This window comes from Coregonus lavaretus (assembly GCF_964263955.1).
Source record: "Coregonus lavaretus genome assembly, chromosome: 11".
In the NCBI taxonomy this organism is placed as follows: Eukaryota; Metazoa; Chordata; class Actinopteri; order Salmoniformes; family Salmonidae; genus Coregonus; species Coregonus lavaretus.
The window spans coordinates 37157768-37301946 of record NC_139998.1 but is presented as its reverse complement, the minus strand read 5'-3'; the positions used below and the strand labels follow the sequence as shown (position 1 = coordinate 37301946).

Below are 144179 nucleotides of genomic sequence, written 5' to 3'. Positions count from 1 at the left end.
GTATCTTTGTAGTGACTGGGTGTTTTGATAGATCATCAAAGTGTAATTAGTAACTTTACCATGCTCAAATGGATATTCAATATCTGTTTTTGATTTTAATTTTTACGCATCTATCAATAGGTGCCCTTCTTTGCGAGGCATTGGCAAACCAGCCTGGCTTGCCATAACAAAGGGGTTGAATACTTATTGACTCAAGGCATTTCAGCTTTTCATTTTTTATTAATTTGTGAACATTTCTAAAAACATAACTCCACTTTGACATTATGGGGTATTGTGTGTAGGCCAGTGACACAAAATCTAAATTTAATCCATTTTAAATTCAGGCTGTAACACAACAACATTTGGAAAAAGTTGAGGGGTGTGAATACTTTCTGAAGGCACTGTATATATAGGATTTATACTGATCATGTACCCTATGCTTGAATCAGAAGGCAATAGAGGATTCTCTCCACAGGTTTAGATCTACAAGTCAATTAACGTAAATGAATGAGGAACATTCTCATCTGGTCGCTGTATAAGGTTCATGTACGCTGTGTCTGTATGCTTTGTCTGTATCAAGATGTTCTATTTTGATCCCCAAGCCTACTCCTGTGTCTAATGTTGCCTGTAATGAGATAGACATGCCTGAGTGAGAACCTGAGTGTGAAACATGAACTCTGTGGCTGATGGCTCATCTTCCAGTCGGCCAGCTAGTGTTTCCTGTCTCTCTTCTCCTCAGGATCAAATCAGGGAAGTAGATAAACAGTGCCAGAAACCCTCATGACCCAATGATGATGCTGTAATCCATCTAGAGGGGTTACTAAGTTTGATTCCACCACTCCACAATCTGCTTGCATAAACTTATAACACTTATAACATATGTTATAATACTTTAAGGTGGTGGCAGACATCTAGCTCTACCAGGTGTATTTGTGTGTGTGTTGTGTGTGTGGGTGTGTGTGCTTGTGTGTGTATGTGTGTGAGTGTGTGTGTGTGTTCACGTCTATGCATGTTTTTACTGTATGTGCAAGGTCTGAGTCAGCTCAGCTGTACCTGTTATTAATCAGAGCGTCCCCTTTAATCATGTTAGTATGTTATAACACAAGCAGCGTGATCGTTTTTTACCCCCACTAGCCTGAGGAAAGGGACTGGAGCTGAGCAGGCAATCAGCCCCACAGTAGCATACCACGGCCTCAACTCTACTCTGATAGAGAGAGTGAGCGAGAGAGAGAGAGACCCTGAAATAGAGCTGGCACCATGCCATGGTCACGAGAGGGTCAGAGAGCATGGCTGCTAGAGGTAGCAGGGATGTGTGGACAGACAAGGCAAGAGGGGTCACATTCCTAAATAGCAGAAAACTGTAAGTGTAACATTATATTACTCCCCATTGGATCATCATTACCATAACTACCAGCACTCATCAAAATGACATCACAACATTCCTGTCACTCCTCAGAGTAATCTATAATGGACTTTTTTTTACCGCATATCCTGAGGTCGCATTTTTTGTAGCTGGGGACTTTAACAAAGCAAATCTGAGGAAAACGCTACAGAAGTTTTATCAACACATTGCCTGTAGTACTCCCGCTTCAAAAACTCTCAACCATTTTTACTCTCCCTTCCGGGATGGCTATAAGGCCCTCCCCCGCCCTCCCTTCGGCAAATCAGATCACAACTCTATTCTGCTCCTCCCTTCCTATAGGCAGAAACTCAAGCAGGAAGTACCAGTGCTGGCCTCCCGAGTGGCGCAGCAGTCTAAGGCACTGCATCGCAGTGCTTGAGGTGTCACTACAGACCTGGGTTTGATCCCAGGCTGTGTCACAGCCGGCCATGACTGGGAGACCCATGAGGCGCCGTAGAATTGGCCCAGCATCGTCCGGGTTAGGGGAGGGTTTGGCCGGCCGGGATTTCCTCGTCCCATCGTGCTCTAGCGACTCCTTGTGGCGTGCCGGGCGCCTGCAAGCTGACTTCGGTCGCCAGCTGGATGGTGTTTCCTCCGACACATTGGTGCGGCTGGCTTCCGGGTTAAGCGAGCAGTGTGGCAAGAAGCAGTACGGCTTGGCAGGGTCGTGTTTCGGAGGACGCATGACTCTCGACCTTCGCCTCTCCCGAGTCCGTAGGGGAGTTGCAGCGATGGGACAAGACTGTAACAACCAATTGGATATCACAAAATACAAATAAAAAATAGGAAGAACCAGTGCTAAGGTCTATTTAATGCTGGTCTGACCAATCGGAATCCATGGTTCAAGATTGTATTTGATTACGCGGACTGGGATATGTTACCGACTGCCTCGATTCGGTCTTATGTAGCAACATTTGAAATTGTGTTTTTTACATTGGATAAAAGTAGAGACTCGGAGCTAGAAAACTGTATATCATACACTGCAGTTGAGGATCTATGGGAAAGTAATTCTGCTTTGAAAGTTGATAAACTTGTAACCCCACTTTTGAGAAAATGGCCCTTGAATGTTTTGGTACACTGGAGAGCTCTTCTTGGTCTACATTTTTTTTTGTATCGTTTTTTTTTGTGTCATTTAGCAGGCACTCTTATCCAGGGCGACTTACAGTTAGTGAGTGCATACATTTTTCATACTGGCCCCCCGTGGGACTCGAACCCACAATCCTGGCGTTGCAAGCGCCATGCTCTACCAACTGAGCTACAGGTCTACACCATTCAGCATCGTTCACACCCTCTTAAGCCTTAGCCCCACCCATCTCTTTAAGGATTCACATGTGAGCCCATGTGGTAAACACACGCTATATCAAATAAAATCTAAGTTTATTTGTTACATGCACAGGATACAGAAGGTGTAAAAAGGTACAGTGAAGTGGTTACTTGCATAGTAGCAATATCAAAAACAGAAAGTGTCCAAATAAAAATATTTTATAAATATTTTATCATTATTAGATGACGCTTATGCAACACACTTGTCTAAATTGATGGGTCATGTGAAGGAAATGCTATAACCACCCCCCAGCCACATCTAGCTAAGTGGATGGGTCACTATTGTCTAGACATGTACACATGACCATGAAATACAATGGATGGCCGTAATCACCCCCAGACACACTAGGTAGCTAGCTATCTAAACAATGAACCGGCATAATCCGATACAAACATTGTCATAGCTGTAGTATGAATCTGCAGGTAGCTAAAGCTAACAAACTAGGTTCAATGTTAGCTAGCTAACATTAGGTTATAACTAGAAATGCAAATAGATTTCTGATTCGAATAATATTACTACACAGATCATACACGTAACGTTAGCTAGCGAGCCAGCAAGCTAACATTTGCTAGCTAACTAACAGGACGCTTTAACTTGCAATGAAAACGACTTTCTGACAAAATTACAAACTTATATCTGAAAATGTAGCGAGACTCTTACACGTACACATGGATGAACGATTCACGGCAGACTGGAACCATTTTACTCAGTTTTGTTTGAAGCTACATCTTGTTTGGCCAGTGTTGTGTCAAGTCACTCCGGTTCACACTGACTGTGGCATGTGCAGAAAGTAGCCCATCACTTTTTCCAACTGATCTGTCGATGGAGTCTGTTAAATTCAGGGCATCAATGTTGTTGAGAAAAGTAGCAAAACTTTTGTAGTTCTTGATGGCTAACGTTATGTCTTTCAAAAATGGCGTTGTAGAAAGAACTGTCAACACATACTGAACAGCTCACGTTATAGACATAAGCATGCTACATGGCAGACCAATCCAAACTCATCTCCCGGCATGTCCAGCCCATCCATTATCTCAGCCAATCATGGCTAGCAGGAATGTTCCTGTCTTTTTCCGTGGCTAATGCAACTAGGCTCGTAATTTAACCATTTTATTCATATTTATGGATGGAATACAAGTTTGTTATTAAGGCACATGAAAGTTCACATGTTCCAGAAGGCATTTCTGCTCCAAAACGCATTTTGATAAAAAACAAAATGTTTACATTCAAAGGCTGCTCCTGTGAAGTAATGACGTGCAACATACACCTAGTTTCCTGAAACGAGTCACATATGTTCCGGGTTGCCTCTGAAAATAACATTGACGTAAACACTGACACGGTGACTGAGTTCATCAGGAAGTGTATAGGGGATGTTGTTCCCACTATGACTATTAAAACCTACCCAGACCAAAAACCGTGGATAGACGGCAGCATTTGTGCAAAACTGAAAGCGTGAACCACTGCATTTTACCATGGCAAGGTGACTGGGAATATGGTTGAATACAAACAGTGCAGTTATGCCCTCCATAAGGCAATCAAACAGGCAAAACGTCAGTACAGAGACAAAGTGGAGTTGCAATTCATCGGCTCAGACACGAGATGTATGTGGCAGGGACTCCACACAATCACAGATTACAAAGGGAAAACCAGCCACGTCACGGACACCGACGTCTTGCTCCCGGACAAGCTAAATACCTTCTTCGCCCGCTTTGAGGATAGCACAGTGCCACCGATGCGGGCTGGTTCCGAGGACTGTGGGCTCTCGTTCTCCGTGGCCGACGTGAGTAAGACATTTAGGCGTGTTAACCCTCACAAGGCTGCCGGCCAAGATGGCATCCCTAGCCGCGTCCTCAGAGCATGCGCAGACCAGCTGGCTGGAGTGTTTACGGACATATTCAATCTCTCCTTATCCCAGTCTGCTGTCCCCACTTGCTTTAAGATGGTGGTAGTCCTGTGGTCCCCTGTAGCTCAATTGGTAGAGCATGGCGCTTGTAACGCCAGGGTAGTGGGTTCGATCCCCAGGACCACCCATATGTAAAAATGTATGCACACATGACTGTAAGTCGCTTTGGATAAAAGCGTCTGCTAAATGGCATTTTATTATTATTAAGATGTCCACCATTGTTCCTGTACCCAAGAAAGCAAAGGTAACTGAACTAAATGACTATCGACCCGTAGCACTCACTTCTGTCATCATGAAATGCTTTGAGAGGCTAGTTAAGGATCATATCCCCTCCACCTTACCTGACACCCTAGACCCACATTCAATTTGCATACCGCCCCAATAGATCCACAGACGATGCAATCGCCATCGCACTGCACACTTCCCTATCCCATCTGGACAAGGGGAATACCTATGTAAGAATGCTGTTCATTGATTACAGCTCAGCCTTCAACACCATAGTACCCTTCAAGCTCATCATTAAGCTCTGGCCCTGGGTCTGAATCCCGCCCTGTGCAACTGTGTCCTGGACATCCTGACGGGCCGCCCCCAGGTGGTGAAGGTAGGAAACAACACCTCCACTATGCTGATCCTCAACACAGGGGCCCCACAAGGGTGCGTGCTCAGCCCCCTCCTGTACTCCCTGTTCACCCATGACTGCGTGGCTACGCACGCCTCCAACTTAATCATCAAGTTTGTAGACGACACAACAGTAGTAGGCCTGATTACCAACAATGACGAGACAGCCTACAGGGCGGAGGTGAGGGCCCTGGTGGAGTGGTGCCAGGAAAATAACCTGTCCCTCAACATCAACATAACGAAGGAGCTGATCGTGGACGTCAGGAGACAGCAGAGGGAGCACGCCCCCATCCATATCGACGGGACCGCAGTGGAGAATGTTAAAAACTTCAAGTTCCTCTGCGTACACATCACTGACAATCTGAAATGGTCCACCCACACAGACAGTGAGAAGAAACAAGTTTAACAACATCAACAAACAACTATTAGAAATTAACAGTAAACATTGCACTCAAAAAGGTTTCAAAAAGATAAAGACATTTCAAGTGTTATATTATCAGCTATGTACAGTATTTTAGCAATATGCAAATAGTTGTAGTACGAATAGTGGGGGAAGATAAATAAACAGATAAGAATGGGTGGTATTTACAATGTTGTTTGTGCTCCACTGGTTGCCCTTTTCTCATGGCAACGGGCCACAAATCTTGCTGCTGTGATGGCACATTGTGGTATTTTTCCTAACAGATATAGGAGTTTATCAATGTTGGATTTGTTTTCAAATTCTTTGTGGGTCTGTGTGATCTGTGGGAAATATTTGTCTCTAATGTGGTCACACATTTTACAGGAGGTTAGGAAGTGTAGCTCAGTTTCTACCTCATTTTTTGGACAGTGGGCACATATCCTGTCTTCTCTTCAGAGCCAGGTCTGACTATGGTGACCTCTCTCAATAGCAAGGCTATGCTCACTGAGTCTGTACATAGTCAAGTATTTTCTTAATTTTGGGTCAGTCACAGTGGTCAGGTATTCTACCTCTGTGTACTCTCTGTTTAGGGCCAGATAGCATTCCAATTTGCTCAATTTCTTGTTTTTATTCTTTCCAGTGTGTCAAATAGTTATCTTTTAGTTTTCTCATAATTTGGTTCGGTCTAATTGTGTTGATGGCCTGGTGCACTGTGGGATTTGTTTGTGTTTGTGAACAGAGCCCCAGAACCAGCAGGCTGAGGGGACTATTCTCTAGGTTAATCTCTCTGTAGGTGAGGACTTTGTGGTGGAATGTGTGGGCATCGCTTCCTTTTAGGTGGTTGTAGAATTTAACAGCTCTTTTTTGGATTTTGATAACTAGCGGGTATCGGCCTAATTCTGCTCTGCATGCATTGTTGGGTTTTGCGTTGTACACAAAGTATATTTTTGCAGAGTTCTGCATGCAGAGTCTCAATTAGGTGTTTGTCCCATTTTGTGAATTCTTGGTTGGTGAGTGGACCCCAGACCTCACAACCATAGAGGGCAATGGGTTCTATAACTGATTGAAGTATTTTTTGCCAGATCCTAATTGGGATGTAAAGTTTTATGTTCCCTTTTGATGGCATAAAAGGCCCTTCTTGCCTTGTCTCTTAGATCGTTCACAGCCTTGTGGAAGTTACCTGTCGTGTTGATGTTTAGGCTGAAGTAGGTTTAATTATTTGTGTGTGCTAGGGCAACAGTGTCTAGATAGAATTTGTATTCGTTGGCCTGGCAACTGGACCTTTTTTGGAACACCATTATTTTTTGTCTTACTGAGATTCACTGTCAGGGCCCAGATCTGGCAGAATCTGTGCAGAAGATCTATGTACTGCTGTAGGCCCTCCTTGGTTGGGGACAGAAGCACCAGATCTCAGCAAACAGTAGACATTTAATATCCGAGTCAAGTAGGGTGAGGCCAGGTGCTGCAGACTGTTCTACTGCCCTAGCCAATTAATTGATATAAATGTTGAAGAGGGTGGGCTCAAGCTGCATCCCTGTCTCACCCCACGGCCTGAATAAAGAAATCTGTGTGTTTACTGCCAATATTAACTGCATACTTGTTGTTTATGTACATTGATTTTATAATGTCATATGTTTTTCCTCCAACACCGCTTTCCATCAATTTGTATAGCAAACCCTCATACCAAATTGAGTCAAAAGCTATTTTGAAATCAACAAAGCATGAGGAGACTTTGCTTTGTTTTATTTGTTTGTCAATAAGGGTGTGCAGGGTGTATATGTGGTCTGTCGGACAGTATTTTGGTAAGAAGCCAATTTGACATTTGCTCAGGACATTGTTTTCACTGAGGAAATGTTGGAGTCTGCTGTTGTTGATACTGCAGAGGATTTTTCAGAGATTGCTGTTGATGCAGATTCCACTGCAATTATTGGGGTCAAATTTGTCTCCACTTTTGTGGATTGGGGAATATCACAGAACTGAGGATAATGTTGAAGAGTTTAAGAATAGCCTATTTTTGAATTGGTGGTCTGTATGTTTTATCATTTCGTTTAGTATACCATCAACAGTATGAAAAAAATAAAACATATGTATGCACTCACTAACTGTAAGTCGCTCTGGATAAGAGCGTCTGCTAAAATGACAAAAATGTAAATGTAAACACCACAGGCCTTTTTGGGTTGGAGGGTTTGTATTTTGTCCTGTAGCTCATCCAATGTAATTGGAGAATCCAATGGGTTCTGGTAGTCTTTAATAATGGACTAATACATTTTGTAAATGATCATGTATATGTTTTTGTTCTTGGTTCTTTGTTATATGGCAGAAAAGGTTGGAGAAGTGGTTTATCCATACATCTCCATTTTGGATAGGTAGCTCTTTGTGTTGCTGTTTGTTTAGTGTGTTCCAATTTTCCCAGAAGTGATTTGATTCTATGGATTCTTCAATCACATTGAGCTGTTTTGTGACATGCTGTTCCTTCTATTTTCTTAGTGTATTTCTGTACTCTTTTAGTGTTTCCACATAGTGAAGGCGTAAACTAAGGTTTTCTTGGTCTCTGTGTTTTTGGTTGGATAGGTTTCTCAATTTCTTTCTAAGGTATTTGCATTCTTCATCAAACCATTTCTCATTGATGTTAGTTTTCTTAGGTTTTCTCTGCTTGAATTAAAATTTGACATGATATGTCAAATATACTGTTCATGCTTCCTACTGCTAAGTTTCCACCTTCACTATTGCAGGGAAACATTTTGTCCAGGAAGTTGTCTAGGAGGGATTGCATTTATTTTTGGCCAATAGTTTTTTGGTAGGTTACTACTCCTTCCAGCTATAGCATTTCTTAACAGCATGCAGTTTGTTCGGCTTTGGGTAATGACGGTAATGATGGGAGGACTATCCTCCATGATGACCTACTTTATGGATGTGTACCAAATGGCACACTAGTCCCTATAAAATCCACTACCCATTGGAAAATTAAGCCTATGTAGCAGAGGAGGACGTAGCTCCCAGGCAGTGATTCACATATCGATCTGATCCATAATGGGGTGATTGGGTTGATCACCTGATCGATCGGCAGTCACTAACCTTGTTACTGAATGCAGGTGACACACAAATCGATTTCCATTATTTCATTCAGAGAGGTGAGACTACTCTGTGTCCCAAATGGCAACCTATTCCCTATATAGTGCTCTCTCTTGCATAAATCAGAGCACAATAAAGGGAATAGGGTGCCATTTGGAACACAGCCAGCGTCCCTGGCCATCTGATGCTGGCAGCACCTTATCCCAACATCTGTATGCGTCGGCACACTGATCTATATAACCTGTTCACAGGTAATCTCATTGAGAGGTGGCTCTGCCAAGACATGTAGCTTAACACCTCTTGTGTGTTATCTAGTTATGATGGGAGGAGCTTGTGTGTTTGGTTGTGTATTTTGTATTTGTATTTATTAGGGATCCCCATTAGCTGCTGCCAAGGCGTGTGTGTAGAGTGCGTGTGCTAGCGTTTGTGTGAGTATGCGTGTGTCTGTACGTGTGTGTGTGTGTTTCTTCACAGTACCCACTGTTCCATAAAATGTTTTTTTATCTGTTTTTAAATCTGATTCTACTGCTTGCATCAGTTACCTGATGTGAAATAGAGTTCCATGTAGTCATGACTCTATGTAGTACTGTGCTCCTCCCATAGTCTGTTCTGGAGTTGGGGATTGTGAAGAGACCTCTGGTGGCATGTCTTGTGAGGTATGCATGGGTGTGCTAGTAGTTTAAACAGACAGCTCGGTGCATTCAGCTTGTCAACACTTCTTACAAAAACAAGTAGTGATAAAGTCAATCTCTCCTCCACTTTGAGCCATGAGAGATTGACATTCATATCATTAATTCTAGCTCCCCGTGTACATTTAAGGGCCTACCGTGCTGCCCTGTTCTGAGCCAATTGTAATTTTCCTAAGTCCCTCTTTGTGTCATGACTAAACAGTAGCCCAGGTGCGACAAAACTAGGGCCTGTAGGACCTGCCTTGGTGATACTGTTGTTAAGAAGGCAGAGCAGCGCTTTATTATGGACAGACTTCTCCCCATCTTAACTACTATTGTATCAATATGTTTTGACCATGACTATTTACAATCCAGGGTTACTCCAAGCAGTTTAGTCACCTCAACTTGCTTAATTTCCACATTATTTATTACAAGATTTTGTTGAGGTTTAAGGTTTAGTGAATGATTTGTCCCAAATACAATGCTTTTAGTTGATTAAATATTTAGGACTAACTTATTCCTTACCACCCATTCTGAAACTAACTGCAACTCTTTGTTAAGTGTTGCAGTCATTTCAGTCGCTGTAGTAGCTGACATGTATAGTGTTGAGTCATCCGCATACATAGACACATTGGCTTTACTCAAAGTCAGTGGCATGTCGTTAGTAAATATTGAAAAAAGTAAGGGGCCTAGACAGCTGCCCTGGGGAATTCCTGATTCTATCTGGATGATGTGTGTGTGTGTGCGAGTGTGTGTGTTAGTGTGTGAAACTGTTTGTAGGTTGTAATGAACATGAACACAGTTGTCTCGTGCTGCATTGAGTGTTAAATGAGGAAGGGCAGCATATAATTAGTAGCAGCTTACACCCTGCTTGGCCTGGCTGTATCATGGCAACACACACACACACACACACACACACACACAGCAGCGGTTTAGTAGCAGCTTGCTCCCTGCTTGGCCTGACTGTATCATGGCAACACCATATGAATTCTAATCAGCTTCACCAAAATACACAGTCTACAAAGCTATTATTGACATGTCCGAAACGTGAACTTGAACTGATAATTTGGGTGGTTCTCGACAGGTGAACATGTGCAGGGTATTAGATTGGCTTGTTCAATTAATTATTAAATTGGAACCTAATCTAATATTCTATTCAGGAAATATTTTCTCTCTGCTAAATTGATAGAAACCTGTTTAATTTATTTCTCTACCCTATCATCATACTGCTGTTCACAGTGAGGGAGCTGAGAGAGGAAACCAATAGGCATCTCTAGACCACCACACAACAGAAGACCACACAAACATAGCCACATGAGGCCCCTGACTGGAGCTACCTGGGGCCAGGAGTCAGTCAGTGAGCCAGGGCCTTGCAGCAGAGTCATGACCTCAACAGCTACAGAATGAGTCTCAGACAGAGCGACAGAACTAAACATAGGATTTTACTGCTGAAGGTAACCTGCCTTAACAATAGTTGACAATTGACAGTTGCTTGTTGCTGACCCTGTTTTTTCATTTTAGTAGACACTCTTATCCAGAGCAACTTACAGGAGCAATTAGGGTTAAGTGCCTTGCTCAAGGGCACATCGGCAGATTTTTCACCTAGTCGGCTCGGGGATTAGAACCAGCAACCTTTCGGGCACAATGCTCTTAACCACTACGCTACCTGCCGCCCCAGAGATTCTCTAAGTTCAAGAATTCCTTTGCCTTGAGTTTTGTGATAGAATACTTGTGGGTAGAAGGAGGGCAGGTTTTTAAGTGAGGTTATTCAGAGAGGGAATGATGGAGCACGGGGCACAATACTTTTGCCTGATCCTTTGCCCAGGACTTAAGCTGATCCCAGAGGATCAGATCAGCTATCCATCTCGACCCTGCTCCGAAAGACCAGCAGAATATAAAATGCTTCTGCCCATGAAAACTCACCACAGGCCATTGATGCTGTAGAGTTTTAGCCTACTTTATTTGGACAACATCCAAGTTTTAGGACTACCTCAGAATCACATCCAGCTCCCTGCATTTTATCATTTTAGTATTTACTTAGTACTCAGGAAGACTCACTCAAAAATGTGATGTTACTATGATCAGAAATGTGGCTAATGACTCAGAACACATCTCTAAAAGGGAGCATAATGATTGCTAAATTGTCCTTTGGTAAATATCCAACCCCCTCTTGGTTCCTAATTGGCGGCTTCAAGATGTCCACTGTCATCCCCGTGCCCAAGAAAGGGAAAGTAACTGAACTGAATGACTACCGACCCGTAGCACTCACTTCCATCATCATGAATTGCTTCGAGAAGCTAATCAAAGAACACATCACCTCCTCCCTCCCCGACACACTCGACCCTCTCCAATTCACCTACCGCCCTGACAGATCCACGGATGATGCAATCGCCATTGCACTGCACACTGTCGTCACCCACCTGGATAAAAGGAATGCCTTTGTGAGGATGCTGTTCATCTACTACAGCTTGTCCTTCAATACCATAGTGCCCTCTAAGCTCATCACAAAGAACACGACCCTAGGACTGAACTCCTCCCTATGCATTAGGGTCCTGGACTTCCCGACAGGCCGTCCCCAGGTGGTGAAGTAGGCAACATTATCTCCTCACACTGATCCTCAACACGAGGGCCCCACAACGGTGCATCCTCAGTCTCCTCCTGTACTCCTTGTATACCCACGACTACATGGCCTCACAAAGTTCTAACTCCATCTTCATGTTCGCTGACGACACGACAGTAGTAGGCCTGATTACCAACAATGACGAGACGGCCTACAGAGGGGAGGTACAGTGCCTTGCAAAAGTATTCATCCACCTTGCCGTTTTTCCTATTTTGTTGCATTACAACCTGTAATTTAAATTGATTTTTATTTGGATTTCATGTAATGGACATACACAAAATAGTCCAAATTGGTGAAGTGAAATGAAAAAAATAAGTTGTTTCAAAAAAAGAAAAAACTGAAAAGTGGTGCGTGCATATGTATTCACCCCCTTTGCTATGAACCCCCTAAATAATATCTGGTGCAAACAATTACCTTCAGAAGTCACATAATTAGTTAAATAAAGTCCACCTGTGTGCAATCTAAGTGTCACATGATCTGTCACATGATCTCAGTATATATACACCTGTTCTGAAAGGCCCCAGAGTCTGCAACACCACTAAGCAAGAGGCACCACCAAGCAAGCGGCACCATGAAGACCAAGGAGCTCTGCAAACAGGTCAGGGACAAAGTTGTGGAGAAGTACAGATCAGGGTTGGGTTATAAAAAAATATCCGAAACTTTGAACATCCCAAGGAGCACCATTAAATCCATTATTAAAAAATGGAAAGAATATGGCACCACAACAAACCTGCCAAGAGAGGGCCGCCCACCAAAACTCACAGACCAGGCAAGGAGGGCATTAATCAGAGGGGCAACAAAGAGACCAAAGATAACCCTGAAGGAGCTGCAAAGCTCCACAGTGGAGATTGGAGTATCTGTCCATAAGACCACTTTAAGCCACACACTCCACAGAGCTGGGCTTTACAGAAGAGTGGCCAGAAAAAAGACATTGCTTAAAGAAAAAAATAAGCAAACACGTTTGGTGTTTGCCAAAAGGCATGTGGGAGACTCCCTAAACATATGGAAGAAGGTACTCTGGTCAGATGAGACTAAAATCGAGCTTTTTGGCCATCAAGGAAAACGCTATGTCTGGCGTAAACCCAACATCTCTCATCACCACAAGAACACCATCCACAGTGAAGTATTGTGGTGGCAGCATCATGCTGTGGGGATTTTTTTCATCGGCAGGGACTGGGAAACTGGTCAGAATTGAAGGAATGATGGATGGCGCTAAATACAGGGAATTACTTGAGGGAAACCTGTTTCAGTCTTCCAGAGATTTGAGACTGGGACGGAGGTTCACCTTCCAGCAGGACAATGACCCTAAGCATACTGCTAAAGCAACACTCAAGTGGTTTAAGGGGAAACATTTAAATGTCCTGGAATGGCCTAGTCAAAGCCCAGACCTCAATCCAATTGAGAATCTGTGGTATGACTTAAAGATTGCTGTACACCAGCGGAACCCATTCAACTTGAAGGAGCTGGAGCAGTTTTGCCTTGAAGAATGGGAAAAAATCCCAGTGGCTAGATGTGCCAAGCTTATAGAGACATACCCCAAGAGACTTGCAGCCGTAATTGCTGCAAAAGGTGGCTCTACAAAGTATTGACTTTGGGGGGGTGAATACTTATGTACGCTCAAGTTTTCTTTTTTGTGTTTGTTTCACAAAAACCTCTCCCTCAACGTCAGCAAAACAAAGGAGCTGATTGTGGATTTCAGGAAGAACCAGGTTGGGCACGCCCCCATCCTCATCAACGGGGGAACCGTGGAGAAGGTAAAAAACGTCAAGTTCCTCGGCGTACACATCTCCGATGAGCTGAAATGGTCAAACCACATGGACATTGTGGTGAAGAAGGCACAACAGTGACCCTTCAACCTCAGGAGGCTAAAGAAATGTGGCCTGTCCCCGAGGGCCCTCACAGTGTTCTACAAGAGCACCATCGAGAGCATACTGTCGGGCTGCATCATGGCCTGGTACGGCAACTCCACCGCCGCTGACCGCAAGGCTGTACAGAGGGTGGTACGCTCTGCCGAACGCACCATTGGCTGCTTACTGCCTGCCCTCCAGGATACCTACAACACCAGGTGTAGCAGCAAGGCCAAGAAGATCATCAAGGACCTCAGCCACCCAAACCACAGCCTGTTCTCCCCGTTTCCATCACTCAGACGCAGGCAGTATAGGAGTATAATGGCAAAAACTGTCAAACTGGCCAATAGCTTCTACCCCCAGACCATCAGGCTGGCTGCTGAATAGCCACTAGGAAACTACCTGCTCCCCCTCTGAACATTTACCCTGCCCCCACGCCCCACTGGACATTTATCATTGTTACAGTTGTATGTGTATATTATTATTATTATATTTTTTATTATTGTCTCATTCACTTCTCTTTTTTTGACCTGCACTTTTGGAGCTCGGAGCATAAGAATTTCATTGTACCCTGCGATTACATCTGCGACCCTGTGCATGTGACCAATAGCACCCCCACCCCAAAACTACTTCCGGCGGCTATACTTGGCTCCTCTATGTGAATGTGATTAGTTGTCTCTCCCAGTGTTGGAGTGACTGCCTGAGCAGTGGGAGGGTAGGTGAGATTGTGGGAGACTATGAGCAGTGGGAGGGGAGGTTAGCAGTCAGATTAGAATGGGTAATGGTGATGTGGATGGTGAGGTGCCAGAGCTAAGTCTCCTCTGTATTGGCCTTAATCAGAAGCAGGTCAACCTGCCTCTGGATTCCTCTTTAATCAGGGGATCCTCCTCTCCCTCCCTCCCTTTCATCACACACTCCTCTCCTCCCCCTGCTCTGATTCCCTCCCCAGCTCCAGCAACAATGCTAATTAATTCCTATCCCAGAACACGGAGCGGGGAATGGGAGGAGTGGGGAGCTGCACACGAAATAATAAGAGATCTGAGTCAAGGGGAGAAGAAAAGAGAAGAAAAGTGGAGGAAACACATGAAACACAGCAGACTCTCCCCCTACAGTGTTTCCATGTTTCCCTGGCCCCCACGGTGGGTCTGGTACGCTATGCTACTGTAGCTAGTGAGTCACCATGCGGAGCTCTGATCTCCTATCATACCCACAGCAACACACAGCAGTACTAGCACCAAAAACATCTGTATCATCAACAATGGGTCAAATTAACACTTATTTCTATATAATCAAATATTTATAAAGCAGACACCAAACCAAATATACAGTAGAGACAGGAAACACTTGATCTTTAATAGTATATACAGTGCATTCGGAAAGGATTCAAACCCCTTAACTTTTTCCAAATATTGTTACATTACAATCTTATTTTTAAATTGATTAAATTGATTTTTTCCCTCATCAATCTACACACAATACCTCATAATGACAAAGCAAAAACAGGTTTTTAGACATTTTTGCGGATGTATAAAAAAAACCCTGAAATATCACATTTACATAAGTATTCAGACCCTTTACTCAGTACTATATATTACTTTGTTGAAGCACCTTTGGCAGCAATTACAGCCTCAAGTCTTCTTGGGTATGACGCTACAAGCTTGGCACACCTGTATTTGGGGAGTTTCTCCCATTTTTCTTTGCAGATCCTCTCAAGCTCTGTCAGGTTGAATGGGGAGCGTCGCTGCACAACTATTTTCAGGTCTCTCCAGAGATGTTCAATCGGATTCAAGTCCGTGCTCTGGCTGGGCCACTCAATGATATTTAGAGACTTGTCCCGAAGTCACTCCTACGTTGTCTTGGCTGTGTGCTTAGTGTCGTTGTCCTGTTGGAAGGTGAACCTTCGCCCCAGTCTGAGGTCCTGAGCACTCTGGAGAAGGTTTTCATCAAGGATCGCTCTGTACTTTGTTCCATTCATCATTCCCTCGATCCTGACTAGTCTCCCAGTCCCTGCCGCTGAAAAACATCCCCATAGCATGATGCTGCCACCACCATGCTTCACTGTAGGGATGGTACCAGGTTTCCTCCAGACGTGACACTTGGAATTCAGGCCAAATAGTTCAATCTTGGTTTCATCAGACCAGAGAATCTTGTTTCTCATGGTCTGAGAGTCCTTTAGGTGCCTTTTGGCAAACTGCAAGCGGGCTGTCATGTGCCTTTTACTGAGGAATGGCTTCCGTCTGGCCACTCTACCATAAAGGCCTGATTGGTGGAGTGCTGCAGAGATGGTTGTCCTTCTGGAAGTTTCTCCCATCTCCACAGAGGAACTCTGGTGCTCTGTCAGAGTGAGCATCGGGTTCTTGGTCACCTCCCTGACCAAGGCCCTTCTCCCCCAATTGCTCAGTTTGGCCGGGCGGCCAGCTCTAGGAAGAGTCTTGGTGGTTCCAAACTCCTTCCATTTAAGAATGATGGAGTCGACTGTGTTCCTGGGGACCTTCAATGCTGCAGGAATGTTTTGGTACCCTTCTCCAGATCTGTGCCTCGACACAATCCTGTCTCTGAGCTCTACGGACAATTTCTTCGACCTCATGGCTTGGTTTTTGCTCTGACATGCACTGTCAATTATATAGACAGGTGTGTGCCTTTCCAAATCATGTCCAATCAATTGAATTGACCACAGGTGGACTCCAATCAAGTTGTAGAAACATCACAAGGAGGATCAATGGAAACATAATGCACCTGAGCTCAATTTTCGAGTCTCATAGCAAAGAGTCTGAATACTTATGTAAATAAGATATTTCTGTTTTTAATTTTTAACATATTTGCAAAAATGTCAAAAAAACGGTTTTTGCTTTGTCATTATGGGGTATTGTGTGTGGATTGATGAGGATTTTTGTTCATTAAATCCATTTTAGAATAAGGCTGTAACGTAATAAAATATGGAAAAAGGGAAGGGGTCTGAATACTTTTTGAATGTACTGTATGTAACTGTTTCCTCCGCATGAGTAAGTGTAACAGTATTGCTTCAGTCCCATTCCTTGCTCTGACCTGGGCTCGAACCGGGGTGCCTCTGAACACATCGACGTTGCCTGTGAGTCAGTAGCTTTGTTCTAGGGCGTCAGTGTGCTACGCACATACCAGTCGGTGCACTAGCTCTGGTCCAGGGCATTATATTAACCACTGTTGCTGTTACATCTAGCAAGTACACACTAGCTAGGCTAGCTAGCTAGTACACACTAGCTAGCTAGTACACACTTGCTACTACACTCTAGCTAGCTAGTACACACATGCTAGCTAGCTAGTACGCACAGGGAAATGGCTCCAATAGTTTTTTCCACCATTCATTTTAGGGGATTTTAAAACCCCTTAAAATAAGGGCTGTGTTTTTGAAGGCCTGGCGTGACGTTTTGATAACCGTGTAAATCTCTCTAGGACATGGTGACTTTTATCAATATATTTGCCTGTATTTACCCCCGAAAAATGAAATGCTAATGTGGCTATCATAAAGAGCTACAAATGCCATGATGATCTGGACGAGACTGCCGAATCGAGGCAAAGGTAAGAATCTCTGGATGAACTATCTAATGTTAGCTAAATGTAGTAATTAATAAATTGGCTAAATTTCTTTAACCTCTACGGGATCGGTGTCCTGTATACGGGACGGTTGAGCTAACGTGCGCTAATGTGAGTAGCATGACTGTTGTAATTAACAGCAAACTTTCCAGGACATAGACATGTCTTATATGGGCAGAAAGCTTACATTCTTGTTAATCTAACTGCACTGTCCAATTTACAGCAGCTATTACGGTGAAAAAATACCATGCTATTGTTTGAGGAGAGTGCACAACAACAAAAAAACTTATCACGGCAACTAGTTTGATACGTTCACCTCTGAAGGTAAATAATGTACTTACATTCAGTAATCTTGCTCTGATTTGTCATCCTAAGGGTCCCAGAGATAAAATGGAGCATAGTTTTGTTTGATAAAATCCATTTTTATATTCAAATGTAGGAACTGGGTTCTACAGTTTGAACCCCTGCTGTCTCTTGCTCCACACCCAATACGCCCGGCCATCTAGATGTGTGAAAGTTAGTGTATAAGCTAATGATCCATCATGTATGACATTCCTGGGAGTGTGTAAACTTACATTTTGTATTACCATATCATTTTTGTATGTTCTCTATAGTTATGTACAGTGTATTGCGAAAGTATTCACCCCCCTTTGCATTTTTCCTACTTTGTTGCATTACAACCTTGAATTAACTTCGTCAACCATTTTGAAAAGAACGTTGACGACATCCGATCCTCATTTATTAAGTCAAATGACACCGCTGGTCCTGCTCACACTGCCCTACCCTATGCTTTGACTTCTTTCTCCCCTCTCTCTCCAGATGAAATCTTGCGACTTGACCCTATCCCCTCCTCTCTTCTCCAGACAATTTCCGGAGACCTTCTCCCTTACCTCACCTCGCTCATCAACTCATCCTTGACCACTGGCTATGTCCCTTCCGTCTTCAAGAGAGCGAGAGTTGCACACCTTCTCAAAAAACCTACACTCGATCCTTCCGATGTCAACAACTACAGACCAGTGTCCCTTCTTTCTTTTCTCTCCAAAACTCTTGAGCGTGCCATCTTTAGCCAACTCTCTTGCGATCTCTCTCAGAATGACCTTCTTGATCCAAACCAGTCAGGTTTCAAGACTGGTCATTCAACTGAGACTGCTCTTCTCTGTGTCACGGAGGCTCTCCGCACTGCTAAAGCTAACTCTCTCTCCTCTGCTCTCATCCTTCTAGACCTATCTGCTGCCTTTGATACTGTGAACCGTCAGATCCTCCTCTCCACCCTCTCCGAGTTGGGCATCTCCGGCGCGGCTCACTCTTGGATTGCGTCCTACCTCACAGGTCGCTCCTACCAGGTGGCGTGGCGAGAATCTGTCTCCGCACCACATGCTCTCACCACTGGTGTCCCCCAGGGCTCAGTTCTAGGCCCTCTCCTATTCTCTCTATACACCAAGTCACTTGGCTCTGTCATATCCTCACATGGTCTCTCCTATCATTGCTACGCAGACGACACACAATTAATCTTCTCCTTTCCCCCTTCTGATAACCAGGTGGCGAATCGCATCTCTGCATGTCTGACAGACATATCAGTGTGGATGACGGATCACCACCTCAAGCTGAACCTCGGCAAGACGGAGCTGCTCTTCCTCCCGGGGAAGGACTGCCCGCTCCATGATCTCGCCATCACGGTTGACAACTCCGTTGTGTCCTCCTCCCAGAGTGCAAAGAACCTTGGCGTGACCCTGGACAACACCCTGTCGTTCTCCGCTAACATCAAAGCGATGACCCGATCCTGTAGGTTCATGCTCTACAACATTCGTAGAGTACGACCCTACCTTACACAGGAAGCGGCACAGGTCCTAATCCAGGCACTTGTCATCTCCCGTCTGGATTATTGCAAGTCGCTGTTGGCTGGGCTCCCTGCCTGTGCCATTAAACCCCTACAACTCATCCAGAACGCTGCAGCCCGTCTGGTGTTCAACCTTCCCAAGTTCTCTCACGTCACCCCGCTCCTCCGCACACTCCACTGGCTTCCAGTTGAAGCTCGCATCTGCTACAAGACCATGGTGCTTGCCTATGGAGCTGTGAGGGGAACGGCACCTCCGTACCTTCAGGCTCTGATCAGTCGCTACACCCAAACGAGGGCATTGCGTTCATCCACCTCTGGCCTGCTGGCCCCCCTACCTCTGCGGAAGCACAGTTCCTGCTCAGCCCAGTCAAAACTGTTCACTGCTCTGGCACCCCAATGGTGGAACAAGCTCCCTCACGACGCCAGGACAGCGGAGTCACTCACCACCTTCCAGAGACACTTGAAACCCCACCTCTTTAAGGAATACCTGGGATAGGATAAAAGTAATCCTTCTACCCCCCCTACCCCACCCCCACAATTTATATATATATATATATATATATATATATATAGTAAAGTGGTTGTTCCACTGGCTATCATAAGGTGAATGCACCAATTTGTAAGTCGCTCTGGATAAGAGCGTCTGCTAAATGACGAAAATGTAAATGTAAATGTAATTGAAATGGATTTTTTAGGGGGTTTGTATCATTTGATTTACACAACATGCCTACCACTTTAAAGATGCAAAATATTTTTGGGTGTGAAACAAACAAGAAATAAGACAAAAAAACAGAAAACTTGAGCGTGCATAACTATTCACCCCCCCGCAAAGTCAATACTTTGTAGAGCCACCTTTTGCAGCAATTACAGCTGCAAGTCCCTTGGAGTATGTCTCTATAAACTTGGCACATCTAGCCACTGGGATTTTTTCCCATTCTTCAAGGCAAAACTGCTCCAGCTCCTTCAAGTTGGATGGGTTCCGCTGGTGTACAGCAATCTTTAAGTCATACCACAGATTCTCAATTGGATTGAGGTCTGGGCTTTGACTAGGCCATTCCAAGACATTTAAGTGTTTCGCCTTAAACCACTCGAGTGTTGCTTTAGCAATATGCTTAGGGTCTGCTGGAAGGTGAACCTCTGTCCCAGTCTCAAATCTCTGGAAGACTGAAACAGGTTTCCCTCAAGAATTTCCATGTATTTAGCGCCATCCATCATTCCTTCAATTCTGACCAGTTTCCCAGTCCCTGCGTTTTCCTTGATGGCCAAAAAGCTCAACTTTAGTCTCATCTGACCAGAGTACCTTCTTCCATATGTTTGGGGAGTCTCCCACATGCCTTTTGGCGAACACCAAACGTGTTTGCTTATTTTTTTCTTTAAGCAAAGGCTTTTTTCTGGACACTATTCCGTAAAGCCCAGCTCTGTGGAGTGTACAGCTTAAAGTGGTCCTATGGACAGATACTCCAATCTCTGCTGTGGAGCTTTGCAGCTCCTTCAGGGTTATCTTTGGTCTCTTTGTTGCCTCTCTGATTAATGCCCTCCTTTCCTGGTACGTGAGTTTTGGTGGGCGGCCAACTCTTGGCAGGTTTGTTGTGGTGCCATATTCTTTCCATTTTTTAATAATGGATTTAATGGTGCTCCGTGGGATGTTTAAAGTTGTGGATATTTTTTTATAACTCAACCCTGATCTGTACTTCTCCACAACTTTGTACCTGACCTGTTTGGAGAGCTCCTTGGTCTTCATGGTGCCGCTTGCTTGGTGGTGCCTCTTGCTTAGTGGTGTTGCAGACACTGGGGCCCTTCAGAACAGGTGTATATATACTGAGATCATGTGACAGATCATGTGACACTTAGATTGCACACAGGTGGACTTTATTTAACTAATTATGTGACTTCTGAAGGCAATTGTTTGCACCAGATCTTATTTAGGGGCTTCATAGCAAAGGGGGTGAATACATATGCACGCACCACTTTTCCGTAATTGATTTTTGAGAATTTTTTGAAACAAGTTATTTTTTAAATTCCATTTCACCAATTTGGACTATTACATAAAATTCAAATAAAAATCAATTTAAAATACAGGTTGTAATGCAACAAAATAGGAAAAAACGGCAAGGTGGATGAATACTTTTGCAAGGCACTGTACTTGAAAATGTATGAATTGACCAATTCGGCACATTTGGGCAGACTTGATACATAGTCCAGTATTGCAACGCTTCACTGGCTCAATCTGAAACTTAGCACACACACTGCTACCATCTAGTGGGAAAAATCCAAGTTGCGCCTAAACTGCAATATTATATTGTGGCCACATCTCTTGCATTTCAAAGATGATAGAAAACGCATGTTTTTTTGTTTGTATTATCTTTTATCAGATCTAATGTGTTACATTCTCCTACATTAATTTCACATTTCCACAAACTTCAAAGTGTTTCCTTTCAAATGGTATCAAGAATATGCATAGCCCCGCCGATCCATCACGACTGGTCTGCCGATGTAATCGTCTGTGGTTTCAACAGGCTTCCCGTTGCGACGACCACGAAGATCCAACTGCTAGCACCGGCCCGCTAGCACATGCAATTCAACAGCCGTGCTTCCTGCTCGCCTGTGCTGTAGCACCAATTCGAACTGCTCTCGGTCTCACTTATTGCAGTTCACTGGACCTTATGATCACTCAGCTGCACAGCTGATGCCTGCTGGACTGTTCCTTTACACGGTACCCTGTCCTGTTTATCTGTTTAGCCTCAGCCCAAACTTTCATCGCCATTACCAGTTGTTGTCTTAGCTCTCTCGAATAACACCTGTGATTCCTTTATGCCTCTCTCCCATGTCAATATGCCTTGCCTATTGCTGTTCCAGTTAGTTCTTATTATACAATTTCACTGTAGCGCCCCAAGTCCATCTCAAACTGCCTCAAATAGCTCCACCGGCTCAATCGGTGCCTCCAGTGATGCTATCACTTTCATTGTTACCCAACGCTTAGGTTTACCTCCACTGTACTCATATCCTTCCATATCCTTGTCTGTACATAATGCCCTGAATCTATTCTACAACGCCCGGAAATCTGCCCCTTTTATTCTCTGTACCCAACGCACTAGAAGACCAGTTCTTAAAGCCTTTGCCATATCCTTATTCTAGTCCTCCTCTGTTCCTCTGGTGATGTAGAGGCTAACCCAGGCCCTGCAGCCCCCAGTATCACTCCTACTCCCCAGGTGCTATCATTTGTTGACTTCTGTAACCGTAAAAGCCTTGTTTTTTTGCATGTTAACATCAGAAGCCTTCTCCCTAAGTTTGAGTTATTCACTGCGTTAGCACACTCCGCCAACCCTGATGTTCTAGCAGTGTCTGAATCCTGGTTTAGGAAGGCCACCAAAGATTCTGAAATGTCCATTCCCAACTACAACATTTTCCGTCTAGATAGAACTGCCAAAGGGTGTGGAGTTGCAATCTACTGTAGAGATAGCCTGCAGAGCTCTATCATACTATCCAGGTCTGTGCCCAAACAGTTTGAGATCCTGCTTCTAAAAATCCACGTTTCCAGAAATAAGTCTCTCACTGTTGCCGCTTGCTACAGACCCCCCTCAGCCCCCAGCTGTGTCCTGTACACTATATGTGAATTGATTGCCCCCCATCTATCATCAGAGTTCGTACTGCTTGGTGACCTAAACTGGGATATGCTTAACACCCCGGCCATCCTACAATCCAAACTAGATGCCCTCAATCTCACACAAATTATCAAGGAACCTACCAGGTACAACCCTAAATCCGTAAACATGGGCACCCTCATAGATATCATCCTGACTAACCTACCCTCTAAATACACCTCTGCTGTCTTCAACCAGGATCTCAGCGATCACTGCCTTATTGCCTGCGTCCGTAACGGGTCTGCGGTCAAACGACCACCCCTCATCACTGTCAAACGCTCCCTAAAACACTTTAGCGAGCAGGCCTTCCTAATTGACCTGGCCCAGGTATCCTGGATGGATATCAATTTCATTCTGTCAGTAGAGGATGCCTGGTAGTTCTTTAAAAGTGTTTTCCTCTCAATCTTAAATAAGCATGCCCATTCAAAAAATTCAGAACTAAGAACAGATATAGCCCCTGGTTCTCCTCAGACTTGAATGCCCTTGACCAGCACAAAAACATCCTGTGACGTACTGCATTAGCATCGAATAGCCCCCGCGATATGCAACTTTTCAGGGAAGTTAGGAAAGCAAAGGCTAGCTTTTTCAAACAGAAATGTGCATCCTGTAGCACTAACTCCAAAAAGTTTTGGGACACTGTAAAGTCCATGGAGAATAAGAGCACCTCCTCCCAGCTGCCCACTGCACTGAGGCTAGGAAACACTATCACCACTGATAAATCTACAATAATCGAGAATTTCTACAAGCATTTTGCTACGGCTGGCCATGCTTTCCACCTGGCTACCCCTACCCCGGCCACCAGCTCTGCACCCTCCGCTGCAACTTGCCCATGCCCCGCTTCTCCTTCACACAAATTCAGACAGCTGATGTTCTGAAAGAGCTGCAAAATCTGGACCCCTACAAATCATCTGGGCTAGACAATCTGGACCCTTTCTTTCTAAAATTAGCAGCTGAAATTGTCGCAACCCCTATTACTAGCCTGTTCAACCTCTCTTTCGTAACGTCTGAGATCCCCAGAGATTGGAAAGCTGCCGCGGTCATCCCCCTCTTCAAAGGGGGTGACACTCTAGATCCAAACTGTTACAGACCTATATCCATCCTGCCCTGCCTTTCGAAAGTTTTTGAAAGCCAAGTTAACAAACAGATCACCGACCATTTCGAATCCCACCGTACCTTCTCCGCTATGCAATCCGGTTTCCGAGCTGGTCATGGGTGCACCTCAGCCACACTCAAGGTCCTAAACGATATTATAACCGCGATCGATAATAGACAGTACTGTGCAGCCGTCATCATCGATCTGGCCAAGGCTTTCGACTCTGTCAACCACCGCATTCTTATTGGCACACTAAATAGCCTTGGTTTCTCAAATGACTGCCTCGCCTGGTTCACCAACTACTTCTCAGATAGAGTTCAATGTGTCAAAACGGAGGGCCTGTTGTCTGGACCTATGGCAGTCTCTATGGGGGTGCCACAGGGTTCAATTCTCGGGCCGACTCTTTTCTCTGTGTATATCAATGATGTCGCTCTTGCTGCTGGTGACTCTCAGATCCACCTCTACGCAGACGACACCATTTTGTATACATCTGGCCCTTCATTTGACACTGTGTTAACAAACCTCCAAACGAGCTTCAATGACATACAACACTCCTTCCGTAGCCTCCAACTGCTCTTAAACACTAGTAAAACTAAATGCATGCTCTTCAATCGAATGCTGCTGGCACCCGCCCACCCGACTAGAATCACTACTCTCGGCAGGTCTGACCTAGAGTATGTGGACAACTACAAATACCTAGGTGTCTAGTTAGACTGTAAACTCTCCTTCCAGACTCACATTAAGCATCTCCAATCCAAAGTTAAATCTAGAATCGGCTTCCTATTTCGCAACAAAGCCTCCTTCACTCATGCTGCCAAACATGCCCTCGTAAAACTGACTATCCTACCGATCCTTGACTTCGGCGATGTCATTTACAAAATAGCCTCCAACACTCTACTCAGCAAATTGGATGTAGTCTATCACAGTGCCATCCGTTTTGTCACCAAAGCCCCATATACTACCCACCACTGTGACCTGTACGCTCTTGTTGGCTGGTCCTCACTACATATTTGTCGCCAAACCCACTGGCTCCAGGTCATCTATAAATCACTGCTAGGCAAATCCCCGCCTTATTTTAGCTCATTGGTCACCTGTTTTGTTTACCTCATATGTAACTCTGTGTTGTTGTTTTTATCGCACTGCTGTCACGTTCGTTGAAGGATGGGTCAGACCAAGGCGCAGCGTGATATACGTACATGTTTATTAAAAACCAAATAAACACAACGACAAAACAACAAACGAAACGAAACGTGAAGTGCAAGGTAGCACACACAACATACCTTACACGGAACAAGATCCCACAACCCACTAGTGCCAATAGGCTGCCTAAGTATGGTCCCCAATCAGAGACAACGAGCTACAGCTGCCTCTGATTGGGAACCACACCGGCCAACATAGATCTACACATAATAGATCGAAACATAGAAAACACACAACAAAGAATATACACACCCTGACTCAACATTTAAGCGTCCCCTGAGTCAGGGCGTGACAACTGCTTTGCTTTATCTTGGCCAGGTCGCAGTTGTAAATGAGAAATTGTTCTCAACTGGCTTACCTGGTTAAATAAATAAAGGTGAAATAAAAAATAAAATAAATATCCTTGCTTTAGGTCCTGAGCTACAGGCAGTTAGATTTAGGTATGTCATTTTAGGTGACAATTGAAAAAAGGGGTCAGATCTTTAAGACGTTAAATTGACAATTCTGTGAACTGTCTTGTGCAAGTTTTAAGTTGACACAATACCCGTTAGCAAAAGTCTCTGCTAGAGATGACGTGCAGGAGCTTGCAGGGATTTGTAGTTTTGCATGATGTCTACTTTGATGCTAATTAGCATTTTCGAATCGGAGAGTAAATAGAGTCGAATATATTGATAAGTCACTTTGTCCGAGAGAGATTTTCATGATTATCAAAACGTCGCTGCAGGGTAAGCCTACACGAAACACAGCCCTTATTTTACGTGTTTCCTAAAATCTCCTTGGGGAAAAATGAATGGTGGAAAAACAATTGAAACCATTACCTTGTTTGACCGCTAGGTTTTATGGGTATTATGACACCTCCACTGTGGGGCTCTATAGGAACAACTACTTCAAGGTCTCAGAGCAAGTGACATCACCGATTAAAGCCCTACTAGCATGCACCAACTAGCTAGCCATTTCACACTGGTTACATAAGCAGGCATCTCCGATGTAATCCAGGACTTTCTTATACAGTACTGTGCAGGCACTTACATAATAGAACAACAAGTCAGTGGTGATTCTTGTGTTATACAGACAATGATTGGATCCAGTTGAATATTTCCAAGGACCTGTTTCACATTAGTTACTGTATAAATGCCCTTATATTGTGCCATTGTATTGTGTTATGATTGTGTGTAATTACACATAGCACACAATCACTTGGTTAATAGGAGGGGACAATTGTCTTTTCTTTTTGAAGTGTATTCTTTTGACCCCAGGCATTTATAGCCACAGAGGAAATTATTTTCAAAGAGGAGCCCAGACCAATGTGAATAAATGAGGCATGACTGAAATTCAGTGCACAGGGACTCAGAGGGGAGGCTTGGGAGCCAGCCAGACGTACGGCCATCTCTCTCTCTCTCTCTCTCTCTCTCTCTCTCTCTCTCTCTCTCTCTCTCTCTCTCTCTCTCTCTCTCTCACACACACACACACACACACACACACACACACACTATGCACATTCTATACACTCACTCACACTCACTCACACTGACACGCCAACACTCCAACACACACACACACACACTTAATTTGCTCACACATACATAACACACACACACATTCATACCGACTCTACACACACACACTCACATAAAATCATCATATATGCTGCCGCTACTCTGTTTATCATATGTCTTGATGCCTAGTCATCCTATACATATCTAACCCTACCACTTCAGAATCCCTGCACATTGTCGTTATGGTATTGGCACTGACCCTGGAACTGACCCTGTATATAGATTGCTTTCTCGTGTTGTTCATATTTCTATTTATTGTGTTTTTGTTCTACTTGACTTTTTTATTCATTTTTTATTGTACTACTGCATTGTTGGGAAAGAGCAAGCAAGAAAGGAATTTCACTGTACTATTGCACGTGACAATAAAAACTTGAAACTTGAAACTCTCTTCTCTTCTAACTTAACAGCCCCTATGTACTGTACACAAACACTACACTATATTTCCCTTTTCTTTTATGGGGTATTGTGTGTAGATGGGTGAGAATTATTTTTTATTTAATACATTTTTAATTCACACTGTAACACAACAAAATATTGAATAACTCAAGAGGTATTACAGTTTTTGCCCATTGCTTACACACTAAAACCGAATGCTTAGACCAAAGCCTCAATACCTAAACGTCTTGTAGCATACCTTAAACACAGTGTAACCATAGCTTAAACACAATGTCAACTTTGCACTTTGTTTGCAATTCTGTAACACACTTATTGCGAAACACTACACACGTTTTCTTACATTAGACACTTTGTTCAAAAACGAAATCACCTGTTATCATTGGGAAAACACTCTGTTCAAAATGCAAAACTCATCTGGCAATTGTATGCACTTACATACACACCTGAAAACACTTGCACAGAAAACAGAACACCAATCAGTCTGAGCCTTAGCACTACAAATAGGCCTCAGGTAAGCCATTTTTAGAACTTTGCAAGCATGGAGGCAATGAGAGTCAGAGTAAGAGGAGGACAAAGAGAGAGAGGAGTCGGATGTGGAAGAGGACGTGGCCTGTCCATGAGGGAGGCTGGGCAAAGAGTCCACCCTAACCTCAGTCGCTACACAGTAGCATCGATAATAAGGACATTCCGACTGGAGAACAGGTAGATCTTCAAGTTTCTACTCCAGACTGTACCTACTGTGTGTGTCACATGATTCTGTATCATATTACAGTATTACTGTACTAACTATACAAAAATGGGTAGTGCTGTGAAGTACTGTATATGTAAAGGAATACCATTGTGATGTTGCAGTACTGTGTACAGTTTGAAAGTACAGTATGTGAATAATAACCTAACCAATGACATCTTGTGGTGGCATTTTCTACAGAATGGTTGGACGACCTCCTCAAGGTGGAAGGGAATGGCTCTTCACTCAACAACAAGAGCTTGCCATCATTGAAATGGTGTGAGAAAATAATGCAATCCGACTTCGTGAGTTGCAACAACGCATAATTGCAAATGGAAATGAATTCAACAATATCAACAGGGTCAGCATTTCTACACTAAGTCCGCATCCTACAGAAACATAACTTCAGAATGAAGCAGCTGTACAGTGTGCCATTTGAGAGGAACAGTGTCAGGGTCAAGGATCTGCGCCATGATTATGTGCAGGTATGTGTCACTTTACTTTACATACTATATATTGTGATGTGGGAATGAGGGTTTATGCTGCCACCTGCCCTGCCTGTAGCTTGTAGTTTTTGTCTATACTCACCCAACCCAGCCCCTACTTGTGTGAAAATATAGACATTGTAGTTACTGTATGTTTTTTCAGTAACACTATTCAATATTTTCTGTTACAGACAGTTCTGGAGTTTGATGCCGCCGAACTGCCGCATGAGTTCATCTACGTGGATGAGGCAGGCTTCAATCTGGCCAAAACCAGGTGTCGGGGCCGTAACGTAGTTGGACAAAGGGCTGTTGTAAATGTCCCTGGGCAGCGTGGGGGAAATATCACCTTGTGTGCTGCAATTAGTGTCCAAGGAGTCCTGCATCATCATGCCACTCTAGGTCCCTACAATACAGGACAGATCATTGCATTTCTAGATGCACTACATGCAGTTGTGCAGGACAGACCATAGCAGCCCAGGTTTGTTGTCATCTGGGATAATGTTAGTTTCCACCGGGCTGCTCTGGTCCGAGATTGGTTCAACAACCATAATCATTTCACAGTTTTATACCTGCCCCCTTACAGCCCCTTTCTAAATGCAATCGAGGAATTATTTTCAGCGTGGCGGTGGAAAGTATATGATCGGCAACCACATGCCCGCATGACTCTTCTGCAAGCAATGGAAGAGGCATGTGGAGACAATCCAAGGGTGGATTCGGCACACAAGGCGATATTTTCCCCGATGCCTAGCCCGCGAGGACATCGCCTGTGATGTTGACGAGGTCTTGTGGCCAGATCCGAACAGAAGGCGTGATCCATAAGCCCCACGGCTCCCCACCACACACACGCACACACACACAAAACAAGTATATGTTTTTTCCCCCAATAGTAATTTATCCAGTAATTGTTTTTTTTTTTTTACTTTTGTTTTGTTGCTAAATTTGATGTTAAGAATTTCTGTAAGAATGTTTGTTTTTTTGTAAAAACTTTTTTGTAAATACTGTTTGATTACTGCAGAAATTCTACTTTTGAGTTTTACAGAAGACAACGACAATAAAATGACAATAAAAATAGAAACACAAAGACTGCAGTGTTTTATATAAAGCCCATCAGTGTGTTGCTGGTGATATGAAAGAGTAATTCAAATGTTGCTTGTGTGTATGGTTTTGTTGCAAGAATTTCATTTTTAGAAAGGAGTGTTAAGTTTTGATTGCAGTGTTTCATTTTGGCATATATGTGAGTTGTTAATCTCCAAGTGCTATGTCTGATTGGCTTGTGTGTTGAGTTTTGACATAATGAGTCAAATTCTGCAAAAAGTGTGTAAGCAATAGGCAAAAACTGTAATACTTTCTGAAGGCACTGTATAAATGTTATTAAGATGTGCTGATATTTGGAGAGTGATATTAAACTTGCTTGACCAAAAAAATAAATGTATTGCACCCTTAACAAAAAATGACGATGAGCCTGCCTGAGTATTTGAATAACAGTGCCTTTAGAAAGTATTCATATCCCTTGACTTATTTCACATTTTGGTGTGTTACAGACTGGATTCAAAATGGATTTTAAAAATAATAATCTCACCCATCTACAATACTCCATAATGACAAAGTAAAAACGTTTTTAGAATTTTTGCACATTTATTGAAAATGAAATACAGAAATAGTATTCACACCCCTTTGCTATAACACTCCAAATTGAGGTCAGATTCATCCAATTTCTTTTGATCATTGTTGACATGTCACTGCAACTTGATTTGAGTCCACCTGTGGCCAATTCAATTGTTTGGACATGATTTAGAAAGAAACACACCTGTCTATATAAGGTCACACAGTTTGACAGTGCATGTCAGAGCAGAAATTATACCATGAAGTCCAAGGAACTGTCTGTAGATCTCTGAGATATAATTATGATGAGGCATATATCTGGGAAAGGGTATAAAACAATTTCTAGAGTGTTGAACGTTTCCAAGATAACAGTGGTCTCCATCATTGGGAAATGAAAAAAATATTTAACTATCCAGACTCTGCCTAGAGCTGGCCATCCGACCAAACTGAGAAACTGGGCAAGAAGGACCTTGGTCAGGGCGGTGACCAAGAATCCAATGACCACTCTGACAGAACTACAGAGTTCCTTGGCTGAGATGAGAGAACCTACCAGAAGGACAACAGTCTTTACAGGACTTCACCAATTAGGGCCCTCATTTATAACCGTTGCGTACATTTAACACTAAATATCTGCATGTGCCATTTCTGAAAAGACTGCATGCACAAAAATATTGAGATTTATAAACTTGGCGCACACCATATATTTGCATGTTTCCCGTTATAAATCAGACCTGTCGTAACACTTTGCACGCGTGAACGAGCTATCATTAATTTTTTATGATAACAATAACGCCCTTATTTGCTGTATAGTTTGGAAGTATTGGAATTAGGCCAATACATTATCTAAAGGAAATACCAATGGCGAACTTGATAAAATGTATTTGGAGGTGTTGGCAGAATGTTTTATTTTGCATTGACATTTGCGGTGTCTGACCATTTCTGAAAGACAACCACAATTGCAAATTGCTGTGGACCTGTAAACAGAACATTTGAATGCAATAATGTTTTGAATTCACTTTTTCCTGAACCTAAATATACTGCACTGCCCGCGAATTCTGAAACATTGTCTACTTGGGAAAAAACAGAAACCTAAAGTAGGCCTTACAGTGATAGCCTACACACTTCAATACAAAAAATCAACTGTCTGTTCACCTGTTAAATTCCACTGTACGTTATAAACCACGCTCCCTTTTGGATGCATAGCGCAAAAAACTAGAAATTATAATAGCCTAAACAATAGTCCCAATTAAATGAGAGATGTGCATGGTAATTTGGTGTACGGCTACTATGGGAATATAAACTCATCAAGGCCAGAAAAGGTGAGGAATTTATTTTGCAATGGTTATGATATACTGTATGTATTATGTATTATGTTTATAAATGAAATATTGGCTATGCGATACATTTCACATTACAGTACTCAGAGGTAGCCTACAAATGTCAATGTGTTCAACCGTTAAACTGCACTTTGGATCGGATCGCATAGAGCAAAATAGGCTACTTAAAATAGGTTATCTATTTACTACTGTGAAGTGGGTCCAATTAAATGAGATGGGACAAATGGTAATCTATCCTAACTTATTGTAGGCCTAGAGGCTATTTAATGAGAAGCCTATGAAACCATCAGAGTCAGAAAAGGTGAGGAATATATTCTGCAATGATCATGGAAAATAAATACATAATAGGAAATATAGGTAAATAAGGTAAATATATTTTTGCTCTTCTCACTAACATCAAATGATTGCAACTTTTTATTATATTTAGCTAGGCATACCTGTTTTACTCTTATGAATAAGAATGTCATCATTTGCACAAGGCTACTACTAGGCTATTTTTGCCTTCTTACAATGCAAGACATCAACCACTAGAAACTGTGCATATGCATGATCTAAAGTTTGCCGGAGGGCTTTATGGGAGAGTGGCCAGACAGAAGCCACTCCTGAGAAAAAGGCACATGACAGTTTGCAAAAAGGCACGTGAAAGACTTAGAGCATAAGGCAAAATATGATGTGGTCTGATGAGATAACATTTGAACTCTTTGGCCTGAATGCAAAGGAGAAAACCAGGCACAGCTCATCACCCTTCTAACACCATCCCCACCGTGAAGCATGATGGTGGCAGCATCATGCTATGGGGATGCTTTTCAGCAGCAGGGACTGGGAGACTTGTAAGGATAGAGGGAACAATGAATGGAACCAAATACAGGCAATTCCTTGATGATAACCTGCTTCAGAGTGCAAACGACCTTAGACTGGGGGCGATCCAACAGGACAATGACCCCAAGCATACAGCCAAAGCAATGCTGGAATGGCTTCAGAACAAGAATATGAAAGTCTTTGAGTGGTCAAGCCAAATCCCAGACTTGAATCCCATTGAAAATCTGTGGAAAGACTTGAAGATTGTTGTTCACCACCTCTCCACATCTAACTTAACAGAGCTTGAGAAAATCTGCAATTAAGAATGGGAGAAAATCCCCAAATCCAGATGTGCAAAGCTGATACAGACATACCCAAAACGACTCAAAGCTGTAATCGCGGCCAAAAGTGCTTTTACAAAGTATTGACAGGGGTGTGAATACTTACATAAATGAGATATTGTTTAAAGTTTCCAGTTTTAATGTCACATGCACAAGTACAGTGAAATGCCTTTCTTGCAAGTCCAAAAATGCAGTAATCAATAACAATGTAATACTAAAAATAACATAACGTAGAACAAAAACACGCTGGAAATAAAAATAAGAAATAAGAAGAACACTTGAAAGTAAGTAAGCATACTATATGCAGGGTCAGTGAATGTAGCATTACATTTTGTTGAAAAATGTATGGTTTGGGAAAGAATCTTGCTTTTTAATGCTGGTAACCGTTGTTTAAAAGCAATAATACACTTGAGTTGTGTTATGACATTTTTATCATGGCTGTGGTCATAGCCACGAGGCAAAGCCGAGTAATAAAAAAAGTAATTATTGCTTTTAGACAATGGGTTACCAGCATTAAAAAGCAAGATTCTTTCGAAAACCATAAATTTTTCAGCAAAACGCAACGCTACAGTCACTAACACTGGTTGTCAAGTGCAATTTTAAGGCGTTCTCTGGTCATCAGTTCTATTCATATTGACTGCCATGTAATGCAAAACTCCCCATGCGCTGGATGATAGTTCCAGACCTATGCAGGTTGCTATGGCAAATAAAAATGGTTGCTATGGAGGCTCTTCCCCCCTTGCTAGCTAACTACACAGCTAACACAATCATTTCAGACTGAAGCTTGAAAGGCAGCAAACTAGATGCATTTAGTTTCGTTTGACCTGTTTTTCTATTGACATCTCTTTGTATATATCCATAGAAATTATGCTGATTCATGATTTCGACTGGCTGAGAAAAGCTGTCTCGTCCCGACTCCAGACTCCAGAAACGTTCATTATTATGGGTAGAGATCAAATTTCAATATAGTAACAATGTTGCAAATGTCGGAGATAATGTCTAGATGCTTTTTTTGAGACAGTGGATCTGTAAAAGTAGTAGCATTATTGAGTTGGTAGGTAACGATGTAAATAATGGCACTTTTTATGAATGTGACCATGTGTATGTTGTCTAGTATATCATTGGCAGGATATACTCTAATGGGAATTCCAAACCACCCGTTGTGTAAATGTATACAGTGCATTCGGAACTTTTTCCACATTTTGTTACGTTACAGCTTTGTTCTAAAATTGATAAAATGTTTTTTTTCCCTCATCAATCTACACACAATACCCCATAATGACAAAGCAAAAACAGGTATTTAGAAATATCACATTTACATAAGTATTCAGACCCTTTACTCAGTACTTTGTTGAAGCACCTTTGGCAGCGATTACAGCCTTGAGTCATCTTGGATATGACGCTACAAGCTTGGCACACCTGTATTTGGGGAGTTTCTCCCATTCTTCTCTGCAGATCCTCACAAACTCTATCAGGTTGGATGGGGAGCGTCGCTGCACAGCTATTTTCAGGTCTCTCCAGAGATGTTCGATCAGGTTCAAGTCAGGACTCTGGCTGGGCCACTCAAGGACATTCAGAGACTTGTCCCGAAGCCACTCCTGCGTTGTCTTGGCTGTGTGCTTTGGGTCATTGTCCTGTTGGAAGGTGAACCTTGAGGTCCTGAGCGCTCTGGAGCAGGTTTTCATCAAGGATCTCTCTGTACTTGCTCCATTCGTCTTTCCCTCGATTCTGACTAGTCTCCCAGTGCCGTTGAAAAACATCCCCTCAGCATGATGCTGCCACCACCATGCTTCACTGTAGGGATGGTATTGGCCAGGTGTTGAGCGTTGCCTGGTTTCCTCCAGACGTGACTCTTGGCGTTCAGGCCAAAGAGTTCAATCTTGGTTTCATCAGACCAGAACATCTTGTTTCTCATGGTCAGAGTCCTTTAGGTGCCTTTTGGCAAACTCCAAGTGGGCTGTCATGTGCATTTTACTGAGGAGTGGCTTCCGTCTGGCCACTCTACCATAAAGGCCTGATTGGTGGAGTGCTGCAGAGATGGTTGTCCTACTGGAAGGTTCTCCCATCTCCACAGAGGAACTCTGGAGCTCTGTCAGAGTGACCATCAGGTTCTTGGTCACCTCCCTGACCAAGGCCCTTCTCCACCAATTTCTCAGTTTGGCCGGGCGGCCAGCTCTAGGAAGAGTCTTGGTGATTCCAAACTTCTTGCATTTAAGAATGATGGAGGCCACTGTGTTCTTGGGTACCTTCAATGCAGCATACATTTTTTGGTACCCTTCCCCAGATCTGTGCCTCGACACAATCCTGTCTCTGAGTTCTACGGACACTTCCTTCGACCTCATGGCTTTTCCAAATTGTGTCTGATCAATTGAATTTACCACAGGTGGACTCCAATCAAGTTGTAGAAACATCTCAAGGATGATCAATGCGTAGATTCCTAAGTGAACTAAATCCGTCCAGTGTCTAAAGCACCTGACCTACTTAACGCACGTACACGTACGCATACATTGTTGACATACAGTGGGGGAAAAAAGTATTTAGTCAGCCACCAATTGTGCAAGTTCTCCCACTTAAAAAGATGAGAGAGGCCTGTAATTTTCATCATAGGTACACGTCAACTATGACAGACAAATTGAGAAAAAGAAATCCAGAAAATCACATTGTAGGATTTTTTATAAATTTATTTGCAAATTATGGTGGAAAATAAGTATTTGGTCACCTACAAACAAGCAAGATTTCTGGCTCTCACAGACCTGTAACTTCTTCTTTAAGAGGCTCCTCTGTCCTCCACTCGTTACCTGTATTAATGGCACCTGTTTGAACTTGTTATCAGTATAAAACACACCTGTCCACAACCTCAAACAGTCACACTCCAAACTCCACTATGGCCAAGACCAAAGAGCTGTCAAAGGACACCAGAAACAAAATTGTAGACCTGCACCAGGCTGGGAAGGCTGAATCTGCAATAGGTAAGCAGCTTGGTTTGAAGAAATCAACTGTGGGAGCAATTATTAGGAAATGGAAGACATACAAGACCACTGATAATCTCCCTCGATCTGGGGCTCCACGCAAGATCTCACCCTGTGTGGTCAAAATGATCACAAGAACGGTGAGCAAAAATCCCAGAACCACACGGGGGGACCTAGTGAATGACCTGCAGAGAGCTGGGACCAAAGTAACAAAGCCTACCATCAGTAACACACTACGCCGCCAGGGACTCAAATCCTGCAGTGCCAGACGTGTCCCACCTTTTCTGGACCGTTACTTAAGTGTAACCTGGTAAGAAGGACGCACCCGGTCTCACACCAAGAGTGAAAGAGTGAAAGAGTGAGAGTGCAAGTGAGTGTGAAAATCTCTGTCCTTGGTGGGGAAAGGTTGACGCACCTTTTCTGGACCGTTACTTAAGTGTAACCTGGTAAGAAGGACACACCCGGTCTCACACCAAGAGTGAAAGAGTGAAAGAGTGAGAGTGCAAGTGAGTGTGAAAATCTCTGTCCTTGGTGGGGAAAGGTTGACGCACCTTTTCTGGACCGTTACTTAAGTGTAACCTGGTAAGAAGGACGCACCCGGTCTCACACCAGCAGAGAAAGAGTGAATTGTGTGTGGATGCTCGTAGGGGTAGGAACACACATATAGCTGAGTGATTTAAAGCTAAGATAAAACACTAGCAAGGGAAAGATTTATGAGGTGTCCACACAAAGGAAAAGTGGACATCAGGATAAATCAATTTATTATTACATAAAGAATATAGCTGAGTGATTTAAAGCTAAGATAAAAACACTAGTAAGGGAAAGATTTATGAGGTGTCCACACAAAGGAAAAGTGGACATCAGGAGAAATCATTTTATTATTACATAAAGAATATAGCTGAGTGATTTAAAGCTAAAATAAAACACTAGCAAGGGTAAAGATTCATGAGGTGTCCACACAAAGGAAAAGTGGACATCAGGAAATATTATTATGATATAAGGAGACTGTCAAATGCCCATTAATAATAAATAAGTTCTAACCAAACAATAATCAAAGAAGCACAAATAGTCTAAAAATAAAAGCAAATACTAATATAAAAATAAATAAATAGGAGGAATACTAAAATAGATTAAAAAGGAAGTTAAAAAAGATAGGCCATAAATATGAATAAAACGGCGGTAGAAATACTGAGTGCCAGGTATCCCTTAGGCAAGGAAGAAATAGCGAAAACATCTGAAAAATGGGATAAACGCACCAGGAAAATGGGCACCAAATGGCCAGAAGGAGGAACATTTGATGTCTCGGTGTGTGAGGAAATGGAAACACTGATAAAGAACCATAAAGCAAAAGACACAGGAAAGAAGAGAAGCGTCAAAAAAGAAAGAGAAAAAGAAGTACTCATCATGTTCAAAATGGAAGGAGAAGGATTGCTAAAGAACATGCGAGAAGCCAGAAACATGTTGAGAAAAGATGATGAGAAAACAAACAAAAAGAAAGCAGATTGGTCTGTGGGACCCCCACCATATGTTGGTGGACAATATCCCCAGGTGTCCGGAGTAGTATCAATAAAAGGAGAAATAGAAATGGAAGAAGAAAGACCTTTGTTTACATCCTCCCAAAGGATGGAAAAAGACTCAAAGGAAACAGAAGGAATCAAGCGAAGGGCAGAAATCAGGCCAAATAGATTGGACTGCTATGGAGAGCTGAGGGAAGCATTGGGAAGAATGAAAATGACGAAGAGAGATGATGGAGAACTCTCAGATGAAGAAATGGCAGATATTGAAGCAACAAACGAACAAATAGAGAGAGAAATGGACAGGATGAGGCGAATGTTGCGAGAAAAGGAAGAAAAAAATAGGGAGCAAAGTGAGGTAAGACAGCAAACAGGCAGAGAGCTAGAGGAGGAAGAAAGAGCAGCAGCTGAAATATGGGGAGATTGCAATCAAGGCGTAAGGGAAGAAAGATTGCGCAATAGGAGAACATTGAGAAGACATGAAAAATATAAGGGACAATATCCAATTCTAATAAAAGGTACCCAGGCTCACTATGTTCCGTGGGGATCACAGGACCTGGAAGGATTGGTTGCCCGTCTGCCAGATTTGCATGATGGGGCGGGAAAATGGATTAGGATTTTTGAGGAACAGACCATGGGGAAACTGCTGGCTGTGGGGGATCTGAAGGCACTGTTGGCGAGGTTGGTTGGAAAGGCAAAGATGGAGGACATACTGGGGAACAGTGACCTGAGTAGAGAAGTGAGTGACCCACAAGGAGATGGGATGGACTTTGATTCACACCGCCCCGAAGTCTGGCAAGCACTTAAACTGGAATACCCGGCGAGAATTGACCCCAAGTCACTGAAAGGGGGGACACTGGGAGAAACTGAGAATCCAGCTGCCTATCTACATGAACAGATGAAATGATGGAGACTGGAAACGGAACGAGATCCAGAAGGGGACCCACTGATGACAACTCTATTCCGAAATGCCATAATAGAGGCAATGCCCCAATCAGTGAGAAGCAGGCTGGAGGATGTGGTGGGACTAACCTCAAAGACACACAAAGAATTCTGTGACCATGTGATACATGCAGTAGAAAAACACAGAAAGGATGAACAGAGACTTATGGAGCAGGGGAGAGACATTCAGAGGAAACTGACTCAACTCCAATTGGAAGAACTGACAGGCCCCAGTAACAGCACCTGCGAATGAAACAGGAATGATGGCTGCAGTCACTCCAGGAGGGCCATATCTGCCTCCCGCGCCACAGGCCCAAGTACAACCCACAGTACCAGTAGTGAATGTGTATGCACAACAACCCCGGCAATGGAATAATAACAGTAAACAACAAAGATTTCAGCAAAATAATCAAAAAGGAGGAAATCAGGGCCCACAAGGGCAACCTGGAATTTGCTGGGGATGCCAGCAGCAAGGGCATATCAGACGAAACTGCCCCACAAACCCCTGGCAACAACAGGGAAACAAAAACCAAAATAATTGGAAGCAACCTGACGGCTGGCAACAAAATCAGCAACAAATCCAAGGTCCTGTGAATCCATGGGCTGGGCCCAATCAGGGGTATTAGGGGTGCCCAGAGAATCCTACCGGGGAGGGTCAGTTTACAGTACTAACTACACGAGCTGATCAAGAACCTATGCTGCAGGTTCAAATAGAGAACAGAGGCACACCCATGATGGTTGACACTGGAGCCACTTACACTTGCGTAAGTCCAAATTATGCCTCTCACCTCCCCATGTCTGGCAAATATGCCAAAACTATAGGATTCTCGGGACAAACGCAGTTAATTCCAATGACAGCTCCAGTTCGCCTGACAGCGGATGACAAATCCGCAACCCTCCCTATACTTGTATCAGAACACACCCCTGTCAATCTATTGGGAAGAGATGCCCTATGCAAAATGGGTATACAAATTCGATGTTCCTCTGACGGGGTAGTTATAGACAGGGCAGGGTTAAACTTACAAATGGTAATGAAACAGGATACAGCAAATGTCTATTGGTTAGGGGATATCGAGACAGAAGTATATAGGGTAGTAAAGAAATGGGGTAGGTTTAGTCAGGCTCAGATACCAGAAGCAGAAAGAGGAAAGTCAGAATTTCACTGCACCATGCAATATGATCCCTATCGTGATGATCTTTTAGAGCAACTGTGGTTGTTAAATACAAATGGGAAATCAGTACCTATAATGTCTCAGTACATAATTATAGGAAAACAAGGAGCAGCAATGGAGGTGACGGACATGGATGGCTCAGACTTTGTGGCAAAATGGTATAATGTTTCTGAAGCTGCCCCACACATTACCTTGCTGGTGAACAAGGGAATGGAGGCTAAGGATGATGATGCGAGCAAAAACAATTCAATGGAACAAAACAGAAAATCCACTGATTTATCACTCGAAAGATAAAGCCTTAATCAAGATACACCATACTACAATAATGACTGGGGACCCCAGGGAAGTAGAAGTTACATCCCAACAGCTAACACAGCTAGGGGAAGTAACATAATTTGAGGACAAGCAAAAACAGGAAATGGAGAAAAACATACCTCAGGAGGTATGGTCACAACATGATACAGATGTTGGATTGGTAAAATCGGCAAGTCCTGTGTTTGTCAAAACAAAGCCAGATGTTAAGCCCCCTTTGGAGGGCTCAATACCATATGAAACCTGAAGCAGAAGAGGGCATCAGTGGCACAATTGAAGGACTGATAAAAGCAGGAGTACTGATAGAAACACAAAGTTGTTGTAATACACCTTTGTTGCCGGTCCTTAAAGCAGATGGGAAAACGTGGAGGCTGGTACATGACTTAAGGGCCATAAATGACATAGTACAAGATTGGCCTGCTGAAGTTCCAAACCCTCATACGCTACTCACCAATGTTCCCCCAGAAGCAAAGTACTTCACAGTGATTGACCTATGTGGAGCATTTTTTTGTGTGCCCCTGGCAGAAGAGTGCAGACACTTGTTTGCATTTACCTACAAAGGTAAACAACATACATATACTCGAACTCCACAGGGATTTAGGCATTCTCCTCATGTGTTCAATCAGGTGTTAAGAATAGATCTAGAAGATCTAATACTTGAAGGAACATTGATCCAGTACGTGGATGATCTGTTGATCTGCGCTCCCTCCTTAGAACAATGCCATGCTGATTCTATGAAGGTTTTAAAGCGACTGGCAGAAGGAGGACACAAGGTGTCAAAAAAGAAACTTCAGTACTGCCAATCTCAAGTTGAATATCTAGGAAGAACAATTGCACATGGAACAAAGGCAATAGCACCAGGACAATTGGAAGGAATCAGCAAGGCACCACTTCCTCAAACAGTTGCTCAGATGATGACGTTCTTAGGGATGACTGGATTCAGCTCAGACTGGATAGAGGAGTATGCAGTTAAAACTGCTCCTCTGCGAGAAATCATGAAAGAAGCAGGACAACTAGACCTTAGAGCAAGCCTGGAATGGAACAGTGATGCATTGACTGCGTTCGAAACAATAAAGAAGGAAATACAGTCAGCTCCGGCTCTAGCAGCCCCAGATTACACAAAACCATTCTTGTTGTATGTGGCAAATAGATGTGATAGGTATGCAACAGCGGTACTTATGCAAGAGAAATGCAGTGGAAGACGAAAACAACCTATTGCGTATTATAGTTCTAAACTAGATTCTGTTGCCCAGGGATATCCACCCTGTTATCAAGGTCTAGCGGCATAACAATATGCATATGACAAAGCGTCCACAATTACTATGGGATACCCGGTAATAATATATACACACCATAAAATAGTGGAACTAATAGAACAAGGGAAGTTTGTCCTTACCAATGCTAGAACTTTGGAATACATGACTCTATTGACCTATCCAGATGTTTCCATTAAACGATGCAGTACAGTAAACCCAGCTGAAAGAATCCCCTTAGAGTTTGAAGGGCAAACACATGACTGTGTAGCAGATTCATTGACATTTACTCGACTAAGGCCAGACTTAGAGTCAACCCCATTGTCTAGCCTGGGGGAAGAGTGCATAGAAGAGTATTTTGTTGATGGATCCTGTTATAAAGATCATGTGGGAAATCATGCAGGCTATGCAGTAGTGCAAAAACAAGGAGAACATTTCAAAGAGGTGATAGCAGAATACTGTCCACAGCCATGTTCAGCCCAGTTGGCTGAACTAAAAGCACTCACTGCAGCTTGCATCCTAGGAAAACGAAAAACTGTTAATATCTATACTGATTCAGCATATGCACATGGGGTGTGTCATCTATTTGGGGCAGTCTGGAAGCAGCGAGGGTTCAAGAAAAGCGATGGTACACCCATACAACACCACGAGCAGATTGTGGAGTTAATGATGGCGTTAATGTATCCCACTAAATTGGCGATAGTGAAATGTCAGGCGCATAGAAAAGGAAAAGGATTTATAACTAAAGGAAACAATGCAGCTGATGAAGCTGCAAGAAAGGCATCTAGATGCACCGTCCCAGTGTTAACAGCACCAATGGTCATTATTGAATCCATGCCACAGCCAGACGATATAATAAGGATGCAGGAAAGAGCAGGACCTTATGAACAGACTATGTGGCACCAAAGAGGGGCCACCAAAGATGTGAAGGGATTATGGAGGTCTCATGAAGGAACCATAGTAGCACCTATTGTGTTGCTCAACTTACTGATAACTGATGCGCATGGTTTTGACCATTGCGCAAGGGGGGAAATAGTAAGGAAAATTAAAAAACAAGGATACTGGTCTCCATACCTACAGGCAACAATAGATGAGGCATTAGCAAGATGTGAGGTGTGTGCACAAAACAATGTAAGGAAAGGAATAACAACGCCTATAGGGCACATACCAGTTCCTGAAGGACCATTTCGACATTTAGTCATGGACTATGTAGATATGATAAAAAAGGTGAATGGCAAAAGGTACATGCTAGTGATCATAGATAGATTCAGTAGATGGGTAGAAGCGGTACCCTCAGTAGATCTAGGATCAGGAACAGTAATCAAATTTCTAACCAGAGAAGTAATACCCAGATTTGGAATACCAATAGAAATCAGTTCAGACAATGAATCAGCTTTTATTCAGAAAACAGTGAAGCAAGTATTACAGCAGCTAAGGATTAAGCAAAGACTAGGGTGTGTGTATCGGCCGCAATCTCAGGGGATGGTTGAGAGAATTAATGGCACCCTCAAGGCTAAACTGAATAAAATCTGTGCTAGTGCAAAGCTCAATTGGGTGGATGCACTACCACTAGCATTGATGAGTTATCGCATGCAAACTAACAGAAATACGCATCTAACCCCGCATGAAATGCTTACGGGTCGACCCATGCCAGTGCCAGGTCTAAGAGGGCCCTACAAAGGACCCTCATTGGAACAATTAGAGATGGAACTTAAAGCATATGTAAGACAACTAACTGCTATACATAAAGTGATCTATCTCCAGGAAAAAGGGCGAGAACCGGAACCTGGACCAGAGGAGCCAGGGCCGGTGATTCCAGGAGATCAAGTCTACATCCAAGTGTTTCGCAGGAAGTGGAACGAGCCCAGGAGAGAAGGACCATATACGGTGATCCGAGCGACGCCCACAGCAGTACAGGTGGAAGGAAGCACGACGTGGTACCATCTAAACCACTGCACCAGGGTACCGAAGAGAACCGGTCTGCCATTGGCGAGCCATGTGGAAGAGGAGGATGTCGAGGCATCAGATGGAGTCCAGGAAGAAGAAGCATGCACGAGTCCAAGTGCCAACGTCGAAGGACAACAGGCACTCCCACCTGAAAATCCGGAGAGTCGGGAGGTGGGGCCTGATGATGTGGGGAATACTGCTGATAGGATACCTGCCATGGCAGATCCCCCAAACACAAGCAGACACCCAGGGAATGGAGGGACAACAGGAGAAGGAGGAGGAAGCGATCTTTCTACCATTGAAGGAAGAGGCTCCTCTGCTGTTGAGGAAAGGGACTTTCACACAATTGACTTCTCTGCCCTCACATGATCTCCGACAATTTAAGAACTGTGGAATTGCTCTAACGGTAATAGCAGTTAACCTAGGAGAGATGGTGGTGAGTCTGCCTACAACTATACAATATTCTAGAGATAGTCTTACTGAGCCAGGAATAATTGCTGTTGTAAACAAAGAACAAGTATCGTATACAGGATGGCCTAGATTGGGGAAATGTCAGATTGAAGGATATGCAATGTTTAGAATACAATGTCTAAAAAATCATTGTGTAGAAGTTGAGCTAAAAGGGAATGGACATGAAAAAATAATGGATATAAAACAAGCCAATCATCTCATGATTTCGTCAGTACTTAAGAAATTGGTTCCTGAAGCTAAAATAAGGAATAGAATAAAAAAGCATGTACCTTTGGAATTAGCTCGAAACAGTATTTCTATTCCAGCCCAAGTACTGACAGTTATGGAAACTCAAAAATCCTTTTCAATACGAAGGATAAAACCGCTGCCAGAGAAATCTCTTTGTGGGTGGGCTAATCATCAAATAAGAGGAGAAGCAATCTGGGATGAATATGGCTGCCAAATAGAAGTTAACAAAGGAGACACTAGTTGGGAAATTACCTTTAAGGAATTGACTCAAGAAAATAATGTAAAGTACATATTGGAAATAGTTAGTGTTAAGGGGTTAGAAGGGAATAGTATAATAACAATGGATATTGATCATATTTCCAAACACCAATCTAGACAGGAAGAAGAACCTGAAATAGTTAATGTAACTCTGACCACTACCCAAGGACCACTAATTACTATAGCAGTAGAACCAACAAAGACAAGATTAGAAAAAATAGGAACAAATGGGTTTTTCAAAATGTATGGGATTCTTTAACTAACTGGGGAAGTCAGGAAAATAGACAATCTACTTTAGCAACAGTAATACCGAAAGTAATGATAGCATCACCAAAAATAGAAAGGCTATGGGAGGGAGCCATGCAAAATGATTGGTACAAATGGGCACAATATTCAGCTAAAATAATTAATAGAAAAACTAATTGTTTAGTATGTGCTCCTTCTCCATTAAAATAATTGATAGTAATACCAAATCCACACAGTTACAAGGACTGTGCTAACTTTAAACGGAGCTACTGTCATCTTAAAAGAGGAGAAAGGCCCTACTGCCCTGCAGAATGTTTATCATTTTTGGGAAATCATTACATATTCTATAATCAAACAGGATGAGGAGAGTGGTGTAATTTTTTTTATACCAGAATAGAGCCCAGAAAAATGGAAGCACCAGAAAAATACCGTATAGACTATAATCAAAATTATGAATGCTACAATAAAACAGATGGGGAGCACGATTTGGGAAAATTTAAGGGAAAGTGTGAGATCATATGGCACCTAAATAATGATATGTCCTGGAATGCAGATACCCCCCACAGAGCAGTTTATCAGGCAGCAGGATCAAGTACTGGGGCAATAGCTACAAATGGAGGGCCGGGTGACCCTGGGGAATGTGAGAAGCAAACACTAGCAATGCCATTGATTTCTCCTTATGAGGATCAATCGGTGGCAGTGGCAGATTTCTTTTGGGTTTGTGGAGAACAAAAGATTAGAGCTACTTTGCCTAAGGGATGGAAGGGAGTATGTGCTAGAGTACAAATGCTTCAGGAGGTGGTTATATAAGAGTGGGAGGTAGACAAAACGACAAATAGGGATGCACAGAATAATAATAAAAGGGTAAAAAGATCATATGAACATGACCCCAATGTATATTTGGATGCAATAGGTCAACCCAGAGGAATTCCAAATGAATATAAGGCAAGAGATGAAATTAAAGCAGGATTTGAATCAATATTTGTCTGGATTTCAACCAACAAAAACCTAGAATGGATCAATTATATTTATTATAATCAACAAAGGTGTATTAATTACACAGACTCTGCATTATCAGCTTTAGGAGAGCAAGTACAGGCTACCAGTAGAATGGCATGGCAGAATAGGCAGGCTCTAAACTGGCTATTAGCGGAAAAAGGTGGAGTTTGTGTTATGTTTGGAGATGAATGTTGTACTTTTATCCCCAATAATACTGCCCCGGATGGTTCTTTCACTGAAGCAATGACTAAACTCAAGGGACTACGAAAAGAGGTTAAGGATAATGCTGGGTATGATGTTCATGTTTGGGACTGGATGGAATTAACTTTGGGAAAATGGGGTGCAATGTTTACAAAAATGTCAATAATGATAGGAATATCACTTGTAATAATGGGAGTAGTGTTTTGTTGTATACTACCTCTGTTAAAATCACTTTTGATTCAAACCACAGTAAAACAAATGACTGTACAGACAATTGTTACTAGTTCAGCCAAAGAAATACACCCAGTTCAGGGAGCTCCAGGACAGTATGTTAATAAATATGGGAAATCGTGTAATGTTAAAGGAGGACCAATGGACTGTCCATTTGGGAATCCTGAATGTCTGTATGGTGTTGTTCCTGGGGGTGGATGGGCCTGCCATGGTTACAAAGCCCAACAGGAAAACTTGGAGGTTAATATAGAGGAAAACCTTGCAGACTTGTATCCAATACCTGACTGGGCTATGGGTCCTCATCAGGATGGGTCAAGTAAAGAGAAAGATATATTGGTTTAAATATATGCGTGTAAAATGAAACCACATATGGCAAGGCTAAGAATAAGTAACTGCGCATGCTTACATTCATTTTAAAATTTATCTTTGTATTATTTGGGACATTATTGGAATGTCCCAAAGGGGGGATTATATGGTAATATTTTATGTATCATTAAGGCAAGTGTAGGGAAATGTCAAAAGTAAAATATAGTAAACATGATTGACATTCTATAATCCAGATGTATGTTTAAATAAGGAATATAGCCAATACAGTGTGTAAACATAAATTAATGTATGTATGTGTAATGAGATTAGGGAAAGGGTCTGCTACCAATATAATGAGATTAGGGAAAGGGTCTGCTACCAATATAATGAGATTAGGGAAGAGGCTTCCTATGGAAAAGCGCCCATGACCTTTTGGAGTAAATTACAGGTGACATCTGGACGTTGAAAGCTAAGGTAGAGTGGTACTAAAATAAGTTAATCAGTTGCCCTAAGGGGGGTAATTGTATATGCTATGAAACATGATTATGCATTTGTGTATAAAAGGGAGCTCTAAGCTAAAGGAAGACAGTTGTTCCATGGAGCAAGCTCGGCTTTATTATGCAATAAAGTCTAATTCTTGGATTCACAAGCTCCGGTGTCTTGAGAGATATTTTTGAGTTGACTATTTTTAGTCAAATATTTCTACCACAATCTCAACCCCATAGAAAATCTTTGGAGGGAGTTGAAAGTCCGTGTTGCCCAGCAACAGCCCCAAAACATCACTGCTCTAGAGGAGATCTGCATGGAGGAATGGGCCAAAATACCAGCAACAGTGTGTGAAAACCTTGTGAAGACATACAGAAAACGTTTGACCTGTGTCATTGCCAACAAAGGGTATATAACAAAGTATTGAGAAACTTTTGTTATTGACCAAATACTTATTTTCCACCATAGTTTGCAAATAAATTCATTAAAAATCCTACAATGTGATTTTCTGGATTTTTTTTTCTCATTTAGTCTGTCATAGTTGACGTGTACCTATGATGAAAATTACAGACCTCACTCATCTTTTTAAGTGGGAGAACTTGCACAATTCGTGGCTGACTAAATACTTTTTTCCCCCACTGTAAGCATGACCCTACTTACTACTCACAATGCTGAAGGCAGGCTGCATGTGAAACAGTGGGAGGAGAAGAGAAGGGGGAAGTTGTACAACTGAATGCATTCAACTGAAATGTGTCTTCCGCATTCAACCCAACCCCTCTGAATCAGAGAGGTGCGGGGGGCTGCCTTAATCGACATCCACGTCATTGGCACCCGGGGAACAGTGGGTTAACTGCCTTGCTCAGAGGCAGAACAACAGATTTGAGAGGGAGAGGAGAGGAAAAGAGAGGGATGGGAGTGCTTTAATGAGATATCTTATTTAACTGTTTCTTCACTCTTTTTTCCAGTAGTGTTGTAATCTATTCATTCATATTCACAGAAACAACAAAATAAAACCAATGAGACTTTTTTAGATCCAAATATACAGAAAAAAACCAAGGGGAAAAAAGAGGACTGGAGAGAGTGAGTTGATTGTCTCATTTGTAACCCTGTGACATACTTAAAGCTTCTCAGTCTGAAAACCAATCAAAGGAGGGATATTTAAAAACATAACTTTTCCTCCAATAAACATCATATCTTGCTCCATCTAATTCAATGCTAATTCTGAATCTTCATACTCTCTATAACCCTATAGGGTTAAATGGGGGTGAGGAGTAGAAAACCATCACAGATGGGAGACAGCACACATGAATGGATTTCAGTTAATGGAAAGCTAATTTAGCGGATAGTTCACCATCTTCAAACTGCTAATTTAACCCCTGCACATCCCTCATGACTTCCCCTATAGACTATTTCCAGCTAGGAGCATGCAATTGTAATCCCGCCCCCATGAAGGTCATTTTTCCATATAATTTGTTCATAAAAATAATCCAATTATCAATATAAAAAAATGGAATTATTGTTATCGATAAATACTTTTTTGATATACATTTTTTGAATTATTGATATAAAAAATTCCATTATTGATTAAAGAAAAATATTTTTATATTGATAATAAAATAAAACAAATATCCAAAATAGTCTCAGTCGTGACCTAAATCTGCTTGAAAATCAGTGACAAACATTGAATATTGTTGTCCATTAATGATTCCCAACCAAAATTGAGCTTGAGTAATTTTGACAAAAACAATGGATATATTGCCCTAAGATTCGTGCAAGGTTAGAATAATCTTATTCAAAATGATTGACAGCTGTAATGGCCGCCAACGGTGCTTCCATCAAGTATTAATTCTGGGGTGTGAAGATATATACAATCAATACATTTTAAATATTATTTCACTTTGGAAAAGAGGAGTAAGTTGTGTAGATCTATAGATCACATTTTAAGGCAGCAAAATGTGAAGACTGCAAGGGGTGTGTAGACTTTCACTAGTGACTGTATGTAGGAGCATGCCAATGTAATCCTGCCCCCATGAAGGTCATTATCATATAATTTTATATATAAAAAATTATATTATTAATATATAAAAATACAATTATTGATATAAAAAACTCAATGACTATTTGTTAAAACAGCTATTCATACTGTACACAAGGCTGGAATGGGCTACAAGACCATCGCCAAGCAGCTTGGTGAGAAGGTGACAACAGTTGGTGCGATTATTCGCAAATGGAAGAAACACAAAATAACTGTCAATCTCCCTCCGTCTGGGGCTCCATGCAAGATCTCGCCTCGTGGAGTTGCAATGATCATGAGAACGGTGAGGAATCAGCCCAGAACTACACGGGAGGATCTTGTCAATGATCTCAAGGCAGCTGGGACAAGCATGCGTCCAATGCATTAACTACTAAGGACCTGCTCTAAAGAACCAAATCATTTTAACTACATCTTAGCATTTTTCCTCTTGGGACCAGAAACATCAGAGTGAAGAGTGAAGGGGGAACAGCCTTTTTAATTCAATTGATATACAGTATGCCATAATCATTGATAAGTGATTGTTACAGAGGTTAAAGCAAGGCAGTGTGTGTGTGTGTGTGTGTTAGATAGGTAGCATGTGCAATGATTCTCCATTAGTGAGAGGTGTATAAGGGGGTAATAAGACCACATTGGCATTGGGCACGTGGAGAGTTCAGGAGTTTACCCAGCAAGCCCTTGACACCCTCCCCTACCAAATGGCTCAGTTTCTCAAGGCAGGGGAAGAGATGACATCTCAACAGCATCACCAACATTTGTGCATCACATCCTGGCACTGGCAGCAACCTACTGAGCAAACCCAAAATGCACAGCGGTGAATTATCAGACAACAATTCACAGCCAATCCTTCTGTTCCTTTACCTCCCTGGTCCCACCGATCCACGGTAAGGGTGGTCGGACCCTATCGACTGTGACAGCCATGACTCTCAGGAATTTCCCTGCTTCCTGTTTGAGTGAAATACTCACAGCCTGGTGATGGTTATGACCCATATCAGTCACATTGATATATGCATCACCACCACGCTCGAATTCCTAAACTTCTCTTTTTTTATTACAGGGGGAGAATGGTGCTGCAGATGGATGCCTGCCCTGCGTCATAAACTTATAAAGTGCATGAATGGGAGTTATAATTACCTGAGAGCAGAAATAGCTCCTGTGCCAGATTAATAGTCCGCACATCACAATGGAGTCACACTGGTATGTTTAACCGCCCGATTAGAGGTTGTTTAATTTGAATTTGAATTGATGAAAAATAATTGGAATCGGTGGGAGAGAAATTGGAATTGATTAAATTGTTACACAAAAACTGAAACACAATGGAAGTGAGTCGACTGGGAAACACTGAAACTGACCTCAATCTAATTCAGGGCTAATTGCTTAGGGGATGTATTTATGAGGTGGTAACATGGCGTATGAAGGAGAAAAGCCTTGGTGGTCTCTCCTCTTCAGGGAAAAGCTCTACTGAGCAGATGGAGGAGTGGAGCGCAGTGTGAGGGTTTCAGCAAGAGCAACTTCCCTGTCTGCTGAGATTGCTGCTCTACTTTGTCTTTGCAGGGAGAAACAGCTGGTGTGCGTGGATCGACGCGTGACCTTACATGCCAACGAGGAGAAAAGAGCAGCGAAAGCTAAAGTAATAAGGAGAAAAAGGCATGGCCTCCACCTCCCCTTGAATCCTGGAAACATATGGGAAACAACCCCAACACTTTCCCCTCATTGGCTCAACGTTCCAGTCAGGCGAGCAGCTGCAGTCCAGTGACAGGGCAGATATTTCACCCTCTCTCTCCCAGCCTCTCGCATGGCCCTTCTCATTACACTAACATATTGAGTCATTTAGCCCGGACCCAGAGAGAGGGGCACTTAGGAGGGTTTAAATGTGTGACTCCTGTGCCTCTCTCTCTCCCCACATCGACTGTGCCTGCCCACATCATTCATTACCCAGGGCCAGGCAGTGATGGGTTATTAAGGGGTGGTTGGCCTGGTAAATAAATGGTAGATGGTGGGATCTTCAGGGTATTACAGAGTCATTAACATGCCTGGACGAGTGAACTTGAAATGGGGAACGGCGATGGAGAGGACAGCCTTGTTCGTCACATAACTCCACAGACAATTTGATTTGAGTTGATGGCCTGGAGAAAGTCGCCTGCAGAACGAGTTGCATGACAAGCATGACAAAATACTTCTACATTAGCCTGATGACTCAAACTAAATTGTTCCACTGCTCTGTCGTTCGCTACATACTTTAGTCTGAGACTGCCATCATTGAAGTCGTTTGTTATGATGAGGGGCATGAGGGGCGTTGTATGAAACAAAGTCATCAGCGATTGGATTGTCTCTAACCAATCAGATTATCAAAGCCAATGACACATTTTCAAACCGCTACTTTACCCACGTGTGTTCTGGCTCTGGCCCAACCCATCAGTTTCTGGACCAATCAGACGGCCCGAATGTGTTCACATTCGGTGAAGGGTCGGGGAGGTACTCAGATCCATTTACATTACATTTACGTCATTTAGCAGACGCTCTTATCCAGAGCGACTTACATTATTATTATTTCCAGACTCATTCTGGAGAGGAAACTAACGTTGTGGGCGTGGCGTAGCGTTTGGCAACTAGGTAGCCAGACAACTACTACATGTCACTTCCCATATCTAGTGTTGAGGTCATCTCTAAGTCCTTGAGTTCCTTTCAGAGAAGAGAGAGAAGTATCTTAGCCCCAACCCCTGTCTCTCTAATCAGAATACCACATCCACCCGTCACTGACTCTTCAATTCTGCTTATCTGTTTACTTCCATCTTCCTTTCTGACTCGGACACAACAGCAATATCCTCTTGAAATATGACACCTCTAGCATTTTCTTGTGATAAATACACACTGCACTCTGGGAGCCTACGTTTCATGTGGGACACCACCTATAACAGCCAGTTAATACAAACAAAAATCTCTACATGGAAGATGGAAGTACAGAACATATTTTTCCACTACAAACTTAATCTCAGATGGGAAACATGGTAGTGAAAGCTAAGGACAACAGTTTTATAAATCTTGCCACAGAAAACCCATTTGAGACGGGAGGGTTGCTCAGTCAGTTTGACTCCCAAAATCCTTTGAAGTAGATGACATTCCCAGCCATAATGCCTTTAGATTTCCTACAATTCCATTATATTTGTAGGTGTGCTCAGCTGTTTGCTTGGCCTAGGCTATATGTTAGGTCAGAGTTACAGTATGTGCTTTAAGGTGAACATTCACATGCTCTGACAAGCTCTCCATAACAGGGCTGCCTGTTGAGGCCACAGTCAGAGAGAAAGTAAGGTCATCCATCACGGGGCAGGACTGCCTGGCTGTGTGGCTGCCTGGACTTGGCCTGTCCTGCTCCCAGCATGGCAACACCACTTCCTCACCGCCCACACATCTCTAAAACTAATTGTATTATTTGGTACAAATCATTCCCTAAGTTCTAGACCTCAGCTGAATCTGGTAATGAATGGTGTGGGTGTTGAACAAGTTGAGGAGACTAAATTACTTGGTGTTACCTTAAATTGTAAACTGTCATGGTCAAAACATATACAGTGGGGAGAACAAGTATTTGATACACTGCCGATTTTGCAGGTTTTCCTACTTACAAAGCATGTAGAGGTCTGTAATTTTTATCATAGGTACACTTCAACTGTGAGAGACGGAATCTAAAACAAAAATCCAGAAAATCACATTGTATGATTTTTAAGTAATTAATTTGCATTTAATTGCATGACATAAGTATTTGATCACCTACCAACCAGTAAGAATTTCGGCTCTCACAGACCTGTTAGTGTCACGCCCTGACTCAGGGGATGCTTATATGTTGAGTCAGGGTGTGTATATTCCTTGTTGTGTTTGGTCATTGTTTGTCGATCTAGTATGTATGGTTCTATGTTGGCCGGTGTGGTTCCCAATCAGAGGCAGCTGTCGTTCGTTGTCTCTGATTTGGGACCATACTTAGGCAGCCTATTGGCACTAGTGGGTTGTGGGATCTTGTTCCGGTTAAGGTATGTTGTGTCGTCTACCTTGGACTTCACGTTTCGTTTCGTTGGTTGTTTTGTCGTTGTGTTTAATAGAAAATAAACATGTACGCATATCACGCTGCGCCTTGGTCTGTCCCGTCATTCAACGAACGTGACAGAAGATCCCACCAAACGAGGACCAAGCAGCGTGTCCAGGAGCAGACAGCCTGGACCTGGGAGGAGATCCTGGACGGTAAGGGATCCTGGACTTGTGAGGAGATTCAGGCTGGGATGGATCGCCGTCCTTGGGAGGAGACAGTGGAGGCCCGGTATAGAGAGGAGAAACGGCGCCAACAGTGCCGACGACGGAGACCCGAGAGGCAACCCCAAGAAACATTTTTTTGGGGGGCACACGGTGTGGACGACGAGGCAGCAGGAGGCCGCGACAGGGCTGATCTGCAGGTTAGGAGAGGAGGCCACCATATTACGGGGGCTATTGGTTCAGAGGGAACAGGAGGTATTCGGTCAGAGGGAGGCGCTACAGGAGGCTAGAAGGGAGAAGGAAGGAGTAGGGGCACGGCGAGAGGAGCTGGTTAGGAGCAGAAGGAGCGGGGGTTAATAAAGGAACTCAGTCCTGCTCCTCGCACCAAGCAAGTGGTGCGTGTTCCAAGTACGGCCCGGCCCGTTCCTGCTCCCCACACCAAGCCTGTGGTGCGCGTCGCCAGCCCGGCCCGGCCTGTTCCTGCTCCTCGCACCAAGCCAGTGGTGCGCGTCGCCAGCCCGGCCTGTTCCTGCTCCCCGCACCAAGCCTGTGGTGCGCGTCTCCAGCCCGGCCCGGCCTGTTCCTGCTCCTCGCACCAAGCCAGTGGTGCGTGTCGCCAGCCCGGCCCGGCCTGTTCCTGCTCCTCGCACCAAGCCAGTGGTGCGCGTCGCCAGCCCGGCCTGTTCCTGCTCCCCGCACCAAGCCTGTGGTGCGCGTCTCCAGCCCGGCCCGGCCTGTTCCTGCTCCTCGCACCAAGCCAGTGGTGCGCGTCGCCAGCCCGGCCCGGCCTGTTCCTGCTCCTCGCACCAAGCCAGTGGTGCGCGTCGCCAGTCTGGCCCGGCCTGTTCCTGCTCCTCGCACCAAGCCAGTGGTGCGCGTCGCCAGTCCGGCCCGGCCCGTTCCTGCCCCTCGCACCAAGCCAGTGGTGTGTGTTCCTAGTCTGGTCCGGCCCGTGCCTGCTCCTCGCACCAGACCAGTGGTGTGTTTATCCAGTCCGGCACGGCCCGTGCCAGTTCCACCGGTGCCTGGTCCGGCACCCGTCAGCTGCTCCACTCCGGAGCCAGAGCAGTCCGCTCCACCAGTGCCTGATCCAGCTCCGGTCAGCGGCTCCACTCCGGAGCCAGAGCAGTCTGCTCCACCGGTGCCTGATCCAGCTCCGGTCAGCGGCTCCAGTCCAGACCATGACGTCAGCCCCTCTCCAGGTTCGGGGTTTCCCACACCAGGGTCCAGACAGGGCCTGGCGTATGGTGGGAGGAAGGAGAGGGGAAGCAGCGGCTCCAGACCAGACCAGGGGCGCAACAGGGAGGCGGAGAGTGAGAGGTTGTCACGCCCCGAGCCGGATTGCCCACCCGGCCCCTACCCTGTTATCCTGTTATGTTTATGTTGTGCGGTCGGAGTCCGCACCTTTGGGGGGGGTACTGTCACGCCCTGACTCAGGGGACGCTTATATGTTGAGTCAGGGTGTGTATATTCCTTGTTGTGTTTGGTCATTGTTTGTCGATCTAGTATGTATGGTTCTATGTTGGCCGGTGTGGTTCCCAATCAGAGGCAGCTGTCGTTCGTTGTCTGTGATTGGGGACCATACTTAGGCAGCCTATTGGCACTAGTGGGTTGTGGGATCTTGTTCCGGTTAAGGTATGTTGTGTCGTCTACCTTGGACTTCACGTTTCGTTTTGTTGGTTGTTTTGTCGTTGTGTTTAATAGAAAATAAACATGTACGCATATCACGCTGCGCCTTGGTCTGTCCCGTCATTCAACGAACGTGACAGTTAGTTTTTCTTTAAGAAGCCCTCCTGTTCTCCACTCATTACCTGTATTAACTGCACCTGTTTGAACTCGTTACCTGTATAAAAGATACCTGTCCACACACTCAATCAAACAGACTCCAACCTCTCCACATTGGCCAAGACCAGAGAGCTGTGTAAGGACATCAGGGATACAATTGTAGACCTGCACAAGGCTGGGATGGGCTACAGGACAATAGGCAAGCAGCTTGGTGAGAAGGCAACAACTGTTGGCGCAATTATTAGAAAATGGAAGAAGTTCAAGATGACGGTCAATTACCCTCGGTCTGGGGCTCCATGCAAGATCTCACCTCATCGGGCATCAATGATTATGAGGAAGGTGAGGGATCAGCCCAGAACTACACGGCAGGACCTGGTCAATGACCTGAAGAGAGCTGGGACCACAGTCTCAAAGAAAACCATTAGTAACACATTACGCCGTCATGGATTAAAATCCTGCAGCGCACGCAAGGTTCCCCTGCTCAAGCCAGCGCATGTCCAGGCCCGTCTGAAGTTTGCCAATGACCATCTGGATGATCCAGAGGAGGAATGGGAGAAGGTCATGTGGTCTGATGAGACAAAAATATAGCTTTTTGGTCTAAACTCCACTCGCCGTGTTTGGAGGAAGAAGAAGGATGAGTACAACCCCAAGAACACCATCCCAACCGTGAAGCATGGAGGTGGAAACATCATTCTTTGGAGATGCTTTTCTGCAAAGGAGACAGAACAACTGCACCGTATTGAGGGGAGGATGGATGGGGCCATGTATTGCGAGATCTTGGCCAACAACCTCCTTCCCTCAGTAAGAGCATTGAAGATGGGTCGTGGCTGGGTCTTCAAGCATGACAACGACCCGAAACACACAGCCAGGGCAACTAAGGAGTGGCTCCGTAAGAAGCATCTCAAGGTTCTGGAGTGGCCTAGCCAGTCTCCAGACCTGAATCCAATAGAAAATCTTTGGAGGGAGCTGAAAGTCCGTATTGCCCAGCGACAGCCCCGAAACCTGAAGGATCTGGAGAAGGTCTGTATGGAGGAGTGGGCCAAAATCCCTGCTGCAGTGTGTGCAAACCTGGTCAAGACCTACAGGAAACGTATGATCTCTGTAATTGCAAACAAAGGTTTCTGTACCAAATATTAAGTTCTGCTTTTCTGATGTATCAAATACTTATGTCATGCAATAAAATGCAAATTAATTACTTAAAAATCATACAATGTGATTTTCTGGATTTTTGTTTTAGATTCCGTCTTTCACAGTTGAAGTGTACCTATGATAACAATTACAGACCTCTACATTCTTTGTAAGTAGGACAAAGTGCAAAATCAGCAGTGTATCAAATACTTGTTCTCCCCACTGTAGATTCAATGGTTGTAAAGATGGGGAGAGGTCGGTCCGTAATAAAGAGATGCTCTGCTTTTTTGACACCACACTCCACAAAGCAAGTCCTGCAGGCTCTAGTTTTGTCTTATCTTGATTATTGTCCAGTCGTATGATCGAGCACTGCAAGGAAAGACCTAGTTAAGCTGCAGCTGGCCCAGAACAGAGGCACGTCTTGCTCTTCATTGCAATCAGAGGGCTAATATAAATACTATGCATGCCAGTCTCTCTTGGCTAAGAGTTGAGGAGAGACTGACTGCATCACTTTTTTCAATTTACACACAGCTCTGACACACACACTTACCCCACCAGACATGCCACAAGGGGTCTTTTCACAGTCCCCAAATCCAGAACAAATTCAAGAAAGCGTACAGTATTATATAGAGCCATTATTGCATGGAACTCCGTTCCAATTCATATTGCTCAAATGAACAGCAAACCTGGTTTCAAAAAACAGATAAAGCAACACCTTACGGCACAACACCTCTCCCCTATTTGACCTAGATAGTTTGTGTGTATGTATTGATATGTAGGCTACGTGTGCCTTTTTTAAGTTGATGTAGTTCTGTCCTTGAGATGTTCTTGTCTATTAATGTTCTGCTTTCGCAACAGCTAATGGGGATCCTAATAAAATACCAAATACCTCTATCCCACCCTGCACCATGCACCCCTCGGCCCAGAGTCAAGGATTATTACCCAACATTAACAATGTGACACACCATCATTAATGGCTGGGCCTGTCTAGAAGTGGGGAACATGTAGAGTATTAGAGAGGAGAGACATCTCATCTATAATCTAGAGACCCTCCCTCCCTCAGGTTTTAATATTTCATGTTCTACCAATCTCCTCCTGGACATACCGTCCCCCTGGATCCCGTCTACATAGACCTATAGGGAGCTATGGTAATACATTACTCAGGAGTGGAGAAGAAGCTTCTTAATGAATATTCATCTCCCAGTTCATCTGCACCATGACATGGAGATGAGGCTTGGAATATAGGTTTTTCACAGGCAGGTATTCCTACTCTCATCAAACCGACACGATAGAAATACTTGGCCATCACCTCACTCTGTACATACATCACCTTACAGAAATCTGACAAATGACCAGGTGTTGCTATGAACATTTCTTAGATACTGTACACACACATTTGATTTATTTACTACAACAAACTTTGGTAAATTTGACCATTTGGACAGTAACTGATCTTATAACAAAACAAATGTATACTGTACATTATTTCCTATGTAGTTTTTGCTTTCGCAAAGCTCACAATTTTGAAAGTACAGTGCATTCGGAAACTATTCAGACCCCTTGACTTTTTCCACATTTTGTTACGTTACAGCCTTATTATGAAATGTATTAAATTGTTTTTTCCCCCTCATCAATCTACACACAATACCCCATAATGACAAAACAAAAACAGTTTTTTTGTGCAAATGTATTAGAAATACACAATTGAAATATTACATTTACATAAGTATTCAGACCCTTTACTCAGTACTTTGTTGAAGCACCTTTGGCAGCGATTACAGCCTTGTTTCTTCTTGGGTATGATGCTACAAGCTTGGCACATCTGTATTTGGGGAGTTTCTCCCATTCTTCTCTGCAGATCCTCTCAAGCTCTGTCAGGTTGGATGGGGAGCGTCGCTGCACAGCTATTTTCAGGTCTCTCCAGAGATGTTAGATCGGGTTCAAGTCTGTGCTCAGGCTGGGCCACACAAGAACATTCAGAGACTTGTCCCGAAGCCACCCCTGTGTTGTCTTGGCTGTGTGCTTAGGGTCGTTGTCCTGTTGGAAGGTGAACCTTCGCCCCAGTCTGATGTCCTGAGCGCTCTGGAGCAGTTTCATCAAGGATCTCTCTGTACTTTGCTCCGTTCATCTTTCCCTTGATCCTGACAAGTCTCCCAGTCCCTGCCGCTGAAAAACATCCCCACAGCATGATGTTGCCACCACCATGCTTCACAGTAGGGATGGTGCAAGGTTTCCTCCAGACGCGACACTTGGCATTCAGGCCAAAGTTCATTAGACCAGAGAATCTTGTTTCTCATGGTCTGAGAGTTATTTCGGTGCCTTTTGGCAAACTCCAAGCGGGCTGTCATGTGGGTTTTACTGAGGAGTGGCTTCCGTCTGGCCACTCTACCACAAAGGCCTGATTGGTGGAGTGCTGCAGAGATGGTTGTGCTTCTGGAAGGTTCTCCCATCCCCACAGAGGAACTCTGGAGCTCTGTCAGAGTGACCATCGGGTTCTTGGTCACCTACCTGACCAAGGCCCTTCTCCCCAATTGATCAGTCTTGGTGGTTCCAAAATTCTTCCATTTAAGAATGATGGAGGCCACTGTGTTCTTGGGGACCTTCAATGCTGCAGAAATTTTTTGGAACCCTTCCCCAGATCTGTACCTTGACACAATCCTGTCTCGGAGCTCTACGGACAATTCTTTCAACTTCATGGCTTGGTTTTTGCTCTGACATGCACTGTCAACTGTGGGAACTTATATAGACAGGTGTGTGCCTTTCCAAATCATGTCCAATCAATTGAATTTACAACAGTTGGACACCAATCAAGTTGTAGAAACATCCAAGGATAATCAACGGAAACAGGATGCACACAAGCTCAATTTCGAGTCTCATAGCAAAGGGTCTGAATACTTATGTAAATAAGGTATTTCAGTTTATTTTATTTTATAAATGTGCTAAAATTTATCAAACCTGTTTTCGCCTTGTCATTATGGGGTATTGTGTGTAGATTGATGAGATTTTTTTTTATTTAAAACATTTTAGAATAAGGCTGTAACGTAACAAAATGTGGAAAAAGTCAAGGGGTCTGCACCGAATGCACCGTACATCTTTTGATGTTAAAACTTAAAACAGTGTTTATTCCTGCAGATTACTCATGTTTTCTTTTACAACCATACTGTAATTACACCACCGTTTGGTAAATGTCTCTAGTTTTGTCTTTTTTGGGACCATTTTAACAGTAGCTGACATTCACACAAAGTACATAGTTTATCTATGAGGACATATCCCAAACACATATCTTAAAACAATGAATATACTTACAGTATGTTTGAGGTTTGAAGGCAAAAACATATACTTTATAAAGAGTTGGTATAACGAGCTGGTTGATAGATTATCATTGGAAGGGTCATCCTAATTTCCTGGGGAATACAAGGCTGCCTACGCAGACCCAGTATATTAAACATGGGGAGGAACACAGTAACACACAGATATGCTGAGCTCATGGGAAAAAAACAATCATCCTGATAAACATCACAAGATAACAACTTATAGGATACAGACACAATAAGAAAACAACACAAGAAGCTATAATGACTATAATATGGCAGTATAAGAATGATGATAAATAATATAAATGTTTTTGCCAAGTATACTTTTAAACAATAAGACCATATGAACATAAAGGTCATAAAAATGCAGAATCAAATAATTTGGGTATTGGGTGTAGGTTTTGGTCGCTTTCCCCTGCTTAGACATGGCATGCATCAACCAGTGGTTGCGTGCACGTCATTGACTGTGTCATCGACTGACAGATTGCTATAACATATGATGCTGATACGTAAAATACTTTTCCAGGCGTTGTAAGATCAGGCAGGCGTCAGCAACGCCTTGGCAGAGGAACGCGCCCATTAGTTAGATTTCAGTATGGTCCTATCAGCTACCTATCTCAACACCTCTTGCAATAGCATCAATAGAATTAAAGCCAAGCCTCCATTTATTTTCTTTATTTGGAGGATGGCATTACACACTTTTTACAGGCAATCTACAGGTAACTGCCAAAATAATGGAAACACTTGAGTAAATGAGGGATACAAGGTATATTGAAAGCAGTTGCTTCCACACAGGTGTGGTCATTAAGCATTTAACATCCCATGCTTAGGATCATGTATAGAAATGCTGGTCAGGCCATTATTTTGGCTACGATGGCTATTCTCCCTGAGGATGACAATGCCCCCATCCATAGGGCACAAGTGGTCACTGAATGGTTTGATGAGCCTGAAAACGATGTAAACCATATGCCATGGATGTCTCTCAGTCACCAGATCTCAACACAATTTAACACTTATGGGAGATTCTGGAGCTGCACCTGAGACAGCATTTTCCACCACCATCAAAACCCCAAATTATGGAATTTCTCATGGAAGAATGGTGTCGCATCCCTCCAATAGGAACTCTTCCAGACACTTGTAGAATCTATGCAAAGGCGCATTGAAGCTGTTGTGGCTTGTGGTGGCCCAACGCCCTATTAAGACACTTTATGTTGGTGTTTCCTTTATTTTGGCAGTTACCTGTATCTGCCCTGGTTTTCAGCTTCACACTGCCAGGCAGAGGCAGGAAGGGCTGTCAGCTACTGATGGGAAACCTACCCGGGCAGGGGTCTTTCTGCATGCTGTGCAAACATTAGCCACGCAAATTATTGTTACAGTCTCTGCACTGGGAGGCCTCAGCCACATATAGCCTGGCCATGCATAAAGGACACATCTGAGGAAGACAGGCAGGCAGGCACAGACGTTTATTCAGCTGATCATCCATCTCTCTCTTTCTTCATTCCAGCAGGGTCTCTATAGTGTTAAACTGCTAAGGAGGACCTTGATGGTCGTGACTGGCGTCAAATGAGAGAAAACCAAATGTCCCTATGATGACCATAAAGCTGTTCCCAACCAGAGAGACACAGCTCAGTCATCTCAGATGGCTCTCAGTAAAACTAAACAGCATGAAATTAACGACCGACGACTGGTGTGAGCACAGACTAAATGAGCCGGGAAGTCTCCATTATATTCCCTCTAAATGACCAGACTCAGAACACCATAACGATTTATTCTACAATGTTCCATCACAACTGACCATTGAAACGTCTTCAGTACGGCTGGAGTACTCATTAGCAAAGCTTAAAGGAAAAATCCAAGACTAACAGTACGTTTTAATGGATCCTTTTTATATAATTGTACTGTATGTGGGTGATAAGACGGAATGGAGAATTGTTGATTTAGATAGCTGTGATACCAAGTATACGTTTTTGCAATACAGTTCCTTATCCTTTCCCTCTGAGTCATAGGCAGTTCTTCCTGGTGAGTAGAAACCACCCCTCTGTAATGGTGAGACAAAGCATATATCAACTGTCCAGAAATGCTGTTTCAGAGAGATTAATGTGGCCCATGCTTCCTGTAGATATACTGAAATGTGTACATTGTGTGGCCTTGCCCTGCTCCTAAGTGTCACAAATGCCCATGGCAACACACATTGACAAACATATACATATATCTATATTTCATCTTAGAAACACACTGAGGTACACAGTGAAGGAGTCACCCACACACACAAAATGTCCCCACTTGTCCGAATTGTCTTTGTTTTACTATCCTTGTTAGGACTTCTGGACCCCACAAGGATAGTAAAAGCAAAAACACACACACACGCACACAAACACACAGTGCCTGGCTGCTCTGCTACCATTCAGTAACTACCACAACAAATGACCCATGAAGCCAAATAAATATAGTAGCATCAAAGAGTAAAACTTACACATATACCTTGCTGGTATTCTCTATCTAATATAACAATTTAAAAAAACATGGTAAGGCACAAGTTTAGGTATAAGAGTCTTTGATTAAGAGCATGGGTGTATGAGAAGGTTATGAGGGTTCAGCCCAGTTTGACTCCGATGTCCTGTCCGTAGTAAAGCACCTGCAACAGGATGGCTATGTCGATAAGGATCTGGACTGCCCCACACACCCAGAACTGGGACGGGCTGTCGTTCATCACAAAGAATGCCGTCTTGAAGATGTCTCCAGCAGTCCACAGCAGCACCATCTTCACACTAACACAAGAGAGATAAGGAATGAGAAAGAGGTAAATCCATATGAATTCAATCACTTTTTGACAGTGAAATAAACAATAAAAATGAACAGTAAACATTACACTCAGAAGTTCCAAAAGAATAAAGACCTTTCAAATGTCATATTATGTATATATACAGTGCGGAAACAATGTGTAAATAGTTAAAGTACAAATGCGAAAATAAATAAATATAAATATGGGTTGTATTTACAATGGTGTTTGTTCTTCACTGCTTGCCCTTTTCTTGTGGCAACAGGTCACACATCTTGCTGCTGTGATGGCACACTGTTGTATTTCACCCAGTAGATATGGGAGTTTATCAAAATTGGGTTTGTTTTCGAGTTCTTTGTGGATCTGTGTAATCTGAGGGAAATATGTGTCTCTAATATGGTCAGTCATTTGGCAGGAGGTTAGGAAGTGCAGCTCAGTTTCCACCTCATTTTGTGGGCAGTGGGCACATAGCCTGTCTTCTCTTGAGAGCCATGGCTGCCTACGGCAGCCTTTCTCAATAGCAAGGCTATGCTCACTGAGTCTGTACATAGTCAAAGCTTTCCTTAAGTTTGGGTCAGTCACAGTGGTCAGGTATTCTGCCACTGTGTACTCTCTGTTTAGGGCCAAATAGCATTCTAGTTTGCTCTGTTTTTTTGTTAATTCTTTCCAATGTGTCAAGTCATTCTCTTTTTGTTTTCTCATGATTTGGTTGGGTCTAACTGTGTTGTTGTCCTGGGGCTCTGTGGGGTCTGTTTGTGTTTGTGAACAGAGCCCCAGGACCAGCTTGCTTAGGGGACTGTTCTACAAGTTAATCTCTCTGTAGGTGATGGCTTTGTTATGGAAGGTTTGGGAATCGCTTCCTTTTAAGTGGTTATAGAATTTTGCGGCTTTTTTCTGGATTTTGAAAATTAGTGGGGTATCGGCCTAATTCTGCTCTGCATGCATTATTTGGTGTTTTGTGTTGTACACAGAGGATATTTTTGCAGAATTCTGCATGCAGAGTCTCAATTTGGTGTTTGTCCCATTTTGTGAATTCTTGGTTGGTGAGCGGACCCCAGACCTCACAACCATAAAGGGCAATGGGTTCTATAACTGATTCAAGTATTTTTAGCCAGATCCTAATTGGTATGTCAAATTTGATGTTCTTTTTGATGGCATAGAAGGCCCTTCTTGCCTTGTCTCTCAGATCGTTCACAGCTTTGTGGATGTTACCTGTGGCGCTGAAGTTTAGGCCAAGGTATGTATAGTTTTTTGTGTGCTCTAGGACAACAGTGTCTAGACGGAATTTGTATTTGTGGTCCTGGCAACTGGACCTTTTTTGGAACATCTTTATTTTTGTCTTACTGAGATTTACTGTCAGGGCACAGGTCTGACAGAATCTGTGCAGAAGATCTACGTGCTGCTGTAGGCCCTCCTTGGTTGGTGACAGAAGCACCAGATCATGAGGCCGGGTGCTGCAGACTGTTCTAGTGCCCTCGCCAATTCGTTTATATATATGTTGAAGAGGGTGGGGCTTAAACTGCATCCCTGTCTCACCCCACGGCCCTGTGGAAAGAAATGTGTGTGTTTTTTGCCAATTTTAACCGCGCACTTCTTGTTTGTGTCCATGGATTTTATAATGTTGTATGTTTTCCCCCCAACACCACTTTCCATCAATTTGTATAGCAGATCCTCATGCCAAATTGAGTGAAAAGCTTTTTTTAAATCAACTAAGCATGAGAAGGCTTTGCCTTTGTTTTGGTTTGTTTGTTTGTCAATTAGGGTGTGCAGGGTGAATACGTGGTTTGTCATACGGTAATTTGGTAAAAAGCCAATTTGACATTTGCTCAGTACATTGTTTTCACTGAGGAAATGAACTAGTCTGCTGTTAATGATAATGCAGAGGATTTTCCCAAGGTTGCTGTTGACGCATATCCCAGGGTAGTTATTGGGGTCAAATTTGTCTCCACTTTTGTGGATTGGAGTGATCAGTCCTTGGTTCCAAATATTGGGGAAGATGCCAGAGCTAAGGACGATGTTAAAGAGTTTAAGTATAGCCAATTGGAATTTGTGGTCTGTATATTTTATCATTTCATTGAGGATACCATCAACACCACAGGCCTTTTTGGGTTGGAGGGTTTGTATTTTGTCCTGTAGTTCATTCAATGTAATTGGAGAATCCAGTGGGTTCTGGTAGTCTTCAATAGTTGATTCTAAGATTTGCATTTGATAATGTATATTTTTTTGCTGTTTGTTCTTTGTTATAGGGCCAAAAATATTGTAGAAGTGGTTTACCCATACATCTCCGTTTTGGATAGATAGTTCTTCGTGTTGTTGTTTGTTTAGTGTTTTCCAATTTTCCCCGAAGTGTTTAGAGTCTATTACGTTGAGCTGATTTCTGACATGCTGTTCCTTCTTTTTCAGTAGTGTATTTCTGTATTGTTTTAGTGATTCACCATAGTGAAGTCGTAGGCTCAGATTTTCTGGGTCTCTATGTTTTTGGTTGGATAGGTTTCTCAATTTCTTTCTTAGGTTTTTGCATTCTTCATCAAACCCTTTGTCATTGTTGTTACTTTTCTTCGTTTTTTTGTTAGAGATTTTTAGATTTGATAGGGAAGCTGAGAGGTCAAATATACTGATTAGGTTTTCTACTGCCAAGTTTACACCTTCACTATTACAGTGGAACGTTTTGTCCAGGAAGTTGTCTAAAAGGGATTGAATTTGTTGTTGCCTAATTGTTTTTTGGTAGGTTTCGACACTACTTTCCTTCCATCTATAGCATTTCTTAATATTATTCAGTTCCTTTGGCTTTGATGCCTCATGATTGAGTATTTCTCTGTTCAAGTAGACTGTGATTTTGCTGTGGTCTGATAGGGGTGTCAGTGGGCTGACTATGAACGCTCTGAGAGACTCTGGGTTGAGGTCAGTGAAAAAGTAGTCTACAGTACTACTGCCAAGAGATGAGCTATAGGTGTACCTACCATAGGAGTCCCCTCGAAGCCTACCATTGACTATGTACATACCCGGCGTGTGACAGAGCTGCAGGAGTTGTGACCCGTTTTTATTGGTTATGTTATCATAGTTGTGCCTAGGGGGGCATATGGGGGAGGGAATGCTGTCACCTCCAGGTAGGTGTTTGTCCCCCTGTGTGCTGAGGGTGTCAGGTTCTTGTCCAGTTCTGGCATTTAGGTCGCCACAGACTAGTACATGTCCCTGCATCTGGAAATGGTTGATTTCCCCCTCCAGGATGGAGAAGCTGTCTTCATTACAGTATGGGAATTCTAGTGGGGGGATATACAGTGAGGGAAAAAATATTTGACCCCCTGCTGATTTTGTACATTTGCCCACTGACAAAGAAATGATCAGTCTATAATTTTAATGGTAGGTTTATTTGAACAGTGAGAGACAGAATAACAACAACAAAAATCGAGAAAAACGAATGTCAAAAATGTTATAAATTGATTTGCATTTTAATGAGGGAAATAAGTATTTGGCCCCCTCTCAATCAGAAAGATTTCTGGCTCCCAGGTGTCTTTTATACAGGTAACGAGCTGAGATCAGGAGCACACTCTTAAAGGGATTGCTCCTAATCTCAGCTTGTTACCTGTATAAAAGACACCTGTCCACAGAAGCAATAAATCAATCAGATTCCAAACTCTCCACCATGGCCACGACCAAAGAGCTCTCCAAGGATGTCAGGGACAAGATTGTAGACCTACACAAGGCTGGAATGGGCTACAAGACCATCGCCAAGCAGCTTGGTGAGAAGGTGACAACAGTTGGTGCGATTATTCGCAACTGGAAGAAACACAAAATAACTGTCAATCTCCCTCGGCCTGGGGCTCCATGCAAGATCTCACCTCGTGGAGTTGCAATGATCATGAGAACGGTGAGGAATCAGCCCAGAGCTACACGGGAGGATCTTGTCAATGATCTCAAGGCAGCTGGGACCATAGTCACCAAGAAAACAATTGGTAACACACTACGCCGTGAAGGACTGAAATCCTGCAGTACCCGCAAGGTCCCCCTGCTCAAGAAAGCACATATACAGGGCCGTCTGAAGTTTGCCAATGAACATCTGAATGTTTCAGAGGAGAACTGGGTGAAAGTGTTGTGGTCAGATGAGACCAAAATTGAGCTCAACTCAACTCGCCGTGTTTGGAGGAGGAGGAATGCTGCCTATGACCCCAAGAACACCATCCCCACCGTCAAACATGAAGGTGGAAACATTATGCTTTGGGGGCGTTTTTCTGCTAAGGGGACAGGACAACTTCACCGCATCAAAGGGACGATGGACGGGGCCATGTACCGTCAAATCTTGGGTGAGAACCTTCTTCCCTCAGCCAGGGCATTGAAAATGGGTCGTGGATGGATATTCCGGCATGACAATGACCCAAAACACACGGCCAAGGCAACAAAGGAGTGGCTCAAGAAGAAGCACATTAAGGTCCTGGAGTGGCCTAGCCAGTCTCCAGACCTTAATCCCATAGAAAATCTGTGGAGGGAGCTGAAGGTTTGAGTTGCCAAACGTCAGCCTCGAAACCTTAATGACTTGGAGAAGATCTGCAAAGAGGAGTGGAACAAAATCCCTCCTGAGATGTGTGCAAACCTGGTGGCCAACTACAAGAAACGTCTGACCTCTGTGATTGCCAACAAGGGTTTTACCACCAAGTACTAAGTCATGTTTTGCAGAGGGGTCAAATACCTATTTCCCTCATTAAAATGCAAATCAATTTCTAACATTTTTATCATGCATTTTTTCTGGATTTTTTAAAATGTATTCTGTCTCTCACTGTTCAAATAAACATACCATTAAAATTATAGACTGATCATGTCTTTGTCAGTGGGCAAACGTACAAAATCAGCAGGGGATCAAATACTTTTTCCCTCACTGTAGGTAGCACATAGGAGGACATTTTTCTCTGTTGAGATCATTTCCTTTTGAATTTCTAGCCAAATGTAAAATGTTCCTGTTTTGATTAATTTAATAGAGTGAGTTAGGTCTGCTCTATACCAAAGTAGCATACCCCCTGAGTCTCTTCCCTGTTTCACATCTGGTAGTTTGGTGGATGGGACTACCAGCTCTCTGTAACCTAGAGGGCAACCAGTGGGTCCATCTCCTCTATACCATGTTTCTTGTAGGATGACAATGTCTGTATTTCCGATTTCTTTGGTGAAGTCCAGGTTCTTGCTCTTTAGGCCAAAGGCAGATGGGGCCTTGGATATTCCAGGATGAGATAGTGAAGGCTTTGTGTTCCATAAAGTGTCTAATGTTGTTGGTCGTATGGTTTGGCCTCAGGCCAGTAAGTGTGAGCAGAGCCTGCTGAGCATCTGGTACATGCCATTGGCCTGTGCTAGTGTAAGAGTGGGGGTTGGGCCTGTTTGCCTGCTCAAGGCCTTGGCGTATGTGTGACTTTCATGTTGAGGCCCTCTTTGCGGGAATGGGGGGCATGGGGTGGGTAGGAGGGGCATAGGTCTGATCTGAGGGGGCCTAAATGGGGTGTGGGCATGGTTGACTTGGGGGGGTGTTAATTGGTTGGGGTGGGGGTGGGGGTGGTGCTGTGGATGTGGCTGGTGGTGCTGTGGTCTGGATGTAGGTCCTCTCGGCGGGGGTCCTCTATGTGTAGGTCTGGGGGGGATCCCGCAAGTCTGGTAGAGTGTCTCGCTGGTCTGGGCGGGGTGTCTGTTGATCTGTTGCTCCTGTGTGAGGTGTTGGGTCTGCGGTTGAGGGCGATATCCTTCTATAGGTGGACCTGGTCGTAAAGGCTGTTCAAGTCCAGCGTGGAGTGGTGGGCCAGGTAGACATTTGGTTTTGAGGCACAGTCACAGGAAATACTTGCGTTTACCTGCTGTATGGTAGCAGGGTGGAAGTCTTTTCGTGGTAGCAGGGTTGAGGTAACCAGTTGTGCATTGGGGAAAGTAGAATACGCTTCTTTCACTCCCTTGAGTGCTGTGGCCACCCTTTCCTGCTTTGCTTTGTTCTCAGGTCGTTTGTGCCTGTGTGTATTATTATGTGGCTGGGTGATCCTAGTTGGTCCTCAGACAGAAGGTCTAGGGCGCACTGGGTGTTTGGACACCAGAGTTTAGACACTGTGTGTTTGGGAAAAAGTTTATTTTCTTGTATGTATTTCCCGTTTGAGTCCATAAGGAGTACAATATGTGGCTTGTGTATGTCCTCAGTGGGTGTGGGGGGGTCGTCAGGAGGGCTATCAGGGTGGCTGACGGGGGACGGGGGGGGTGGGGGGGGGGGCTTAAAGGGGTTGGGATCCCCTGGGCTTGGGGTTCTTCATTTGTTTGTTCGGCTGTGATGTCGAGGCTATGGTCAGGGTCTAGGGTGTACTGTTCTGCTGCGGTGTCGAGACTTTGGTCAGGATCTGAGGTGGGCTGTTCTGCTGGCTTCTCTGCGGGTGTGGCCAGCTCTCTAACGGGTTGTTCTCTGTCACCCGTCATCGTTTTCACCTTCACCTCCAGCACTACGATCCTCTCCTCTAGTGCTCTGTTCTTCTCCTGCTCCTGCTCTTTCTCCTGTTGATGTTGTCTCACTACAGTCCAGAGTGCAGATATGTCTCTCTCCACCTCCAGCTCTCCAGATCTAGTTAAGGTGGTGTTGTTGTGCTGGACTGTTGTCTGGGTCTGTGCTGACTGGAGTGTAATCACCTGCTGTTCCAGCTCCACCTGCCTTACCTCCAGCTGGGTGAATTTATCCGTTTGGGGTTGCCCTGTACCAATACTGTTCCAGAGTCCTCGTTGTCTAGTATCCTGAGTTTCCACCCATCGCTAACACCCCCCCTCTTAACAGAGGGGTAGTGTGCTAATATAGCACTGTGCCATGCCAGGGGAGGGTCTGTGTGGAAGATAAGGTTGCTTATGTTCCCATTTTTATAAAAGTCAGCAAAAAGTGTCTCTTGATTTTCCATAAGGAGCTTCATTTTGTACTCTTTTTGTGTTTTATCATTCTTTACATACAGAGGGAACTGTATTTGAATTACCTCTGAACAGCGGGAGGGTGCTTCTAAGGCCTCTCCATTCGTTTGGGGTAGACTGTGCGACTCTCCTGCCATTGTTGGGCTCAAGGGCTTTGACACCCCTCACTTCACACGTCAGTGCTAATTGAAGTTGTATCTCTTTGTCCTAGCAAGCTTGGTAGCCTTAGCATTCAGTCCTTATAAAGTAAAATATATCATTGTAATTTATTTTTCTTCTTGGCTTTTGAAAGTAAAAAATAGCTTCTGACTAAACATTACTCACTCAGTTCCAGGTTGGATGGTGTTTTCAGGTTTCTGTTTGTTTGCCAGAGCATATGTTGTATACTGTAGCTTGGGAATAGTAATCCTTGGTAGTAGAAAGCCTTCCAGGTAATTCCAGGTAATTCCGTCCAAAATCAGGTTGTAGGTTTGGAGTTTTGATTTGGAGTGAAGGTTATGTTGTGGAGGGTAGCATCCTGTATATGTCCCTGCCAAACAATCTAAGTTTATCTAACTCTAAATCTATCTTTTTTTTGTAAAAACACGCTGGAAAATGCAGGAGCAACGACTTTGAGCTGTCTCTCTCTCTCTCGCTCTCCCTTTCCTCAGGCCATTTTCCTCCCACCCGTATTTATGCAAAAATGAGTTTATTCATTTCATTTGAGCCAGGCAGAGCAGAGGAGAGCAGAGCAGGAGAGGCCTGGGGATAGGTGTGGGACTATCAGTCAGCTGTCCGTTCTGAGGATAACACAGAGAACAACTCCAGCACGTCATTAAGGTCAGAGTGGCCTATCACAGCACAGAAAAACTCTAGCTATCCTTGAGCTCTCCTTGAAGCCTCCTTTAGCATTCCTTGAGCTATCCTTGAGCTATCCTTGAGCTATCATTCAGCAATCATTGAGCTCTCCTTGCCCACGTCAACTCATCTGTCTTCCCATGAATCCCAGTGTAACGAATGATCCATTATTATCCCTGAACAATACAACCTTGGCGATTGGTACAGCCCGGTGACATGCTACGAACACATTATTATGACTGGGGTACAGTGAGGACAATGTGAGGCTGCAGCTTCTACTGGCCACTCACTGGGGTTGTTATAGAGCTGTATAGGGTGAGTACATGTGTATGTTCACATGAGGTGTGTATGGGGTGAAATAAGGATGAGTGCATGTGTATGTGTACACATCTATAGCATACGCATATGATGTGAGTTTGTATACAGACCAGGAAGAAAACTTTCACTGTATAATAAGGTGTTCAGTAGGTCAGCATAGGTCAGTCTGCACTGTAGAGTTAGTTGTATGAATGTGAGGAGAAACTCATATCTTGCTGCATTAATGGACAAAGGATGACTCAAATGTCCTCCATAACCAATTCAAGTCACATTTTACGGACATACTGTATATGTGAATAGGCTACAGTACACTCTCAGAAAAAAGGGTTCCAAAAGGTTTCTGCGGCTGTCCCCATTTTGGTTCCAGGTAAAACCCCTTTTGGTTCCAGTTAGAACCATTTTGCGTTCCATGTAGAACCCTCTGTGGAAAGGGTTCTACATGGAACCCAAAAGCATTCTACTTGGAACCAAAAGGGTTCTACCTGGAACCAACAAGGGTTCTTTAAAAGGTTCTCCTATGGGGACAGCCGAAAAACCCTTTTAGGTTCCAGATATAACCTTTTTTTCTAAGAATGTACATGTACTTTTGAACAAAGAAGGAATGGGAGCTATGCTCACAGATGGACATGATGTTCTCTCTCTCTGAGCTGCTATTCCACACGGAAGTCCAGTATTTTTGATTGACTAAAACACTCCTGTTTGAAGCACTTTTCAGAATGTGTCCTCTACTGCACAAGAGAGAGCTCTCCAGCAGAACCCCTCCCACTAATCCCAAGCACTTTAATGTTTGCTTTTGACCATTTCCCCCTCTTTTTTTTCTCCTGCCTGCCCCAAGTCCTCTGCTAATTTCTTTGCTCAATAGACTGCAAACATCATTAATGAGGATGCATCATTAACGTGGTAATTAACAGGGGCAGGTCATCTGTACATCTGTACAAGAGCAGCCCCAACAGCAGCGCATCAGAATGGAGACAAAATGCCACTTTAAAGGTCGTCAATCTCCTGCACAAAACACACTTCCACTTAAACTCATGCTGTCACACACTAGCACACCATTTAACTTCTGGGCTGCGTTCAGTACATTTTTACATTCCATTTTTACATTGAAAAAAGAGAGCACCTCTGCTATCCATCTCAACTCTCTCATGACACTAAGAGTGCAGAAAGTGACATTTACAGTGAACTCCTCCTGAACTTCCTCAGAACCATCAGAGGAGTTAGACCACCTGACCAGCAATCCCCTCAGCCCCCCCCCCCCCCCCCATCACTACTCTCCTCCCTTCTTCTCTTCTTCTCTTCCTCCCTGCATCAGGGCTCCTCTGAGCTACTTACTGTACTGACAGGGGAAGAGGAGAGGAAAGCAGATGAGAGAGGATGAGAGGTGGAGGAGGAGAGTGGAAGAAAGGAAAGGAAGGACAGGAGGGAAAGGGAAGAAGAGGAGAGGAGAGTAGGAGAGGAGAGAAGAGAGGGAGGAGAGGAGAGAAAAGAGAGGAGGGGAGAGGGAAAGGGAGAGGAGGAGACATTAACACTCTTCACCTCATGTGGAGGATTCTGGGTGGGATACTATTAATGCATCCGCATACTAGGTTCGGTTTGCTCCTAGCAGATCTCGGCTAGGCGAAGCGAACATCTGTGCCTCACATACTCCCTTAAAAAGACATTCGCTTGAAAAATGAGAAAAAAGCTACAATATTACTGTTTGTCCCTCTTGAGACTCCGTAGCAACAACATAAAGTAACACTTCCTCAAAATAGTCAAAATCAATCTGCGGATAAATCAAGAAATCTGTCATTAATGTTGATGTCTTAGTCACACAATTTTACATCTAAGATGTTTGGTACAGTATTTCTCAAGTGAAAAAAGTGCATGAAAACAAGTCGTCTGTCGTTGAATGACGACAAACACTTAATTGAAGAATCCGTACTGTTGACCAATCACCGACGAAGGGGCGTAGACTTTGGCTACCGAACTTTAGGCAGTGGGCCGTAGCAAGCTATCTGCTTTAGTTTTAAAGATGATCGATCTCTGTTGAGGGAGGAGTTGGTTTAACATATTGTGTATATTTATTTATTCTGAACACATTTCCGTTTGTTGGCAATGTCAATTCTTGCTATTTTGTTTTGAAATACTTACTGTTATGTTCCCTAGCTGGACAGGCAAACACCGCCTAGTACTAAACTGTAAACCAATCAAAACTCATGTTCAATCCATGGTACTATTTCTGTTGATCACGTCACGTTATCCATACCTAAGGTAGTAGATAGCTGATGACAGTTATAGAGAGAGATCTCCGTCCGACAAACTGCTATCAGGTAAAGTATTTTTTATTTAATAATAGAAATCTGATACCATCAATGAAAGCTATAAAATGACTCCCAACTTAGAACGGAGCAACCTTAGTAATGTAGCTAGCTTGCTAGTTACAGTGGGGGAAAAAAGTATTTAGTCAGCCACCAATTGTGCAAGTTCTCCCACTTAAAAAGATGAGAGAGGCCTGTAATTTTCATCATAGGTACACGTCAACTATGACAGACAAAATGAGAAAAGCAATTCCAGAAAATCACATTGTAGGATTTTTAATGAATTTATTTGTAGATTATGGTGGAAAATAAGTATTTGGTCAATAACAAAAGTTTCTCAATACTTTGTTATATACCCTTTGTTGGCAATGACACAGGTCAAACGTTTTCTGTAAGTCTTCACAAGGTTTTCACACACTGTTGCTGGTATTTTGGCCCATTCCTCCATGCAGATCTCCTCTAGAGCAGTGATGTTTTGGGGCTGTCGCTGGGCAACACAGACTTTCAACTCCCTCCAAAGATTTTCTATGGGGTTGAGATCTGGAGACTGGCTAGGCCACTCCAGGACCTTGAAATGCTTCTTACGAAGCCATTCCTTCGTTGCCCGGGCGGTGTGTTTGGGATCATTGTCATGCTGAAAGACCCAGCCACGTTTCATCTTCAATGCCCTTGCTGATGGAAGGAGGTTTTCACTCAAAATCTCATGATACATGGCCCCATTCATTCTTTCCTTTACACGGATCAGTCGTCCTGGTCCCTTTGCAGAAAAACAGCCCCAAAGCATGATGTTTCCACCCCCATGCTTCACAGTAGGTATGGTGTTCTTTGGATGCAACTCAGCATTCTTTGTCCTCCAAACACGACGAGTTGAGTTTTTACCAAAAAGTTCTATTTTGGTTTCATCTGACCATATGACATTCTCCCAATCCTCTTCTGGATCATCCAAATGCACTCTAGCAAACTTCAGACGGGCCTGGACATGTACTGGCTTAAGCAGTGGGACACGTCTGGCACTGCAGGATTTGAGTCCCTGGCGGCGTAGTGTGTTACTGATGGTAGGCTTTGTTACTTTGGTCCCAGCACTCTGCAGGTCATTCACTAGGTCCCCCCGTGTGGTTCTGGGATTTTTGCTCACCGTTCTTGTGATCATTTTGACCCCACGGGGTGAGATCTTGCGTAGAGCCCCAGATCGAGGGAGATTATCAGTGGTCTTGTATGTCTTCCATTTCCTAATAATTGCTCCCACAGTTGATTTCTTCAAACCAAGCTGCTTACCTATTGCAGATTCAGTCTTCCCAGCCTAGTGCAGGTCTACAATTTTGTTTCTGGTGTCCTTTGACAGCTCTTTGGTCTTGGCCATAGTGGAGTTTGGAGTGTGACTGTTTGAGGTTGTGGACAGGTGTGTTTTATACTGATAACAAGTTCAAACAGGTGCCATTAATACAGGTAACGAGTGGAGGACAGAGGAGCCTCTTAAAGAAGAAGTTACAGGTCTGTGAGAGCCAGAAATCTTGCTTGTTTGTAGGTGACCAAATACTTATTTTCCACCATAATTTGCAAATAAATTCATAAAAAATCCTACAATGTGATTTTCTGGATTTTTTTTCCTCAATTTGTCTGTCATAGTTGACGTGTACCTATGATGAAAATTACAGGCCTCTCTCATCTTTTTAAGTGGGAGAATTTGCACAATTGGTGGCAGACTAAATACCTTTTTTCCCCACTGTAGCTATCTAGTTACAATAAGTAGGTATGTTGCTAGCTAGCAGTAGCAGATAGCTTTATCACTAGCTAGCATGCCATTCCGGGACAAAAAGCATTTTAGCTATCAATTTATTCCAAGTAAAAATTTAAGACTACAAAACTCTATAGGACAAGTAGTGTAAATCTAATACAGTCATCAAGGCAGGACCCACTAATTTAATTCATACTGACAAATAAGAAATGCCACATTATCCCTGTCAATAGTTGGAGTAGGATGATTGCAGAGCACCCTGCCTCAGACTGTCAGGATGTTAATTTTCCAGCTCACAAACGACATTCCTTTGCTGTGATGATTTCTTTCATTCATTCTTGTCTATCAGTTTTGTCTCACATGATCTATTCAGCTCTCCTGTGTCCTGCTCGCAGAGATCAGCCTAGTGCTATTCACCAAGTATGGGCTGATTTACTCACCTGAGAGGAGAACCATCCTACTGCACTTTGAACTAGCCCTGCCGTCACGATTTAGACATTGGGAACACATATGCATTTGCCTGTTGTCTTTTCTTTGTGGATTTTGTCTTAAACAGTCTAGTGCATTTTAGAGTTACTTACAATCGTGCCGGTATCCAAACATTCCTACCAAGACGGCAGCTGAACCCGTGTGTCTCATGCACTTCTGTTTGTTTGTTTGCAAGTGTTTTTTTGTTATAATCATTCCAAATACAACAGTATTTTTAAAAATATAGTCAACAAGTTACTTGGCTATATAAAATATTGTCCATCTGGTTGAAAGCCTCCTCTCATACCCAGCCTCCCACACAAGCATCTCCCAAGCGGGTGTGATACCTAGGTTACTCCCGTGGCATGCTGCACTGCTTGGCCCTCACCTTTCAGCCTGCTGACTTTGATACCGACTACCCAGGCCTGCTCCCCCCGTCTGGTAAGGTACCGCTGCCAATTGCCCCCTTCTTCCCTGAGCTTCGCTCACCTTCAGCACACATTTACACGCATACACCGCAGTCTCTGATCCAAATTTTATCTTTAGCCTGTGGATTGTTAAATTTGTTTAGTTATTAGGATCCCCATTAGCCGACGCCAATGGCAACAGATAATCTTACTGGGGTCCGACACATAACGAAAAAGACAAAATACTTTACAATTGATATACATTTAAAATCTATCAGTTACACATATATGTCAGTACATACACACAACAAGTAGGTCACATGGAGGAGAGGCGATGTGCAGTGAGGTGTTGCTTTATTTGTTATTTGAAACCAGGTTTGCTGTTCACTTGTGCTACATAAGATGGAAGGGAGTTCCATGCACTCATGGCTCTGTATAATACTGTACGTTTCCTTGAATTTATTCTGGGCCTGGGGACTGTGAAAAGACCCCTGGTGCATGTCTGGTGGGGTGTGTGTGTGTCAGTGCTGTGTGGAAGTTGACTATGCAAACAATCTGGAATTTCTAACACATTCATGTTTCTTATAAAAACAAGAAGTGACGCAGTCAGTCTTTCCTCAACTCTCAGCCAAGAGAGACTGACATGCATAGTATTAATATTTGCCCTCTGATTCCAATGAAGAGCAAGACGTGCCACTCTGTTCTGGGCCAGCTGCAGCTTAACTAGGTCTTTCCTTGCAGCACTGGGCCATATAACTGGACAATAATCAAAATAAGATCAAACTAGAGCCTGCTGGACTTGCTTTGTGGAGTGTGGTGTCAAAAAAGCTGAGCATCTCTTTATTACGGACAGACCTCTCCCCATCTTTACAACCATTTAATCTATATGTTTTGACCAACACAGTTTACAATCTAAGGTAACACCAAGTAATTTAGTCTCCTCAACTTGTTCAACAGCCACACCATTCATTACCAGATTCAGCTGAGGTCTAGAACTAAGGGAATGATTTGTACCAAATACAATGCTCTTAGTTTTAGAGATGTTCAGGACCAGTTTATTACTGGTCACCCATTCCAAAACAGACTCTTTGTTAAGGGTTTCAGTGACTTCATTAACTGTGGTTGCTGATGCATATATGGTTGAATCATCAGCATACATGGACACACAGGCTTTTTAAAATGCCAGTGGCAGGTCATTGGTAAAGAATAGAGTCGAGAGCTGCCCTGCAGTACACCACACTTTACATGTTTGACATTAGAGAAGCTTCCATGAAAGAAAACCCTCAGAATTTTATTAGATAGATAGCTCTGAATCCACGATATGGCAGAGGTTAAAAAGTAATAACACATACGTTTTCTCAACAACAGGTTATGGTCAATAATATCAAAGGCTGCACTGAGATCTAACAGTACAGCTCCCATAATCTTCTTATTGTCAATTTATTTCAACCAATCATCAGTCATTTGTGTCAGTGCAGTACATGTTGAGTGCCCTTCTCTATAAGCATGCTGAAAGTCTGTTGTTAATTTGTTTACAGAGAAATAGCATTGTATACAAACATAATTTTTTCCAACAGTTTGCTAAGAGCTGGCAGCAAGCTGATAGGTCTGCTGTTCGAACCAGTAAAGGCCGCTTTACCACTCTTGGGTAGCGGAATGACTTTGGCTTCCCTCCAGGCCTGAGGACGAAGACTTTCCTCTAGGCTCAGATTAAAGATATGACAGATAGGAGTGGATATAGAGTCAGCTACATTCTTCAGTAGCTTTCCATCTAAGTTGTCAATGCCAGGAGGTTTGTCATTATTGGTTTGTCATTATTGATCGTGTGGACCTTTACTCTGGAACTGATTTTTAATACTTGGACTTTATTGTTATTTTATTGTAGTTTATGTAATGTAGCTTAGGCCTATTTGTGATTAGTGTGCAACCTCATAGGCCTGTTATAAACAAACATATTCCTGTTGCTATTTTCTACCCTTGAATCTTACACTGAGGATAATGCATTTAGGGCCCGATACCTCTTAAATGCGGAGAACTTTGAGTGTTTTTCCCATGTTGCGTCCAGGGAGGAAACATACCCTTGCCCCGCTATTGCACTGGAGAACTCTACATGTTTTCCCCATTCGACATGGGAGAAACCGCACGCTTGCGTTTACATGTCTGGATTGTTCTTTCGGTACTTAACCATGTCTCTGGACTGTACGCACCTTTTTGAAATACATTGTGTTAAAGACTCTGGTTCCTCTGGACTATGGTTCTAGTACTGTTTGTGAATCCAAATGCTGTAAAATCCCATCTAGACTTGCCATTATTTTGCTGCTTTTACTGTCAGGAAATGTGCAATCTAACCCAGATCCTGACATTTCTACACCATCTGAATTGAAAAGTCAAAATGGTCTGACGTTTCTGCACATAAATGTAAGAAGTCTTCTTCTGAATCTTGATTTTGAGAATATTTGGATAAAAACCGCACACCCAGATGTATTTATGCTTTCTGAAACCTGGCAAAAAAATCTATCACTGACAAAGTCATTAGCATTGATGGTTACAACGTTTTTCGGATAGATCGCAAATCTAAGGGTGGTGGTGTTGCTATATACATAAAAGACAAGTTCTCGGTGACCATTCTGACTTCTGTTACCAAGCCCAATTTGAATATCTGGCTTTGAATATAAATCTCTCTGCATCCTTGAATCTGGTTGTCTCCTATTGTTAAAGACCCCCATCTGCTATTGCTGGCACTCTGTGATAATAATTCAAAAATACAATCCAATGTCAAATCTGAATTCGTGCTTATGGGTGACTTGAACCTAGACTGGTTAACATCCAACTCTGATCTACTCAATAATCTATGTAACACCTATAATCTTACTCAGATTGTCAACATTGTAACAAGGTTGAATGCAAAGTGTCCTCAAATCCTCTTTGATTGATCTTCATTTAACCAACACTCCTCATTGTTCTAATGCTTCTGGTGTTTTTGCAAATGATATAAGTGATCACTGTGCAGTTGCCTGTGTAAGGGATCGTACATTTCCTAAATTACCTCCACATATCACCATGAAAAGATTCAGGGTTTTTTACATTATGTTTTTAACATTGCCTGGAATAGATTTGAATTCATTCCTGATGTTGAATTAGCCTTTTCTTACTTCCACAAAGTATTCCAGGATGTATGCAGCAAGCAGTCCCTTTCAAACAATACAGAATTAAGGGCAGAGACAACCCTTGGTTCTCAGATGAACTAGCTGGAATCATAAGAAAAATGGAATGCTGTGTGGGCTAAAGCAAGAAGGTCTGATTCGGCTGATAATAGGATGGCTTTTAAACGCCTTCGGAATCAGGGTGTGGCTATGACCCGAAAGCAGACCACTACCTCAAATATACTGCTGATAATCTGAATAATCCTTCAAAATTTTGGCAAGTAGTGAAAGGTTTAGAATGCAAAAAAGATGCACAGTTTCCTAAACAATTGCTGGTAGACTCACAGGTGGCAACCGAGAAATCTCTACTCTGAACTATTGATAGGGTTAAAGTTCAAAATGAGCCCCATGTGAAATATTATCAAATGTTATTTGTCACAGGTGTAGACCTTACTGTGAAATGCTTACTTATGAGCCCTTAACCAACAATGCAGAGTTTTTAAAAAGTAAGTAAGAAAAATGTGCTAAATAAACTAAAGGAAAAATAGTAACACAATAAAATAAGAATAACAAGGCTATATACAAGGAGTACCAGTACCGAGTCAATGTGCAGGGGTACAGGTTAGTCGAGGTAATGGAGGTATTATGTACATGTAGGTAGGGGTAAAGTGACTATGTATAGATAATAAACAGAGAGTAGCAGCAGCATATGTGAAGACTGTGAAGGAATGTGAATGTATGTATGTGTGAGTGTTTGACGTCAATATGCATGTGTGTGTGTGTGTCCGTGTGTGTGTGTGTGCATGTGTGTGCATGTTGGAGTATCAGTGTAGCATGTGTGAGTGTGTGGCGAGAGTCCAGTGAGTGTTACCTGATACCCCTGTCCACTCCTTCTCCAGGTTCTCCTTCTCACCCTTCTCTGTCTCAGAGGTGTGTAGAGCCCTGAAAGCAATTTATTTAAAAAAAATCCCCTGGCACTGATGGTCTAGACCCCGCCTATTAAAATTAGCTGCAGACATTGCATTTTTAACACCCTAAAATGTAATGAAATCCCCAAGTTGTGGAAATCAGCATTTGTCAATACCTCTTTTGAAAGGAGGTGAGCCCACTCTACTGAATAACTATCGGTGAAAATTGTCAAAAGTATTGGAGTCCCTAGTCAATAAGCAGCTTAAGGCCTACCTCCAGGTAAACAATATTTTGAGTGGTATGCAATCAGGTTTCAGGTCTAGCCACAGCACTGTTACAGCAACATTGAAGGTTTTGGATGATATTCACTGTGCTCTGGATAAGAAGTTGCATTGTGTACTGTATCTCTGTTCATAGATTTGTCAAAGGCATTTGACACTGTGGACCATACTGTATTGGTGCAGATACTGAATTGTATTGGGATTACTGGTCATGCTCTAGAGTGGTTTGTTAACTACCTGTCAAATAGAACCCAGTGTGTTAAGGCAGATGGTTGTAAGTCTGACATCATAGAGCTGCACTCAGGTGTGCCATAGAGCTGTGGTTTTTATTACCGGCATAAGGCTTGTTTTTCTTTGGAGGCCAGAAAAGAGCTGGTACGGTGTTCATTCCTTTCTGTCTTGGACTACTGTGTTGTCATTTATATGCAGACCTCAAGAACTACCCTGAAGGCACTTTATTCCATGTATCATACAGCTTTTAGGATTATTACCAAGCAAAAGTGTCTGACACACCACTGTGATCTCTATAGTGCTGTTGGCTGGTCTTTGTTGACTACATAGGCTTAAATATAGGTATACTATGATCTATATTTTGGGAAAAATGCCACTTTATCTCTGTTCTTTATTGATAAGGTCATTAAATAAATACCAGTTACGGTCTCACTCCTACTTACTTTTAACGGTTCCTAAAATCAGAACGGATCAAGGCAAAAAGTGTTTTCGCTATTCAGCTCCGTGGTCTTGGAATTCTCTCCAGACCAGCTTGAAACTCCAGGATCTTGTTTCCTTGGAGGAGTTTAAAAGTTTGGTTGACTCACATGTTACTGAGGAATGTGATTGTTACTTATTTTCCACCATAATTTGCAAATAAATTCATTACAAATCCTACAATGTGATTTTCTGGAGAAAAAAAATCTCATTTTGTCTGTCATAGTTGACGTGTACCTATGATGAAAATTACAGGCCTCTCTCATCTTTTTAAGTGGGAGAACTTGCACAATTGGTGGCTGACTAAATACCTTTTCCCCCCACTGTAGATGGTAAAGCTCTCATTTCTGGACTGCAACATTGTAAGATTGTGCCCTCCACGACACTTGATATACATTGATTGGTAGGTTACATTATATTTAGATACTTCAAATACTGCCTGAGACACCTTTGCTATTTGTCTCCGTGCTCAATAAATGGTGAAACACTATTTGTGATGGTGTTCTTTGTTCGAACGTATATGCATGGTGTCACACCCTGATCTGTTTCACCTGTCTTGTGATTGTCTCCAACCCCCACCAGGTGTCTCCCATTACCTCATGTGTATTTATACCCGCGTTTTCTGTTTGTCTGTTGCCAGTTCGTCTTGTCTCGTCAAGTCCTACCAGCGTGTTCCCGTGTTTCCTGTGCTCTAGTTTTTGCTTTTTCTAGTCTTCCCAGTTCTGACCTTTCTGCCTGTCCTGACCCTGCCTGCCGTCCTGTACCTGCCTGACTCTGATTTGGATTACGACTCTGCCTGCCTTGACCTACCGATTGCCTGCCCCTTGTACTATAATAAACTCTGAGACTCGTACTATCCGCCTCATGTGTCTGCATCTGGGTCTTATCCTGAGCCGTGATACATGGAAAACATATCTCACAGTAAGTCATAGTTATTATGGATTAGCAAGATTTTGGCACCGTCAATTTTTTGAAAGTTAGTAGGAAAGTTAATCATTTAAATCACCATAATATACTCACATTCATTAAATATTTAGTATTTGAAACTCAAATATTCATTTCCCAACAGATTTTTCTATTTAAGTGATAATGCCCGAGAAGCTGGTGTTTGGAGGATATATTGGCACAGGTGTTGTTAGGCCCGAGACGAAGTCGAGTTACCAATGAGTTACCAACATATTAAAATAATGATTGACATATTTTCATTAAAAACGTTATTTTTATGAATTTATTCATACTATTTAATCCTTCCACAAGATATAGCCCCGACACAAATCTAGGGTTGCTACCCAAGCCGGCTTGTCTTTCGTTCTATCGGTTCGGTTGCTCAGTCTTTTTGTTCTGTATCTATGGACGCTACCCAGTCGTTCGTTCTAAATGTTCCATTGCCATACTGGCTGGCAACGTTCTTATCACTTGCTTGCTTGCTAGCTAGCCAACTAAGGCAAACTTACAGTCAAGCCAAAAAGTGCAGCCAGAATAACAGCAAAGTAGCTGCATTTGCATTTGTTTAAGCTGTTTTCTAGTGACATTTATTTGGATACATCCATAACAATGAGCTAATGAGGCGCGATTTCGCCTGGCATAGAAAATGTGCTCACTCATCAGGACACACTTGTGAGGAGCTAGCCAACAACAAAGCTAACACAATCACTTCAAACTGAAGCTGGAAAGACTGCAAACTAGCTCCACATTTCGTTTGACCTTTTTTCAATTGACATTTCTTTGTATACAGTGCATTCAGAAAGTATTCAGACACCTTGGCTTTTTCCACATTTTGTTACGTTACAGTCTTATTCTAAAATTGATAAAATTATTTTTTGCAATGAGACTCGCAATTGAGCTCAGGTGCATCCTGTTTCCACTGATCATCCTTGAGATGTTTCGACAACTTGATTGAAATCGACCTGTGGTCAATTTAATTGATTGGACATGATTTGGAAAGGCACACACCTGTCTATATAAGGTCCCCCAGTTGACAGAGCATGTCAGAGCAAAAACCAAGCCATGAGGTTGAAGGAATTGTCCGTAGAGCTCCGAGACAGGATTGTGTCGAGGAACAGATCTGGGGAAGGGTACCAAAAAATGTCTGCAGCATTGAAGGTCCCCAAGAACACAGTGGCCTCCATCATTCTTAAATGGAAGACATTTGGAACCACCAAGACTCTTCCTAGAGCTGGCTGCCCAGCCAAACTGAGCAATCGGGGGAGAAGGGCCTTGGTCAGGGAGGTGACCAAGAACCCGATGGTCAGTCTGACTGAGCTCCAGAGTTCCTCTGTGGAGATGGGAGAACCTTCCAGAAGGACAACCATCTCAGCAGCACTCCACCAATCAGGCCTTTATGGTAGAGTGGCCAGACGGAAGCCACTCCTTGATAAAAGCCACATGACAGCCCGCTTGGAGTTTGCCAAAAGGCACCTAAAGACTCTCAGACCATGAGAAACAAGATTCTCTGGTCTGATGAAACCAAGATTGAACTCTATGGCCTGAATGCCAAATAAAATAAAATAAAATCAAAATCAAAATTGATCAAAACTTGCTCCAAAGCGCTCAGGACCTCAGACTGGGGTGAAGGTCCACCTTTCAAAAGGACAATGACCCTAAGCACACAGCCAACACAACACAGGAGTGGCTTCGGGACAAGTCTCTGAATGTCCTTGAGTGGCCCAGCCAGAGCCCGGACTTGAACCCGATCGTACATCTCTTGAGAGACCTGAAAATAGCTGTGCAGCGACGCTCCCCATCCAACCTTACAGAGCTTGAGAGGATCTTCAGGGAAGAATGTGAGAAACTCCCCAAATACATGTGTGCCAAGCTTGTAGTGTCATACCCAAGAAGACTCAAGGCTGTAATCGCTGCCAAAGGTGCTTCAACAAAGTACTGATTAAAGGATCTGAATACTTATGTAAATGTTATATTTCATTTATTTATTTTTTATACATTTCTACAAACCTGTTTTTGCTTTGTCATTATGGGGTATTGTGTGTAGATTGATGAGGGGGAGAAAAAAAAAACATTTAATGAATTTTAGAATAAGGCTGTAACGTAACAAAATGTGGAAAGAATCAAGGGGTCTGAATACTTTCTGAATGTACTGTATATCCATAAAAATGATGCCAGCTGACTCATGATTTCGACTGGCTGAGAAATGCTGCTTGCCTCTCTGTCTCGCCCTGAGACATTCATTACTATGGGACAGCTGAAGATCGAATTTGAATATTGAAACAATGTTGCAAATGTCGGAGAGACAGGCAGCAAGGTTTATACAAATCTCCGCTGTTGAAAACTAAATGTTAGTCTAAAAGAAATGTGAGATAATGTATTCAAGTTTATAAATTGCTTGGCTGGGCTGATGAGACAGTGGATTGCTCAGTCAGATGGAACAGAGTAAATAGGCAATTTAACGTCATAGATTTAGCCGGTGGTGACTTGTGGAATAGACACCGGCTGGAATGCAGTTTTAACCATTCCGCATTCAGGATTAGACCCACCCATTGTATAACATTCTATAATTCTACAGGCCATTGGCTGCCTTCATCACGAGAGTATGTACATACTGTAGAGATCCTATTAAATTACTAAAGGGCCTATGTCATAGATCATCAAAGTTCCAGTATGGGGTGAATATGGCAGCCATATTGGTCAGGGAGAAATCCAAAACAGCATAATTGGAATTAATGGCAGTAGATGCAACATCCTGATTTTTCTTATGCAGGAAAATAAAAGGCATGTGATATATCAGAAATTGTGTAATAGAATTAGTCAATATAAAATGGTCATATAATTATAAAAACTGTTTATAGCGGTTTTAAACATATTTTCTGTATAAATACCCTCTAAAATATATGTCAACTGACCATAAATGTCTAACTTTTTTGTTTTCTTGGAAGGCTGTGAGTGATATAAGATACAATATCAGTACTTTTTGCATTTACAACTTGTCTAAGTCCTATCATCAACTGATTTCAGCCAGTGTGTGGCTGTGGATTGACTGCATTGTTTGAATGGAACTTTGGCATATTGGCTGTTAATTTGAAAAATGTATGGAACCATTCCTCTAAAACGGTATGGCTAGCTAGCTAACAAACATACAGTGCAGATAAATTCTTCAAGTTCATTATTTTACACAATATCTTATCACAGCACTGGTAAACCAGGGTTGACCAACTCCCTGACCAAAATGGCTGACCTTTAGACCATCATAAGAAGGTTCCTGTCCATTCTAGTATTCTAATTCCTAATTTTATGGGTATGTATAGGAGTTCAAATTCAAGTTTAGCAGTTCGCAAATTTGCAGACAGTGTTGAAATATACATTTTTTTTCTGAGAAAATGTGCAAGAATTGAAGGAGTCAACAAATTTTACAGTAATCATAAGAATATACCAGAAACAGCTCCTCCTTCGATGTAGATCGATCAACTTCACTGTTTTCGGCGTCGGCCCACCACCTACCTCAGCTTGTCTCAAGAATAATAATATGTGCGCGAACTGTTTCAACTGGGATGCATAAGGTACGCTTTAGAGTAGCTCTGTCCAACCCACTGCGGTCACATTGAGACGCGTCCCTCATTCCCCTGCTCTTCCTCTCTCTCTCCTTCACCCTCTCTCTGTGCCCCGCTGACGGAGTGTGCTGCTCATGAAGACATGACTGACATACAGTGGGGGAAAAAAGTATTTAGTCAGCCACCAATTGTGCAAGTTCTCGCACTTAAAAAAATGAGAGAGGCCTGTAATTTTCATCATAGGTACACGTCAACTCTGACAGACAAATTGAGAAGAAAAAAATCCAGAAAATCACATTGTAGGATTTTTAATGAATTTATTTGCAAATTATGGTGGAAAATAAGTATTTGGTCACCTACAAACAAGCAAGATTTCTGGCTCTCACAGACCTGTAACTTCTTCTTTAAGAGGCTCCTCTGTCCTCCACTCGTTACCTGTATTAATGGCACCTGTTTGAACTTGTTATCAGTATAAAAGACACCTGTCCACAACCTCAAACAGTCACACTCCAAACTCCACTATGGCCAAGACCAAAGAGCTGTCAAAGGACACCAGAAACAAAATTGTAGACCTGCACCAGGCTGGGAAGACTGAATCTGCAATAGGTAAGCAGCTTGGTTTGAAGAAATCAACTGTGGGAGCAATTATTAGGAAATGGAAGACATACAAGACCACTGATAATCTCCCTCGATCTGGGGCTCCACGCAAGATCTCACCCCGTGGGGTCAAAATGATCAAAAGAACGGTGAGCAAAAATCCCAGAACCACACAGGGGGACCTAGTAAATGACCTGCAGAGAGCTGGGACCAAAGTAACAAAGCCTACCATCAGTAACACACTACGCCGCCAGGGACTCAAATCCTGCAGTGCCAGACGTGTCCCCCTGCTTAAGCCAGTACATGTCCAGGCCCGTCTGAAGTTTGCTAGAGTGCATTTGGATGATCCAGAAGAGGATTGGGAGAATGTCATATGGTCAGATGAAACCAAAATAGAACTTTTTGGTAAAAACTCAACTCGTCGTGTTTGGAGGACAAAGAATGCTGAGTTGCATCCAAAGAACACCATACCTACTGTGAAGCATGGGGGTGGAAACATCATGCTTTGGGGCTGTTTTTCTGCAAAGGGACCAGGACGACTGATCCGTGTAAAGGAAAGAATGAATGGGGCCATGTATCGTGAAATTTTGAGTGAAAACCTCCTTCCATCAGCAAGGGCATTGAAGATGAAACGTGGCTGGGTCTTTCAGCATGACAATGATCCCAAACACACCGCCCGGGCAACGAAGGAGTGGCTTCGTAAGAAGCATTTCAAGGTCCTGGAGTGGCCTAGCCAGTCTCCAGATCTCAACCCCATAGAAAATCTTTGGAGGGAGTTGAAAGTCCGTGTTGCCCAGCGACAGCCCCAAAACATCACTGCTCTAGAGGAGATCTGCATGGAGGAATGGGCCAAAATACCAGCAACAGTGTGTGAAAACCTTGTGAAGACTTACAGAAAACGTTTGACCTGTGTCATTGCCAACAAAGGGTATATAACAAAGTATTGAGAAACTTTTGTTATTGACCAAATACTTATTTTCCACCATAATTTGCAAATAAATTCATTAAAAATCCTCCAATGTGATTTTCTGGATTTTTTTTTCTCATTTGGTCTGTCATAGTTGACGTGTACCTATGATGAAAATTACAGGCCTCTCTCATCTTTTTAAGTGGGAGAACTTGCACAATTGGTGGCTGACTAAATACTTTTTTCCCCCACTGTACAGCAGTCTAATGTGGGCAGAGATTTACAGTGCTGCTTCAGGGAGGTCAACCCAGTGTGACTCAGTCTAGGACACTCATAACACTCCCACTAACACTGGTCTCTCAATGGGCAGAGGTCATTGGCAGAGCAGACAGTGGTTCACAATGTCATGTGTCCCTGACTCCCTGCTCCAGTCTGCTCCCACTCACCTTGTCTAGCCCCACTGTAATCTGTGCTGTGGTAGACAGTAGACAGCAAACAGTAGGCTGCTGCTTGAATGCCCTGTCTGTAGTGTTACCATTGAGAATTCAGACACGTTTTTGTAAAAAAAAATAAAAAATGAAATTCAATAACTAACACAACTGCTGCTTCTGTGGACACAAAGACTCCCCTGAGCGAGTCTAGAATATTTCTGTTAATTGGGTCATATTAATAATGCTAGCTAGCTAACTTACTACAGTGCTGTTTCTCAGTCAGACTTGGCTCAGCACCAGAGTCTGGTGTGAAAACCCAGCGAGAAAGGCCTTCAGTTGAGACAGTGTTACATCTCTACTTGGTGGGGGGATTTCACAGTGGGACCGCAGACATCCACACCGTTTTCCCAGTGGGGTGATAGAGGAGAAATAAAAAGGCACAGCAGGGAAAAAAGGCTGCTCATAACCCAAAGGATGAAATATGCATAGCTATCGATCGTCAAGAAGAAAACTCTGGAAGGTCCGCAAACTGCCAGAGAAAGATGGATCTGCTTTCCCAAACGAAGGAGAGAGGGAGAGTTTGCCTACAGACATTTCAAATTGTTTACAAGAAAGTAAATATGTCCTCATTCAAGTGTGAGAGCCAAAAAGGGACCCTCGACTGTGCAAATGTTCATCCATAAAAAGCCCAGATTTACATAAAACTGCAGTCATTTTTCTTCCCAGGCCAGACTAGGAGAAACACTAGCATATGCATGTATGCTCTGACACTTTTTAATTCCCAGCTTTAATGTAACTTCTGTTTTCAATGGCCCCCGTGAGAAGCATGGGTCAAACTGAAGGGAGGACGAGGACGAGGAGGATGAATACTGATACAGGAGAGGTACAGATTATAGGTAACACGAGCGGAATAAAAAGTGTTCAAGTAGTTTGACATTAAACCTAAAACCATTAAAATATAATTACCTCAATGATTAAATTCACAATGCAAAAAGCGAACAGCAGGGTTGTTCTTGAATTGCGGTGGCATTTGGGCATGGCATTATAATTATATGACAATGGCATTCTTTTTAAATGTAAATGTTTTTGGGTACATATTCTAAATCAACTAATATGGCAGCTTAATGACTTTAAATAGTTTTACCATTATGATAACATTGTGCCTCCAGTAGGAGTAGTAAGAGTTAACACCTATGAGACATTTTAGGTTATTAAGGATTTTCTTAAAGGTCCAAGGCAGCCATTTTTATCTCAATATCAAATCATTTCTGGGTAACAATTTTGACAGGTTGGTGAAAGTGCACAGTGATTAGCTTGATGATCCTTTCCAATAAATATTGAGGGTCTTATTCTGGTGACATGATGATCAATGCTTGACTGCCATAGTAATCTCATTATGTAGACTATCCTACCCGCACTGTATCTGCGAGCTGTTGGCTAGAGCGCATGTGCCAAGACCAAAGTAGGCACATTTGCTTTTAAATGCAATAGTTTTGTGACAAAACTATCGGTATAGTTGAAAATGTGATGGAAACATATTGAAGTTTAGATTTTTACTTGGTACATGGAAACTTAAGCGGAAAAGTACATTGTGTGCACTATGTCATCACGCACTGATCTTTTTCCGCAATAAGTCAATTTGGTGGAAACGTGAGAAAATACATAGTTCAAAAGCCTTCTTCGTTTTTATTGATTTATACAATAAATATTTTGTTCACTTTCTAGCTTTCAAAATGATAGATACAGTGCCTTGCAAAGGTATTCATCTCCCTTGGCGTTTTTCCTATTTTGTGGCATTACAACCTGTAATTTAAACTGATTTTTATTTGGATTTCATGTAATGGATATACACAAAATAGTCCAAATTGGTGAAGTGAAATTAAAAAAATTACTTGTTTCAAAAAATTATAAAAAATACATTACGGAAAAGTGGTGCGTGCATATGTATTCACCCCCTTTGCTATGAAGCCCCTAAATAAGATCTGGTGCAACCAATTACCTTCAGAAGTCACATAATTAGTTAAATAAAGTCCACCTGTGTGCAATCTAAGTGTCACATAATCTGTCACATGATCTCAGTATATATACACCTGTTCTGAAGGCCCCAGAGTCTGCAACACCACTAAGCAAGGGGCACCACCAAGCAAGGGGCACCATGAAGACCAAGGAGCTCTCCAAACAGGTCAGGGACAAAGTTGTGGAGAAGTACAGATCAGGATTGGGTTATAAAAAAATATCAGAAACTTTGACCATCCCATGGAGCACCATTAAATCCATTATTAAAAAATGGAAAGAATATGGCACCACAACAAACCTGCCAAGAGAGGGCCGCCCACCAAAACTCACGGACCAGGAAAGGAGGGCATTAATCAGAGAGGCAACAAAGAGACCAAATATAACCCTGAAGGAGCTGCAAAGCTCCACAGCAGAGATTGGAGTATCTGTCCATAGAACCACTTTAAGCCGTACACTCCACAGAGCTGGGTTTTACAGAAGAGTGACCAGAAAAAAGTCATTGGGGTGAATAGTTATGCATGCTCAAGTTTTCTGTTTTTTTGTTTTATTTCCTGTTTGTTTCACAAAAAAATTATTTTGCATCTTCAAAGTGGTAGGCATGTCGTGTAAATCAAATGATACAAACCCCGAAAAAATCAATTTTAATTCCAGGTTGTAAGGCAACAAAATAGGAAAAATGCCAAGGGGGGTGAATACTTTCGCAAGCCACTGTATCTCTAAACCCCAAAACATGTCACAACAACTCTACACATTACTACTGGGAAAAGCCTATTTGCTCACCCTAAGTACTTTAAACAAAGCATTAATACACTTTTTCAGTATAAAGGACTTGCATTATGTTTTATCCTTAATAAATAGTTCAATATAAACGAAAACATGTATTATGTGTAACTATTTGTCATATTAAAATGTTTTTCATTGATGCACAGTCGAGGGGCGCATATGCCACCGCAATTCAAGAACGACCCACCAAGCAAAAAAAAAAATTAAAAGTGCATGGGCAAACTGTCACAAACTGTCACAACATACAGGTGGAGATCGTAGCCATTTCGACACTTCACAAGCAGCTGTCAGTCAGGGAAATGGCTGGAGAATACTCTCTTAACTCCATGAGCAGGTTCTCTGCTAAACTGATGAGCTCTCCCCAGCTTTTTCATTCTCCCTCTCCTTCTCCTCCTCTCCTGTGCTGGCCTGGAGGGGATATGAATAATTTCGGCTGATTTCCCGGTACAGGAGCTGTGCAACGGCAGGCAGGGCCTCTAATTCAATCATGCAGCTTGGTTTGATCAATGGCTCTTCAGCAGCTGCAGCACCAGCCTCTCAGCCTCTCTCCCCTGGTTAACTCACATTCTAGTATTCTCCCCTGGTTAACTCCCTCGAAACTCCCATCACCAGTCGGAAGCTGACCATGACACTCTGCAAACAGTTCTCCAACAGGTGCAAATACACTAATTCACCTGGAACTGAAAACATATATAAACTCACGAGGCAGGGGCAAGAATGTTCAAATTTCACACTCCAGTGAGACCTACACAATAGAAAGACTCAACTTAATTTGACCAGAACACTCACATCTTTAAAGAAATTCAATGACCTTGCTAAGGTTCTCCTTTATTTCTTGAAAGGAAAGTATGGAGGTGTGTGTGTGTGTGTGTGTGTGTGTGTGTGTGTGTGTGTGTGTATATTAGAGAAAAATACATTAGAAACATAGTTTCTTCCGCTCATTATTCACTCAGTTTAAGGCAGTTGCTCTGGGCCAGGATTTTTCCCAGTAAACACCTGTGAGCAGGTGAGAGTTTCATGTGTGTGCTTCCTCTTTCAGGTCATACAGAGGAGAGGAGAGGACTGGGAGTACCTACTGGGACAGACAGGATGGATTCACAGGTCACAGCTGGCACACACTCACACACACATACACACACCCACACCCACACCCACACCCACACCCACACCCACATACACACACCCACATACACACACAGACACACACATACACACAGACACACACATACACACCCTTCCAGTTCTCTGCTGCCAATGACTGGAACGAACTGCAAAAATCTCTGAAGCTGGAGACTTTTATCTCCCTCACTAACTTTAGGCGTCAGTTGTCAGAGCAGCTTACCGATCACTGCACCTGTACACAGCCCATCTGTAATTAGCCCATCCAACTACCTCATCCCCATATTGTTATTTATTTTGCTAATTTGCACCCCAGTATCTCTACTTGCACATAATATTTTACACATCTATCATTCCAGTGTTAATACGAAATGGTAACTATTTTGCACTATGGCCTATTTATTGCCTTACCTCCATAATTTCCTACATTCGCACACACTGTATATATATTTTTCTGTTGTATTTTTTACTTTATGTTTTGTTTACCCCATATGTAACTGTGTTGTTGTTTTTATCGCACTGCTTTGCTTTATTCTTGGCCAGGTCGCAGTTGTAAATGAGAACTTGTTCTCAACTGGCTTTCCTGGTTAAATAAAGGTTAAATAAAATAAAAATAAACACGCACACGGCTCCACGATAAAAACAAAAACAACCTCATAAGGCATCTATCTCTGGTGGTAGCTAGTCTCCAGTCTCGATGAGGTAGATTCCCCAGGTCCTCTACGGTGAGTAATCTCCACACGGCCACGCAGCACTTGGTTATTTTTATAAATCAGGAAACCATTCTTTCTGCCTGGGCCTCCCTTGGGTAATCAGCTGTGGTACGGGCTGGGTGTCTCTAGCGATGGCCCATGGAGAAGCAGCCTCCCCAGGTGGCCCCATGGGAGGGAGGTGTCTACCTGCCCCTGCTTGTTTGAAAGACAAATTTGTTTTCTCAGCTCCACTGCACAGCAGGAACCAGCCACTAAATACCTATTTGACGTAACCCTATGGATCCCACAGTATCGCCAGCGCATATTTAGTGATTCTAATATTAATAAATGTATGACAAACACACCAATTGTGCTGAAAATCTGTGATCTAATAGTCCCATCGATACTGAACACGGCCCTATACTACACTGCCCTTCATTCCTAACCCGCGTTTGGCTTGTTTACGGAAGGGGAGCGCAGATTCTTGCTCCCACCATGGAGGGTTGACCACTGAGAGACGCGTGCAGTAGTCATCTCAGTGTCACTTCGGGATGGATTACCAGGACGCGTACTCCGAGCATGCACTGACCAACTGGCAAGTGTCTTCACTGACATTTTCAACATCTCACTGACTGAGTCTGTAATACCAACATGTTTCAAGCAGACCACCATAGTTCCTGTGACCAAGAACACTAAGACAACCTGCCTAAATGACTACCGACCCGTAGCACTCACATCTGTAGCCATGAAGTGCTTTGAAAGGCTGGTCATGGCTCACATCAACACCATTATCTCAGAAAACCCTAGACCCACTCCAATTTGCATACCGCCCCAACAGATCCACAGATGATGCAATATCTATTGCAATCCACACTGCCCTTTCGTACCTGGACAAGAGGAACACCTACGTGAGAATGCTATTCATTGACTACAGCTCAGCGTTCAACACCATAGTGCCCTCAAAGCTCATCACTAAGCTAAGGACCCTGGGACTAAACACCTCCCTCTGCAACTGGATCCTGGACTTCCTGACGGGCCGCCCCAAGGTGGTAAGGGTAGGTAATAACACATCTGCCACGCTGATCCTCAACACGGGGGCCCCTCAGGGGTGTGTGCTCAGTCCCCTCCTGTACTCCCTGTTCACCCATGACTGCATGGCCAGGCACGACTCCAACACCATCATTAAGTTTGCAGACGACACAACCGTGGTAGGCCTGATCACCGACAACGATGAGACAGCCTATAGGGAGGAGGTCCGAGACCTGGCCGTGTGGTGCCAGGATAACTACCTCGCCCTCAACGTGATCAAGACAAAGGAGATGATTGTGGACTACAGGAAAAAAAAGAGGACTGAGCACGCCCCCAATCTCATCGACGGGGCTGTAGTGGAACAGGTTGAGAGCTTCAAGTTCCTTGGTGTCCACATCACCAACAAACTATCATGGTCCAAACACACCAAGACAGTCGTGAAGAGGGCACGACAAAGCCTATTCCCCCTCAGGAGACTGAAAAGATTTGGCATGGGTCCTGAGATCCTCAAAAAGTTCTACAGCTGCACCATCGAGAGCATCCTGACTGGTTGCATCACCGCCTGGTATTGCAACTGCTCGGCCTCCGACCGCAAGGCACTACAGAGGGTAGTGCGTACGGCCCAGTACATCACTGGGGCCAAGCTCCCTGCCATCCAGGACCTCTATACCAGGCGGTGTCAGAGGAAGGCCCTCAAAATTGCCCCCGCACCGGTACCCCCCTGTATATAGCCTCCCTACTGTTATTTTATTTTACTATTGCTCTTTAGTTATTTGCTTTTTTATTTTATTTTACTTAGCACTTAACAACAACAAAAATCTTTAAAAAATGCATTGTTGGTTAAGGGCTTGTAAGTAAGCATTTCACTGTAATGTCTACACCTGTTGTATTCGGCGCATGTGGCAAATACAATTTGATTTGATTTGATTTTACCCGCCCTAGCAGAGCTGGTTAGGCTGTTTTCATGTTATCCAGAGCATTGGTTACGGTAATTGTGCTGCTGGCAACAATTAAATTACACTTTTTTGCAGACGTTTACTGACACCGGCCATATTCAACTAGTGTTGAGCATTCGTAAATTCATCAGTTATTCTGCGCTCTGGCACAGGTACACATCAGATGAGAGTGCTCTGAAATCGGAGTAGATAGCCAGAGCGAATTTACGAACGCACCCGAATGTCCATTGAGAACGCACAACAACTATACCACTTAGCTAAACTAAGAATGAGGGAATAATCAAGTCAATAAAATGTGGGTAGTTAGTTACATAGCATATAGTTAATATACTGGCAAGTTCGATGTATTAGTAGCCAACTAACGTTAGGTAGCTAGCTAACATACCTGTACATACTGCTGTAATGATATGCTATGATGTTCGTAAGGATAGCGTAGCTAACAAATTGTCAGCCAACATAACATGTACGGTAACTTATTTGAAAAGTCATTATTTTATTACATTGCTGAACATTTTCTTAATATTTTTCATAATTAGTTAAAGCAATGAATTTGTATCCACTCTCGTTGGACTTCGTCTGCATATTTTCCGCCATTTTCTTAAAATCTGAAAACGTTGTGAAGTCACGCCCATTTTCTGAAGAATTGCATTATGGGCCCTAAAAGCACAGAAATAGTGTCCCTTGCTTGTATACTGTAGTATGACATACGGGAACTTTTGGCATACTAACTATATCCATACTATGACCAGTAATCTTACTATATACTCAAAATACGTCACAAATAGTACGGTTAGTGCGGTTAGTATGAGTATTCGAACACAGCTCTAGACTGGTGAGTTCAAACTGTTTTATTTATAGAAAATAGTATTATTGTCAACTAATTGTCTAATCACATGCTTTATTGAGTAGGCCTATCCAGCTAGATTGTATTGACTTAACTGAACCGTTATTTAACAAGAAGTAACCTATTACTGGAATTAAAAATGATTCACAGTCTGTGATTATTCAACAGTGTCACGATCGTCGTATTGAATAGACCAAGGCGCAGCGTGATGAACGAACATGGTTAACTTTATTATCTTTAGTGATAATAGACACCAATAAACAAAACAAGAAACGACTCGTGAAGTCCACGGTAACAATGACCAACACGGAACAAAAACCCACAAACACAAAGGGAAAACAGACAGTTTAAATATGGCTCCCAATCAGAGACAACCAACGACAGCTGACACTCGTTGCCTCTGATTGGGAGTCACTCTAGCCAACATAGAAATAAACACAACAGAATGAACACACCCTGGCTCAACATATAGAGTCCCAGAGCCAGGGTGTGACAAACAGATTGTGTTATAATCAGATATTAATATCAGATTTATCATAATATAAATACATTTATATTACAATACATTATAATAAATACGTATAAATATGTCTAATATGTTTGCTCTCAGAATCAAGGTATCTCTCTCTTTCTGTGTAAAGCCATAAATAAACCAGAGCCTGTGCTGTCATCATGGTAACTGTGGGGTCACAAGGGGTCAGTCAACTACTAGTGCAACTACTGGTGTTGACTAGTAATAGACTGATCCCTTGTGACCTTACAGCCACATCACAGACATGGGTTGGTAGCATTAGACAATGGGTGTTGTTTTATGGATATTATAGTTGATTTTAGTCGTTTCCCTCCATGATATAGTGTCTATAATATTGTAATACACTCACATAGTTGCTGTCGCAAACTCCAAACGTTACACAGTTGTCAAAGACTAGTTCAATATTCATTTCCCAGTGTGTAAACTATTTATGTATTTACAACATTCTATAAATATTTTCTTTATCCGGTTTTTGCTTGGCGGACCTTATTTTTAAAAATTGACATTTGACAATAAAACTCATGAATGCAAATGTTTATGTCAAATAGTTGTATGCGCTACTTTTAGCCCTGGTAGTCCTGAAAAGGAAAATATGTGACACTCCAATATGAGCCTAAAAATGTAGTAAAACAAAACAAAAAAAAACACGGATTTTAGCTTGGGATCCATTGGGTTAAAGAGAAGGATCAGGACTGTGTAATGTGTGCATACAGTAGTGCATGTTAGGCTCTAGTCAGGAGACCAAAACAGCAACACCCTTATCTCTCTCTCCCTTCTCCCTTTCTCTTCAACCCCCTCTCCATCCCTTTCTCTCTTCAAGTCTTCTATAACTGTATACCAGGGGCAGTCGGTGCTGTTTAAGATTAGGGAGATTTGTTTTAAAATGAGCATGGCCTTAATTTATATTACAGCATATTGGATGACTGTCATTCATATTCCAGTCACCCAGCTCAATATAACATCGATAGGTTTAGGCTACTACATGATACTCTAATTTTCAATTTGCCCATCATGAGGTTGCTACAATCTAGCCAACGAATGGAAGTGTATAACGTAGGTGCACAGGTCGAGACACAAATTGGAGTAATCAAGGTGACAGTGACACATTCAATACCGCCTTGCACACGCTTGCCTGCATCTAGTTGATCTAGGGTGTAATCATTAGTCCAAACAGTTGCAAAAGAAAGTTTCTATTGGACAAATTGAGGTAGGTTTATCCTAGTTTCTTTCCGTTTGCTTCCATTTAAGAAACATATTTCAACAGAATCAGCGGAATGAATACACCCCAGATCAACAGCACACATGGTTCACTTTCATAGCTGCCACATACAAACAGCATCATCACTTTGCTTGTTGTATACAGTGAGGGAAAAAAGTATTTGATCCCCTGCTGATTTTGTACGTTTGCCCACTGACAAAGAAATGATCAGTCTATAATTTTAATGGTAGGTTTATTTGAACAGTGAGAGACAGAATAACAACAACAAAAATCCAGAAAAACGCATGTCAAAAATGTTATAAATTGATTTGCATTTTAATGAGGGAAATAAGTATTTGACCCCTCTGCAAAACATGACTTAGTACTTGGTGTCAAAACCCTTGTTGGCAATCACAGAGGTCAGACGTTTCTTGTAGTTGGCCACCAGGTTTGCACACATCTCAGGAGGGATTTTGTCCCACTCCTCTTTGCAGATCTTCTCCAAGTCATTAAGGTTTCGAGGCTGACGTTTGGCAACTCGAACCTTCAGCTCCCTCCACAGATTTTTTATGGGATTAAGGTCTGGAGACTGGCTAGGCCACTCCAGGACCTTAATGTGCTTCTTCTTGAGCCACTCCTTTGTTGCCTTGGCCGTGCGTTTTGGGTCATTGTCATGCTGGAATACCCATCAACGATCCATTTTCAATGCCCTGGCTGAGGGAAGGAGGTTCTCACCCAAGATTTGACGGTACATGGCCAAAGTCCTCTGTTCTCTGTAGCTCAGCTGGTAGAGCACGGCGCTTGTAACGCCAGAGTAGTGGGTTCGATCCCCACTACCACCCATACACAAATGTATGCACACATGACTGTAAGTCACTTTGGATAAAAGCGTCTGCTAAATGGCATATTATATTATTTATTATAAAGCATAATGTTTCCACCTCCATGTTTGACGGTGGGGATGGTGTTCTTGGGGTCATAGGCAGCATTCCTCCTCCTCCAAACACGGCGAGTTGAGTTGATGCCAAAGAGCTCGATTTTGGTCTCATCTGACCACAACACTTTCACCCAGTTCTCCTCTGAATCATTCAGATGTTCATTGGCAAACTTCAGACGGGCATGTATATGTGCTTTCTTGAGCAGGGGGACCTTGCGGGCGCTGCAGGATTTCAGTCCTTCACGGCGTAGTGTGTTACCAATTGTTTTCTTGGTGACTATGGTCCCAGCTGCCTTGAGATCATTGACAAGATCCTCCCGTGTAGTTCTGGGCTGATTCCTCACCGTTCTCATGATCATTGCAACTCCACGAGGTGAGATCTTGCATGGAGCCCCAGGCCGAGGGAGATTTACAGTTATTTTGTGTTTCTTCCATTTGCGAATAATCGCACCAACTGTTGTCACCTTCTCACCAAGCTGCTTGGCGATGGTCTTGTAGCCCATTCCAGCCTTGTGTAGGTCTACAATCTTGTCCCTGACATCCTTGGAGAGCTCTTTGGTCTTGACCATGGTGGAGAGTTTGGAATCTGATTGATTGATTGCTTCTGTGGACAGGTGTCTTTTATACAGGTAACAAACTGAGATTAGGAGCAGTCCCTTTAAGAGTGTGCTCCTAATCTCAGCTTGTTACCTGTATAAAAGACACCTGGGAGCCAGACATCTTTCTGATTGAGAGGGGGTCAAATACTTATTTCCCTCGTTAAAATGCAAATCAATTTATAACATTTTTGACATGCGTTTTTCTGGATTTTTTTGTTGTTATTCTGTCTCTCACTGTTCAAATAAACCTACCATTAAAATTATAGACTGATCATTTCTTTGTCAGTGGGCAAACATACAAAATCAGCAGGGGATCAAATACTTTTTTCCCTCACTGTTCAAATAAACCTACCATTAAAATTATAGACTGATCATTTCTTTGTCAGTGGGTAAACGTACAAAATCAGCAGGGGATCAAATACTTTTTTCCCTCACTGTAATTCCTTCTCGCATCTACGTGCTCTCCTTCTCTCACCTTTTCTTTTCGGTTGTGGACTTCAGCGCACAACACAACAGCTGTCTGTGACCAGGCGAAAAAAACTTTACAAGCCAAACCTTCATACCATAACCGCTAACCGCTATACACAACCTACATCGTTGTCACCATATTAGCTAATGTCATAGTCAACATAGCTATTATAACCAACGCGTTAGTAAACCCGCTACAATCAAGCAGTACAGTGTACAGCAAGCAGTTTCGCAGTTACACCGGCAGACCCCGGTTGCAATAAATTAATAAAACCGAAAGCTTACCTTGACTTGGAAGAGTTCCAGTGTTGGATAGCCTTAGCCAGCTAGCTACATTTACATCATTTAGCAGACGCGCTTATCCAGAGCTAACATATACTGAACAAATATATAAACGCAACATGCAACAATTGCGACGATTTTACTGAGTTAAAGTTCATATAAGGAAATCAGTCAATTGAAATAAATCCAGTAGGCCCTAATCTATGGATTTCACATGACTGGGCAGTGGCTCAGCCATGGGTGGGCATGGGAGGGCATAGGCCCACCCACTTGGGAGCCAGGCCCACCCACTGGGGAGCAAGGCCCAGCCAATCAACCAAGTTTTTCCCCACCTGGGCTGGCGTGGTTACACGTGGTCTGCGGTTGTGAGGCCGGTTGGACGTATTGCCAAATTCTCTAAAATGACGTTGGAGGCGGCTTATGGTAGAGAAATGAACATTCCATTATCTGGCAACAGCTCTAGTCGACATTCCTGCAGTCATTATGCCAATTGCACGTTCCCTCAGAACTTGAGACATCTGTGGCATTGTGTTGTGTGACAAAACTGCACATTTTAGAGTGGCCTTTTATTGTCCCCAGCATAAGGTGCACCTGTGTAATGATCATGCTGTTGATATGCCACACCTGTCAGGTGGATGGATTCTCTTGGCAAAGGAGAAAGGTTCTCTAACAGGGATGTAAACAAATTTGTGCACAACATTTGAGAGAAATAAGCTTTTTGTGCGTATGGAAAAATTCTGGGATATTTTATTTCAGCTCATTAAACATGGGACCAACACTTTAAATGTTCCGTTTATATTTCTGTTCAGTATAAATAGCATTCCTCTCTGTTTAAGCCGGGTGTTTGAGTAGGCTAAATTAGCTAGCTGCATTAGCTAAGTGAAAGTTAAAAATATACAATTAAATATAACTAGCTCTCTCTCTCTCTGCTGCTGCTGCATTACTTTTGAAGAAATTAATTTGTTCAAAACTGTTCAATCATTTTCATTCTCTGAGTCAACTACTCACCACATTTTATGCACTGCAGTGCTATCTAGCTGTAGCTTATGCTATCAGTACTAGATTCATTCTCTGATCCTTTGATAGGGTGGACAACATGTCAGTTCATGCTGCAAGAGCTCTGATAGGTTGGAGGACGTCCTCCAGAAGTTGTTATAATTAGTGTGTAAGTCTATATAAAAGGGTGAGAACCATGAGCCTCCTAGGTTTTGTGTTGAAGTTAATGTACCCAGAGGAGTGTGGAAAATTGCTGTCCTCCGGCTACACCATGTTGCTTCCCAAGAGAGTGCTGTTGAGGCTACTGTAGACCTTCCTTGCATTCTCATCACCAGCCCCACCACCAGCACACAAACACTCCACCACCAGCCCCACCACCAGCTCACAAACACCCCACCACCAGCTCACAAACACCCCACCACCAGCTCACAAACACCCCACCACCAGCTCACAAACACCCCACCGCCAGCTCACAAACACCCCACCAGCAGCTCCAGCTGAGACCTGAGAGTGTCTCTCTCTCCACTAGTCACTTGCTGCTGTGGCTGGCCAGGCAGAGACACTGTCTGACTGACTGTATACACTATGTACCACTGACCACAGGAATACATTTCAGTCTAGTCAGATTTACACAAACTAAAGACAATCGTATTAATTCAATGCATAGCAGATAATGTACTGTATGTTATCATGCAAGAACATAAAAAGCCTTTTTAGTACATGGCCTTTAGCCAATTATATAGGGAGTCCACTTTTACTATATCCTGATAATCTGTCTATATTCACAAATTGAAAATATATATGTATTCACAAATCGAAAATATATGTATTTACTCAAGGATACGGTAAGATTACAGCTATTAGACTATATCTGTGCGAGAGGAAAATGCTATAATCATACTACCAAATCCCAGGGGTGGAAGCCTATCTGCAAAGAGGGGAAACACTTGAAACACTTGCAAAAATCAGTTTCAAGAGAAATGAAAAAGAGGGTTAGCCTCAAACTTAGCAGACCCTCCTGCCATAGAAAAGCAGTGGATCCTCCTGGGGTTGGAGTGACTGTACTGTGACTGTGAGGTGCTGGGAGCTCAGTGCATTGCTGCCTGTCACTGTCTCAGGGAATGGGACACAACAGCCTGGTCTGATAGACTAGATGTAACATAGCACTCAAACGGAAAAGGGACACTCAAATTAGTATGATGTTACGTTTGGTATGGTTACATAAGACAGAAGGCCAGGCACCACACCCTAATAAAATATGCAAATATATGCACAAAACATATGTGCATATTTGCATATCACACAAATATTATTTTCTGGAAACTGGATGAAGTCAGCCTAAATTGTTTGGTTTCATTTTGTTAAGAGACTCAAGGACCGGACGTATACATAGCAGATTGTGGATAAATATTTTTTGTTATCTTTCTATCTGTAAAATACTAAAGATACTAAAATACTAAATACTAAAATGCATTTTTTGCATATTTTTCAGAAGAAAATGTAATCTAGAATGGAAATTTCACAACATATCAACAATTCCCTACTTTCGGGAAATGGCAGTTAAAGACACAGAATTTTGACTACCAAACATCAAACACCTATTTAGACCCAATCACCATCTCTTCATAGTAAGTTACTACATATAATAATAATATGCCATTTAGCAGACGCTTTTATCCAAAGCGACTTAAGTCATGTGTGCATACATTTTTACGTATGGGTGGTCCCGGGGATCGAACCCACTACCCTGGCGTTACAAGCGCCATGCTCTACCAATTGAGCTACAGAAGACCACACATATAGTCCAGTTTGTAACATTCACTATGAAATGGGCTTTTAAATTGTGTGATTCAATGTAGTGAGCTTTGAAATTATGGATGTACAGTATGTCCATTTAAAAGTGGTTACAATTCATGAAATGTTGATGACGTTAGTATGATAAACTAACTAAAATATAATTGTTTTAGCTAATTAGCAACTATTTACTACTGTTTAGTTACTTTGCAACTACTTAGCATGTTAGCTAACCCTTCCCATAACCTTAACCCTTTAACCTAACTCATAATATTAACTCCAACCTTAACCCCTAGCCTGGATAACATTAGCCACCTAGCTAACATTAGCCACAACAAATTATAATTTGTAACATATTGTACTTTTTGCAAATTCGTAACAAATTGTACGAATAGCAATTAGTAACATATAATATGAATTGTAATTCGTAACATATCATACAAAATGTATGATGGACATCCACAAATGAATACCATACCAAACGTAACATATCATACTAATTTCAGTATTCCGGATTTTCGTTTACTATGTTACGTCTAACCCTGAGTCCAGGCTGGACAGAATGGCACAGGAAAATACTACACATAACACACAGGTATATTTATACCTGCCTCCATCTCTGGGAGTGTTTTGTGTTTCCATTGTACCATTTGTTTTAATGCTTTGGGGATGAAGCCTAACACAGTGGATTGAATGAAATAATGGAGGAGAGACACAGTCTAATAGAAAACACTGTCAGACAGGAAGAGAAGATAAGAAGATAAAGAGAGGGGGAAAAGGAAGTAGAACAGTGAGCAAGCAGTTACAGTATGTCCTAAAGGTACTGTGAATCTGAGTTATTGCTAGACCTCTGTCTTGCCTCACATTATCTAATGGAACACAGCTGATCTGTCCATCTCTCTCTCTCTCTCGGCTGCAACTAAGAGGACACACACTGGGCTGCCTGCTGCTGTAGACCCACACATATTCATACAACATACTTACTCTCACAAAGAATGAGAATGTATCACCAGAATGTCTCACCAGTTTCACACATCCATGTACGGTACATACCTAGTTTTATAACCAGAGACCTGTATTTCTATAGGAGAACTCTGGGGCCTGTGGGGATTGATGCGGAATGCTGATCCCCTAGGTAGTTCCTGAATGATGCTATGAGGTTATCACAGCACATGAAGGTTAAACTCCTACCCAGCGCTGCAGTCTGGGCACTGACCACCCCAGGGACATGACAACTAATGAGGAAATGATCATAATTAGTATTATAATTACTAGGATAATTGATATTACAGCCTCTATCTCTATATTAAAAGGCCTTTTTATAATATCTTGACCACAGAGACCTTATTGAGCTCTGACTTGACCTTGGGTCTGAGTACAGTACAGTAGTCCGAATACAATCAGCTCCATTTGTCCTCAGGACAGTATAACCACACTATGAGACAGCTCAGTCACAGCTCAGCACAGTAACAGAAGCAATCCTTCTTGTTCTGTCCTCAGTTCCATACAGATAAGTCAGAGTGACAAAATGCTCCAGGCAGCACAGCCCTTTATGAGCCAAATTACCCATCATGACCACAGTTTAAACATGCAACGGAGGAACGAGGGCTCATTTAAACAGCGTTTCCCCCTATAATTTTATTAATACAATGTCACAGTGCTGGTGCTAGTCTGTAATGTCCTTGTCCTTGGTGTGATTGCTCCAATCAATACCAACTTGTTTCAAGCAGACCATAATAGTCCCCATGCCCAAGAACACCAAGGTAACCTGCCTAAAGGACTATTGCCCCGTAGCACTCACATCTATAGCCATGAAATGCTTTGAAAAGCTGGTTATGGCTCACATCAACACCATCATCCCAGACACCATGGACCCTGGACACAGACAGAATGGCGCCGGAAGGAATGGCGGCCGTTTTACGGGCTCCTGATCAATTGTGCTATTTTGTGTCTTTTTTTTGCACTGATCTTAACTTTTTTTGTACATAATGTTTCCTATATAAATAAATAAAGAGAGTCGCACACTCTCTATATATATAAACTCCCAGTAACTTATTAGGTAAAACACCAACGTGCACAACGCGCACATTACAACAGCACTACAAAAACATCCTTCTTCAGACACCCACATACAGGTCGAAAAATCCCTGTTAGGGGTATCATCTCATTCAAGACAAAGGGAGTAATCTATCTCATCACCTGTTCATGTAGGAAAGCCTATGTAGGACAAACAAAAAGACAATTAAAACAATGCATAGCTGAACACCGCAGCGCAATCAGGTGTAAGAACACAGACTATCTAGTAGCAGCTCACTTTGTTGAAGCTAACCATCCTATTTCCCACTCAAATACACAGGCATTGAGCATGTTACTCTACCAAGGAGAAGCGGTAACATCGAGATCCTACTACTACAGAGGGAGGCCTACTGGATATCCTTTCTAAAAACACTGACCCCTAGTGGTCTGAATATTGACTGATCTCAGGTCATTCTTATGAATAATCCTTCTTTCTTCTTATAAATGAATATATTCTTTCTACAGCTTATCAGCATACACCCAATATGTTCCCACTGTTGATGATGCTTATTATGCATTATGGTTGAACCAAAAGATTACATGTAACAAAATTGTAATGAAATTTGAAACAATTAAATATACACTACCAGTCAAAAGTTTGAACACACCTATTCATTCAAGGGTTTTTACTTATTTGTACTATTTTTTAAATTGTAGAATAATAGTGAAGACATCAAAACTATGAAATAACACATATGGAATCATGTAGTAACCAAAGAAGTGTTAAACAAATCAAAATATATTTTATATTTGAGATTCTTCAAATAACCACCCTTTGCTTTGAGTGTTCAAAGCTGTCATCAAGGCAAAAGGTGGCTATTTGAAGAATCTCAAATATAAAATATGTTTTGATTTGTTTAACACTTTTTTGGTTACTACATGATTCCATGTGTTATTTCATAGTTTTGATGTCTTCACTATTATTTTACAATCTAAAAAATAGTAAAATTAAGAAAAACCCTTGAATGAGTAGGTGTGTCCAAACTTTTGACTGGTACTGTATATGTGAAATGTAATTAAACAATACTGTAGTTTTCGTAGCTGTCTATATATTTCGTAGCCGTCTATTTACCACTACAAACGGATTCTAGCACTAAGACCCCACTCAACAAGCTGCATAGGGCCATAAGCAAACAAGAAAATGCTCATCCAGAAGTGGCGCTCCTAGTGGCCGGTGATTTTAATGCAGGAAAACTGAAATTAGTTTTACCTCATTTCTACCAGCATGTCATATGTGCAACTAGAGGGATAAAAACTCTAGATCACCTTTACTCCACACACAGAGACGCATACAAAGCTCTCCCCCGCCCTCCACTTGGCAAATCGGACCATAACTATCCTCCTGATTCCTGCTTACAAGCAAAAACTCAAACAGGAAGTACCAGTGATGCACTCAATACGGAAGTGATCTGATGAAGCAGATGCTAAGCTACAGAACTGTTTCGCTAGCACAGACTGGAATAGGTTCCAGGATTCATCCGATGGCATTGAGGAGTTTGTAGTAGGCTGTAGCAGAGCGGGTCGAGAGCTTCAATTTCCTTAGTGTCCACATCACTAAGGACCTATCATGGTCCAAACACACCAACACAGTCGTGAAGAGGGCACAAAAATGCCTCTTCCCCCTCAGGAGACTGAAAAGATTTGGCATAGGCCCTCAGATCCTCAAGTTCTACAGCTGCATCACTGACTACATCACCGCTTGGTATGGCAACTGCTCGGCATCTGACCGAAAGGTGCTACAGAGGGTAGTGCCTATGGCACCGTACATTACTGGGGCCGAACTCCCTGCCATTCAGAACCTCTATACCAGGCAGTGTCAGAGGAAGGCCCTAAAAATTGTCAAAGACTATTCTCTTTCCTACCGCACAGCAAGCGGTACCGGAGTGCCAAGTATGTGATCAAAATGCATCTGACCAGCATCTACCCCCAAGCCATAAGACTGCTGAACAGTTAATGAAATGGCTACCTAGACTATTTACATTGACTCCCTTTATTATTTATTTATTTATCTTAATTGTTTTTGCACTGACTCCCTTGCACTGTCTTTATGCACACTCACTTGATTCTACCCACACAGTCACACATACTACACTGACACTCCAACACACACAGAACACATGCATATTGATGCCACACACACACACACACACACACACACACACACACACACTCACATGATCATTACACAGGTGCACATTGCTGGGGACAATAAAAGGCCCACAACATAGTGCCACAGATGTCTCAAGTTTTAAGGGAACGTGCATTTGGCATGCTGACTGCAGGAATATCCAACAGAGCTGTTGCCAGAGAATTGAATGTTAATTTCTCGACCATAAGCCGCCTCCAATGCTGTTTTAGAGAATTTGGCAGTACTTCCAACCGGCCTCACAACCGCAGACCACGTGTAACCACGCCAGCCCAGGACCTCCACATCCGGCTTCTTCACCTGCGGTATCGTCTGAGTAGAGGGACGGGGGGTGGTGAGGAGTATTTCTGTCTGTAATAATGCCCTTTTATGGGGAAAAACTAATTCAGATTGGCTGGGCCTGGCTCCCCAGTGGGTGGACCTGGCTCCCATGTGGGTGGGCCTATGACCTCCCAGGCCCAACCATGGCTGCGCCCCTGCCCAGTCATGTGAAATCCATAGATTAGGGCCTAATGGATTTATTTCAATTGATTGATTTCCTTCTATGAATTGTAACTCAGTAAAATCTTTGTAATTGTTGCATGTTGCGTTTATATTTTTGTTCAGTATATATCTTGATTGCCTAGTCACCTTTACCCCTACCCACATGTACATAATGTATTACCTCAATTACCTCAACTACCTCGTACAACCGCAGTTTGACTCAGTACTGGTACTCCTTGTATATAGCCTTGTTATTGTTTTTATTGTACTATTTCCTTTTTTATTTAGCAAATATTTGTCTTACTTTTTAACTCTGCACTGTTGGGAATGGGCTTCTAAGTAAGCATTTCACTGTAAAGTATACACCTGTTGTATTCGGCGCATGTGACCAATACAATTTTATTTGAATTCGCATACCGCCCCAACAGATCCAACACCATCACACGACTGTGGTAGGACTAATCACAGATGACGATGAGGCAGCCTATAGGGAGTAGGTCAGAGACCTGGCAGTGTGGTGCCAGGACAACAACCTCTCCCTCAACATCAGCAACACAAAGGAGGTATTCATGGACTACAGGAAACGGAGAGGTGAGCACGCCCACATACACATCGATGGGTCTGTAGTGGAGCGGGTTGAGAGCTTCAAGTTCCTTGGTGTCCATATCACTAAGGAATTAACATGGTCCACACACACCCAGACAGTTGTGAAGAGGACACGACAGCGCCTCTTCCCGCTCAGGAGGCTGAAAAGATTTGGCATGGGCCCAAAAAGTTATAAAGCTGCACCATTGAGAGCATCTTGACTGGCTGCATCACCAAAGACTCCAGCCACCCAAGCCATAGACAGTTCTCTCTGCTACTGCATGGCAAGCGGTACCAGTGCAACAAGTGAGGAACCAACAGGACCCACAGCTTCTACCCCCAAGCCATAAGACTACTAAACAAGACTGCATCAAATGGCTACCCGGACTACCTGCATTGACTCTTTTGCACCGAGTCTATGCACACACACTGGACTCGACCCACACACTCACACCTACAGTGAGGGAAAAAAAGTATTTGATCCCCTGCTGATTTTGTACGTTTGCCCACTGACAAAGAAATGATCAGTCTATAATTTTAATGGTAGGTTTATTTGAACAGTGAGAGACAGAATAACAACAAAAAATCTAAAATATAAATTGATTAGCATTTTAATGAGGGAAATAAGTATTTGACCCCTCTGCAAAACATGACTTAGTACTTGGTGGCAAAACCCTTGTTGGCAATCACAGAGGTCAGACGTTTATTGTAGTTGGCAACCAGGTTTGCACACATCTCAGGAGGGATTTTGTCCCACTTTTGTCCCACTCTTTGCAGATCTTCTCCAAGTCATTAAGGTTTCGAGGCTGACGTTTGGCAACTCCAACCTTCAGCTCCCTCCACAGATGTTCTATGGGATTAAGGTCTGGAGACTGGCTAGGCCACTCCAGGACCTTAATGTGCTTCTTCTTGAGCCACTCCTTTGTTGCCTTGGCCGTGTGTTTTGGGTCATTGTCATGCTGGAATACCCATCCACGACCCATTTTCAATGCCCTGGCTGAGGGAAGGATGTTCTCACACAAGATTTGACGGTACATGGCGCCGTCCATCGTCCCTTTGATGCGGTGAAGTTGTCCTGTCCCCTTAGCAGAAAAACACCCCCAAAGCATAATGTTTCCACCTCCATGTTTGACGGTGGGGATGGTGTTCTTGGGGTCATAGGCAGCATTCCTCCTCCTCCAAACACGGCGAGTTGAGTTGATGCCAAAGAGCTCGATTTTGGTCTCAGCTGACCACAACACTTTCACCCAGTTCTCCTCTGAATCATTCAGATGTTCATTGACAAACTTCAGACGGGCCTGTATATGTGCTTTCTTGAGCAGGGGGACCTTGCGGGCGCTGCAGGATTTCAGTCCTTCACGGCGTAGTGTGTTACCAATTGTTTTCTTGGTGACTACGGTCCCAGCTGCCTTGAGATCATTGACAAGATCCTCCTGTGTAGTTCTGGGCTGATTCCTCCCCGTTCTCATGATCATTGCAACTCCACGAGGTAAGATCTTGCATGGAGCCCCAGGCCGCGGGAGATTGACAGTTATTTTGTGTTTCTTCCATTTGCGAATAATCGCACCAACTGTTGTCACCTTCTCACCAAGCTGCTTGGCGATGGTCTTGTAGCCTATTCCAGCCTTGTGTAGGTCTACAATCTTGTCCCTGACATCCTTGGAGCGCTCTTTGGTCTTGGCCATGGTGGAGAGTTTGGAATCTGATTGATTGATTGCGTCTGTGGACAGGTGTCTTATATACAGGTAACAAACTGAGATTAGGAGCACTCCCTTTAAGAGTGTGCTCCTAATCTCAGCTCGTTACCTGTATAAAAGACACCTGGGAGCCAGAAATCTTTCTGATTGAGAGGGGGTCAAATACTTATTTCCCTCATTAAAATGCAAATCAATTTATAACATTTCTGACATGCGTTTTTCTGGATTTTTTGTTGTTATTCTGTCTCTTACTGTTCAAATAAACCTACCATTAAAATTATAGACTGATCATTTCTTTGTCAGTGGGCAAACGTACAAAATCAGCAGGGGATCAAATACTTTTTTCCCTCACTTTATGTATTTTAATTATGGCACACGAGACACCTGTCTTATTTGCACACATCTCAGTGAACTAATCCATTGCGCAGGCCGAGACTAATCCATTGCGGAGGCCGCTGGGATGGCACAGTCCAAGAAGAAGGGGAGTGTGGCTGCACAATGCACATCTCTCTCCAGAATGTGCTCTTTCCCAGCAATTTGTGCACATTCATTGTTTCATAACTTCATTGTGTGAATTGTTTGCGTTTGATTGTTAGTGTCAATTCACCAGTAGTACATCTACCGTTAATTCCTATAATTTCTAAATCTACAATGTTTGTTTGGTTATGGTAATGTCTGTTAGAACCGCCATAGTCAACGGCCACTGACGTTTGATTTTGTAAATGTAAAGAATCTGCCCCCAAAAAAAGCTGTCCTGCTCCTTCCTTGACTTCTCCTAAATGTTTGTATTTTACACTGCTCATTTGTCAGAATTCTGAAATCACAAACAGAAAAGTATTTAGAGCCTTTTTACCTGTTTTTTTTCACACCTATTCCTAACTTAATCCGCCAAGACAATGTGCTTTAGGACGTTGGTACCCAGCCAGGCGCTAATGTGTCCATCAGTGATGGAGAATGGTAAAGCAACACTCACGGTGTACAGATGTAAAATAAATGAGTGTTTGCATCCTCAGCACCATGCATCCCACTGGATCTGGCATGTGAGCTACGTGAGAAACAAAGAAAGAAGCTACTGCCGCCAAACAGGCCGCAAAGGCAGCAGGTCCTGCTCTCCCTCTTCCCCAAGCACCACAGCTCCCACTCTTTGTGAGACGCGGTGTGGGTGAACGGATGATCTCCGCATGTGTAGTTCCCACCTTAAAGCATGGAGGAGGTGGTGTTATGGTGTCGGGCTGCTTTGCTTGTGACACTGTCTGTGATTTATTTAGAATTCAAGGCACACTTAACCAGCATGGCTACCACAGCATTCTGCAGCGATACGCCATCCCATCTGGTTTGGGCTTAGTGGGACTATCATTTGTTTTCAACAGGACAATGACCCAACACACCTCCAGGCTGTGTAAGGGCTATTGGACCAAGAAGGAGAGTGATGGAGTGCTGCATCAGATGACCTGGCCTCCAATGACCTGGCCTCCCCTGACCTCAACCCAATTGGGATGGTTTGGGATGAGTCGGACCGCAGAGTGAAGGAAAAGCAGCCAACAAGTGCTCAGCATATGTGGGAACTCCTTCAAGACTGTTGGAAAAGCATTCCAGGTGAAGCTGGTTGAGAGAATGCCAAGAGTGTGAAAAGCTGTCACCAAGGCAAAGGGTGGCTATTTGAAGAATGTGTTTAACACTTTTTTGGTTACTACATGATTCCATATGCGTTATTTCATAGTTTTGATGTCTTCACTATTATTCTACTATGTAAATAATAAAAATAAAGAAAAACCCTTGAATGAGTAGGTGTGTCCAAACTTTTGACTGGTACTGTATATTCTGAAAGGCCAGGCGGTTCTTGTGTTAATGCATTCAATATATTATTATTCCAGTCTTTTACCGTTCTGATTGTGGGAGTAGACACGTTGTTTGCAGAGCGCACAACCTATGCTACACTTGTGAGAAACAAGTTTTGGTTCATTTCATTCCATTTAAGAGTTTTGTCAATTTAGTCACTGTCTTTTGTTTGGAGCGCTCCTGTCAATGTTGAGTAAGGATGCGCAACTGATTACGCATAGAAGTAGGCCTATAAGCTACCTGGCCTGCGTGCAAATGTATGAATATATGTGTCCATTTGGGGATCTGATAGTATTTCTGATTGGCTTAATGCACCACCACTAATGAGCTGTGGAGCTTCTCAAAGTAATGTTTTCTTCACCTCAAACAGCAAGAAAACTAAGTCTGTTTCTACTTCCATTGAGAATGACAATAACTCCTCAATGTATTTGAAAAATCTTTCGATAACCACTCAGCGTGAAAGGAAAAAATGTCATGCTCTGACCCAGGCCTACCCGATGACTTCTTATCCCTTGAACAAATAGCCTACAGCGGTGTCTGTCCCGAGCTCACTGGCGCAGGAACTCTTGAGGGCCCAGATAATGTTATACAATGTTGCAAGGAGCTTCAGGCTGGACCCAAGTTAATAGTTGATACAATGTTTCAAGTTCGTTGCAGACAGGCCATGCGTAACCAATGTGATTTATAGGATATTTATTTTTATCAGGATATTTTCTACCTGCAGGTTGCAATGTTTTAATTTGTTGGCTTTATGGGTTATTTTTTACATAGTTGGCAATGGCAATAGAAGTTACTTTTTACACTACCGTTCAAAAGTTTGGGATCACTTAGAAATGTCCTTGTTTTCGAAAGAAAAGCATTTTTTTGTCCATTAAAATAACATAAAATTGATCAGAAATACAGTGTAGCCATTGTTAATGTTGAAATGGCTATTGTAGCTGGAAACGGCTGATTTTTTATGAAATATCTACATAGGCGTACAGAGGCCCATTATCAGCAACCATCAGTCCTGTGTTCCAATGGGACATTGTGTTTGCTAATCCAAGTTTATCATTTTAAAAGGCTAATTGATCATTAGAAAACCCTTTCGCAATTATGTTAGCACAGCTGAAAACTGTTGTGCTGATTAAAGAAGCAATACAACTGGCCTTCTTGAGACTAGTTGAGTATCTGGAGCATCAGCAATTGTGGGTTATTACAGGCTCAAAATGGCCAGAAACAAATAACTTTCTTCTGAAACTCATCAGTCTATTCTTGTTCTGAGAAATGAAGGCTATTCCATGTGAGAAATTGCCAAGAAACTGAAGATCTCGTACAACGCTGTGTACTACTCCCTTCACAGAACAGTGCAAACTGTCTCTAACCAGAATTGAAAGAGGAGTGGGAGGCCCCTGTGCACAACTGAGCAAGAGGACAAATACATTAGAGTGTTTAGTTTGAGAAACAGACGCCTCACAGGTCCTCAACTGGCAGCTTCATTAAATAGTACCCGCAAAACACCAGTCTCAACGTCAACAGTGAAGAGGCGACTCCGGGATGCTGACCTTCTAGGTAGAGTTGCAAAGAAAAAGCTATATCTCAGACTGGCCAATAAAAAGAAAAAATTAAGATGGGCAAAAGAACACAGACACTGGACAGAGGAAGATTGGAAAAAAGTGTTATGGACAGACGAATCGAAGTTTGAGGTGTTCGGATCACAAAGAAGAACATTTGTGAGATGCAGACCAAATGAAAAGATGCTGGAGGAGTGCTTGATGCCATCTGTCAAGCATGGTGGAGGCATTGTTATGGTCTGGGGGTGCTTTGGTGGTGGTAAAGTGGGAGATTTGTACAGAGTAAAAGGGATCTTGAAAAAGGAAGGCTATCATTCCATTTTGCAACGCCATGCCCTACCCTGTGGACGGCGCTTGATTGGAGCCAATTTCCTCCTACAACAGGACAATGACCCAAAGCACAGCTCCAAACTATGCAATAACTATTTATAGAAGAAGCAGTCAGCTGGTATTCTGTCTATAATGGAGTGGCCAGCACAGTCACAGGATCTCAACCCTATTGAGCTGTTGTGGGAGCAACTTGACCATATGGAACGTAAGAAGTGCCAATCAAGCCAATCCAACTTGTGGGAGGTGCTTCAGGAAGCATGGGGTGAGATCTCTTCAGATTACCTCAACAAATGGACAACTAGAATGCCAAAGGTCTGCAAGGCTGTAATTGCTGCAAATGGAGGATTCTTTGACGAAAGCTAAGTTTGAAGGACACAATTATTATTTCAATTAAAAATCATTATTTCTAACCTTGTCAATGACTACATTTCCTATTAATTTTGCTATATTTCCTATTCAAACTCATTTCATGTATGTTGTCATGGAAAACAAGGACATTCTAAGTGATCCCAAACTTTTGAATGGTAGTGTAGGTTTGTACCATTTTCATTTAGATTTGGATAGAATTTCGATTAATTTAAATGATTTTGAGATACGAAGACGTTATTATAAATGAAATGAAACTGTTCCGAAAATGTGCATAGGAAAACCATAACTGGCACCCAGATCGGTAGAAATTGTAAGATAAATTGGCATTGCACATGAGAGAGTTTGCCGACTCCTCGTGCAGCCTATTACCGGCAACTTCAGGAGAGTAACGGCAAAATTTGCGAAAGCCAGTAGGCGTGGGAGGAGGATGGTCGGGACAGGTTAAGTTTTTTTGGTTTCTTGATATCTGGCTCCCTCTTGAGTAATTAGTGTCTTATTTCATCAAACAGTGAGCTTAAAGCATCAGACAAGCTCAATGCATATATAGTTGATTTTATTAAAACACTTAGGGTGTTCAACAATTTCGACCAATCGATTGGTCAAAAGAACAGACGACTTTCGGTTGGACAATATTTTTTTTTGTCACGGATAGCCCTAAACCATATACAATATATACAATGTGGCGTACCGCATTGTTGTAGATAAACACCCTTGAAACTGAGGTATCACACTTGTCTCCGTGTCTGATCTGTGTAAACGTCTTGATCAAACCCCCTGGTCTGCCACGACAATATTCAATGTCTTAGAGTGATGAACTGTGCAATTCCAGCGGCCTCCGCAATGGATTAATCCACTGAGACAGGTGCGAATCAGACAGGTGCCATTAAAAAATAACAATAATTTTCCAACCGCTCAACAAAAAACAGCCTATTGAAATACAGTATACACCACACAGGGTTCATCGAGTGTGTGCCAGCCTGCCAGGCCACTCACTCACCTCATGCCGTGGGTGGAGTGGTTGTGGAAGTTCTGCAGCAGCTGTGGCACCCCCAGCATGGCCTCGAACAGCACAGCCAGGGAGCCTAGGCCCTCCACGAACAGCACAGAGTCCAGCAGGAGAAGGGTGAGGAAGGCACACAGCACCGTGAAGGCAAAGCAGAACAGCAGATAGTCCTCAAACGCACTCCAGCTCCAGAAGTAGCGCAGGTCCAGATCTGAGAGGGGGGAGGGAGGGAGGGAGGGAGAGAGAGAGGGAAAGGTGAGGGGCGGGTGGAGGGAAAAACAGGAGAGAAAGAGAGGGAGATAGATGAGAGACAGAGAGGGGGGTAGAGAGAGGGAGAGATGTGGAGAGAGATTCCTTCATTAGAACATGCACTATCACAGACATTGAACACAGCACACAAATCAGTGCAGGTAAGTGAATGAAACATTGGAGAGTCTTTTTTTAAAAAGCTTTTACATTTACAGAAAAAAGATATCTGGCTCTGGATCCTGCAAGCGTCATCACTGGTCCCATTCCACCACATAGCGCCAATACACAGCTACAGTATATTGAGCTATTCTAATAACTAATTCAAGCAGATTAAAAAGCAGAGATTGAAAGTACAGAGTAAAGTAAAATATAGCCGCAGAGACTAAGCCTACACTCTGACCAATGAGAAAAAGAGATGCAATGTGGCAGCTAAAAGAAAATGTGGTCAGACAGAGCTCCTCTCTCACTAACAAATATTAATTATTCAGATATTCTACGAATATTTCAACTTCCATCCATTATTTTCTGTGTTTGCACTGGCAGCCCAATAGGGTAGGCCTACTGTATATGTCACTAAACCGATGTGGATGTGGTGGAGGAGTCAAGCGCAGGAAACAGAGGTTAGTCCAACAAGACTTTAATAGTCTAAATAACACGAGTGGAAAACCCCGACCTCGAAAATACACGAAGTGGCGAGGGAAAATTACGCATACGCGTAAAACACTAAACATGAAACAAAACGGAATACAAGCACGTAGCATCGACAAAGTGGCAACAAAATAACAACACACAATTACCCTAGAGCAAAACAAGGAACTTATAAGACACGTAATCAACACCCAAACAGACACAGGTGTGACAGACAGACAAAAGCAATCAAATACAGAAACATAGAGCGGTGGCAGCTAGTACTCCGGGGACGGCGAACGCCGAAGCCTGCCCGAACCAGGAGGAGGAGCAGCCTCGGCCGAAACCGTGACAGTATATAGTAGCAGAACCCTAAAGAGGAGACAAACCATTCGCAGAGAGGCATGTAAATATACAGTTCCAGATCTGCTTCACTGGCTTTTATTGCCATTGTTCATTGCATTATAGTCTAATGCAATGGCTATAAAAACCTAAAAGGAGAGAGGAGGAAGGCAGCGTGACATCAAAGCTAAGAGAAGTCAGAAATTGAGAGTACTAAAGAGAGCCCTGTGGGTCACAAGCTGAGATAAGGGTCTAGCTGAGAGTGATACCTAGAAATCCAGACACAACCATGCATACTGTGTACCAGAGGTTCTCTGGTAGTGGTACAGTGGGGAAAAAAAGTATTTAGTCAGCCACCAATTGTGTCTGAATTCTCAATGGTAACACTACAGACAGGGCATTCAAGCAGCAGCCTACTGTTTGCTGTCTACTGTCTACCACAGCACAGATTACAGTGGGGCTAGACAAGGTGAGTGGGAGCAGACTGGAGCAGGGAGTCAGGGACACATGACATTGTGAACCACTGTCTGCTCTGCCAATGACCTCTGCCCATTGAGAGACCAGTGTGAGTGGGAGTGTTATGAGTGTCCTAGACTGAGTCTCACTGGGTTGACCTCCCTGAAGCAGCACTGTAAATCTCTGCCCACATTAGACTGCTGTACAGTGGGGGAAAAAAGTATTTAGTCAGCCACCAATTGTGCAAGTTCTCCCACTTAAAAAGATGAGAGAGGCCTGTAATTTTCATCATAGGTACACGTCAACTATGACAGACAAAATTAGAAAAACAGCCCCAAAGCATGATGTTTCCACCCCCATGCTTCACAGTAGGTATGCTGTTCTTTGGATGCAACTCAGCATTCTTTGTCCTCCAAACACGACGAGTTGAGTTTTTACCAAAAAGTTCTATTTTGGTTTCATCTGACCGTATTACATTCTCCCAATCCTCTTCTGGATCATCCAAATGCACTCTAGCAAACTTCAGATGGGCCTGAACATGTACTGGCTTAAGCAGGGGGACACGTCTGGCACTGCAGGATTTGAGTCCCTGGCGGCATAGTGTGTTACTGATGGTAGGCTTTGTTACTTTGGTCCCAGCTCTCTGCAAGTCATTCACTAGGTCCCCCCGTGTGGTTCTGGGATTTTTGCTCACCGTTCTTGTGATCATTTTGACCCCACGGGGTGAGATCTTGCGTGGAGCCCCAGATCGAGGGAGATTATCAGTGTCTTCCATTTCCTAATAATTGCTCCCACAGTTGATTTCTTCAAACCAAGCTGCTTACCTATTGCAGATTCAGTCTTCCCAGCCTGGTGCAGGTCTACAATTTTGTTTCTGGTGTCCTTTGACAGCTCTTTGGTCTTGGCCATAGTGGAGTTTGGAGTGTGACTGTTTGAGGTTGTGGACAGGTGTCTTTTATACTGATAACAAGTTCAAACAGGTGCCATTAATACAGGTAACGAGTGGACAGAGGAGCCTCTTAAAGAAGAAGTTACAGGTCTGTGAGAGCCAGAAATCTTGCTTGTTTGTAGGTGACCAAATACTTATTTTCCACCATAATTTGCAAATAAATTCATTAAAAATACTACAATGTGATTTTCTGAAGAAAAAAAATCTCAATTTGTCTGTCATAGTTGACGTGTACCTATGATGAAAATTACAGGCCTCTCTCATCTTTTTAAGTGGGAGAACTTGCACAATTGGTGGCTGACTAAATACTTTTTTCCCCCACTGTATGTATAGGACCAGTAGCTCCTCACAAGACAGTAATCCCACATGATCAATGGCCTTGTATTCCTTTGAAATTACTAGAGAGGGGGAATTGCACAAGACCATGGTGCTTGCCTATGGAGCAGTGAGGGGAACGGCACCTCTGTACCTTCAGGCTCTGATCAGTCCCTACACCCAAACGAGGGCATTGCGCTCATCCACCTCTGGCCTGCTGGCTCCCCTTCCTCTGCGGAAGCATAGTTCCCGCTCAGCCCAGTCAAAACTGTTCGCTGCTCTGGCACCCCAATGGTGGAACAAGCTCCCTCACGACGCCAGGACAGCGGAGTCACTCACCACCTTCCGGAGACATTTGAAACCCCACCTCTTTAAGGAATACCTGGGATAGGATAAAGGAATCCTTCTACCCCCCCCCCCCCCCCCAATTGTAAAGTGGTTATCCCACTGGCTATAGGGTGAACGCACCAATTTGTGAGTCGCTCTGGCTAAGAGCGTCTGCTAAATGACGTTAATGTGCCCTTGAGCAAGGCACTTAACCCTAATTGCTCCTGTAAGTCGCTCTGGATAAGAGCGTCTGCTAAATGACTAAAATGTAAATGTAATTGAACGAGCTGACGTCAGCTGAATGGAATTGATAGCTAAATAAGAGCCCATTTGTTAGTAAGCCGACTGGACTGTGACGGTCCATGTAGGAAGTGGCCGTGTTCCGCGTATTGTCATTAGGTTCTGTGATCTGAGCGTCTGCACAGAACACTCGGCAACACCTGTCAGGGGGAACTGTGGTGATGATGGTACACTCCTGTCAGGAACACAGCACGCTACACGCCACCGCCGGGCCCACGGAATTGTGGAAGAGGCACAGTGAGACGTCTCATAGCGAGAAGAATGCATTATTAATGTCCTTATTATGGGACAGCTCCTACAGATCCAATACAGAGATAGGACAGGAGATAGGATCTGAGGGGGACAGGACACAGGCATGAGCGCACTGAAACACGATAGCCATATTATGTCCATATTATGGCAAAAACAGCTCAAATAAGCAAAGAGAAACGACAGTCCATCATTATTTTAAGACCAGAAGGTCAGTCAATCCGGAAAATTTCATGAACTTTGAAAGTTTCTTCAAGTGCAGACACAAAAACCATCAAGCGCTATGATGAAACTGGCTATTCATGAGGACCGCCACAGGAAAGGAAGACCCAGAGTTACATCTGCTGCAGAGGATAAGTTCATTAGAGTTACCAGCCTCAGAAATTGCAGCCCAAATAAATGCCCAAATAAATGCTTCACAGAGTTCAAGTAACAGTATGAAAAATGTATGCACTCACTCTGGATAAGAGCGTCTGCTAAATGACTAAAATGTAAAATGTAACAGACACATCTCAACATCAACTGTTCAGAGGAGACTGCGTGAATCAGGCCTTCATTGTGGAGTTGCTGCATAGAAACCACTACTAAAGGACACCAAGAAGAAGAAGAGACTTGCTTGGGCCAAGAAACACGAGCAATGGACATTAGACCGGTGGAAATCTGTCCTGATGAGTCCAAATTTGAGATTTTTGGTTTCAACCGCCGTGTCTTTGTGAGACGCAGAGTAGGTGAACGGATGATCTCCACGTATGTGGTTCCCACCGTGAAGCATGGAGGAGGAGGTGTAATGGTGTGGGGGTGCTTTGCTGGTGACACTGTCTGTGATTTATTTAGAATTCAAGGCACACTTAACCAGCATGGCTACCACAGCATTCTGCAGCGATACGCCATCCCATCTGGTTTGTGCTTAGTGGGACTTTCATTTGTTTTTCAACAGGATAATGACCCAACACACCTCCAGGCTGTGTAAGGGCTATTTTACCAAGAAGGAGTGTGATGGAATGGTGCATCAGATAACCTGGCCTCCACAATCCCCCGACCTCAACCCAATTGAGATAGTTTGGGATGAGTTGGACCGCAGAGTGATGGAAAAGCAGCCAACAAGTGCTCAGCATATGTGGGAACTCCTTCAAGACTGTTGGAAAAGCATTCCAGGTGAAGCTGGTTGAGAGAATTCCAAGAGTGTGCAAAGCTGTCATCAAGGCAAAGGGTGGATACTTTGAAGAATCTCAAATATAAAATATATTTTGATTTGTTTAACACTTTTTTGGTTACTACATGATTCCATATGTGTTATTTCACAGTTTTGATGTCTTCACTAATATTCTACAATGTAGAAAATAGTAAAAATAAAGAAAAACCCTTGAATGAGTAGGTGTGTCTAAACTTTTGACTGGTACTGTTTATTCCATATGTTTATTCCATACGTAACTCTGTGTTGTTGTTTTTATCGCACTGCTGTCACGCCCTGGCTCTGGGGACTCTTGTATGTTGAGCCAGGGTGTTAGTTTCTTTGTGTAGTGTCTATGTTTCGTTTTCTATGTTCTGTTCTAGGTTATGTGTTTCTATGTTGGCCGGGGTGGTTCTCAATCAGAGGCAACGAGAATCAGCTGTTGCTTGTTGTCTCTGATTGGGATCCATACTTAGGCAGCCTGTTGTGCACTTGTGTTTTGTGGGATCTTGTTCCGTGTTGGTTTGTATTGTAATACCGAGGACTTCACATATCGTTTTGTTGTTTGTATCGTGTTTATAGTACACTATTAAAGTAAGATGTACGCATATCGCGCTGCACCTTGGTCCGCTCATTATGACGATCGTGACAGAAGATCCCACCATCAAAGGACCAAGCAGCGTATCCAGGAGCAGACAGCCTGGACTTGGGAGGAGATTTTGGACGGGAAGGGGTCCTCGACTTGGGAGGAAATCCAGGCCGGGATGGATCGCCGTCCGTGGGAGGAGACGGTGGAGGCGCGCCATAGAGAGGAGCAGCGGCGCCAACCGGGCCGACGTCGGACACGCAAGAGGCAACCCCAAGACATTTTTTGGGGGGGGCACACGGCATGGACGACGGGGCTGCTGGAGGCAGCTACAGGGCGAGTTTGGGGATTAGGAGAGAATGCCACCGGGTTTGGGGGGCTGGAAGGGAGGTTGGCGGAGCCTAGATGTAGAGCAGAGCCAACTCCCCGTACTCAGGCTAGGCAGCGTGAGACTGGGCAGGTTCCGAGGTATGCGGAGCTGCGTACTGTGCCGCGAGTGGTCCGGCACAGTCCGGTACGCCCTGTGCGAGCACCACGCACGTGTCGTGCTAAGGTGGGCATGCAGCCAGGACGGAGTGTGCCGGCTCAACGCTCGTGGCCTCCAGTACCCCTCCTCGGTCCCGGATATCCTGCGCCAGTGTCACGTGCTGTAGTGCCAGTACGAGTACACAGCCCTGTACGTCCTGTGCTGATGCATCACACAGTGTGTGTAAAAATAGGCATTCAGCCAGGACGGGTTGTGTCAGCTCTTCGCTCCAGACCTCCAGTCCGTCTCGCCAGCCCGGCCCGGCCTGTTCCTGCCCCTCGCACCAAGCCAGGTGCGCGTCGCCAGCCCGGCCCGGCCTGTTCCTGCCCCTCGCACCAAGCCAATGGTGCGCGTCGACAGCCCGGCCCGGCCTGTTCCTGCTCCCCGCACCAAGCCTATGGTGTGCGTCGCCAGCCCGGCCCAGCCTGTTCCTGCTCCCCGCACCAAGCCTATGGTGCGCGTCGCCAGCTCGGCCCGGCCTGTTCCTGCTCCCCGCACCAAGCCAGTGGTGCGCTTCGTCAGCCCGTTCCGGCCCATTCCTGCTCCCCGCACCAAGCCAATGGTGCGCGTCGTCAGCCCAGTCCGGCCCGTCCCTGCTCCCGGCACCAAGCCTGTGGTGCGCGTCGTCAGTCCGGCACAGCCCGTGCCTGTTTCACCGGTGCCTGGTCAGGTACCGGTCAGCTGCTCCACACCGGAGCCTAAGCAATCCGCTCCACCGATGTCCAGTCCAGCTCCAGCCAGCGGGACCAGACCAGGGGCGCTACGGGGGGGTTGTTAGAGGTTGGTGGTCACGCCCGGAGCTGGATCCGCCTCCGAGGAGGAACGCCCACCCGGCCCCTCCCCTGTTGGGTTTATGTTGGCGCGGTCGCAGTCCGCGCCTTTGGGGGGGGGGGGGTACTGTCACGCCCTGGCTCTGGGGACTCTTGTATGTTGAGCCAGGGTGTTAGTTTCTTTGTGTAGTGTCTATGTTTCGTTTTCTATGTTCTGTTCTAGGTTATGTGTTTCTATGTTGGCCGGGGTGGTTCTCAGAGGCAACGAGAATCAGCTGTTGCTTGTTGTCTCTGATTGGGAACCATACTTAGGCAGCCTGTTGTGCACTTGTGTTTTGTGGGATCTTGTTCCATGTCGGTTTGTATTGTAATACCGAGGACTTCACGTATCGTTTTGTTGTTTTGTTATTTGTATCGTGTTTATAGTACACTATTAAAGTAAGATGTACGCATATCACGCTGCGCCTTGGTCCGTTACTTCTAACAATCGTGACAACTGCTTTGCTTTATCTTGGCCAGGTCGCAGTTGTAAATGAGAACTTGTTCTCAACTGGCTTACCTGGTTAAATAAATAAATAAATAAAATATATTTTAGCAAAAATATCAATAAACCTGTTTTCGCTTTGTCATTATGGGGTATTGTGTGTAGACTGATGAGGGGAAAAAACTATTTAATCCATTTTAGAACAAGGCTGTAACATAACAAAATGTGGAAAAAGTCAAGCGGTCTGAATACTTTCCGAATGCACTGTATGTGATGTCTGAAAAATTGTGGCCTGATTGGCCTTTTGTTAAGAAAACACTGGACCACTGTCCTTTCTCATATTACACAAGTAGGCATGTAAGTGCACATACTCACATAGAAACAAAACATACAAGTGTGCACATGAACACACATAAGCATGGACACATGTTCCACCTTCAAGCTTCACCTCTCTTGTCACGTCACACTTTACATAGGAACACTGCAGAGCAAAAGTTTCATTAAAACCTTGCCCCTAGTCAAAAAGTAGGATTTGTAATTTATCAAGTCAAATTTAAATGAACGTGACAGGGGGTTTCGATTACAGCTGTATTACAGCATCTGAGACTGACTGGGTACCAGACAGACTGACCTGGACATGACTGCTGATCGGGGAGCAGTAATGTGGGTCTGAAAGTGGCTCCATTCAAACTCTACACTAGAAAGAAAATGTACTGTACCCCTCTCATAAGCTCTTTGAATATTTTGAACAAGGACAAAGACTGTGCCGATATAGCTATGTCATTAAATTCAATGAGGCAGCTAAGTTCACAAATTAAATTGAAATAAAATATCATTTCTAACTCAGTTAGCCATTCAGGCATGTCCATATTTGCATTTAGCTATTTATAGTAGATGACTGCAGTACTATTCTATTGTCTTGTGGCCCTGCTGCAGTGTTCTGTCTTATATGGTTCTGTCTTATCATTTGACCTGGGTCAGCCCTTCATCAACCCCTGCCTCTGTGTTTAATGAATATGTATTCAAATAAATGATAAGAGGACTGATTTGCATATACTGTACATACCATTATAATATTCTGATGCATAGTAGCATCACGCTATTTTATCCTGGAATACTTTTTCACAGGCAGCACAAACCAAGGCAATCACATTCCTGAATGCTCACTAAAGCAGGTCATGTTAGGTAAGCCTTTTCAAGGTACTTTCCATAATAATCTAAGACAGGGTTCCCCAACTAGCAGCCTGCGGGATGGTTTTATTTGTCATTGTTGGACATAAGACTGTAAAAACACCAGGAAATCAGCTCCAAGTGATTTGAATTTATTAAGAAATATTTTCCCAAGTATTCACACGCATAATAGAGAGACACGTGATCGTATACAAATGTAAGCAAGGTTTGAAATGATTATGTTTTAGCCTAATATTATATCTGTTTGGGCTTCTTGCGGTCAATTTGCAGTCTACAAATCATTTGTAATTATGTTCCGGCCCCCTGACCATCCACTCAAGAAAAAAATTGGCCCGCGGCTGAATCTAGTTGATGATCCCTGATCGAAGAGAACAAACTAAACTTTGCAGACAGGCAGAAGGCTTGAGTTTAAGATGAGTGAGGGTATCTCAAACTTTAGCATGACGTCAAGTCTGCCATTTATTTAATTTCGGTGAATCTCTTATACAATGGGTTAAAGTTATGTACAGCAACCCCAGGTGTAAAATAGTAAATAATGGTTACTTCTCAGAAAGTATTGAACTGTTAAGAGAAGTAAAACAAGGCTGTCTGATGTCTCCATATCTATTTATTATGGCCATCGAAATGCTCAGTATTAAAATCAGATGCAACAAGAACATCAAGGGGTTAGAAATCCAGGGGTTAAAAACAAAAGTGTCAATGTATGTTTTTTCTTAAGTCCACAATCCGGATCCCTGCACAGTCTCATTGAAGATCACTTTTCTAGCCTCTCTGGACTAAAACCCAATTATGACAATTGTACCATATTACTTACTGGATCGTTAAAATACACAATGTTTACACTACCTTGTAGTTTACCAATAAAATGGGCGGATGGTGAAGTAGACATACTTGGTATTCATATCTCAAAAAATATAAATGAACTTACCACAACCAATTTCAATAGAAAGTTTGCAAAAATAGATAAGATTCTGCAACCATCGAGAGGTAAGTACTTGTCTATTATGGAAAAATCACATTGGTTAACTCTTTGGTCCTATCACAGTCTACTTACTTACTAATGGCGCTGCCTACTCCAGACGACTCATTAAAAAAAATCATATGAGCAAAAAATATTTCACTTTATTTGGAACGCTAAGCCAGACTAAGCCAAAATTAAATGTGCCTGTTTATATAATGAACATGAGTTTGGGGGGCTCAAATGATTAAATATTAAAGCATTAAACCTCTCAATAAAAGCTTCACTCATACATAAGTTACACTAAACCCGATCTAGTTCTCCAGTAGATTATTAAGAAAGGCTCATCCTTTGTTCAAAAATTGCCTTTTTGCCTTTATACAGATTACAATTTCTTATTTCCGATTAATTGAAAATTAAACTTTGTTTAAAATATTGCCCTTTCTTAAACAAGCTATACAAAGCTGGTTACAATTGACATGTTATCCTCCAGAAAAGATAGAACAAATATTACAACAAATATTATGGTTAAACACGAATATGCTGATTGATAAAAAACAATTTTTTATGATATTATGAATAGAGAATGGAGTTATGTCACATATGTAACTATCATGAATATATGGGAATGTCTGCTCAATCCAAAGTTACAACCAACTTTTTTATTGCTGCATTACTGCAAAAATGGAGGAGGCAAGTGGAAGAGGGAGAAGGTAGAGAACTTGTTTATCTGCCATATATTAAAGATACAAATTGGCTGAAAGGAATTGGCATAAATAGAAAAATATACCAGTTTCATTTTAGGACAAAAATGTTGACAGCTGCACCATACAGGTTGCAAAATCAATGGGAAGAGATTTTTGATGTACAGATTCTATGGCAAAAGTTATATGAACTGATACAAAAAACAATACTTGATTCAACACTTTGAGTTTTTCAATTGAAATTACAATACAACAGAATGCTATACAGTGCCTTCGGAAAGTATTCAGACCCCTTGACTTTTTCCACATTTTGTTACGTTACAGCCTTATTCTAAAATGGATTAAATGAAACAATTTCCTCAGCAATCTACACACAATACCCCATAATGACAAAGTGAAAACAGGTTTATAATTTTGTTTGCTAATTTATAAAAACAAAAACAGAAATACCTTATTTACATAAGTATTCAGACCCTTTGCTATGAGACTCGAAATTGAGATCAGGTGCATCCTGTTTCCATTGATCATCCTTGAGATGTTTCTACAACTTGATTGGAGTCCACCTGTGGCACATTCAATTGATTGGACATGATTTGGAAAGGCACACACCTGTCTATATAAGGTCACACAGTTGACTGTGCATGTCAGGGCAAAAACCAAGCCATGGTCAAAGGAATTGTCCGTAGAGCTCAGAGTAAGGATTGTGTCAAGGCACAGATCTGGGGAAGGGTACCAAAACATTTCTGCAGCATTGAAGGTCCCCAAGAACACAGAGGCCTCCATCATTCTTAAATAGAAGAAGTTAGGAACCACCAAGACTCTTCCTAGAGCTGGCCGCCCGGCCAAACTGAGCAATCAGGGGAGAAGGACCTTGGTCAGGGAGGTGACCAAGAACCCGATGGTCAGTCTGACATGGCTCCAGAGTTCCTCTGTGAAGATGGGACAATCTTCCAGAAGAACAACCATCTCTGCAGCACACCACCAATCAGGCCTTTATGGTAGAGTGGCCAGACGGAAGCCACTCCTCAGTAAAAGGCGCATGACAGCCAGCTTGGAGTTTGCCAAAAGGCACCTAAAGACTCTCAGACCATGAGAAACAAGATTCTCTGGTCTGACGAAACCAAGAATGAACTCTTTGGCCTGAATGCCAAGCGTCATGTCTGGAGGAAACCTTGCACCATCCCTACGGTGAAGCATGGTGGTGGCAGCATCATGCTGTGGGGATGTTTTTCAGCGGCAGGGACTGGGAGACTAGTCAGGATAGAGGGAAAGATGAACGGAGAAAAGTACAGAGAGATCTTTGATGAAAACCTGCTCCAGAGCGCTCAGGACCTCAGACTGGGTCGAAGGTTCACCTTCCAACAGGACAACGACCCTAAGCACACAGCCAAGACAACGCAGGAGTGGCTTCGGGACAAGTCTCTGAATGTCTTTGAGTGTCCCAGCCAGAGCCCGAACTTGAACCCGATCGAACATCTCTGGAGAGATCCGAAAATAGCTGTGCAGCGACGCTCCCCATCCAACCTGACAGAGCTTGAGAGGATCTGCAGAGAAGAATGGGAGAAACTCCCCAAATACAGGTGTCCTAAGCTTGTAGCGTCATACCCAAGATGACTCAAGGCTGTAATCGCTGCCAAAGGTGCTTCAGCAAAGTACTTATGTAAAGGTGTGCAAAAATGTAAAGAAAAAACGGTTTTTGCTTTGACATTATGGGGTATTGTGTGTAGATTGATGAGGGGAAAAAACTATTTAATCAATTTTAGAATAAGGCTGTAACGTAACAAAATGTGGAAAAAGTCAAGGGGTCTGAATAGTTTCCGAATGCACTGTATATCTAGAAAACTTGATTGCTGACATGCAAAACATTGTGGGACTATATCAACAATGGACTAATTAAACAAATACCGAAAGAGAGTTTTGGGGTGGAATTTTCCTTTAATATTGGTAGAATCAGGACAAGACAAGGACAGAGCCAATAAAGGGCTACATTTTATCTCTAGTTCTCTGAGCTAAATGGAAGTTACACAGCGGGATTAAGACTGCAGGACAGGATAATGATAGTGTGTGAGAGAGATAGACAGAGAGACTGAATAAATAAAACAAAGCAGCTCTGATAATGGTTACATAAGAACCAATCATGCAAGCCAGAGAGAGGGAGAGAGAGAGAGTGGCATGGGGTCAAGGGCAGAGTGACAGTAACACACGCACTGCAGCAGGGTTTCAGCAGGATTCCCCACAGCAGCAGGCTGATGATACCAGACAGATCTCCAGGCTCAACTCTTCACAATGCCAAGCTACACACCTGACTGGGACTCATTTAGGACCAACTAACTAACTGACAAACTCATTTATGTCTCATATATACTGCAGTAGCAATGCTAAATAGCTAGTTGATTTGGGAGAGAGGGAGGGATGGAGAGGGTTGGGGAATGAGTGAAAGCAAAATGAAAGATTAAAGGAGAGAACAATGATAGGATAGGACAGAAATGAAGTATAATATACATTACATTAGACAAGGAGAGAGACAGCAGTACTATGGATATATGCCCACTACTTTGAACCTACTTCAACGTCAGGCTAAAATGAACAATAAAATAAATAAGGAGGAAATAAAGATGCCCAGTGCATCTATCTTCCTATCAGAGAGCCCGGTGTGGGACAGTGGGGGTCACAGTGGTTGGGCCTCCCTCCCAGGGCTACCACAGAGTACCATGGAGAAATGAGACAGCAAGGACAGGCTGGATGACGAGGAAGGGGACCGTTTTCTGACAACGACTTGGGAAGATCACATCACCAAGACATATTGACAGGGGCACAACTTTGGTTTTAGAAATGGAGGGGTCATATTTCCCAGTCGGATAAACACTACAAACAGCCTACCCGACCGCTCGGAGGTGTCTGCATGGTCCTAAAGCACACCGTTGCCTCGTTTTGTATCACATTCAAATGATAAAACTGTGGGACAAAAACGCAATTTCAGAATGTGGGGGACGGGGGGACCCCCCTGCATATTGAGGACAGTGGGGTCAGTGTATTCTGGTGAATGTGGAGGGCATCATTGCCATGTCCTTTTTACCATTCCTCTTCGTAGCAAAGCAAATCATAAGTAGCTGCCTCAACCTCGTCAGCCTGGCTGTCTGAATCTCTCTTTAAGTCCACCAAAACGGAGCCTCCCGAGTGGCGCAGTGGTCTAATGCAATGCACTGCATCGCAGTGCTTGACGCGTCACTACAGACCCGGGTTCAATCCCAGGCTTTGTCACAACCGGCTGTTGCGACCGGAAGTCCCATAGGGCGGCGCACAATTTGTCCAGGTTAGGGGAGGTTTTGGCCGGAGGGGCTTTACATGGCTCATCGCGCTCTTGTGGTGGGCCGGGCGCCTGCAGGCTGTCTTCGGTCGTCAGTGGGCTGGTGTTAAGAAGCGTGGTTTGGCGGGTCATGTTTCAGAGGATGCATGACTCGACCTTTGCTTCTCCCAATGAGACAAGATCATAATTGGATATCATGAAATTCAGGAGAAAAAGGGGGTAAAATACAATAATAATAAATAAATAAAATAAGTCCACCAATATGTATATTTTCACTCCTTTAGTGTCCCCTTTTCACTGTTTTGCTCACCTGTCCTCTGGTTGAACAGGATAGACAATAGCTGCTTCCTTTCATGTCTGAAAAGGTTTGTGAAGTTCTGTGCATTCCCCGTTCAGTCTTTGTCAGCTTTGGCATATATTATTATTTCTTTGATCTGAAACCGCATTCTGAGAGTTCAGCCAATTGATGTGTTGAGAGAGGGAGAGAGAGAGAGAGAGAGAGAGAGAGAGAGAGAGAGAGAGAGAGAGAGAGCGAGAGAGAGAGACTGTATGTGTTGGATCATTATTGCCAATATAGCTAATTAATAAGATCTTGTCAGGGTCAAGGGGCTGGAGGCACCAGACTACTCTGCCTAATCACACCCTTACAGTCAATGAGGGGGTATCAGCGCCAACGGGGATTGAGCCCCAAGGTTAGAACAGCAGCACACTTTTTAATGGAAGACTGGCGTTACACTAAACCAGAGATGATTTCTTTTGGTGTGACATAAACTGTGGAAGGTGCTGTGTTTGGAAGGCAGGGCTGGGGACTGTGAGAACAGTGTGAGATGAGGTGGAGGAGACTGGAGCCTGGAGACGTTCGGTGCCTCTGGGAAAGCCCTGGGCGCAAACAGGGCCGGAAAATCTGCAGCCCATGTTTGCGTCACCCCCAGAACTCTGGAGGCTATGAGTACACTCAACAACAAACACAAAAACAGTCACCAGACATCTTGCATGCACACACATGCACACACACAAATGTGCGCACACACACACCACTTCACTGTCACAGCTCTTTTGTCGGACATATCACAGCTGTTCTAAAGTACAGAGTAACACTTCACAGAGGCATGCTTTTATGTGCAATCTAATGAAATAGGGGAGATATTTAAATTTCCTTTTGATGGGTGATGGTGTGGTCCTTAATGGGTCCAAAGGGTGAGAGAAGCGGTTCATGGTGCAAGGAGCCTGACACTGTGCGTTTGTGTGTGTATGTATCTCTCTCTGCCTTCAAGTTGGAGACGTGTGTATTTCCAGTCTCAGATCTGGGGAAAATGGGAGTGAGAGGAGGGGAGGGGAGGAGGAGTGGAGGAGAGAGGAGTGGAAGGGATAGGAGATCAGTGGAGAGAAGGTGAGGGGAGTGGAGGGGAGAGCAGGGGAGCGGAGAGGAGGAGAAAGCAGCGAGCAGCGTGGTGCTGCAGGATAGGTCTCGGCAGGTGTCCCTGTGTGTGATGAGGTTATTTTAATGAGAGTTCAGCCTGTAGACATACACTATCAGCCTCCTAGGATCAGAACAGACCAGGGAAACACCAGAAATACTCCATTACTTCAAGAACAGATCAGAACCTGTGGTTTGACACTGGGCTGGCAGTCTTGGCCTCTGAACAGCACATTATATTCTATATTCATTGATAGACCGTGAAGTTTGGCTCAACACTGACCCTGTCAGCCATGCTTTGCCTCATTCACTGTTTCAGATGGTAGAGGAATATGCCTCTATGGATGTCACGATCGTTGAGAGACGGGTCAGACCAAGGTGCAGCGTGGTATGCGAACATGTTTATTAAATCAAATAAACAAGAAACAAAACAAGAAACAACGTAACGTGAAGTCCTCAGGCTAAACACATACGAGCCTAACACAGAACAAGATCCCACAACTAAGGTAGGCAAACACGCTACTAAAGTATGATCCCCAATCAGAGAAAACGAGCGACAGCTGTCTCTGATTGGGAATCACACCCGGCCAAACATAGAAATACACTACCTAGATCACAAACATAGAATTTCCAGCATAGATTCTCACGCCCTGACCAAACCAACTAAAAACAACCGGCCTCTCAAGGCCAGGGCGTGACAGTACCCCCCCACAAAGGTGCGTACTCCGGCCGCACCAACCTTACTCATTAGGGGAGGATCCGGGTGGGCATTCAGCCTCGGAGGCGGATCCGGCTCCGGGCGCGACGACCTCTCCCTTACTGCCTCCCGTTGCGCCCCTGGTCTGGTCTGGACCTCAGCGCGATGCTTCCCCACTCCTTCCTCCCACGATGCACCAAGCCCTGTCTGGACCCTGGTGTGGAAGACCCCGAACCTGGAGAGGGGCTGACGTCTGGGCCTGGATCGGCAATCCTCCCGCAATGCACCAAGCCCTGTCTGGACCCTGGTGTGGGAGGCCCCGACCCTGGAGAGGGGCTGACTTCTGGGTCTGAAGTGGAGCCGCTGACCGGAGCTGAACTGGACCCTGGTGGAGCGGTCTGCTCTGGCTCTGGAGTGGAACCGCTGACCGGAGCTGGACTGGAAACCGGTGGAGCGGACTGCTCTGGCTCCGGAATGGATCCACTGACCGGGGCTGGATTGGGCACCGGTGGAGCGAAATGCTCTGGCTCCGGAGTGGAGCCGCTGACCGGAGCTGGACTGGACCCCGGTGGAGCGGACTGTTCTGGCTCCGGAGTGGAACCGCTGACCGGAGCTGGACTAGGCACCGGTGGAGCGGACTTCTCTGGCTCCGGAGTGGAGCCGCTGACCGGAGCTGGACTGGGCACCGGTGGAGCGGACTGCTCTGACTCCGGAGTGGAGCAGCTGACCGGTGCTGAACCAGGCACCGGTGGAACGGGCACGGGCCATGCCGGACTGGGAACACGCACCACTGGTCTGCTGCGAGGAGCAGGAATGGGCCGGGCCGGACTGGGAACACACACCACTGGTCTGGCGCGAGGAGCAGGCACGGGCCGTACCGGACTGGGAACACGCACCACTGGCTTGGTGCGGGGAGCAGGTACGGGGCGTACCGGACTGTAGAGGCGCACTGGAGGTCTGGAGCGTAGAGCTGGCACAACTGTCCTGGCTGGATGCCCACTTCCGCACAGTACGTGTGTGGCGTGAGCACCGGACGCACTGGGCTGTGCACGCGCATTGGCGATACAGTACGTAGAACCGGCGCAGGATATGCTGGACCGAGGAGGCATACTGGAGACCAGGAGCGTTGAGCCGGCACACCCCGTCCTGGCTGGATGCCCATTTTCGCACGGCACATGCGTGGCGCTAGCACAGGACGCACTGGACTGTGCTGGCGCACTGGCGACACAGTGCGTAGCTCCGCATAACACGGAGCCTGCACGGTCACACGCTTCCTAGCGTGAGTACGGGGAGTTGGCTCTGCTCTGAACCCAGGCAACGCCAACCACCCCGTGTGCCCCCCCCCCAAATGTTCTTGGGGCTGTTTCTCGGGCTTTCGTCGTGACCGCGTCCTCCTTCGCCCAGGGTCTTCTATCGGCTACTCTCTCCTTCTTCACCCTCATCCCTTTCAGGGCCTCCATCTGCTTGGCCAGATCCTCTCTCTCATCTCCCCCCAAGTCCATGATCTCTGCTCCACTACCTGTGTCCAGGGTGTCTGCTGCTCCTGGGCACGCTGCTTGGTCCGTGTTTGGTGGGATCTTCTGTCACGATCGTTGAGAGACGGGTCAGACCAAGGTGCAGCATGGAATGCGAACATGTTTATTAAATCAAATAAACATTAAACGAAACAACGTAACGTGAAGTCCTCAGGCTAAACACATACGAGCCTAAACACAGAACAAGATCCCACAATGAAGGTAGGCAAACAGGCTACTAAAGTATGATCCCCGTCTGTCACACCTTTAACTTGTCAGCCTCTCACTCACAGGATGGAGAGAGAGGGAATAACGGAGGGGGGGGGGGGGGGGGGGGGCAAAAGACTGGAGACAAGAGAGAAGGCAGGGGGAAATTAATGGGACAATGGTGGAAAGACAAACCTGGCTGCTAAGAGGGGATTGAGATATACTGTAGATAACAGGGAGATGATATCTAGCCTTGTAGCCTATCAATAGACTTGGAGAAAGCACAACACATATAGACCCTCTGTCTGTCTGCTCTGGATTGACACTACTGTTGGAGTGATGCTGGAACTAATGATCAATGGTGTTGGTGGAATAGGTCACCTGTTCGCATCTTACACTGATGTGACCAGGGGGGAAGATGGACAGAACCAGAGCACTCAGGTCAAAGATGAACTCATTAACAAATAACCAATGGTATTCATACTGGCCCACAGTGCAGCAACTGTCCATGTGTAGCGGGGACAGGAGCCACCATGATTTGGAATTATATTATGCACAATGTCAATTCAACATTTTTAAGGGCGCCACAAAGATGTCTATTAAAAACATCCCCCGCAAATTCATACAATATAATACAAACACATCGGACACAGGCCCACTTTCTCCACTCTCAAACTCACAGGTCAGTCTGCTGGGTATCTGCTGTATTTCTTGTCCTTTTAATAATTCATATGACCCTGTGGGAGTAGTCACTGTCAGTAGTCTGACTCGATCTTTCCTAGAAGAGGACTGAGCACTCTTCTTGTTTAAGAGGGCCCAGGCATATCACCAACACTTAACCAGAGACAGAGCTTATGCAAACTTTCCCATTGGGATGATCCTAAAACAAGCACACAGTCAGAGACATGGACAAACACAAAACATGTCAATGAAGTTAACTTCAGCAAAACTAACTCTGAAGGAAAACTGAAGTGTTTGCTACTGTGTAAATGTTGCTTATGTCACCAACTGTACTCTACTCACTAATATACACCTGCCTAGCCACATTTGACTTGTTAATTGGATGTCTGTTATCTTTAATTAAAGTGTACACCTCTATATGTAAATGCAGGGGAGTAATAAACTCTGTCTGTGCTGAGAGCGGTCACACCTGATTCGCCTCGCTGCAATGCTGCACGCTGCAGATAACGCTGCCTGAGTGGCAGACAGACTGACAGTCCCATCCCACATTGCAGTGGAGACCCTACACTGACTCAGCACAATGAAACCCACCCAAAACAACACGCACAGACCACTCTACTAAGGCACCTGGCATAGGTACTCTCTGTACACTGTCACATCACTACACAAGGAAGCCTACCTCTGGGTCAACAACACATAGGCTAGCATCAGTCCATTCCCTCACTTTCTACACAGGTAGTGTATGATAAAGAGATATGAACAGACATACAGGATGGTGGGTCCATTTATGACCAGTAGAGGGCTCTGTTGTTTCATTAGAACAACATACTGTACATGAGACTCAATTATTAAACAGTGTATCCATGACATTCACTCACCTTTGAGTGTTGCAGAAGTATTTGTAATGAGGTGTGATATGTGCTGTTCAACTACTATAGCAGATACAAGGCATCATCATTGGTGCACATTGATTTCTCTATTCTTGAGGTTGGGAGGGAGGCTTTTCATTAATGCTACACCAGGACAGAGACACAACTTATCCACTAACAATTAAGCAAATAAAAAGCTTAGGTTGGGTGAGGTTAACATACAACACATTGTTCAAAAGAGTTGGCACTGTAGTTCAGCCAAGGCCAACACTGGCTTTAACAGCAGTAGAGAGCAATACAGTATCCAACCTCAGCCATACATGAACTCTGAGCCACAAGGTCTTCACCTGAGGAGCATACCTGGGGCCTCATTTATAAACGTTGTTTACGCACAAAATATGCGGCAAATCATGCGTGTGCAAGTTTTGGCATTTATAAAGTTGGCATTTATAAAAACTTGACCTGAGAATGTGCTTATCCTCCCGCAAACTTTAGACCATGCGCACAGTTTCTAGTGGTTGAAGTATTGCATTGCAAGAAGGCAAAAGTAGTAGCCTTGTGAAAATGGGGAATATATGACACTGTTATTCATAACAAAAAAACAGGTAGCCTTACTAAATATAATAACAATATGCAAACATTTTCCATTAGTGATAAGAGCGGGATATTGTTTTTTCTTCTTATCTTTGCATTCTAAAATAGAAATAGGCATATATTTCCTATTATTTATTTCATTTCCATGACCATTGCAGAATAAATCCCTCACCTTTTCCGACTGTGATGGTTTCATAGGCTACTCGTGTCGCGAAATAGCCTATAGGACTACAACAAGTTAGTATAAGTATAGGCTACCATTCGTCCCATCTCTCATTTAATTTGACCCACTAAACAGTAGTAATTAGATAAGCTATTTCAAGTATTTTTATCTATGTGATCCAAAGCGCAGTTTAACGGAGTTCACCTTTTCCATTGACGTTTGTAGGCTACGTCTGAATACTGAAATGTCAAATTTGTCATGTAGACAATATTTCATTTATAAACATAATACATATATCATAACCATTGCAGAATAAATTCCTCACCTTTTCTGGCCATGTTGAGACAGTTGAGTTCATATTCCCGAAGTAGCCATACAAAACAAATGACCATGTGTATCTCTCATTTAATTAGGCCTATTAGATAGGCTATTATAATTTCAAGTTTTGGATCTATGCAGCCAACATGGAGTGCAGTTTATAACATACAGTAGAATTTAACAGGTGAACAGATAGTTGAATTTTTGTATTGAAGTGTGTAGGCTACCACTGTAAGGCCTACTGTAGGTTTCATATTTTTCCGAGTAGACAATGTTTCAGAATTAACGGGCAGTGCAGCATATAGGTTGGCAAAAAGTGAATGCAAAAATTATTGCATTCAAACAATCTGTTTACAGGTCCACAACAATTTGCAATTGTTTTGGTCTTTCAGAAATGGTCAGATACAGCAAATGTCACTGCAAAAGGAAACATTCTGCCAACACCTCCAAAGACATTTGATCAAGTTCGCCATGCATTGCTATTTCCTTTAGATATTGTCTTGGCCTAATTCCAAAGTATACAGCAAATAAGGGCATTATTGTTACCATAAAAGGTGAATGATGGGCATTTTTGGGGTGGAGTTATAATGCTCGTTCACGCGCGCACAGTTATGACAGGTCTGATTTATAACGGGAAACATGCGTATGTATGGCGTGCTTCAAGTTTATAATCCCAATATTTGTGTGTGTGTGCATTCTTTTCAGAAATGGCGCACACATATATCTAGTGTTAAATTTACGCAAAGGTTATACAGTGCATTCGGAAAGTATTCAGACGCCTTCACTTTTTCCACATTTTGTTACGCTACAGCCTAATTCAAAAATGGATTAAATATTATTCTTTTTTTATCAATCTACACACAATACCCCATAATGACAAAGCGAAAACAGGTTTTTAGACATTTTTGCAAATGTATTACAAATAAAAAACAGAAATACGTTATTTACGTAAGTATTCAGACCCTTTGCTATGAGACTCGAAATTGAAGTCAGATGCATCCTGTTTCCATTGATCATCCTTGAGATGTTTCTACAACTTGATTGGAGTCCACCTGTGGTAAATTCAATTGATTGGACATGATTTGGAAAGGCACACACTGGTCTATATAAGGTCCCACAGATGACAGTGCATGTCAGAGCAAAAACCAAGCCAGGAGGTCGAAGGACTTGTCCATAGATATCCGAGACAGGATTGTGTCGAGGCACAGATCTGGTGAAGGGTACCAAAACATTTTTGCAGCATTGAAGGTCTCCAAGAACACAGTGGCCTCCATCATTCTTAAATTGGAACCACCTAGACTCTTCCTACAGCTGGTAGCCCGGCCAAACTGAGCAATCGGGGGAGAAGGGCCTTGGTCAGGGAGGTGACCAAGAACCCCATGGTCACTATGACAGAGCTCCAGCGTTCCTCTGTGGAGATGGGAGAACCTTCCAGAAGGACAACCCTCTCTGCAGCACTCCACCAATCAGGCCTTTATGGTAGAGTGGCCAGATGGATGCCACTCCTCAGTAAAAGGCACATGACAGCCCGCTTGTAGTTTGCCAAAAGGCACCTAAAGGACTTTCAGACCATGAGAAACAAGATTCTCTGGTCTGATGAAACCAATATTGAACTCTTTGGCCTGAATGCCAAGTGTCACGGCTGGAGGAAACCAGGCACTGCTCATCACCTGGCCAATACCATCACTACAGTGAAGCATGGTGGTGGCAGCATCATGCTGTGGGGATGTTTTTCAGTGGCATGGAAAGGGAGACTAGTCAGGATTGAGGAAAATATGAACGGAGTAAAGTACAGAGAGATCTTTGATGAAAACCTGCTCCAGAGAGCTCATGACCTCAGACTGGGGCGAAGGTTCACCTTCCAAAAGGACATCAACCCTAAGCACACAGCCAAGAAAATGCAGGAGTGGCTTCGGGACAAGTCTCTGAATGTCCTTGAGTGGCCCAGCCAGAGCCCGGACTTGAACCCAATCGAACATCTCGGGAGAGACCTGAAAATAGCTGTGCAGCGACACTCCCCAACCAACCTGACAGAGCTTGAGAGGATCTGCAGAGAAGAAACTCCCCAAATACAGGTGTGCCAAGCTTGTAGCGTCATACCCAAGAAGACTTGAGGCTGTAATCGCTGCCAAAGGTGCTTCAACAAACTATTGAAATGTGATATTTCCTTTTGTTTTTTCTATAAATTTGCCAAATGTTTTTGCTTTGTCATTATAGGGTATTGTGTGTAGATTGATGAGGGGAATTTTATTTTCGAATAAGGCTGTAATGTAACAATATGTGTAAAAAGTGAAGGGGTCTGAATACTTTCCGAATGCACTGTACATGAGGCCCCTGAGCTTTCTGAAGTAAACTGTGGAGAGAATGTGAATGTCCTTTTGCCACTCTAGACATGATGTTGACTTTCAATGACAATAGACCACATCAACCTTTCTTTAGGGCGAGGAGAAATGCTCATTTCATTCCATCGACACCCCCCTCCATCAGTACAGTGAGCCTCACACTTCCTAGTTTGTCATTCCTGAAACATCCTCTATGCATACTCTGTGATCTATGCAGCATGAAAAAACAAAGTTGGTAAAAGGTCATAATAGCGCATCTCTGTATTCTAATTTTGGGGGGTTTGTATCATTTGATTTACACAACATGCCTACCACTTTGAAGATGCAAAATATTTTTGGGTGTGAAACAAACAAGAAATAATACAAAAAAACTGAAAACTTGAGCGTGCATAACTATTCACCCCCCTAAAGTCAATACTTTGTAGAGCCACCTTTTGCAGCAATTACAGCTGCAAGTCTCTTGGGGTATGTCTCTACAAGCTTGGCACATCTAGCTACTGGGATTTTTTCCCATTCTTCAAGGCAAAACTGCTCCAGCTCCTTCAAGTTGGATGGGTTCTGCTGGTGTACAGCAATCTTGAAGTCATACCACAGATTCTCAATTGGATTGAGGTCTGGGCTTTGACTAGGCCATTCCAAGACATTTAAATGTTTCCCCTTAAACCACTCGAGTATTGCTTTAGCAGTATGCTTAGGGTCATTGTCCTGCTGGAAGGTGAACCTCCATCCCAGTCACAAATCTCTGTAAGAGTGAAACAGGTTTCCCTCACGAATTTCCCTGTATTTAGCGCCATCCATCATTCCTTCAATTCTGACCAGTTTCCCAGTCCCTGCCGATGAAAAACATCCCCACAGCATGATGCTGCCACCACAATGGTGTTCTCGGGGTGATGAGAGGTGTTGGGTTTGCGCCAGACATAGCGTTTTCCTTGATGGCCAAAAAGCTAAATTTTAGTCTCATCTGACCAGAGTACCTTCTTCCATATGTTTGGGGAGTCTCCCACATGCCTTTTGGCGAACGTGCCTTTTTGTTTGCTTATTTTTTTCTTTAAGTAATGGCTTTTTTCTGGCCACTCTTCCATAAAGCCCAGCTCTGTGGAGTGTATGGCTTAAGGTGGTCCTATGGACAGATACTCCAATCTCCGCTGTGGAGCTTTGCAGCTCCTTCAGGGTTATCTTTGGTCTCTTTGTTGCCTCTCTGATTAATGCCCTCCTTGCCTGGTCCGTGAGTTTTGGTGGGCGACCCGCTCTTGGCAGGTTTGTTGTGGTGCCATATTCTTTCAATTTTTTAATAATGGATTTAATGGTGCTCTGTGTATACATACTGAGATCATGTGACAGATCATGTGACACTTAGATTGCACACAGGTGGACTTTATTTAACTAATTATGTGACTTCTGAAGGTAATTGGTTGCACCAGTACTTATTTAGGGGCTTCATAGCAAAGGGGGTGAATACATATGCACACACCACTTTTCCGTTCTTTATTTTTTTGAATTTTTTGAAACAAGTAATTTTTTTCATTTCACTTCACCAATTTGGACTATTTTGTGTATGTCCATTACATGAAATCCAAATAAAAATCCATTTAAATTACAGGTTGTAATGCAACAAAATAGGAAAAACGTCAAGGAGGATTAATACTTTTGCAAGGCACTGTATCTTATGCACATATACTACCTACTGACCTCAGACGACCTCTACTAAAGGAAGCTAAATGTTATTCAAAAGCTGGTACTTGTCGGCATGTGTGTTAATGGTTGTGAATGTTTATTGTTGTGTGTGCATGTGTGTGTGGTTGTGAACGTTTTTGTTGTGTGTGCATGTGTGTGTGGTTGTGTTGTGTAATTATGTGGTAGGGTTAGATGGGGACAGGTGCTGCTGTGCCGGCTGTCATAGAGCTGGATGTCCCTGAAGTAAGGACAGTAAAGTAGTGATTGGGGGGGGAGTTAGGGCTATTTTGAGCCTGGACCATCACATCCCTCCATCCCCTCTGAAATCAGACAGCTGACCTGCCCTTCAGCGAAACGAAGAGGACTGGAGTGACGGTCTGCTGTCCTGTAGTGTCTGTGGCAGGGTGATTAAGGGCACTCAAAACAGTTCAGAGTTCTCTATTGGTTTGGCTGCTGAGCTCCTATGATACAGGACTGAGAATAGATGTGAGTAAAGATGGAGTGAGGACTCTCCAGTTCCCAACAGGGGACAAAAGAATGAGTCTGGAACTCAGTATCTCAGCAGACTACAAGACAAGACCAACAGGAAATTAAACTCATTCTGGCACACAGTCTCTCTCACACATCTCCTATGCCCAAGCAATGATTATCTACAGTATAACACAATCTCAGACACGTGCATGGGTACACAGCACACACACACACACACAAATCCATACAGCACACACACACACACAAACACACACACACACAAATCCATACTAACTCGCCGATATCTACAGCATGAATAACCTCACCATGAATAACTTAGCATCTATTCACTAATCAATCAACATGACAGATACATTATTAGGGCCGAGGAGTTAGTGATCTAATAACACACAACACTCTTCTTTGAATTATCGTAATATTACAAGATTTCATTTGGTTCCCAGTCAGACTAATAAAAAGCTGACCTAAGATTGGAACTGTAAATGTAATGAAAGAGATTTAATCAACCTGTAGTTCTGTGAAAACACAATTATCCATAAATCCAGTCTCTCTCTCTCTCTCTCTCTCTCTCTCTCTCTCTCTCTCTCTCTCTCTCTCTCTCTCTCTCTCTCTCTCTCTCTCTCTCTCTCTCTCTCTCTCTCTCTCTCTCTCTCTCTCTCTCTCTCTCTCTCTCTCTCTCTCTCTCTCTCTCTCTCTCTCTCTCTCTCTCTCTCTCTCTCTCTCTCTCTCTCTCTCTCTCTCTCTCTCTCTCTCTCTCTCTCTCTCTCTCTCTCTCTCTCTCTCTCTCTCTCTCTCTCTCTCTCTCTCTCTCTCTCTCTCTCTCTCTCTCTCTCTCTCTCTCTCTCTCTCTCTCTCTCTCTCTCCACACTCTCTCTCACCCCCAGAGCTCAGAATAATCTCTTCTATGTGACAGCCCAATGACTTTATCCATCCACCATTTCCCCTGTATTCTCACACACACACCAATCCCATAATTACATCCACAAGATCATCACTCAGCTCAAAGGACCTCAGGCGTAAACATAGCGTACCATATAGCCTATAAAATAACCAATCAAAACTAGAAATGACATAAGACCGATAGAGAGTATGAGAGTGAGTGAGAGAGAAAAAAACTGAGACAGAGAGGGCGAGAGAGAGCAAGATTCTAGAGTGATTATTCCTTCTCCTATGGCCCCCTCTTTTGGCAAGAGCTTAGAGTTGAAACTGAACACCACTACATAGGCTTATGTGTACTATAACTATGTGTTCATTTTTCAAATGTGATGAGTAGCAATAGATCAATTTGCCTGTGAGGTGGTGTTTTCTGGTGTTGGGACCTAATGTAGTGTTGTTTAGCACTAGCTGTAATAATAATACATGTAATGTTTTTACAGTAGCCTACAAGTGAAGTAGGGCTATTTGCCTGACGTGTTTATGGTTTGGTTGAGTTACCTGTGAAGTGGTGCTGTTTGGTGCTGACGCGGTTTGCGTGCTGGATGTTGCAGCAGAGATGGAGCATAGCCAGCATGGTAATGATCATCACTACACTCTGGAGGAGCAGAGTCAGTTCAAACTGCTTCCCTATCCTGTAGGTAGACAACATTACAGTGGTTAATCAAATCACAATGTCAGCGCAGACAATGCTTCTCATTTCCTCTATCCACTTCTCTATCCATGTTTCAAGTAAACAAAACAAACCTGCACTGTTGTATGCTCACAAGTGAATTGTTTCATTAGGTCACCATGTGAGCATACTGTACAATAATTTGTAGGTTTCTTCTGTTTATTTTGAACTGTTTGCTTTACATAGCACCTGGCAGTTTCACTGGATGTGTACACTGTGCATATACCCAATGTAATCTGTCCCCAGTGAACCCTCTCTCCCCTGGCCTCACCAGAAGAAGATGCGTAGGATGTTGGCGATGAGCAGAAGCAGACAGACGCGGGTGGAGAATCCCTCAGTGTTGCTGCTCCTCTGGATCTCCTGGTACTGAGGCACGTAGGGCAGGGCCCCTCCAAATACCATCACACAGGAGGCCAGCCACGACAGCAGGGTCCACGAGCCCTCCATGTCCTCCTCCTGGATGTCCACCTCAATGTCCATCTCTAGCTAGGGCCTCAGATGGCAGCCTGGTCTCACAGTCAAACCCAGCACCGTGGTGTGGACAAACAGACACTCCTGATCATGACTGGAAGCATAGAAAACAAATAACGAACTCTAAATGCCGCTCCCTCTCTCATGCTTTGTTAGAGAACTCACCCTCTTATACATACATAACTAAAGTTACCAACACATGCACCATCTCCACTACAGCAAAATACCAAAACGAACTATCAGTTATCACCATAACGCAACAACAATTCTTAAAACATAAGTCACCTTGCCACCCACGCCTGTTCTCTCACACCCCTATCTGAATTCAGTATATCCAAAATAGCCCTCTAGTAATATGCCAATGCTTCAAGCTTGCAAGAGACCCCAAGGTTTTCCTCTTAGTAACTCAGCTCTACCCTAACCCATAAGACAGACCCTCTCACACACTTACAAAATATGGTCTCTGTCCATATCTTTGCTGGAATTCAGAACTGCTGCTAAAGCTTCTAGAGCTTTGAGAATGCAAATAGTTCTGGAACTGTCTATGAGCTGTTACCAGTCTATGAGCCATGTATTTAGAGAGTTGGGCCAACTTTTAGAATTGTGAATATTGTTCCAATTCATTCTGTTACATAGCCTTATTTAAATATTCCCCATGCAATGTTAATGGGGCGCTGCCACTGCTGCCATTGAATTTTGAAGTGTCATGTAAATGCATCATAATGCTCATTCTAGACGTTGTATTCCCCATGTAATGTTAATGAGCGCTAACAAGGCTGCCATAAAATGTTGTTGTGTCATGCAAATGCATCATAATGCAGAAACCGCAATGGCCCAACTCTCTAAATGCATAGCTCTGGCTTATTCTATTCTACTTCTATTCTAGCCTATGTGAACATTACTATTATACATACCACTACACTAAAGTACCTGCCTTTTCCATGGAGGGTAGGAACATTCTTGAAGGGATAACACACACAAAGTTGATATAATGCTCTTTCTCTTACTAGTCTCCCCCCTACTCTGTTACATAAAATGCAGAAGCTTTGCCAAATATTGAGTCCTTCTAAATATAGTCCATACAGAACTGCCAGTATTTACATAGGGGGAAACATTCTTCTTTCCCAGTTTTCCCTCTCTTTGGCCCAATCTCTAAAATGACTCTTTAGAGGTACAGTAAAACAGAGGCTCACTTTTCCCCCCTAGACAGCCTTGGGAAGAACATTGAAACAACAAAATGTAACACTGCTCCTTATATAAAAAGAGCTCTTTAAGGTGTGCTGAATAAAATATGTCCTTCGTGCATTACCAGTGAGGCACTTCAACATCGCACACACACCCTTAGGAGTTACTTCAGGGCATTGTTTCCTGTGTGGAAACTGGAAGGTTGGTATGCAAGACACTCTAAGAACAGTGTGTGTGTGTGTGTGTGTGTGTGTGTGTGTGTGTGTGTGTGTGTGTGTGTGTGTGTGTGTGTGTGTGTGTGTGTGTGTGTGTGTGTGTGTGTGTGTGTGTGTGTGTGTGTGTTTTGAAGGAATTTGTGTAGTCAGCTGAAGACTGTCAATTCAAAATGATGTTTTACAAGTAAAATAACTTGACCAAGAAGTATTCTCAAAACAATAATATGTTGCTGTGACTGCTAATATATAAACTCAAGGCTGTGGAAATGTTCAAGCACTACAAACCACAGGCTCATATTGTAGCAATGTTGGCTTAATAACACTTCCTCTTGTCTCTTCACTGATTGAGACAATAAGAGAATAAACAGAGATACTTAATTACCTTGACATCTTTTTTGCTCTGCATAACTCAGCTGTAATTGTCATTCAGGATTACATGATTTCTACCAACACAGGAATCCTCTCAATAAAACTTTTAGTAGGGAGACAGCAGGCAGTAAAGAAAGAGGGAACTGTGAATGCAGAAAGAGTGGGTGACATTTCACAGGAAATAGATACTTTGGTGACATTCAAAGTCTGTCAGTGAACATACACGTGTTGTCATTTCTAGTATATAATAGTTCATTAGACTGCATAGAGCAGCATGTGAAATGTGACAGTTAAAGAGCCCAAAGAGTGTCCATTGAAAAACAATCCATCACATTAAAACTGAACTAAAGGTCACTAGAAGTTGAACGTTTTTTTACTACTTTTTCAGCTGAACATCAAATCAAATGTATTGGTCACATACACATGGTTAGCAGATGTTATTGCGAGTGTAGCGAAATGCTTGTGCTTCTAGTTCCGACAGTGCAGCAATATCTAGCAAGTAATATCTAACAGTTCCACAACAAAAACCTAATACACACAATCTAAGTAAAGGAATGGAATAAGAATATATAAATAAATGGATGAGCAATGTCATTATCAGAGTGGCATAGGCTAAGATGCAATAGATAGTATAGAATAGAATACAGTATATAAACTCAGAAAAAAAAGAAACGTCCTCTCACTGTCAACTGCGTTTATTTTCAGCAAACTTAACGTGTAAATATTTGTATGAACATAAGATTCAACAACTGAGACAAACTGAACAATTTCCACAGACATGTGACTAACAGAAATGGAATAATGTGTCCCTGAACAAAGGGGGGGTCAAAATCAAAAGTAACAGTCAGTATCTGGTGTGGCCACCAGCTGCATTAAGTACCGCAGTGCATCTTCTCCTCATGGACTGCACCAGATTTGCCAGTTCTTGCTGTGAGAGGTTACCCCACTCTTCCACCAAGGCACCTGCAAGTTCCCGGACATTTCTGGGGGGAATGGCCCTAGTCCTCATCCTCCAATCCAACAGGTCCCAGACGTGCTCAATGGGATTGAGATCCGGGCTCTTCGCTGGCCATGGCAGAACACTGACATTCCTGTCTTGCAGGAAATCACGCACAGAACGAGCAGTATGGCTGGTGGCATTGTCATGCTGGAGGGTCATGTCAGGATGAGCCTGCAGGAAGGGTACCACATGAGGGAGGAGGAGGTCTTCCCTGTAACGCACTGTGTTGAGATTGCCTGCAATGACAACAAGCTCAGTCCGATGATGCTGTGACACACCACCCCAGACTATGACGGACCCTCCACCTCCAAATCGATCCCGCTCCAGAGTACAGGCCTCGGTGTAACGCTCATTCCTTCGACGATAAACGCGAATCCGACCATCACCCCTGGTGAGACAAAACCGCGACTCGTCAGTGAACAGCACTTTTTGCCAGTCCTGTCTGGTCCAGCGAAGGTGGGTTTGTGCCCATAGGCAACGTTGTTGCCGGTAATGTCTGGTGAGGACCTGCCTTACAACAGGCCTACAAGCCCTCAGTCCAGCCTCTCTCAGCCTGTTGCGGACAGTCTGAGCACTGTTGGAGGGATTGTATGTTCCTGGTGTAACTCGGGCAGTTGTTGTTGCCATTCTGTACCTGTCCCGCAGGTGTGATGTTCGGATGTACCGATCCTGTGCAGGTGTTGTTACACGTGGTCTGCCACTGCGAGGACGATCAGCTGTCCGTCCTGTCTCCCTGTAGTGCTGTTTTAGGCATCTCACAGTACGGACATTGCAATTTATTGCCCTGGCCACATCTGCAGTCATCATGCCTCCTTGCAGCATGCCTAAGGCACGTTCACGCAGATGAGCAGGGACCCTGGGCATTTTTATTTTGGTGTTTTTCAGAGTCAGTAGAAAGGCCTCTTTAGTGTCCTAGGTTTTCATAACTGTGACCTTAATTGCCTACTGTCTGTAAGCTGTTAGTGTCTTAACGACCATTCCACAAGTGCATGTTCATTAATTGTTTATGGTTCATTGAACAAGCATGGGAAACAGTGTTTAAACCCTTTACAATGAAGATCTGTGAAGTTATTTAGATTTTTACAAATCATCTGTGGGCCTCCTGTAGCTCAGTTGGTAGAGCATGGCGCTTGCAATGCCAGGGTTGTGGGTTCGATTCCCACTTGGGGCCAGTATGAAAAATGTATGCACTCACTAAAAAAACTGTAAGTCGCTCTGGATACGAGTGTCTGCTAAATGACTAAAATGTAATGTCAAATATAATCTATGAAAGACAGGGTCCTGAAAAAGGGACGTTTCTTTTTTTACATATGAGATGGGTAATGCAAGATATGTAAACATTATTAAGATAGTATATTAAGCTACAGTGAATAACTTGGATAGCCTATCCAATAATACCCAACAGAAAATGTTCCCTTGTTTTCTTCACCATATGCTTTCAGGTTAAAGAGTTTAGGTGGGCTGTCATTCAATGTCTGTATTATACTAAGCTACCTGTATTTGGATGACTTGGGTAAAACAGAAGGAAAAAAAACACTTATGTAAACAAAGGATAAAGGGATGGGCTACAACATGCCCCAACATAAGAGTAGGTTATTTTAACTATGCGTGAAAAAGTATAACTATTCCAAAAATACTGCTAGTTCTTCTACCCAAAATCTGTACTTTTTGTTGGTTGTATATAAAGTGAAGAACCCAGATTGTGTCTTGTGCAGTAAAGAACCTCTCCCAGCCATGATTTTCCGCCCCCATCTAAGAATAGTATCTCAATTTAAATCCCTTTGGTACATGGACTAACTGTCCTTGAGATAATATTCCCGGGGCGATGTAGTAGGCTAAATTGTAAATAGACAGGGTAATAAACGTGTAACACGGTGAAATATAAATTGAACAAAGAATACTTCAGCATAGGAAACAAAACAAAAACATTGCAGCGTGCGCACCGACAGCCTCAGGAGCCCAAGGGGTGCACTTTTTGGTTTTTCCCTAACACTGCACAGCTGATTCAAATGATCATAGCTTGTTGATTAGTTAATTATTTGAATCAGCTGTGTAGCGCTAGGGCAAAAACCAAAACGTGCACAGAGTTTGGGAAACCCTGTGACAGGCGGAGGGGTCTATATACACTACCAACGTTCCCATGGTCGGTCACGCATATGGCTTCGAATATCCCGAACAACAATAGCCTGGAAAGTGAGTAAAAATGTACTTACATTGCGGTTGCGATGTTCCCACTGGTGATTTGAATGTACCTCTTCCATTTACGCGCAAATTCATTGACAACTCCACAAGAACGCGCTCCAACTTCTTCATAGACGAGATCTATCTACTGCTTACAGTAATACTGTAGTCTTTACAATTTGACTTCTTCAACCAGTGCAACTACTATTGGCTATGGGGGAAAAAATGTATTGGAGTCACTGCATGACACGCATGATGATTCGTTTCTCAAATATGGTGTCTTTGTTATTGTCACAATACAGTGCAGTTATTAACAATTACGTTTTTTTCCCCTAATAGTTTTAATTTGTACACTCTTGAAAGCCATAGTCTCCCTAGTCAGTGGTGTAAAGTACTTACAACTCCATCCATTTCTCCTGACACCCAAAAGTACTCGGTACATTTTGAATGTTTAACAGGACAGGAAAATTGTCAAATTCACACACTTATCAAGAGAACATCCCTGGTCATCCCTACTGCCTCTGATCTGACAGACTCACTAAACACAAATGCTTCATTTGTAAATTGTTTTGGAGTGTGCCCTTGGCTAGCCATAATAGAAGTAATTTGAAATTATTTTTTTACTTTTGATACTTAAGTATATTTTTGCAATTACATTTACTTTTGATAATTTAAG

General features: G+C 43.3%; 1 protein-coding gene across 1 annotated transcript; it reads right to left on the bottom strand.

Annotated features, from left to right (window-relative positions):
- Positions 1-59674: 59674 nt before the first annotated feature.
- LOC311137157 (solute carrier family 66 member 2-like) lies at positions 59675-138562 on the bottom strand (the record flags this gene model as incomplete). Its single annotated transcript, XM_084171509.1, has 4 exons — positions 59675-61214; positions 111992-112208; positions 137911-138044; positions 138354-138562. The coding sequence occupies 4 exons, from the start codon at positions 138560-138562 to the stop codon at positions 61040-61042; spliced, it is 735 nt and encodes a 244-aa protein (XP_084027635.1). The 3' UTR covers positions 59675-61039.
- Between the last annotated feature and the right edge of the window lie 5617 nt (positions 138563-144179).